General features: G+C 40.5%; 2 protein-coding genes and 1 non-coding gene across 3 annotated transcripts in view; 2 read left to right on the forward strand and 1 right to left on the reverse strand.

Moving 5' to 3' along the window:
* The first annotated feature begins 25,569 nt into the window (after nucleotides 1–25,569).
* Nucleotides 25,570–103,026, forward strand: NSD2 (nuclear receptor binding SET domain protein 2). The gene is made up of 22 exons (XM_074148381.1): nucleotides 25,570–25,684; nucleotides 39,585–40,210; nucleotides 55,578–55,743; nucleotides 60,971–61,137; nucleotides 61,500–61,991; nucleotides 66,788–66,932; nucleotides 69,497–69,615; nucleotides 72,735–72,816; nucleotides 73,838–73,962; nucleotides 87,059–87,190; nucleotides 88,230–88,353; nucleotides 89,356–89,556; nucleotides 90,228–90,407; nucleotides 91,448–91,604; nucleotides 92,338–92,543; nucleotides 92,889–92,992; nucleotides 93,250–93,519; nucleotides 93,615–93,731; nucleotides 95,495–95,636; nucleotides 96,355–96,461; nucleotides 98,323–98,527; nucleotides 99,452–103,026. The coding sequence occupies exons 2-22, from the start codon at nucleotides 39,614–39,616 to the stop codon at nucleotides 99,718–99,720; spliced, it is 4,107 nt and encodes a 1,368-aa protein (XP_074004482.1). The 5' UTR covers nucleotides 25,570–25,684; nucleotides 39,585–39,613; the 3' UTR covers nucleotides 99,721–103,026.
* On the forward strand, nucleotides 95,212–95,342 carry LOC141465141 (small Cajal body-specific RNA 23). Its single transcript, XR_012463272.1, has one exon.
* A 24,255-nt stretch (nucleotides 103,027–127,281) lies between the features above and the next one.
* The window catches only part of NELFA (negative elongation factor complex member A), a 25,192-nt gene continuing 8,294 nt past the window's right edge, over nucleotides 127,282–144,179 (reverse strand). The window contains exons 3-11 of the mRNA XM_074147840.1: nucleotides 143,213–143,374; nucleotides 142,305–142,394; nucleotides 140,354–140,484; nucleotides 140,099–140,168; nucleotides 139,126–139,214; nucleotides 136,725–136,836; nucleotides 134,159–134,415; nucleotides 132,970–133,069; nucleotides 127,282–131,607 (exon numbers count right to left, since the gene is read on the reverse strand). Coding sequence (XP_074003941.1) covers nucleotides 131,423–131,607; nucleotides 132,970–133,069; nucleotides 134,159–134,415; nucleotides 136,725–136,836; nucleotides 139,126–139,214; nucleotides 140,099–140,168; nucleotides 140,354–140,484; nucleotides 142,305–142,394; nucleotides 143,213–143,374 — 1,196 coding nt within the window. The 3' untranslated portion in view covers nucleotides 127,282–131,422. The remainder of the gene's footprint in view (nucleotides 131,608–132,969; nucleotides 133,070–134,158; nucleotides 134,416–136,724; nucleotides 136,837–139,125; nucleotides 139,215–140,098; nucleotides 140,169–140,353; nucleotides 140,485–142,304; nucleotides 142,395–143,212; nucleotides 143,375–144,179) is intronic.

The following is a 144,179-nucleotide window of genomic DNA, read 5'->3' on the forward strand; positions in this document are numbered from 1 at the left end:
GAGGGCGCTGGCGCCTCACCAGGCCCTGCGGAGCGGCGTAGGGCGGTGCGCACATCACCGCGGCCTGAAGGACAGCACACCGGTACTAGACGTGCAACGACGTTCCCTCAGGCTTTGGGACCAAAATGTGGCATTTATGCTGGTGCTAAGTACTGCTTAGCAGCTGTTGTTTCGTTGCACACGCGTGTATTGTTTGTGAATCTCGGGGTGTGACAGAAAAAATAACCTTTCTTGTGGAATCAAGATATTTTTGATATAAAGTGTTACATAAATTAGTCAGATCGACAGATATGGTTCACTAGGGCTGGTTAATAGTTTGGCTACTAAGGTAGCACGTTATTCTTCAAATATCAGCCTACTCCTGGCCAGCATTAGGATCTTCTAGCAAATAGTTCAGTACTCAATACAGTACGAAGTAGTACCATTAATGTTGCTTTGTTTTTAATTGTACAGACAGATGCAGGGAATGACCAGAATCAAACTGCAGAAATTATCATTTAATCTGAGAACAGTGAAATTTTTAAAACTACGTGTATGAGGTTTGGGTGTTAATTCCTGCCTTGTTTAAAAAAAAAAAAAAAAAAAAAAAAGGGTGTGGGGGGGAAGCTGCTGGAACTGTTTTTCAACAAGATGGCTGACACCCCTGTCAACAAGATGGCTGCTTCAAGGACAGGGCTCAAAAGTGACAAGGATACCGTGGCTTCAGACCTCCTATATTTCACAGGTTATTTATAATACCAGGCATGTGTTCACCTGTACGCCCACCTAAACCTCCCCCAAAATAGGTGCTATTTCACTTTATATGTAAAGGGTAGCAGAAGCTTCAGGTTTGACCCAAAACATGACTGAAACAGCGTCTTATATAGCAGGAAAAAGCAAATGTGCCTGCAGTCGTCCTTTCATGCTTGAGACTTGGCAAATGCAGGAAACTAATCAATAACATTTTAAAGTTATTTTATGTATTTAAAGAAAATCATCACGTTTCCTCCCAAGTATGAGAATTTTAGATTAAATTTACTTATATTTTTATTTGAAAAGAATATCTGAGGATAGAATATTCAATTGACCAAATCGTAAAATAAAAAAAAAAAAATCGAGACCTGCCTTTCTTACATCTTTTGACTGTGTTGACTACAGAAGCACTGGTGGTGTTTAAATTCAGTGACTATTAAAAAGTAATTGGTATTATTGTTTATGTACTTATTAGAGCTGCTTTTAAAGTGCTAGGCTCCCAAATATATTGTGAGATTTTTAGCCAGCTGTGTTTCCTTTATGAGTATTTCAATATGTAGTACATTTAAATGGTTAAAATTGTTTAAAATGTGCAACTTAACAATTGTGCTTTATGTTAATATGGCAATGTTAAAAAAAAAAAAAAAAACAACAAAAAAAACCATCTTCCCAATCTACACATTTCTCTCACTAGACTGGGTTTCTAGCCTTCTCTTGTTGTTCTTTTTTCTTTCTGGTTGGCTGATAACAAAACCAAATGAAATGGGGCAACTAATGGCAGTTCCTCTAACAAAGCTGCTTAATTATGTAGAAACATTATATGAAGCCTATACAAGGAGAATAATATGCTCTGAAGTCATTAAACTATTGACAAGAGATTTCAGACAGCAAACAGATGATTACAGAGGTCTCAATACATTTATGCAGACAAGTAACCAGACTTTCAATAGTTTCATTAAATTCATTAGTATTCAGGGTAGCAGACAATGTACATGCATGAGCCTTTTCAGAGCTGAATCCGTTATGTTTTTGTACAGTCTTTTGTTCCAGATTTGTTTATACCTGGAAGTTGCATGATTTTCTACTGTATATGAAAGGGAATTATAATACACTCTCTGAAAATTTCCTAAATGGATACATTTTCAAAATACTAATTGATTTTTGTGCATTTACCAAGCATTGTGAAATAACACTTAAGAAAAGACAAAGTATTAATAATTTTCAAGTAGCTGTACGAATCGTTCCCACGTGAAAAGGCCCAGTGACTGTAGGTGATACACGGGCTTCCACGCGAGTCCGTTTTTGTTTTAAAGGAAAACATCTTTCACTTCATCCAGACCAACAGCCTTTGAGTTTACAAAGAAAACTCATCCCCAAAATAAAACACGATACACATAGCTACTAGGGGGTTATTTTTAAAAAACTTAAGCCGCTACAGCCATTTTAGACCTAGTTCTTAGAGGAACCATGTTGTTTGGAAAAGTTGTCAGCCATCTCATTGAAAGCGACGTGTTTTCTAGCAGGAACGGGGTGAGAGACTAAAAGGAGGAACTACAAACCCTTTTTTCTAGCTGCATTTAATAAGGATCTGAGAATTATTAAATATAGTATTTAAACAAAATTATTATTAATTATTAAACATCAGATTTTTTTCCCGTGAATGTTAAATAGAAGCAAAAGCAAAGCAAGAGTTCTCTAAACAATTACAAAACAAACTCCAAATAACAGGAAATTGTGATGCCTGTTACAGGCTGTGGGAATATCAGAACATGTATTTTACTGATAGATGAGCACAGCCCAGCGATACGAAAAAAGCAAGAATGTTTTACTTGTCTAAAAGAGGTATGTGTGTAAGACCTATAAAGGCACAGAGCATGCATCCATCTGTGCATTACTTGCATAGACCTGAAAAAGGAGCAGGTGAACCTTTCATTCCATTGAGAAGTCTACAGATCTGTCCAGAAATTGGGGGCAAATGTCAATATGAAAAAGGGAGCAAAACTGTAAGGTTTGAGAGATATATATAAAAATCTATATATATCTATCTATACCTGTATGCTAGATATATATGCAGTATTCTCTTTCAGAAGATCTCTACTTCACAGCGCAACAGGTTTCCCATAGTAAATAGTTACATGAAATTCTTATCTGCTGTTGTCCCTTCTCTCTTCACCGTGTAACAAGCTCTGGAGGGTGGTAGGCAGGTGCATATGGGGAACAGGGTTCCTTTGTGACCTGCCAAAAATACCTACACAGCAGGAGGGGGCACCCCTCCATGCTCACCACAGTTGCCACCCCTTCCCTGAGGCCGTGTCCCAGGAAGCACTTCCTAGATCCTGCTGATTTTTTTGGAGGGTGGATAACGGGACCCTCACTCCTGACTTCAGACACATGGTCAGTTGTCCTGTAGCTTGTGGGAGGTGCTCACGTGTGGCAATACCAAATCTGTGATGCCCTGGCCAGAACCACCACCACCTTGGTTACACAGGCAGGGCCTCGGTTCCCTCTTACATCCAGGTGACAAACTGAGCTGGAGGCAGGGGCAGCAGGGGACTGGGGAGAGAAGATTCAGCAGGTGGAGGGGAAGGAGATGCGATGCTTGATGCTCTGGGCTGTGAGGAGGTGGCAGCATAATTATCACTTGATGAGATGGGAGACAGGTTTGCCGTTCCATTTGCCATTCTGCTGCAGCATCATGTTTGTGTACAGTGTGATTCTATAAGCCACGCAGTGGTACAGGTCCATACACAGTATTTCCAAGTAGGATTACGCTTTTCGTCTGTAGAACCTGTTTCCATGGCAATCTCCAGGTTGTCTCCTTGAATAGATTTAACAATACGGGATTAACCTCATCTTTATTCACCACTCTTCAGTGTAAATCTGAAGAGAAAAAAATAAAAGACATTACTGTGTAGCAAGTTGCATTAGGTTTCCACTCGAAGGAGAAAAACCAACAGATTATTAGTAGTTCTTTAAAAAACACTCCCATTCACCATCACAGATTTCTAGGAGGGGCTCCCAGGATACTGAAGCCTGTCACCCTGTAAATGCTGGAGCCCAAAGGCAAAAGTTCAAGTGGTCGCTGGATTACAGACTTGCTCCCTGTGTACGTCCAGGCCACAAGTTCGTCCCAGTCTGTAAATGTGCCAGACCCAGGCGGCAGCGGCTCCACACGAGCAGCAGACTGGGAGCGCTCTGCCGCGGGCGCCTTCTCCCACAATGCAGTGAAAAGCCACTCGAGAGATTTCCATGATAGTAATAACATGCTGTAAACAGCTATTCTGGATCCAAGGGTAATTACCTGCTCAAATTATAGTCAAAAAGCGGTATTTTCAAAGATTGCATAGGCTTCACCAAAATTAGCAATACAAAATAACGTATTATGGTGGTCATTAATTAAATTTGACATGCAGGCAGCCAAGGAGAACACAGCCGGGACAGTACAAACAGATAATTTTGCGAATCTTTTCAAACTGAGGAAAAAGTAGCATCTGCAGTTCGTCGTGAAAGTCACACCGATTCTAGTTTTATCCAGCAGGTGGAGCTTACGTGAAACAAGCGGAAAAGATGCCTCATCACGGCACAAAGCCGTGTTTGGGGCGCAGCTGTTCTACAGGACTGGAGGAGGACATGGGGAAAAGGCAAGAAGGTTCTGGCCAAGGCAGGATCAAGCAGGGGAGGAAGGGCAGGCGGTGCTCAGGCTATACACATAGCAAAAAGGGGAAAACATTGCTATAACGAGTAAATTGATTTCAGACCTTGAGAAATCTGAAGGAAAAAAAAAAAAGGACAAGAGGAGGCTCTAGTGTTGAAAACGCACCTGTTAGATCCAGCTGATAGGAGAAGGTCTGAGATTTTGCTACAAAATTACCAATGCTGTATTCAAGATAACCTGTTACACCTCCGGGTGTGCCAGTTTCATTTTATGAATGACAGGCTTTAAAAAATACGTATTTAGAGTTATTCTTTGCCTCCAGTTTGGTTTTTTTTTTTGAGTCTGTAAGGTTTGCAAGTTCCTGTCTGCAATTAGAAACACAGAAAGCTGACAGTCTTTTGCCATCATCTGCCTCTCAGAGTTAGGTCTTTATGAAAACACCAAATGTTGTGTTACTGTCAGTAAAAGCCCTAAATCTGCCACCTCTGCTTTTATAAATCCATCAAGAAGCAAGACAAGAAAAGCAGGTGACCAGGGGAGGTGTCCCCCCCCTTCCCCCCCCGCCACCCCATCCTGGATTTTGTAGACCTGATCCTGCAATGCTTATATATCTGCACATTCCTGGTGAAGTCAGCCAGTGTTATAGGAGAGCTGGAAAAACAGAAGGTCCATGCAAACCAGAGATACCTTTCAGTTTGCGTCTGTTAAAGAAACAGCCAAAGGGTCAGCAAGCTATTTTAGGAGCATTTTTACCTTTGTATTCTAAAAAGGAGCAAAATGGGCTAGTTCCAAAGGCCGTTTTAGTGGCAATAACGCAACTTTCTTTAGGGGTTTGGCAAGGCTGAGGCTGCTTGTGATCAGCAGTGGTTTGGAGGGGAGAGGATTACAGCCAGCACATGCACAGCTGTATGACTTGGTAGCAGGCAAAATGCTACGGAGTCCCATTGTCCCCCAGGCGTATTCAGGCTTTGTCTGCCTCTAAGGAGGGAAGCAGAACTAAGCATTTCTGTTAACAAATAAGAAAGATATTGAAGATGGATAGGTTGATTTGCTGAAGCCTGATGCTTAAAAATCCTGTGCAGAATTTAGCCCTCCTGGGTCACAGCTGTTGTTACCTCTTTCTTGCTGGTTTTGCTGATGATCTTATCAGTCCCAGCCCATATTTTTCCCTAACAGTTCAATCAGCCTGAATGACCCTACCAGAATATCTCCTTCCAACCTTTGGATCGCTCTCTCTTGTCTACCTTTCAGCTTTAAACTTTCTACCTTACATAATCCAGACAGAGCCCATAACACAGATCTCACACTTTTTTATCCTGTTCTCCTTGACCTGACTAACACTCCCATCTTCCGTGCTGCCGTACAATGACCTCCCCATTCCAGCGTGCAAGCCCACAGCCCCTCCTTTATTCAAGTCAAAGAGCTGCTTTTCTCAAGAGGCCTCCCCACAGAGATAATGAAAAGCAGATTAAGAGATTTAAAAAAGAAGTTGGTTCCTTTGGAATGGTCAGTGCGCTTTCCCTTTCTACAACCATCTTCTATACTGTAAATTTTCTAAATCAGTGTTTGTCTGGATGTCTGTGCCTTGACCTCAGCAGGACCTAAGTCGTTGGGCCCCAATCCTACACATGCATATGCATGCCATGTCCCTTTGCTATCAGTGACATTCACAGACACAGACTGGTAAAGGAACAAGCAGAGTTATGTGCTGCTGCTTGCCAGATAATATCATAAAAGTCTTGGAAAGTGCCAAAAATTAACATTTTTATCTTCGTTCTTGTGACACAGAAAGAATGGCAACCTCCAAGGCAAGTGAAGCGGCAACTCTTTGACAACAGTTGGTTTGGACTGATTTGTAGGTATATAAGAATCTTGCGGAGAAATACCTGGTAAAATGTGATGTGACACTATAGAAAAACAACAAAGAGTGATCAGCACAAGTACATCCCAGTGGTGCTTTGCCAGTATTCTGTCTTTTTCTTAGGCGGCTGAATTTCAGGCATCAGAAACAGAAGACGCTTTGTCTGGACTTTCTCATGTAATCAGCAACCCCTCTCCTGCCTGTCTTAGGCCTCTATTCACTCTATTACTATTATGGTATCCCCTAGAGATGGACTTAGGAGGCATTCACCCCCAAACGTCCTGTTACCTTAAAGTGATTAGTTATTTTCTCAGCAATGCATTACATGCTTTAATCCTGGTTATGTGAGTGTATAAAGTGCGACTAGCAAGTTATATGCGTATCTAAGAAAATACAAAGTTGACATAAAAGAGCTTTACTGTCGGATTTGATCAGTATCCAGGGGAAATAAAGTCCCCCAAACCAGGTGCTCTGAAAGCAACTTTAAGAGGGAACTTTGTGTACAAACCGAAACCTTAGCTGGGGGTTGCAAATACGTAGCAGTTCATCAGCTGGATAGAGCAAGAGGGAGTCGCTGGGATGAATCTGAGCAACAGGTAAAGTAAGCCATCCAGACTGCTCGTCAGGGTGACAAGCCCCACACTTACTCCAATAGGACATATATCGGTCATTTTCTTTTTTAATCACTAATCCAACAGCTGAAAGAGGAAATGCATCCAACAGATACCAGCAAAAAGCTTCCATTCCCCTTTGGCTTAGCCAGCAGTGCTTTCCTGTCGTGCCAAGGGAACAACCTCCTCCCCTTTCCGAGGCCTCTCCTCCCAAGGAACATCCAGCTCTCCCGGAGCGGGAAGCCTCTTTCGGCGTGCCAGCTGGGAATCAGGGCCCTGGGCTCAATCCCAGCACCTGTGCCTGGTTTTCTCACAGAGCGCAGCCAGCTGCTCTCCCAGGTCTGCAAACGTCCTGGGTACCCTCATTCTTTTCAATTCTGTGTATTGCTTTGAATAAGCAATGCAAATGCGATGTGTGTATTTGGATTTTTGCAAATACACTATTTTACATTTCCTTTCACCTGGTTTGCGTTAAGGATCGTATCACGGTACCGACGAATGGAGCCACGCCATGTTTTCAGTAATCCTTAAACTGGCTTGTCGAACCAGTAGTGCCCAGCACCCCTGTACTATTTTTGAGGCAATCTGAAGGTGAGCAGGATATAACCACAGGCCACTTTGGAAACTAGTGACATGGAGTTTGAGAGGAAGAAGTGTTTTTGATGGCTGGTGTTTCTCAGCGAACTTTTCTGGCATTACACATGGTAGCAGAGAGTATAGTTGACCCTGAGGGTTCACAGGCCTTAGATAATTGCTTTGGCTCTGACTTAGTTCACAGCACGTTAGACTAGTCATTTCTGTCTGTGACACCGAACTATCAACTGCAAACTTCCTGTGTGGAAATAATTATGCATCTTTTCCGAGTTTGCATTATGCTCTTATTTATCCAACAGTTCTTAAGCAGAGAGGCAAGGTTAGAGTTAAGAGAAGACTTGTCACTGCTAATAGCTTGACTCTGAGAAGCCTTCATATCATTCAAAAATCCTAGTATAAACAGGAGCCAGACTGGGGCTCGTATTCTGTACTGCAACAGGAAAGGGATACATAGAGGTCTGGAAAATAATGAAAGTGGGAGGGAAGTGAATAGAAGATGGTTATTATCACTGCTTATAATAGCATATTAATTCAATCAGTTTATCTAGGAGCAGGGTTTAAAAAAGAACAGAAGGAAATAAATTTTCATATGAACTTGTTGCCACAGGATGTTCTAAAACCCCAAAATATAAATAAATAAGTTCAAAAAGAAAACAGACAAATTCAAGGGAGCTAGGCTTAACAAAGTCTCTGACACATGCTCATCTAGATGCAGTGTCTGGTTCAGAAGTTAGGAAGTCCCTAAACTACCTATTTTCAGAAGCAGGAATGACACAAGCGGGTAGGAGCTACTTTTCCTACGCCCCGTTTCCAATTCTAAGCATCCATTACTACTTTCTTTTTTGGTTTCCCTTGAGGAAGGGAAATGCCTGAGCCTGCTTTGAACTGTAAAAGCCTTCTCCATTCTGCACAAATAGAGGTGAGAATAAGAGACCACACATGATTACCCATGGGCAGCTAATGAAAACCATAGGATGCAAGTCCTAAATTGGAACCAAGGAGGTGTCTGAGGTGGACTGAAGGGTCGCTGTTCCTGGGTCTCAAGCCACTTGCCTTGAGTCATGCATGGCTCACCCCATACTGGGAGGCTGTGGCAGTTCCTGGACAAGCACAACACTGTTTCTGCCACCCTTACAACTCCAGGTGTTGCTGTCACCAACAAAAGAACAAACAGGTTAATAGAGATGGGGATTTTTTTGAAGAAAAGTGTAATGAAAGCCAGGTCAGAAAGGTAAAGGATTTCACTTTGGTACAGCTGGTAACTTACACAGAATTTTGCAGCATGAAACTCTACCAGGGTAGGGAACTCACATCTTCCCTGGGTTTCTCACCACGGTGTTTCCTCTTTGGACTTTACAAAGTCCAACTTCTGCCATAATCCACCTGGCAACAAGTTACAGTCTATCTCCCTCTAGTGGGTAATTACCCATGAAAGCCATGAGGACACGTGCTTTAAAAATTTGTCTTGCACTTGCTTTCCATTATCTTCTTTCTTCAGTTTGCTTTCTTCTTCTTTCCTCTGTGATCTTTCTCACAAATACATTAAGTGTTTTCTTGATACGCTCTAAACATCATGTCTGCTCTTCCTCCATTCTTGCGCTATGCGAGGAGTTGGGCTGTTTGAGGGTTTTCTTTTGGACTTTGATGTAAGTGGAAATGAAAGTAAAGAAGCTGCCCAAGAATTAATTTAAAATTAAGTATTCTAGAGATTGGTGGTGTTTGCACAGAGACACGTATACAACCCCCAGTATGCTGGAGACACAGAAATCTGGGAAAAAGAAAACCCTAAGAGCTACCTTAAATGGGTTCCTCAGGTTTATAATTTTTTTTTCTCTCTCTGGAGTCAGTCAAAAGAAAGTTGGGTTTACAGTTGGGTTTTCTCATGCTTAAAGTTGATTTATTTGGGTGGAAAATCTTCTGCATTCTGCTTAGTAGTTTGCTTGCTTTGCATTTGTTGTTCCATTACAAAAAATATTAACAGCAAAATACATAAGCCAGCTGTCTTATATCTAAAGTTAGCTCTCTAACAGCAACAGTTAACTACCAAAGAGTATTCCCAGAGCAGAGCTGACATTAATTGAGAAAGATAGTGCTCTCAAATATGTCGAGCCAAGATGCTATAGAAGTTGATTTAACCAGACCATGCCTTTTGTCTATGGAACTGCACTTCTCTCCTTTGCAGAGCATATAGGCTAGATACTGTTACTCCATTGAGATGAATGGAAATATATTAGGTATGAATCTCAAAGGTGTTTCCTTTCTTTGACTACTCTGATTTTTTTGTCTGGTTAAGCACATTTCAAAAAACAACATGAACAAGCCAATATTGTCCACATGAAAAATGACAGATCTGGTTGAAAGAAATTTTTAGGTCAGGCTTTGATAATAATATGTTTCTCGAGTGACAGTAGGCTTCATATTAATCATTATCTATTACCTTTCTGTTTAAAACTTTGAATTATCTAAACAAACGATCAGGAAAGACATTTTGCTCTAGTCCAAGTATTTTCCAGGTTCCTTGAGGCACTGACCTTTTTCTCAATTCACTGCGGTAATGGCGTTCCTCAAAACTCACTAATTAGAATCCCAACAGTCTTTATTATGGCAAACTCAAGTATCAGAAGGAGAATGAATGAAATGCAGATAAACTGGAATTTAACTGAAACAAAGTAAGATCATGGATTATTTGTTCTGAGCAAATTCTGCTCCTACTAACATCTATGCAATCCATATATTTACATTATTTTGTGAAACAGCATCATAGAAAATAATTTTGCTATATAGCATATCAGGATTATCAACAGAGTTATTTTACTTACATGGGTAAAAAATATTGTAGCTTTTGCTCCCTTTATAACTGAAATGTCGACACAACTAATTTCATTTCACTGTAATAAAGATAAAATGGATTCCAGTCCTTCTCCTATATCAGTAACAACATATTTTTATTCAGCTGAGACATTTCATAAACCTGCTGAAGGTAAGAATTGCAGACGGTGCTGAGACAGGATGTGGAGGCAGGGAGAAGGTACTGCAGAAGAAATTCATGGATTTTTGTCTCCAGAGCTTTACTTGCATTGATGTACAGGAAAAAAAGGATCCAGTGACTATCGGCTTTCAATACCAGCTTGTAAAGCTGACAGTAAGAAAATGTTCTTTTGCTTCCAAATTGAGTACATTTGTTCTAGAATTTATTAAGACACTGTAAACAAAGAAACTTACAGTGCCACATCCTGTTCTTTATTTAGGTTGGATGAGGGCTTCATTTGGCATAACGGAAACTAGTACAACTGCACTGAGCTAAACGAAAGGCCTGTGAGTCCCTTTATCCAACCTCTGGTCATAGTCAGAAACGAGTGCTTAGGGAAAGAGTATGAGAAATAGGGCAAGCATAGAGCGTTACTGTCATTAGCCTGCTCTGCCTGCAGCAGTGACTGTTGTATTTCATCGCTGCTGATAAAGAAACACAGAAGGTAGTCTAGTGGTCTGAGCACAGAGCTGGGAGCTATGAATCTGTGTGTTTCAGTCTTGCCTCTGTCACCAAGGTTACTTGTATATTGCTGTGTCCCAGCTCATGTGCATGTGTGCTTGCGGAAAACCTGTCTTGAAGGCTCTGCACTGCAGAGGCACACACAACCCACACTCATGTACCCACACTCACATTCATGCTGTAGCTGGCCAGGTCAGGTATTATGGTTTGGAGAGATTTCTTCCTCCCTAATGAGCTGCTTAACATCTGTGATTGTTTTCCTGAAGAGCTGCGTAATATCCCGGTGCACTTCTTATTGTGCCCCCTTACCTCTCCCCCATTCCTTCTGGTTCCTCTATTTTTCACATGGTTATCATCACCAGCCTTTGTGGTCCTTGTGCTTTCTCTTAAGCTTGTCATCCCTCAGTTCTTACACTCCAGAACAGCAGGCTCAGTGCAGTGTAAAAACTCTGCAAATGTTTTCCCTGACTGTGTAGCCCAAGTCAAGGTCAATCTATCACGGAGCATGGAGAGGCTGACTCTTTCAAATGTTCCAGCCGAAGCTGCTGATGAAGAGGTGATGCTGTTACGTTTCCAGTATGACCAGAAAGATAATGTTTAAGTCACCTCCTTAATTCCTGTTAAAAATTTTGTTTAAAGACTATGCTCCACGTTGCTTCAGGACTACCCTGCAATTCCCAGCACCGTGAGATCACTCTGAATGGGCCCTCAGAAAATTAATCTATCAGCTGCAGACCCACTTCTGGTGATCTCACAACGTTGCTCCTGAAACTCTGCCACCTCCTCCTCAACTGTCTCTTCCATTGCAACCATTGTTCCACCTCCCTTGGTCTACTGTCCTTCCAGAAACACGATGTGGAGGGCTGCAAGTTCCACACTTGGGGCACTACTCAGAACATCACGATGCAGGCAGACAGAATCATAGACTTGTCTAGGTTGGAAGGGACCTTTAAGATCATCTAGTCCAACCATCAACCTAACTCTGACAAAAACAAAAAAACACATCACTAAACCATGTCGCTAAGCACTATGTCAACCCATCTTTTAAATACCTCCAGGGATGGTGCCTCGACCACTTCCCTGGGCAGCCCATTCCAATGCTTAATAACCCTTTCAGTGTAAAAATTTTTCCTAATATCCAATCTGAACCTCCACTGGTGCAACTTGAGGCCATTTCCTTTTGTCCTATGACTTGTTACTTGGGAGAAGAGACCAACCCCGGCCTCTCTACACCCTCCTTTCAGGTAGTTGTAGAGAGCAATAAGGTCTCCTCTCAGCCTCCTTTTCTCCAGGCTGAACAACCCCAGCTCCCTCAGTCTTTCCTGATAAGACTTACTCTCCAGTCCCCTCAACAGCTTTGTTGCCCTTCTCTGGACCTGCTCTAGCACCTCAATGTCTTTTTTGTGGTAAGAACAAGGGAGTTGCCAGAATTTACCAGTTTGATGCATCACTTGCCCTCAACAGCCATTGGGTGTATCCTCATTTCCGCAAGCTGATTCCAGCTGGCCAGATGGAAGGGCAGATTTGAGGTGTTTCTCCCCAAATCCCTGCACCTTAGGTTGAGCAGAACCCTGGAGAGCTCCCCCTCCTCCTCCTCCTCCTCCTCCCCGCGGCCTCCAGCTGTGCCTCTGCGCAGGGCAGGGGTGCACAGAAGCTGGAGGAAGCCACATGCAAATCGGGGTTGAATGGTAACCAAATAGGTCTAGCCCTGGGGGAAGCTGGTGGGAAGAGCAGAGTCAGGGAAAGGGAAGTAAATGAGCAAATCGGCTGGAATATACAGGCCCCGGTATCTTGGCACGTCAGGGGAGGGCTGTGTACAGTAAATAAATAAATACGGATACACACGCTTTAGCTATTTCCCCAGGGTAAAGTGCGTAGGAGTGTGTTCAAAGAGTAATATCTGCTTTATACTGTCCTGCGAGCACAGGTTCAGTATATACATTAGGAAGTATTTATAGGTTGTGTGTGTGCATGATCAAGGAATTCAGACGACAACCTGAAGAATCCGCAGCATACACCAAATCCCATCAGTCTGATCCCAACCCCAAGTTCCTTGTTTCTCAGTGTTACAATTTCACAAGCAATTAAAATGGCTACTTAGCTACGTTATGTTATTATGAGCAACATCACTTGTCAAGTATTTTAAGTATGAAAAGTGATGTTAATTATTAGGCGTTGCTACCCAGGTAAAAATTACACGCCAGTGTTAAGAATGCACAACAATATACCATTAACTTGTTTAATGTGATCGCTTTGAAAGAGTGCTATGTTTTTCTTTTACATTTCTACTACAAGACCTTTGCTATTACTTTGTTCATTAAAATTCTTTCTGCAATAAAGATGATTCAATGATTTTGCAAACCAGCCTCATCCCTAGAATGTTATAATTTGACAATTTCAAGGCTTTTCAACACAGACCCTTGCATGTATGTCATATATCGCATTGCAGATTTCATCCAATAGCAGAAAATGTACTCTGAATGCAATATCATCTTATCAGTATTCTAGCACCATAAGCTTTCTCACTGCAAGCAGGGTACTGTTCATTACAATGAAACTGAAAATGGAATAACTGAAGGATTGATTTATATGACCTTCACTAAGGAATGTTCTAATTCTGACATAATCTCTCTGACTGAAATCCTAAACACTGTATAATTTTGATTTATTACCCTTAAAAGAAGGAGCTTACATCTATAGATCAACAGAATACCTGGCATGAAAAAGAGTGGTGCAACAGCTCAGGAAGACGGCAAGAAAATGCAGATTGATCATGTGACTTTACTCCAAACATTGTCTCAGCTGGCAAATCCAAGAACAGGGCTGAAGGCAAAGGGAGAAACATTATGCGGATGTTTTTACAAATCCATTCCGTCACTCGGAAATCTCTCTTGATTATATAGGTTTTTATAGCAAAGATAAGGCATGTTAATAAGTTCAAGCATGAACCCATTTGTTGACTAAAAGTTGCAGGAAATGTTTATTAAAACAGCTCATTTATGGCAAAACAGGGTGAGGGCTTGATTCCTGATATACTACACAAAAGGCTGCTTTACCAGGCAGCTGTTTTCCTCCCGCACCAGCGATATAACCTATCCTGTGCTATTCTGTCCTAACATCCGCTCGTCACGGGGGCCTAGGGAAGGCTGATCTGTGGTGTGAGGGTATGCTGGACCTGTCTCTGACTGCTGGCAGGTGAGAGCTAGAGCAGCCCTACGGTATGCTGCTTAAAAATAGTAGCTGATAATATCTTTTAAGCAAAGTAGCTGGATCTGAATCAAGTAGCATCTTACTGAACTGTAAAGGTGAATCAGGTTGGTTGTGTTACTACTGGATTTTTTTTGGTGAGGTAAAGAGAGCAATCAGAACAAAGGACAGATACAAACTATTCACAACAAACTGGTTGATAAAGTACACTAAAAGCCCAGTGAACACAGTTTTAATAATTTCCAGATTTGAAATCAACAGGTCATTTAATTTTAAGTGGACTAAGAAACAGAAATCTGCCCCCCACCTGCGCTTTTTCTGTTCTTAGTGTTGGGTGAAATGAACGCTTGCCTCCTTCCCTCCCACACACTCGGCTCACACTTCCCAGTCCTGTTTTGGACAAATCTTTATCTTATCACCCTTCTCTTGCAAATCCTTATTCTCTAGAGCACTTAACACCCTCCTCTTTCACAAAATCCACCTTTTACAAGTGGTACCTAATCGATCTTACTTTATCCTAGCCAGACAACGGAGGGGCTTATTTTAGAAAAAAATTCTTTTTATCCAGTGCATTTTGTGACTGGTATGAATACTTTGTTTAATTCTAGCAGATGGTAGTCTCCTCTATGCAGGAACATTTGTCTGCTTCACTGTATTGCACAATGCTAGTCCAAGCATATTATTCTCACCTATGAATGGGCCTGTTCCTTATTACTCCCAGAGATCAAACATTACACAACTCCTCCAGTATTTTTCACTTACGGACAGTCTGAGCTACAGCTACTGCAGCCACTGTAAAAGCACTACAGCCTCAGAGAGATTATTCCTTCCTTCCTGAATATGTTAGAGTGGATATACCAGGAACTAAATTCGTGCTCAGGGATAGCAGGAAGTGCCTGATTCTTTTTATGTATTTGTAGAAAGAAAAAGAAAAAAAAAAGAACTTGGGTGGAATCAAATTTAGTACATTTATTCCCTCAGCTATATGGACACAGTTTTCAAGAGTAATAAAATTAATTATTTATGTCAAAAACTGTTTTCTACTAGAATGACATAAAGGCCTGTAAGCAGTGGACAAAACAGAAAAAAAACCTGTACATTATTTTTATGATCAATCAGCACCATAAATTGTATACGTTGCATATCAACATATATTAATGCAATACAGACCATATTTGATTCTTTGGACTTGTTCTTCAAACCAATCCTGGCATGCTTGATTTGCAGCATGAGCTGTTTATTGAATTCTCAAATTAATGTATTTATCGGTACGAAAATCAAAACAGCAGACAAAGTAATACAGTCTTAGATTTCCCAATGGTGAATTCATTAGCAGAGTCAATTCTGGACTCAGCCTGGCATCTTCCCCACCAGACAGCACTCACTTTCCACTGGAATGACAGATGACCATAAAAGCTTAACAGTGTTTTGCTATGCTGGTAAAGCAGATAGGGATGGGAATGAGGAGCAGCATGGTATCTTCTTCTTCGACCAATGGCAAACCATTAAGTATGAGAGATTAAGAACTAGACTTTATTAGGATGATTATCATCACCCTCAACGACAACTATAAAAAGCTCTAAGTCAAATGGTTCTGAGTCACTTGTTGAAGACTATTAGCATCTGTGGAGGAAATTCTGAGTATGGGCTGTCACCGGTGGCTAATCCCTCTGGAACAGGTGCACAGCAGTTTGCCAGTCCCACATCACAGCAGGGCTGGCAGCCAGGGGATCCAGCTCATAAGAGATGCACACTTGGAAAAGAGATGGAACAAAACAAGAAAGGGCACTGCCTCTCTTGGCATCTCTCCCACTTCTACTGGTAAAGTTCTAGTGCCCAGAACAATTCGGAAGCCTTTCTCCCCTCAGTGCACATCAGTGGTAATACCCACCTGTCCTTCCCCAATATCAGGTTCTCTTGGGCCACAGCAGCAACTCTTGGGTGAAGTACTTTTGCAGCCAGTATGTTTGTAATTATAAATTCAACAGATTCTCTATAAACTGGTGACTGTTAATATTTTAAAACATCACTAGAATGCATAAATAGCAGATCAGTCTGACCTGACTAAGGTCAAAGAACATTTATTGAGCCCTTTCAGGACAGAAGGCAGAAATATTGCAAAATTGACTTTCAAATGAATGAACAAGGAATAGACTCAAAATCTCAACTCTGGCAGATGCTGAACCCAGTGCCATTTGATCTTCAGTAGCACTTAGGTGTCCGAGCAGGTCAGCTGAAACAGCAGGAAACCTTTCTCAAGTATTATTGCTCTTGCTTAACTGAAATACAACGTACCGTTCAACACAATATTTCTGCCCGATTAAAGTAATTCCATTGATGGTGAGTCTATCAGTCATAGTTTGATTATGATTACTAGTTATTGTAAGCTTATTGTATTCATTATTAACCTGAGCTGTAAAAAATATTAATACTAGTAATTAATAAAATTGAGAACAATACCAAAAAAAAGATAAAGAAAAAAAGAGGGAAATGAAACTGATTAAATGTCTGTCCCCCATTGATTGCCAATAGCTGCTAATGTTAAATTAAGAGGTTATTTTATTGTCCTCTGTAGCCAAGCTCAGCCATACTCCATTCTATAACCAACAATTTAGGTCTTTGAGTTAATAATAATTACAATAAAAGTATTCCCCACTTTCTGGCATGCTGTGTTTATTTTAGGATATTAACACAGCAATCCAAATACAACACGTAAGACTCCCTCAGGGCTTTCTGTCTCACATCCCAGACCTTCTGTTTCTTTGTAAGCTTTAACAGCCACAGTTATAAGAGATATAAATAGTCCAAAGCACAAGAGAATCTCTCTTCCCTGACAGAATCTTTATTTACAAGCTGCACAAACCTAAGCAGGTCAAATAGTCTCTTGCTGGCAGGTTAATAAGGCCCACCTGCCAAATAAACCCACCAGTGAACTCCATGGAGCCTACATAAATCCAAAAAGCTTGGACAAGGGAAGATTTTCTCCCCAGGACTCACACTGAGACGGGATGTGTATAGTTCAAAAGGGGTTCATCTTTCAAACTCCAGTATTTCTCTACCTGGCACATATTCATAAGCGTGCAAAGAGCTTGCAAACCCCATGGTTCTTACCTTCAGAAGACACCCATTATTTAACATTTATATTTCAATATTGCTTACAGGACACCTACATGCCAAGGGCTCCTGTACTGGTGTCATACAAGCATGTAAGACTTTCAAGTCTCTGCCCTTGAGTTTTTAAAAGGCAAGTATAGTTGGGTCATAAATCAAATCTTTAAAATTATTTCAGAGTTAACATACAATTAATTTGCCTACAATGCCATGAAAGAGAAATTAAAGAATAGGATAACTGATTACTTAAGCTGACCTAGAAAATAATTCTCACAAGCCATAGTACATTTTTAAATTAATATTGACCGCTATCAAAGTAGAATTCTGTTCCGAGACCTGGGCTGTTCAAACACTACTCTTGGGTAAATGTTTCCCGCTGAATCAATGACTTCTTTATGTTCTTTCCTGAATCAGCTAGGCCCAGAAACTGCCCCAGTGTGGGCATATCCATAGACCTTTCAAGAGGCCTATCACTATGTTTATATTGCATTGTGAAAAGCTTCTCCAAAGCGTCCTTCAGATTGTATTTGCTGTTCCTACAGTCAGCAAACTGGTAAATTCTGAGAGCATGCCTCCTAATTTATTATATGTTTAAGATGGCATCAGGCAGATGAGGGCAGACACCCACGCAGCAGGGGTTTGTAGCTGGGCAGCAGAAGCTCCCTGCCCCAAAACTCTGAAGCAGGAACTTGTGATCCATTCATAAAGGAATTAGTTTACCCTTGCATGCCAGGCTGAGAGCTGCAGCAGTGCCCAAGCTGATTCACAAACAGATTGTGTGTCCCAGCGTCAGAGATGGCAACAGCAATCAGGGAGGACAATATATGGCTAGGGAGGCAGTGTGTATTTATGGAGGGTGGGGATCACAGGTCCAATTTTAACTAATCAGCAAAAAATCTGATTAAGTTCTTTAATGTATCATGAGGGACATGTCCATAGCAGGCCTACAGGCTATCTGCTGCCTGCCTGTAAAAATCCCTGGGGACAGGTTACAGGCAAATCAGGGAACACATAAAAAGGCTGCATGCAGCTGTTCCTTCCTGCAGGTGTAGAGCGGGCTACACCAGACTCCCCACAGGCACTGGGATTACAGCTGTACTAAAACGTATAGGATTGGGGCTGCAAGGAGACAACTCGCGTACGTAACGCTAAGTCCATATATTTGCCAGAGTGACTCTGAATATAAGTCAATTGTAAGTTTTACAAGTGTACATCAAATAAGGAACACATGTAGAATGTGCATTTAAGATGGTATGCTGTAGCAAAGCATTTAGTTGTACTTTGAAGGCCTGTATGTCAGATCACCAGAGGGAATGCTGGGTTTCGGGATTCTGGTATTTTAGGTGAGCTGTATGCTAGAAGTGGTGTACTTCTAGTCAAATGCAAAAGTACCTCTTCTAGCCCCTATAAAGGACTTCTGGGGTGAGGCAGAAGTTGGGGCTTTGAATCACAGGTTAGACTACTGAATTCCAAGTGCCATTTAAGTGCCTATCTCCCCCTTTGGACCAGTGCAATCAGTTTATTCCTGCCTTGAAGAACCAGCTCAAACCCAGAAGATGAACATAACCTCAGCCCTTCAACAAATACCACATGCCCAGTTGCTGTAGCAATTGCAAAAGGAAGTGTGTCCAACACATGGTAGCTTGTGTCCATGGGAATGATGGTATTATTAGCACAGTGGTACTACAACCATGTCCAGCTTCAGTGTGAGACAACGCGGAGTGAGTGAATCTTCATGCAGGCTGTGTCCTGCACACTGGCCAAGCCCAACACCTCTTTTCTGCCGAGTACACTCTTCATTTGAATCACAGTTTAGTTCAGCTGCTGTAAACGCAGCCAAGACAGTCCAGTGGTTTTCTACTGTACGTACACTGGATGCAGATTCGGTGCTGGAGCCAGAACAGCCACAGTGGGATCACTCTTGCCTATAGGGTTGAGCTCCTGAGAGTGAACCACAGCGTAACTCCTGCAGGCAGCTCAGCAGCCACCTCTCACTCCCTGCATGGGCTTGTACACCGAGCAAGGGTGTCTCATAAAATGCCTGCACTGATTTGCAGAGTGTGAGCTCTGGCTCATTAACAATAACTGAAGCGAACAAATATAGCTTAGAGGAGCGAGCATATCAAGCTTGAGAAGAGTGTAAGAACATGGTAAAATGTGCAAGGAACACGTCCTACTCCTTTCAGTTTTCACAGCAAAAACGGCACAGGTGATAATTTAGCAGTTAGGCCTGCATTTGCAAGCCTCCTCATCCTATGCCTCAAATCCAGTTGTTTCAGCCCTCATTTGTCAAGTAAATTTGCACATACTCAACACCAATATAAAACAAGTGCTAGGCATCTTATATAAAAGTCTCCAAACAGTTCTCAAAATTAGTGGATATTTCTGAAAACGTCTGCCGATGAGCATTTTTCTCAAGGCATATATACTGAGTAAATGGCATATGATCACAGCCACAGTTTTCTCAGTACAGGAAATTGCCAGCCACCAACATAATTAGAAACAGTTCATATGATCAAATTAATCATTCAAAAAAGAGCAATTACTGTTAACAGAATAATGGCATGCCTTAAAAAAGAATGAAATTAACCTTTAGGACCGACAGTTACCCTCACCATTCTGTACTGAGGCAGCAAAGATTAATATATGTGCAAAATAAAACACTGCATTAGCGTCTGCTGAAAACAGAAGTAGCATTATCTGTCTGGCCTATTCAACCCTTAACAAACTTTATTCTTTGGCAGTGGCATAGAGTAGAAATATCAATAGTGACTTCTCTGCCAAAATGAAAAAAAAAAAACCCACACCAAAAAAACAACTTCAAGACTTCCATTGCTATATAACTTACCACATTGTGTTTATCGCCAAGCAATAATTACATGAAGATTAAGCATAAGTTGGTAATTTGAAATGCAGTAGAATTAACATTCAAACCTACATTAGAGCTCCTCAAAAGCTAAGAATTATAGAGTTAAGCTTTAGCCTTAACAAGATCTAGAAATGCATACCAAATATATTGCAAAAAAACCCATAGTTTTACTCCGTAGTGCTAACCATTAATTCTGATTATGAATGTATTTCAATATTTATACTTCTAAATGAGATTAAATTTATGTTTGTAAACACAGTAACATGCTATGCTATCGATAGAAGAGTTAATCTGTTTTGAATCCTCAAGCTGTGTGTTGCTACACAGATCAGATTTATTTTATTCTGAATGTCAGCAATCTTTAAATTAAGTCATACTGATGTTGAAGATAATTAGAGACATATAACTTCTATAGTTAAATTTATTAGCTCACTGCAGTTACTTATACCAGGCTGGAGCGTGTTAGCTGCTTAGAACTGGTATACAGCTGTTATTTATCATCCCAATGCTGGAAAACAGCAGGGACATGCTCCTCAGTTTTGCTTTCTCCTGGCCTCTGCCTTCCCCTGAAGATGTATCCCACTCCCTCATGTCTTCAACTTTCCTCTTTCTTTTGCTCCTTCAGTGACACTTGCCTTCTTTCTGCTCAGCACAAATGATGCAAACAGAACTAGGTATTTGTGAGAAGAGCAACATTTACTCCATTCTTTTCCTAACTGAAAATTTATTTGATAAACAGGCTGGTGTATAACTCGTAGTATGAAGATTTATATGTAACTGTATATTTTCATCAAGGTTATAATTTCTTACTCTGAACGGTATTTAAGCTATAACCTACAGTTCCACTTAAGATATCTCTCATTTGGACAGAGACTAACTCCATTTTAAATTCTCTAAGCAGATTATTTTCTTTTTCACAAAGAATCAACTTGCAATTAAAAAATACTATTATTCTATTTTTATATGAGATTACACAAAACATACAAAAAGTCTGAAAAGCCTGTACTTTCTTATTTTCAAGTGAATTTAAAAGTAAAAAAAATTTTAATACACAATGCTGAATTTTTTAAATACCCATTTTCAATGAACTTTCATTCAAATTAATTAACAAATGTATGTGGAGGTTCTCAAGAACGCATTTAGTACTATAACTTTAGGATGACTATGCTACATTTAATATAAGATATTTTGAAACACTGATTTAAGTTTTATCCTTCATTCTTTCTTAACTCTACACCAGCAGCTTGCTTTCTCCATATTAAACAGCACGCAATATGTTGCATGGCCGAAGACATAAATGCATACACATCAATAAAGATTTTTCTTAACAGTCGTGATGACACACGGGCTGACATACTGAAGGATCAGTGGCTCTGTCTAGCTATACCTAACACAGCTAAGGATAGGTTCAGACAGGGTTCAGGCAGGTTGAAATCAACGATTACTCACTGTTAATCTGAAGGAAAAACATGGACTGCTGGCCAAAGTCAGCACTCAGGTGATGGGTTGCCAGCTGACAGCGTGAAAGAGACAGGAATGGTGATACCAAGGGACAATGCTGGGAAGGTATCTCTGCATCAGCGCTACAATAAAACAGAACAATGGGTGGCATTAACTTTTCCAGTGTATTCATGTTTTGAAGTAGAACAACAATGTCTTAAGTGTTTAGCCCTAATAGGTGGAAGAGTCTGTGAAACAAGAAAAACCTACATCTGTAGATTCTCTATGGCCTAGTACAGTCCTTATCTCATTAAACACCTGTTGTACAGTAAACACTGTGGACATGCTGTGCTGGTGTACTAACTTGGGAATATCTGATTAACTCATCCACTGCGCTCACGTAACTTCAGTTTAACTCTACTTGTATTTATGTTTACATTGTCACCAAGATTTCAGGATTCAGGAAAATATTTATTAAACAGATGACCATATAAATTCCTGAAACAAAATAAAAAAGGGATAGAAGAAGGGAATTCAGAAAGCAATCAATCCTTAGGATCCATACAGGAGAGAAATGTAAACATGAAGCTCCTGCCACAAAGACCTACAATGAGATTAACTGTCCTTGCTCACAGCAGCGTCATTACAATTGGCCTTTGCCAGGGAAAGGCAAAGCTTTAGCACAGGGAATGCTTATCTCCATTATTTCTAATGGAAAGAAGTACCCCAAAATGTGCCCCATCCCCTTGTTAACAGGGCTGACCAAACTCTCAGGGGAGAGAGTGCTGCACTGTTGCATGGAGTAGTGCCATGCACACAGAATTTGTTTCTGAGCTCTGCCTAGTGCAATGAAACCATAGCAGCTGCAATGGGGCCATAGCCATTCTGACATGGTCTGCCCCTATGATGGCACAAAAAACCCCAAATAAATCTTCCTTCAGCTTCAGAATTTCACGCATATCCTAACATATGCCTAAGGTCAGAGGCATTGATTACCATTATTGATGCAAAAATTATCTTGAAAAAGTGTTTAAATTGTAAATTGTCTTTCGGCCTAGTAACTAGTTGATAATCTCTAAAATATTTTAATATTTCTAGAACACTACACAACCACTACATATATTTAAATTCCTTTGAGTTGAACAAAGGGATATTGATCTTGATGCTATTTCTTAACACAGTATATCCATAAAAGTTGAAAGTAAGGAGCAATAAAATTTTAGATACCAAATGAAACAGGACTCATTAATAAATGAATAGTACTGTCTTTCTCTAGTTGTACATCTTTTGGTTTCAATGACCTGTTTGACTATCCAAGAAACATCAAACTGTTAAAAAATATTGGCCAATTCAAAATCACAAGAAAGTGTAATGAAGGAGAATAAAACCTCCAGTTTGCAACTACTAAAAATAGATTAGAGGGACATTACTTCAACTCTTTTGAAGCCATCATTCAAGCATAATGCAGTGTGCCTGTTATTTGTCAGCACAAGCTCCTCCTGCACTGCATCTGCATTTACACCATCAAAAGTTAAAAATTTTTTTGAACTCAGTTTTCTGAAGTGTAAGATAACTATACCCACTCTGAAAGAATCAGCCACTTTGTGTCCAGCAGTGGAAAAGTTGAGAATTTTTTATTATCACAATATGAACTCAAGAAAAACCAATTGTTTTTGAAATGAAGAAAATCTGCATGTGCAGTTTGTGTTTAAAAGGGTCATGACATCAGAGAAGTTTGCACCAGTGTCGTATGTACAGTATAAACTGGTGCTATTCCAGTTAAAGGTGTTAACTCCCAGCATAAGTTTTCCTGGAAATTTGCATGGTGGGTCTATCAGGAGGCGATTACATGGCTGCAAATCTTAGTCGCATAGACAAGGCCAGTGATCTATAGGAGTTGAAAGAACTAAGGAAGATTTGTTGTCACCTTGACCACGATAGCAAAATCCTTCCACTTAAATCTTAAACAACTGACACAGAAGGCAAACATGAGAACTGCATTATCTGGAGGACCTTATGCATTAGTAATAAGTACAGAATAAAAATCTGTTTCTCTTTTACAAGTCATACCATAGAGATAGATTTATATCATTGAGCCTGAACAAAATTTATTCCCAAGAGGAAGTAGATAATGCACTTCTGGCAGGTCAATTAATGATAACTAACCTGGTTTCTTATGCAAGTTGGTTTTTTTGGAGGGAAAACAGCAAGCACCCTGCAAACATGTCATGCTTTGTACTTTTAATGCATTAGCATTATTGTTCAACTATGGAAGAAAAGCACAACTGTATATGCTCTTCCATAGCAAAACAATAGGATTCACATATTTGTACTTTTATTTGTTTGTATTGATAATGGTGCTTCTATTTTTAATTAGAAAACATCCTTTTTTTCTGTGAATATAACTGAACATTTTTTTCTGTGAATATAAAGTTCATATAACTGAACTTTAGAAAGGAAGCTGGAAGATTGTCATGACTCAATTCAACGTGATGACACTTTCTCTTTAAATGTAAATACTGGCATTAGGAAATTAAATCTTGTTTGTCTAACACCTTAGAGATAGTGTATTTTTTTACAGAAAGGCTGTAAAACAAGTTAAGATACCTTTATCACTACAGACAGGTTTCCTTCAGCCACCTGGAGATTAGTTTTAATCAGCTGATAATTAAGTTTTGCATTACTAAGTAATTAACACTAAGTTTGCACAGTTCAACTGTTAACTGCCATGCTAAGAAAGGTGCACCCACCATTAATCATACACGAAAAAACATCAAAGTTTAACATATGAAAGCAGAGTAAGGATTATGAAAAAAAAAAAATAAATATCTGAGCCTTTCTGTAACAGATGGTGCAATTTCAGTATTATCCAGAGAGCATGATGCTGGTGTGTTCCCCTCCTCCATTATCGTGTTTACCTTTCACAGGCCTTGTGGTAGGCCCTTAGCTACCAGGTTAATACAGTATCTATAGCACCAAGGAACTATATTCTCAGTCTTGTACAGAAAACACAGGTTTCTCAGTGCTCTACAAATCCCTTATCAAACCATCAAAAGCTTGAAAAAGTTGGCCATTACCTGCTTTACATTATCTGGTGCGATGGTTCATGAGAATATTTGTTCCTATCATAACATGACAGATATTTAACGATTCGGCCTATAAAAAAAAATAGCTGTGCTTTCAATTGGCAAATTGCAAGCACATGTACTTATTTTGATGCAAGCTTTAAAAAAAAAAAAAAAAAAGTAAAAAAAAAATAAACCAGGCCATACTTCCAGAAGAGACAGCCGGGGTAATTTGCAGCCAGGCGCGCTTGGGTTCTTACAACTATCCGACAGCCTCAAAATTGTGTGCAGTTGTAGGGAAAGTCAAAACATTTGGCTTAAATCAGGATTTTGGGGGAGCGCACGTGTAGGGCTGCCGAGGCCGGCGGCCGAGGAGGGCACGGCCACCAGCCACCGCGGCCCACGGCGAGGGTCCCTGTGCCCAAGGGGAGGGATAAACAGCAATATTTAAAAAAAAATAAAAATAAAAATAAAAATTAAAAATTAGTGTTTGCCACCGACCGGCAGGCCTTCACCAGCGCTCTCGCCCACCTGGCGACACTGCTGTGGTGATCTACCCCCCCCCGCCACCCCGAGCGGGCCGGGCCCCACATAGCTCCCGCCTTCGGCCCCACCTCGCCCGCCGTGGCCTTTCCTCCCCTGGCACCCAGCCCGCCCTCCTCTTCCTCCGCGCCGCCGTCGCCACCGGCAGCAGCGGTCCTGTCAGGGAGGCCCCGTCCCCGCGGCGGGGCTGGGGCTGGCGCTGCTCCCGCCGCCGCTGCCGCCGCTGGGCCGCGCGTGCGGGCGGCTCCGTGCGGGGGGATTTGAAACAGCCGCTCCGGGGGCAGCGCAGCGGCGGCGGCCAATCAGCGGCCCGGATTTTTCGCGCTGGTTCTGGCCGGAGGAGGGGGCGGGGCCGCCGCGCAGGATCGCCCGAGCCGCCGCCGCCGCCGTTGCCGCCGCCGCTGCTGTTGCCGTGTCGCTTCAGCTCCCGCCGCCGCTCCCCGGCACCGAGCTACCGCCGCCGCCTTCGCCCGGCTCTCGGGGGAGAAGGATGCGCTAGGGCACAGGTCAGTAGGCCGGGAGCGCGGTTGGCTTCCCCCCCCTCCCCGCGCCTCCCCGGGGAAGGGAGGAGGCACCCGGGGCACGTTCCCGCAGGCCCCGGGCGGGAGGCGGGAGCGGCGGCGGCGAGGCTCCCTCGCCCGCGGGGATGCTGCCGGCCGGCCCCGCGCCTGGCCGCGGTCAAGCGGGATCTCCCCTCCCGGGCTGGGACCGTGGGCCATGCCCGGCAAAGCGCTGTGGGGGCGGCGTGGGGGTCCCGTCGCTGGGCATCCGCTCTCCCGCCTCCCCCCGGCTCCGTCCCTTTCCCCGGGGACTCTCCCTCCGCCGAGGCTCCGCTCCCCTCAAACTTAACGCCGGCGCCCCGCCGTCTCCATCGCCCGGGCAGCCCGCAGCTCCCGTTTCCCCCTTCCCCGGAGGAAGGCTTTTTTGTTCGCTCCCCCCTCTCTCTCCCTGCCCCCCACTACCTGGCCCTCGCTGAGGGGCCGCGGCGCCCCCCCGCCGTCCCATCCCACCCCCCTTTCCCGGGAGGCTGCCGCAGGATCGCCGCTGCTGGCTGGGCCTGACTCTTGGGTGGCGGAGGAGCGGAAAGGAGCGATGCCGAGCCGGAGTCCCGGCTGTTGCAGCTTCATCCTTTCCCTCCCTTCTCCCCCCCCCCCCCCGCGTCCCCCCCCCCCCCCCGCCACCCTCCTCCTCCTCCTCGGCGCTGCGGGAGGTCGGGGGCAGCATAAAGGGGTGAGGGAGAGGTGCCCACCCGTCCCACCTCCCTCCTGTGGGGGGGGATCAATCAGTGCAAATCAGAAAAAAAAAACGGAGGGGGGGGGGGGGGAACCGATGGGAAGGGAAAAAAAAAGAAAAAAGCCTCCTCCAGGGTTTAAACCGCCTCCTTGAGGGGTGGGGTGGCTGCAAATGTCCCCCCCCGTGGCGGTGAGGGTGTGGGGAGGTGGAGGCTGCTCCTGCCCCCTTCCCTGCGGGTAGGACTGGGATTGTACGGCAGCAGGAGTGAATGTAACTCTGGAAATGTATGGAGGGGGAAGCCATGTTTGATTTATTCCTCCACTAAACACTGGTGTGATGATCCTTCTGCTTACACCCTTCTGCAGTCCATCCTGGACCTGTATGGGAGGAGAGCCTTGTTAGGAAAACGGGAAGAAAACATTCCTGCGAAGGCGTTACGGGCTCCTTGGCTCAATCTTCATTAAGTATAAGAGGATAGGGCTCTTGTAACTTGAATTGATATTTGTGTGGTAAAAGAGCCTGGGGAACTTGTATTCCCAAGGCCATAGTTACAGCTCATCCGCTGTGGCTTTACCGCTCTGGGGGTGGAGAAGGGAATTTGCCACACTTCTTGAACATATTTATACTTGCTTTTTGGTTTTGTTTTGTTTTGTGTTTTTTTTTTTTTTTTTTTTAAATATGTCGGCTGAAAGGAGGAGTAAATACTGGTAGAAGTACAGAGACAGTAAACACCGTATTTAAACAGAATTCAGAGAAAATGGGCCTCTTGCTAGCAGGCATTAAGCAGGCAAGAGGCTGGTATCAGTCATTGCCCATGTATTTTGTGTGCGTGAATAGTTTCCTTATTGGCATTTGCATTAAAATTGGTTTATAATGATTCTTAAATTTAGGAGCTAGTGCTGCCCGCGCTGAGTAAGCTAAACGAGGTCTGCTTTAAAAAAAAAAAAAAAAAAAAAATAAAACCAAACAAGGAAGATATGTTTGGCGTTTAGCCTTTTCAAACATCTAAGGAAGGTAACTGTAAACACTGTAGGGTGGCAATGAAGTTTGTAATAGATTTTGCAAAGAGTCCTTGCTGGTGGTTTATGCGGATGTATATGCTTGCTAGTATTCTTTAAACATGGAATGTGTGGCTTCAGCTGCAAGAATAAATTGGTTCTTCACCAAAATGTTCATGTTAGTAGAATGTCTGTAAATTTATCGCTGAAGCTATTATTTGCTTGTTTTGCTGTGGGAATTTTTCTCAGGAAATGCAGCATATCACCCTTAATAAACTCCTCAATTTCATACTGTGGTATTATTTGACTGTTGGATGTAATCATTGAATAAAACCACTGTTTTGCAGGACTGTGCAGGGTTCAGTACTTACAGTGTATGCAATTTTTGGTTGTTTCAGTAAGCATCTATATCCCATATATGAAAGCATGCTGAGATTTTCATCTATTATATGACAATTTCTGATTCTGATTTTCATCAGAATATATGACTTTTTTTTTCAGTTTTTGAATATAAAAGCTCTGGATATTCCTGGAGACTATATGGCTAGTTCTTGTGACGGTTATAGGAATATCCACCCTCGTACATACTCGGAAAAATTCAGATATTAACAGTACAGTAAAACCTATTAATTTATCAAATATTATTTGAAAATGTCAGAAGAAACTAGGTCATTATACTTTAAGGGTGTAGGTTTGAAGTAGTTTAGAAAATGGAAATTAAATGTAAAATACATTTCCTTTTAGTTCAATACGAATCCAATGAATGGCTAGTAAGAAGAAAAGTGTTTTAATATCTGTAGGGCTATGTGCTTATTCTGAAGCCAGTGATTGTTTTGCAGATGAGACTATTGCGTTTAAATTACTGCCTGCATGCAATAGACTGGATATTACAACAAAAACAACCCCACTTTGGTTTAGACAGGAAGCAAAAATGGTTATTGAGGGGGTTGCTTTCTAATGTTTGGGTGGTGAAATTGATGCGTATGGGTATACATACATATATATGTGTATATATATTTTTAATATATATGAGTTTGTGCCCAAAACATTGCGCTAACAAAATGTCAAAGGAATGGAAAGAAGGGATTGTTTTTCAGTGCCCTATTGTTTGTGGCCCATTCACCTCTCACTTTTGCACTGAGCCTGCTTTTTGTTCCACCGGTGTCAGTGTGTTTCCCAAGCAAGGCCTTATTTCTACAGACTGATAAATGCATGTTTTTCCTTGTGGTCGATCAAAGCCTATTGACTGCATTGGGACTCCATGTGTATAGAAAGGTTCATCTGCTCCGGTCAGATTACTGGATCAAGGATGTAGTTCATGATGAGGAGAAGATACAGGCACAATTCTTGCAGCATTTCGGTCACCTCTGGTCACTCCTGCTTACATAACTGCAAGACATCTTTTAGGTTTTAAGCATAGAAGATGGTTGAGTGCATGAAAATTGCAGGTATTTTCTGTGTAGAACAAGGTAAAGCACCTAGCCTTTTCTGGGGAAAAAAATTTCACTTCTCCTCGAGAGCACTGTGCTGCACAATGGGAAGCATCCACTAAGTGGTATTGCTGAAAACAACAGATACCCTAATGTTCAGTAATCAAACATCAATAAAGAAATGCCTGATGGGACTAAGAGTAATGCAGTAGATGATGATGGCTGCGTATTTTAATACTGTGCTTGTGGCTGTACTATTTGAGCTCTTTCATTACTTTTCTGCAAAGACAAATGAAATGGCCTTACGGTTGAGTAAATATGATAGGTCTGGTATAATTTTTGAATCTAGCCTTTGGATGAAGGAAGAATGGAGATACTGAAGTAGATCTAAGTGGATAAGCAAGTCCATGTTTATAGGAAGCATTGCTTTCTAGTTAGGACATAGCTTTGAGGAATGTCTTCACCGAGGGTATGCTGGCATCTCAGTGATGTAAATGAGACAGCGGGTATGGAATATGGCACCAGGATAAGCAGTCAGGTGCTAACGTGGAGCGAGAAGATAATTTCGCATCAGAGCTTGGCATGGGAATCCAAATTTCCTTTGGTGCATCATTGTGGAGGACTTGGGAGAAAGGGGGTGGGTGAAGAGGGCCTTCTTGACGTGGCAATAGTCACCCTGCAGCTTGCAAATTCATGTAGCTTGTTGAATGGGTCATCTATTTTACAAAATTAATGGTTACTTGGAAGGCTTTCGTTCTAAGAACGTTTTTTGAAGGAAAAGAGAGAAACTGCCTGAATTCACCCTTCGCTGCACCTTCAAATTAGCTTCTCTATGACCTGCAGTCATTGGAGGTAATAAGACGGCTGTATAAATGTATTTACTTTTTTCCCTTCAGTTTACACTGACAGAAATTACAAAAGTGATACATCAAGTGCTATTTTTAATGTTTTTATCAAGTTGATGTTGTCCAGCATAGTTATTTTATATTTTCTAGCGTCAGCAGGAAGGGAAGTTTTTGGAACGCGTTATAAGGGAAACTCAGACCATACTCTATTCTGCTGCCCTTCTGGTGAATAGCAGGCTACAAAAATATGCAAGATTCCTGGAGAACAGATCATATATACTAATACCTTGTGCGTGGTGATGATAGGTTAATGCATAGTCCATCCTGCGTTACTTTGCTTGCAAGCAACTCTAGACTTTAGCACCAGATAATCTATGGACTCTCTGGTACATTTGAAAAGCTGCTTCTGTCCAAAGCATGCAATAGATTATACCACAAACTGACGTTTTTAAAACACATTTTATGTTCAATAAAGAAATACCTGTTAATCATGGTTGAACCAAAAGCAAGGTTTCTATATCCTTCTCGCTAATGTTAAGAAATAATACTATTGCATGGAAATGGTTCTGATAGTGCAACGGTGTGATGAGCTACGTGTGGAAAGTAGATGTTTGAAAATCTTTCTGAACATTTCATAGCAATCAGATTAAATTGACTAAGTATGGGAAAGTGAAGTACTAGCCCATACATACTTCAGAGTATTCTTATATTGGGCAAAATTACTTTGCCCTGGGGCACCATTGATGTAGATTGTCATATTTGACATAATTTGAAGCTAATAAAATATATATGTGACTTTAAGCATTTGTTAAATTGCAAGGGCTACTCAACAGGTGATGGCTCAGTTTCTAGTTTTGTCCCCATCCTTTTAACTTGTTCTATTTTTATCTTAGTGCAAGATAGCAATTTGATCTTGTTTTGAACTTTGATATTCAGCTCCCCAGCACAAATTGGAGCTATTTTATATTCATCCATATATGGGGTAAGGACACATACGTGGCAAATGACTGGAATACTTTAGCACGATGTGCCATTGAAATAGACTTTCATAGAAATTTTAACAGTTTTCTTCTGCTGTCTGTGAAGGATACTGTCAGTTTTCTGTGTGGCTCTTTGGAGAAGCACAGGGTGGTCTTGTTCTGTTGGCTGACAGAGATGGCCATTTACCTGTCTTTGCAAAACCTCTTCTGGCCCGTGCCTTGTACCAAAATACTAAAATACTGATGTCTCACCTCTGTGCTAAAACACACATAACAAATTAGAAAATTTGAGTTTTAAAATATTAATAATAATAATCTTTAAACATATTTGGCCTTGAGGGCTAACATCAGAATTCTACATTTTCTTTGCTGTGGTCAAACACATAATAGAGAGTGAATGTTGTCCTGCTCTCTGAGCTCTGCCTTGCTAAATAAGAGATACACCCAGAAGCAGAAGATGAAATGTTTTGTGACAAAAATATTTTCAAGAAAGAAGGCTGAGGTTAGGAAAGATTTTCTTAGAAATGTGGTCTAAAAGCCATTTGAAATATTTTGAAAAGCTACTGATAAAAGAAGAAATAGGAAGGAGATGCAGTAATGCACCCTCCTGTCATAATGCTTGGGACCCGTTTCATTTATTTATTCATTATAATAAGTTGAAGTGTAAATGTTCCTGCTGTGACATGGGTTAGCCTGTGGAGCTGAGGTTCCCAAGATCGTGTATCAGATAAATCAATTGTGGAACTTGCCAGCCTTGGTGGGATGCCATCGGAGCAAAGAACCTGACTGCACTGGCACTCAGAAGCATCTAAATTGGGGAGTTATCTCTGTGGTAAAGAATGCCCAGATTCTACTCTGATAATAAAGCCAGACGGATTTAAGCCAAAGTATGAACCTTGGAGAGCAGTGTAGGATGAAAGATATGAATATGGATTATTTTGCTATATAGAGTGTTTGCCAAGGTCTTTCAATCAGATACTTCGGAATGAAACTAATGTCGTGATTGTTTTGGTAGGTGCAAAATGAGACCATCAGAAGCAATTTTATAGTAGCGCTCCTGGACAAACCAGAAACAAATGCTGTGGTTAAATGTGGAACACGAATGAAGTTCAGCAATAGTGCAAAAAACAAGTAGTAGGCTTAAAATGTGTAGGAGAAAGAGCATGTACGATATGTATTCATCAGGTGAATGTTTGGCTTAAAAATGGTGGTGGTAGTTGAGTCTTCAGAAACTCTGCAAGTAAGGATACCAACTACAGTTGCTTAACACGACTTATTTCTACAGTGAAATCTTTAGATTTTCCCATAAGAAGTAGGTACGACAGAATTTGTCTAAAAAACTGAATTTGATAAGGCAGTGAAGTAATCTACAGAACTAGTGCTATGCTGAGAGAAAGGACAGCAAAAATGACAAGGGATACCCATTGCAAACCTCTCAATGCAAAAGTTTTGGAAAGTGGACAAGAAGGATTTGGTTTGTTGGACAGGAAAGCGTTTTATCTTTTGTCTCCAAGTTAAATGGGTAAGCTGCACTGTATCTGCAGAAACATAAAACTTGCCTCAAATTCCAGAGCTTTTACCTGTAACAGTCATTCTAATCTCTCTTCTGGGGAGATTCTTGATGTAGACATAGCAAAAGAAATAGAAAGGGAGTTAAGAACACTCTGAATGGTAGTAATGCATTTTGGCAAGAGCATGTTAAGGCCCCAGCACACGGAGATGCTTCAAATAATGTCCAAACCAGAAAGGCCACTTATTAGCAAGTATTTGGATTTGTTTGGAGAGGATCTACTGTTCCAAGTCTCTCGTGAGCTTGGGCCTTGTTTGAGTGTTCCTGGCTCACGTCTGCCAGCTGCATGTGTGTTTTTTGCTTCGAGGCAATACATTGATAAAATAATTAGCATAATTGCATGTCTATAGTTACAGTCTAAGTGTAAAATAAAACACTATGGCCAGGATAACATTATAGACATAGTTACATTGATCACATAAGGATATACATATAGTTCTTGATGAAAGGTGCAAGTCAGTACATCTGAATAGTACTGATGCATCAGTATTAAGTACCTCTGAGCTTTACCTTCTGGTTCTTAGTGTTATGGGATGTGAAGCTGAATGTGCTGGATGAAGGAAATCATATATATTTTTACATGTTGCCTGTCCACATTGGAGAGGTGTGTGATCAATGCAATGTATTGCTTGTTTTACAAACAACAGAAGTCGTGGCCAAATGCCGCTCTGTGATAAAGATTATGATACTCTCCTATGTGTGTATATATATATTTATATATATATATATAGCTAGGCTTTCATACTATTGACAAGGCCTTATACATCACCAGTGTCACCGCGCTGCCTTTTAGAATTATTCCAGTGCACCAAGTGTGCTTATGGCATCTGAATCCACCTACTTGGGTGAACGGGTTTCAGTGCCATGATGGAGCAAGACAGCAGAGTTTTAAGGGTCTACACAAGATGATTGTATCTTCTGCATTAAAATTAGTTGCTGCCTGGTCTGATCTGTGCAACATTGTTTATTTCTGTAGAGGATAACGTTTTATTAATTCTACAATTTGGTTCCTTGCCTGTATTGATGACTTACTTCGTGGTGTCACCGATTTGAGCTTCCCTTCTCAGAATTTGCACAATCAGAAATTTTCGTGATACTCGCGGTGAAGCTTCAGGCAATTGCTGTGCTGTCATGACTACATATGGGAATAAGGGCAGAATCATTGGCCACAGTGAAGAGGAAGCAAGCAGATTATAGCACGTTTATCTGCTGCAGTGAGTATTGTAGAGAACCAGAGGATCCAGGTCCTGAAGGTATGGTGCAAGGAGCCGGAGGTAGGATGCTGAAAAGAAAAAGCAGCGGGATTAAAGAAGAGGTGGGAAATCAAAGTAGGCTTGGACCAGGTGAAAAAGCAGTGTAAATAAGGCAGGAACTCTGCACGTAAGTGCTGAGCTATTTGAGATTGCATTTGGTTCGTCATTCCGAAGCTAAGTAGAAGCCAGATGCATGACTCTGGCCCACTTGAGAGACAGAGACATAAAGTTGAGTAAAGACCTAGACTGAATGAGTATTCTGCTGTATTAAGTTGTGGAGTTTTGCTGGAGAGGGGGGCATTCCCTTCAGCTGAACCATTTGCAACTCTCCAGGAGACAGAAAAGTCTCAAGCCTGCATTTGAAAACATAACTTTTTCTTTTTTTTAACTTTTAGCCATTTGTTAAGCAGCCGTTGAGGACTACCTTTTAGTGTTTATTAAATAGTGGTGGTAAATCCAGTAGTTCCTACCATTTTAGGCGTCAATGTTCCTCTCTGCTTATCTGCAGAGGAGAAGAAATTCTTTTCTATTTGATTTGTGGTCCCACCACAGTAGTATCTGTATTCTCTCCTCAGACAGAAATACAGTGTTTTACAAGAATTTTGATTTACTCAAACCTATGTCCTTCCTTCACCACCCACCTTCGAGCAGCAGGAGTGAAACTGAGAAAATTGAATTTCTGCAACAGTGGAAAAAGAATATTTTTCTGATTTTGAAGCAAACTAATTAATGGAGAGGAGTCCTGTTACAGAATCTTCTAACCTTACCCTCAGCAGCAAGGGCTGGTTGCAAAAGCTTTTCCTGAGGCAGAACAAAAAGTCAAGTCCATCGCTTTTGTAAGCTTGCTTTCCGCAGTAGCAACTAACATCTAAAGCTTCCCATTCTACAGTTCTTAACTGCACAAGCTGCTATTGCCTGCTGCCTTCTCGTGGCAATAAATACTTGTTTCGATTGATGAGAAAAGACTGTAACAATTAAGTTCTGAAATTTTGACTGGGAGGGGGGAACCCAAAACAAGTAAGTGTAACTAAGTACACTAACCTTTTCCACACACAGTTTTCAAAATATACTTGATCTTTTTGTGCAAACGTATATTATGTCTCTACATAAAAATTATATACTGTAAGTATAAGGAAATTTTCATGTCCTCATTTAAAAATACTTTGTAGGTCAGCAGGTGACTGAGTAACTGAAATCATTGTGTATCTACCGCAAGTAATGAAGTCTTTACTTCAGGTGCTTTTAAACTTAAAATCGGTTCCTTTGGACTAAAGTTTCCTTTTTATTTTTTTTTTCTTTCCTGAGTCTTTTCTAAGACTAGTGATAAATTGTTAGAAAGTTTTGATATAATTATTTTCAGTTCTCTATCAGCTACAGAGAGATAATGCTTTCAAATTTGCTGGGTAGAGCTGGTTTGTAACAATTTTTGGCAAACCCACAGTTCAGTATACAGTTATGCATTTCCTTCTAAAGGTAAATTCTGTTTAGATCATCTAGTAATTTTTTATTATTTTACCATAGTGAAGAACAGTCACAATGTATTGCATGACAGTAAATATGTCTCTACTCTATTTGATATTTTAGGTTTTTTATACAAGATAATGTGAATAAGCATACTCAAGTTTTCAAATATGTTAGCAAGAATACGCTGTAACTTTACTAAGCTCTTTAAGTATTTTGTTTCATTCTGATCTGAAAATAGGAATAACTGCTGGTCTTAAAATTGATGAGAGAATGGAGAAGACATTAGAAAGCTATCTTTACAGGAAAAAGCAGCAACATATTAGCTTTTTCAGTGCCAGCTGAAAGCCTGATTTATAGGTAACAAAGTTTTTGTGGATGAAGTTCTCTTACTGTGAATTTGTGATTAGTTGTGTCATCTTCCCCCCCTCCCCTCACCTCTCTGAGTAATTCATCTGAGAAATGGCTTTCAGAAAACCCTTAGACAAAACAAAAGTGGTATTTAATAGTGACGCTTGTTGATTACTTACTCTGTTCACTCCCTTTGGCGGAACTGGAAGGAATGGACTACTCCATTATTTCTGACACATGAGAAACGCATCTCTGAAATTGCAGCAGATGTGGAAGAAATGAATGATAAATACCACATAAATGATAGTGGCCTGGACAGTGAGGGAGGAATCTGACATGCAGACTAACTGTATTTGACTCATAACTTCTGTCAGATGATGGACCTTCAAGTAATTAATAACATTACTTAAAATGTCTGCAGTAATTTGCCTTATGTAGAACCTGTTTTTTTAGTATGAAAATGTGTATAAAGCAATTGCAAGGATTGTCTGATTGATGGTCATTGTCCGATTAAAATACCTAAAGACCTTTCTCTGATAAGTCAAATCTTCATTTTTACTGAAAGATATTTATTCACAAGCCAAAATGTCATGTTTATTCAGCAGACTCCTTGGCTATCATGATTTTTCCTCTTTGTTAGTGAAAAAGGTACGTGTTGGGTCACCAGACAGTCCATATGGGACGATATCAGCTTAAGCTCATTAACTGCTACTAGTGTGTGGTGCTTTTGTCCCCTTCCTTTCCCTACCCTCCCCCCAGTTTCCTTTTCTATAGATACGGAGTCATCTAGAAAATGGTAAGGGATTACTTTTGCTTCTGTGTGATACGGTGGTCCGGCATGAGTGCACTTAATTTAACTACCAAATCTAATCATATGCTCAGCTGCTTCAGGACCTTACTCTTACAACTCTGATCAACCAGATCTTGTCTGTGATCTATCTCACGTCATTCTTTCATGTCCTGTCTTCTAGGTCTCCTTGCATTAATTCTAAGCTCACAGTACTGCTTCGTTATCTGTTGCTGATCACTTTTTTCCCTCGCTCCTTTTCTTTTCTGCTCTATAGGCTCTTTGTGAGAAGAGGACAAGTCCTTTTTCTTGCTTATGGTATTGTAATACCATGAATTTTAGATAGCAAAGGTGATGCAAAATGTAACTAGATTCAATTTTGCCTTTCTTTCTTGAAACCCTTTGTTATTCCCATGTGTGGATTTGCTAGCTTCTTCCATTTAACTGGGCCCCACAACAGATGATTTTTTACGAAGAGGGCAGAGATATGTAGCGACAATTTCCCTTCATTGGTTGTCCTAGAGATGGTGACTAACCTCATCTCCCCACTGGGACTATATTTGCTTGTAGGTACTCACATCTGTTACCTTTGCCCATTATTCTGCCTCTTACTTTAAGCCTCTTCTAATTTGGCTCCATTAAATCTTTGTACAAACACAGTCTATTTTCCATATTCTGTAATCTGTATCTACTGGTTCTGATAATTTTACTATTTCAGATTTTTGTGATGTGGAATTACTACCCTTAAGTTTATTACCTAGAAAAAGAGTAACTTGATTTCTTTAAGCCATATCTTTTCACTTAGTGATTTACTGGTCATTGTTCAGACCAGACCCTGAGCAGCTTGATCTGCGTTGGCCCTGATTTAAGCAGGGGGTTGGAATAGAAGATCTCAGGAAGTCCCTTCCAACCTAAGTTTTCTGTGACTTTATGGTGATTTTTATGTTTTGAAACTCTTAAGCTATCTGTTTTTTAATGTGTCCAGTGTTTGAGTAGACCAGTAATGTAGTCTAATTTGATTATTTGTTGCTTTTTTTTTTTGAGTTGTCCTGCTCTGCCTCAAGCTTGATGGCTTTCTAGTTTAAAGAAATAAGTGATGAGAGTAAGAAGTATTATTAAGCAGGACAAAAAAAATACTGGTAGGATTATGGATTAAAACAGTTACCAAACGCAGATGTCTCCATCTAAAAATCCAGACCCTGGTAAGCAGCTAACAGAGCCGTATTAAAAAATGTTTTTCAACTGAGCCGTGCGGTTGATGGACAGGAGGAGGCCACACAAGTCAGTTTTGGTGCTGGTCCTCTTGTGGGAAGCTGTGGTTAGCGGGGAGGCGGGGAAGTGGGGATCTGCGGCGTTCGCTGCTCGGGCTGAGTCCGGCCACCACTGGAGGGCGTCTGCAGCCTCAGGAAAGCTGCTCGCTTGTGGGCTCCTTATTGAGATAGAGGGAACTTCGAGGCCCAAATCAAATCTCTGCTTTGCATTCCGGTCTACTCTGTTAAGACTCTGTGGGAAGGAAGTACAGATTTTGCAACAATTTAGTGTTTGGGTTTGGATTTTTTTTTAAAGGAATTTTGCTGTCATCTCCGTAACCATAAGCGTCATGTGTTCCGTAACGGGTTTGCTTTTTGCCTGGAGATTTGTAGAGTTTGTCATCAGTTGTTTCTTAAAATAAATATGATTTCAGTTAAATCTGCTGAATCACAGCTTGAAACATTGTCATATTATTAATTGAGTTGAGAGTCTGTCTCTCACGTCCATATTTTCAGGGAAGATCTTGTGAAAGTGCATGAGTTCTCTTTTGGTTTAGTGAGTTCTTTGGTTCTTTTTTGGTAGTCTTGAGTTTCCTTCTACCTCTGACTCCTCTTCATAAGGGTTAGTACAGTTGGCTGGTTTCCACTTATTTTATCAGAGATTTTATTGGCAATTCAGGTTTAATCTGGCTAAAGACAGATTAGAACCTTTCCTGTCGCAGATTCACTAGGAGTTCAGATACACTCGCTGCTTTAATGCCAGCTTTTCAAGCTGCTGTTTGTCCCCGGAGAATGGTTTTCATCTCTCAGATGAGCCTATATGGCTTGTCTGGAGAGAGCACCACGTTAGGGAGATGGGAACATTTGCTAAGGAGTGATGGAGTTATGATCTTTATATTACTTTTTTTTTTTCCTGCATCTTTGTGGATGAAAAGGTTTTGTGTTCACCAATTGTTTTGAGTTCAGGCTTGACACCCTTAAGAATCTTTCCTCAGTTGTAAGCATTATAACTGTACATTAATAAACAAGGTGATGAGATTCAGAAGAGATTTCTTCCATAGCAACTGACAATTCAATAGTTACTCATAGCGAGTTTTACTGCATGTGAGTCTAGATTTGATGAATTTTTGATTCCATGTGACAGTTCTTAGACTTAATCATATATGAAATTGGTTACCTTGAGCATCAATATGATGATTATTGCGCTGAGCTTTCATAATCTTTATGATGGTGTATTTCTCTTTATCATGAATACACTGGACCTGGTAATATGAAAAGTCTATGCATATAAATTTTAAAAATGAAAACTATCATCTTACCTGGTCTAGGAGCACAAAGGAGTCATTCTGCCAGATTCATTTGTTTGCTACAATAGTATAAAGTAGAAATGGGCAGGGTTAGCGTTTAGAACCCTCAGAAAACCTGTCTAGGGCAGATAATAGTGCGATTTTAGTTCATTGGATGTTTTCAAATTTCTGTATGAAAAATGGGTGTTAGATGACATTATTGTTGTTGTTAAAAAGCTGAAACTCCAGCAGTTGCTTGGAGCGTTTAAATTTTGCGCAGTGTGACGGCTGGCCTGAAGGATCAGCTGTTTCCCAGTGGGCTGGTGTTCACGGTAGAAAATGCTCACCTTTTATTCATTCTCACAGCCGGAATGCTTTGGGATACCTCTGAAGACCGAGCTGTGCTGTATCCTCGGGAGATGTGCCCTGATGGAAGGTTGGGGGCCTGTGTGTGGAGCGAGGAGGAGGCGCTGGTGCTGCTGCTGTCCATGGTGTGGGAGCTCCAGTAACGCAGCCCGGGGCGGGGGGGGGGGGGTTGTTCGTGCTGGCACCACCTCTTAGAAATAAACTCATCCGTTTTACATTGTTATTAGTGATATTATCTCAGGTCTAACTCTGGCTTGTTTTGAACCGTGCAATACCTTTGAGTAATTAGTATGGGTAGGACTCATGCTGTAGATTGTTAACAGATTGTTAAAATGAAAGCTGTGATTTTGCCCTCTGATTTGTTTAAATAAAATTGATGATTCATCAATCTATTTTTCTTGGAATTTTTCGTAATGCACATTAACAGATATTGAAGTATTTTGGTTCTGAAGATTGTAAGCAACACTTCCTTTAGTAAAACCTGAATGAAATACATTGAGTGTTACATTAGTGCAGATATATCCATCTGAATACTTGGTAGCTTTTGACATTTCTTTATTATTAAAAGTATTCTCTGTCTTTTTGTCTTAATATAGCAGTGTAAGACTGGAAACATCTGGGCTGAATGGACTTTAGCATCAAAAGAAGTTCTCAACTGTTAACTCGAAAAATTAACTACATCACAATGAAGCAGGTACCAGAGATCCTTGGAAATACCAATGGGAAAACTCAGAATTGTGAAGTGAATCGTGAGTGTTCTGTCTACTTGGGCAAAGCACAACTTTCTGCCACTCTACAAGAAGGTGTCATGCAAAAATATAATGGCCATGAGCCTCTTCCATTTATTCCAGCTGATAAATTGAAAGATCTAACCTCTCGTGTGTTTAATGGCGAGTCTGGGGCCCAAGATGCCAAGCTGCGCTTTGAACCCCAGGAAATAAAGGGAGTTGGAACACCACCCAACACTACTCCTATCAAGAACGGCTCTCCAGAAATTAAGCTGAAAATCACTAAAACCTACATGAATGGAAAGCCTCTTTTTGAATCTTCCATTTGTGGAGACAATGGTGCAGATGTGTCTCAGTCAGAGGAAAATGAACAAAAGCCAGCAAACAAGGAGAGGAGAAACAGGAAAAGAAGCATAAAATATGACTCCTTACTTGAGCAGGGTCTTGTTGAAGCAGCGTTAGTATCAAAGACTTCAAGCCCCACTGAAAAGAAGGTAATACCTTTTTTACATTCTTTCTTTTGTTAGGTTTGTTAATAATCATACTGAGATTTCATTTGTTTGTATGCTAATCTTCATTTCAGCTATTTAAATAGGTGCTTCCCACAAACAGGTCTCTTCCTACAATACTCTGTCTCAGCAAAGGACAGATGCACTGTAGTTCTGGTCCGTGTTTCTTGCCTAGGCTAAGAGTACCCCATAAACTCTGTTCCCATAAAAGTAATCTAAGACTCCAGAGCAAATCAGGGCATGCGGTAGTATGGGATGTATGAAACAGAAGCTTCATCCAGACATGCAGCCAAGACCTAGCCAGGATGTGCACCTGGGCAAGGGAGCTGGGGAGGCCTCTAAATTTAGTGATGGCCTTTAACTGTTGAAGCATGAGGTATTATGGCTTCCTAATTAACAGATGTTTCAGAAAAAAATAACTATTTCGGTATTCCTGGTTCTGAATTAAAAGAAAAATGTACTCAGTTGTCAGTTGGCTGATAAGCTAGGCTCTTCACCTTCAGATTTTGGCAGTTGGAATGTAGTCCTTACCCTTATTTGTCATCTGAAAAGAGCTGCTTTTGCTTGCTATAACCTAGTGAATTGTATTCATTGAAAAGGTCTAGATACTTGTATTAAACATCATTCACTTTTGTGGTCAAGCTCATCTGTTTTTTGCTTCTTTTAAACATGGACAGAAATGGAAATTCCACTTTTTAAATTTGCTTTGCCAAGTTGTAAGAAAGAATGCTGCTGGGAGCCCTTTTCCCCCTTTATTTAGTTTAATTAATTTATTTAGTTTTTGATGCTGGACTCCCATTTAAAGGTATGTGGTTTGCAATTATTTTATCTCAGAGGAAGAAACCTACATAGCAGTGATAATTCTATATATATGAAGTTTCTCAATGAGTAGTTCAGAATAGCGTTGTATAACAATGTTAAATGTTAATGAATTCTTTGGCTAGTGAACAGGTCATGATTTTACACACCTTAAACATGAAATGTATGTTACAGTTTTCTGTCGGCTGCAGGTTTACTAGTTAATGTTGATTCTTACTTTCTCCCAAGGTCACACATCCAGAGAAGAACCACACACATAGCTGCTGTATTACTGATTTTATTTACCCTTATTTTCATTAAAACTACTTAATGAATGAGTTTACAGAACTGTGTAAACATTCTTCTAATTATGAGAAATTTATCATTTATTTATGATTTGAACATATTATTCATCTTAGAATGATCAATACTGATGTTTTCAGGAATTTTATTAAAGAGTTTGTTTTCTTTAATTTTGTCAAGCAGAATGTTTTAGTGCTATTTGGTTCAGACTTTTCCAAATCACTGCACAGAGGTAAAAAGTATGGGCGCAGTCCATAGTTGGAGTTCTGTCCTGTTCATTGTTAATGAGGATAAATTGGATTAGAAGGTGGTCTATTTATTAGCATCAACAACTCTAGCATAGTTGTGTGGCTTTTTTTTTTTTTAAATAAGAAAGAGGAGGCAATATTTAATATGTCCGTCTAGACAGTTTATTCTAAGGCTTTTCACATCTGTTGTCGATTAAGGATGGCCTTTAATTTTTCCTGGTGAGTGGTTCATCTAAGATTAAAAGCAAGGTTGATCTGCCTTCTCTGAGTTGTCTTTTGGCCAGAAAGGATCAGGAGAAAACCATGTCAACACTGTTTCCCAGGGCGCTTGAGATTTGATGGCTGGAGAGTGATAGGGCTATTTGCTCCTGTGCCAAACCAGTGAGCTACCAAATCAGGACAACCACCTGCTTGATCTCGGACTTTGCAATATTATAAACCTATTCTTTTCAGAGCACTTGAAACAGAGGGTCATGCTTCTGGCTTTTTTTTTTTTCTTTTTTTTTTTTTCTTGCATGGCGCACTTTAAAGCGGAAAGGGCAAAAGCATTTGAAGGTCACAAGATGTTGTTTTATGATATAACTCCTTGATTGTAAAAAGTCTGGGGCTTTTCTTTCTCTCACAAGGGAGGGTTTGCAACTGTGCAGGTTTAAAATAAAGGAAGAAAAACATAGTACCGGGGAACATGCTGAAGGAGATTTTTCAAATGCTTGTCCGTGTGTAGACTATTGATATACATGCGTTCTCCATGATCGTAGCTGTAACATCTTAATATCAGTGTTCTTTGGTTTCAGGCTCCTGCTCTAGCATTATTTCATCACCAACATCCAAAGCCTTAATGTTAGTGCATCATACTGTGGTTTTATGTAGCTGATTGTGGCTGCAAAGTGGAAGTTAGAGAAATATCCTCGGAGTAAAAGCTGATTAATTTTGCACTTGCATACTTGTTTATTGCAGGTTACAAGTTAATGTAGAACCTGTTTGTCTGGTTTTATTTCTGGGCTGGTCTCTCTCTCAGTTTCTTGTTGTCCAAGCTCTTATTCTTTTGATTTAGCAAAAATCGCCATGGTTCAAATGCTACCTTTTGTGTAAGGTAATTATATCTCTGTTTGATGGACATGGCAGATTACTGTCTAGCTGAGGTGAGAGCCATATCGTTTAACAAATGTTCCAGTGCTCTGTTGTTGGGGTTTCTTGTTGTTTGAGCATTTCTTGTTAACATAAAGGAAGGCTGTGTAAAACTTTTATCTGCAAGTCAGTTTTCAATTGGGAATAACTGTGATCTGCCCAGCTCTGACGTGAGTTAGATTTCTCTTGATAACCAGATACCAGCTTTTCCAGGCCTGAGAGAAGGAGCGGGAGAAGCCGTGGCTCTTTCCTCCTTCCTCTCCTGCCTCTTACCTTTCTTCCCGCCCCATCTCTCCACCTGAGGAGTTTACTTCAAAATCCAGGTCTCTTGTGGTAAGGGCGCTATGCTGGTAGTGGTCTGACACCACCTCCCAGCGTTCTGTGTTATCAGTGGTAGGTATCACGTGGTAGATGTTTGAATCCACACCAAACCCATGGACTCCCATGGTTGCCCACTTGACAGCGCTGCTCACCAGAGTGGCAGGGTGCCTCAGTACTAGATTTTTGCGGTGGCTGCTTTTTGAGTCACTGTTTGTGTCAGTTCGTGCAACGCTACCAGTTAGCAGCGAGGACTGTCCTAGGTTTTTCTCACTGAATGCTTTTCGTAGAAGTGAATCAATCCTGTTTGGAGGAGAATGGCAGAGGTTTACTTCATATACTAATGTGAAGTGATCCAAGTCTGATCCCTGGATCAATCCAGAGTGTCTGTACGGGAAACAGGGAGAGAGTACGTAGATCTGCAGCTCTCATGCTGGTGGTCCCGAAGTAGGTGTGTGCTCTCTAACCCTAAGAACGGCTCAGTATTTGATACTGGCACATTTGAGCTTGTTCTGCCTAAGCCGGTTTGGGCCTACAAGTGGCAGTTTGCCCTTTTGGCACGGCGTCCTGGCGTGATTCCCGAGCACGGGTGCAGTAGCTCAGAAAAGCAGCAACGCTGTGTCCAGAACAAACCTGGAAATCCACACGCTGCTCTATTTGCTAGTTTAGGGATTCCAGATGTGTAAGATGTACGTGATCCAAAAGCTGTACCTTCCACGTAGCTTCCTATCCGCTTTTCTTGTAGCCCTCTTTTCGTATTATAGCAGGAACTTGGCAGTTTGTTACTCTTTCTGCTTGGTACAGTCTATAGTGAATTTGCAGCAGCTACATGGGGGGCAATTGCAAGTTACCGGAGAAATTCCACTAGTCCTTGTCATGTGTTTATGTTGCCATTTCATCCTCACAGAGAAAAACTGGTCTGGCCAACTCCATTGTATCCGCTATCTACATAATGTTACAGTGCCTCTCCCAGTGAATGGCAAAGATTTAGAAACCCAGTAAGGGTAGAACAGAAGCAGTCTGAGGATTATCTGATGCTTTTTATGCTTCTGTGCTAACTAAATACGGGAAGATGGGGACCACTGGAGGTGGTCATGTTGCCCCAATGCTTGTATCTCATCAGCAGAGATGAGCAGAAACCAACAAGTTCCCTCTGTAAGACTGGAAAGCTGTGCTCATCAAATATTTGATTATCCTGTCATAGCTGTTGCAGCCAGATCCTGAGGTGACTTGTTTTAATTTAAAAAAAAAAAATAAAAAGAAAAAATAAAGTTAAATAAGTGTGTCTTTTTCAGAAGGAGGACTTGCTTAATTGTTTTTCATCATCAGTTATTAGGAATTTGTGATCAAGTATGATTACTGAACTTGTCATAGAATGTGCAGCAAAACTACTGCAGGAGTCGGGATCTGTAGTTGTGGGGTAAAATGAACTCAATTATTTTTTCTTTTTCAATAGGCTGTTCTTGGGGTATCAGATCCTGTTTTCAGGCAAGTGATAGCACAGGCTATCTGGCTGATGTCATCAGAATCCCAAAGGAGTAGGAGTAACCCTAAAAATGTCCCCTGGGTGATCCCTTCAGGAATACGAGAAATAACTTCTTATCCTTTTTGGAAGGCTTCCCGGGCTACTGTTTTGCGTTAGTAAAGGATTATGTTTAGCTACGCCTTGAAAACTTGTTTGTGCTAAGCAGCCCACAGCGTGCAGCTGTAATTGTTAGTTTGGAATTTTAAATTGTTCATTCTTAATGCCTCATTGGAAAAGTATCTCGAAGAAGTACTTGTACGTTAAGAAGCACCAAAAGCATACAGCATCCAGAGTATGCCAGGCTAAGGTTAGATTAGAAGCTATGAGTAGTATCAGAGTGGCTACAAAATTAATTGCAGAAAGCTTAAATATTTGTTCAAGGCTCTCCATACCAAACTTCCTGTTCTAGTGTGTAAAAGTGGCGGAATTAAGTACACTTTCTGGGTAAAACTGTTGTCTCAATATGTAATATGTAAATAAGTTGTTGGTTTTTTCCTCTCATCATAAATGCATTGGTGGAGGAATCCAAATCAAATATGAAATAATATCTTGAAGTGATGACAAAAATGCTATGTAACAGTAGCTCTACCAAGTTGGATCACGGAGACATTTAATCTGGGGATGAGATTTCACAGAGGGTGCATATTAGAGACGTGGCAAATCATGGAGCGATGCTTGCTTTGAATACGCTCAGCCTCCAGCAGTTGTGACTCAGAGGTTTCTAGAACTGGTGACTTTGTATTTAATACCTGTAGATGGCTAAATTAATGGAAGACGACCTCCGTTTCTTTTTGAGCCAGTGTGAACTTTTTGCATCCATGACTTCAGGTAATAGAGCAATAGAGCAGCTCTTTTTCCTTTTCAATTTGCCACCTACTTGTTTCACTTGACGCTCTCATAATACTAGAAGTAGGAATCATGGACAAACTTCTTTGTTACTGAAAGTTTTACAGAATTCTCACAAACCTCCTCAATTCTTAATTTCAGCTTGAAGAGTCCTAGTATGTTGTCCCACGCATAGGAGCCATTCCAGAATGTTATTCTTGTTATGATCCTTTTTCTGAACTGTGATGCCATTTGGGTTCTGCTCTCTTTTTTTTGAGAATTAAGGACCAAAACAGTACAGGACGTTCAAGATACAAATGTCTTGTGGATACATACAGTGGCATGTTAGTGATTTTCTATAGGGTTCTCTATTTAACTATTTTTCTTTATAAATAATACTTAGCGTTTGATTGATTCTTGACTATTTCTGAACACTGAACCAGTTTTCTGTGGAAAAGAGCGGATCAGATGTAATCTAACTCAAATTCGAAGAATGTCAGCGGCTGTTGCATTGTTTCATCCTCATCTTTGGTTTGTGCATTCCAGGACTTTTTTTATTTCGGTCTTTTTGACATTATGGTGGAAGTGAGAGATCAAATTAAGTGATGAGCAGGCCATCTTCTGTAAAAACTAACTTCCCTTTATGTCTCAACAGCAGATTGTGTGCCATAACACAGCTGAGGGGTTAATGACACTGTTTTGGTTTAATTGTTTTTTAAGTCGACCAGATTTAGTCTCAGTCATTGTGCTGGTAGTATCGTGATTTAAATGAATACTGTCATCTCAGCATCTCCTCTTCACGTTGTGTTGACTATTACCCATTGGTGTGGCAAGGAATTTGCTTGTTTTCACTGCTTTTCTGTCCAAGATATGGTGAAGCCTTTCTGTTGCTCTGCTCGGTGTTCTGCTTAATCAAAATAATACGTCTAACTTTCGTATTTAGCTGAGAGTTATATCTGCAGTTCAGGGTTATGTTACTTGGATGGATTTACAGGCAGATTTTTGGGAAACTTTAGTGATCTGTACCAGATGTCATTTCTGGTCCCTTTTTTTCAACAAAGAAAGATGCTTTGTAGTAACCCTTAGGCAAAGTAGTGAAGGCAAAATATTTTGATCTGTCTTGGAACAGTGATATTGGCCTCCTTCACAAGTTTCCTTGTTCTGGAGTGGTTTTCATGTCGGGCACATGAACTTCAAGATCTCCAAAAGACTTTGTTCACAGACACTATTTTTATGTTTGTCTATTACTATGTTTCATTATCCTCCTATTATAAATAAATAGATCCAACCAGGCTGACATCTGTATTTCTGCTTTTTGTTAATACTTGCAGTACCTACAGGATTTGTTCTGTTGGGCATCATAAAATAGGCAGTGACTAAAACTGTAATTTGTCAATAATAAGGAATTAATTCCCTTCCCACAAAGAGAGTTTATAAAAATGCTTTACTTTGGAAGCGCAGTGCAAGAGGGAAAACTGGATCTTGCACAGACACTTGTCGAAGAAGCCCTGCTGCACTTTCATGAAGAAGCGAAGCGAATCTGTGGCCTCATAGCAGCAACTAATGCTAGAAAAGATAGAATTTTTTGATGTTGCTTTCATAAATAAATGTCAACTCAAGCGCTACATTGCAGATGCTTGTGATGCAGTAAAATAATTTGGGATCTTAGTTCTTGTAGGATTTGTAGCACTTAGATCATGTGCTTCGTGATCTTTTACTGCAATGACTGCTCTACTTTAATATTCATATAGGGTTGAGGCATTTCTGGTTGGGGCTTCCCCAGGTTTTCTGTACATCTTTATTGCTGAAAATCTGTCTGTTTAGGTTTTGGTTGGGTTTTTTTCCCTCACTTGCCCCTAGGCTGATTAACCGCTGATAGTATTTCTTGCATTTCATCTCTAGAAGAGGAGGACCTACTAGGCAGATGTAACAACACAACCTGGAGGGAAACCTTTTACATCTGCTTTTACATCTGGGGATTCATTTTAAAGGTCTAATCTCAAAGGCAAAGTAGTACTTGGATTATGTCAAATTATTAGTTAGCTAACAGAGCCACTTTATGCCAAATATTTCTTCTGTTTCAGCCTATACGGCTTCTTTCAGAAGTGTTCTTGTTGCAAAAAAGTGTAGAGATAAGTATCTGCCTTCACCAGAAAACAAAGTTCTGTAAATCTAGTCACCTGTTGGCAATATTATCTGGGCTTGAGTTTCTCTGTTTTCTACCAAGAATATTAGGAAGAACATCTACTCGTGCTACCTTGGATGTTCTTGAGCTACCAAGAAGTGGCTGTTAAGAAAGTGTTTGGGGAAAACTGAACTCTGTACAGGCGTAGGGGAGTGCTACGGGTAAGGCCCCGATACAGATTCTGGTCTTGAAAGTCTGTGAAACCATTGTACATGCAGATAACAAAATACATATGGATATGGCATTCTGAAAGTCTGTAGGTATGCTGGCATGATTTAGCTTTCGTTCTGTTATCCTATGTGAAATTCACATGGAAATTATTCAGAAATTATTCAGTTTCCCGTGCCAAACTTCCTTGTGGCTCTGCAGTCATGCTTTCCCGGACTTCTGTAGCACCTCACATCCTACCTGTCTTACATACCCAGATATTGCATCAAAAGATTAAACTTTTGAGGGTGGGTGAAGGTTAAGAGGGAGTTGGGTGTAGGCAGAAATCTTTTTCTAATACTCGGTATAAAAGAAGGTTTCATTCATTCTGATCAAGCCTTATCTAATTTGAATACCTATTTCTGAAACATGGAACCTTTCAATAATAGGCCAGTAACTTACAATTTAAGAGGTCATCTAAATGTAAATGTGGAAATTCAGTAAAGCAGCTGAAAGAAACTGCTCTCTACATTTTTAAGAAAGATTGAAGGTTGGGAAGTGTTACAGAACTTGCATCTTAATCTATCTGTGAGTGATTGAATCTGTTTCTTTTCAACTCTTTACTCTGAAAAAAGGATTGTATCCTAGTTACTAAAATACCGTGTTAAGTTTATTTCTAAAATACTTGCTTGTATAGTGTTTGTAGGAAGATTGTTGGTTTGGATAGACAGATTTGGGTTTAAATGTAAGAGCATCTTAAAAAAATTTCTCACCTGCTGGAGACTTGCTAATGAGGGAACCAAAGCCAGAAAATAAAATTGAAGTGTAACCAGGAGTTTAGTGGTTGATTTAAAATACAAATTTAAGCTTTTATCTTGTTTTAAAATCCATAATCTACATTATGAATCCCTGTCTAATCTTAATTGGATTTTTGTTTTATTCTGCTTGCTTTCCCTCTTGGAGGGTCCTGCATTTGTTCAACATGCTGTCCATGAACTGCTTTAGATGAGTTTGTGAAAAGAAATGGACGAAACAAACCTACTGTCACAAAGCTTATACTTGGTTTCAGAGAGCCTCAGCCAGCACAGAAAGGTTTTCAGGGGATCTGCAAGTAGAGCGGTGATTTTCTTCAGCCTTTTTTGTCTTCTAGTTTTATAGCTTTCCCATGTAAGCACATTGAAGAAAAATAAATAAACCCTAGTTGTGGCAAAAAGATTCAAACTTAGTGTCATCTGCAAATGTAGTTCTTCACACTGCTAGACATGACCCCTTTTTAGTAATAGAAGACAAGAAGTCTTTAGGAATAGAAGAAAAGAAAAGATAAGTTGCAGAAATACATTTAATTTAATACAGTTCGGTTAAATCTCTAGCTTGGTACGAAACAGTCAGAAATCTGAAAAACTAACAAACCAACCCCCAGTATAGTTTGTTCATTTTTTTGTTTTGATCTGGACTTTCCATGTCCCCTTCCCCCTCAGTCTTTACCTCACTGCACAATATAATGCATATTTTACAAGGGTGTTGCAGATTAAATTGTGCAAAGGCAATGGCTTTTTGACGGCTGCAGTCTTTGGATGCTCTACTGAAGTGTCCCTTTCTGTTTTACTGAAAATGGAACACAAAACTTTGCCACCTCATTGCTTCTTTTTTGATGTTTCCATATCCTTCTCCATTTTGTAGTAATAATTCAGCATTTTCTCTTAATCTTCTTGAGAGAGTCTGGTTTACTCTTACTGTCTTTCTGCCTGAAACGTTCTCTCCGTAGGCAGTGGTTTGCTGAATATGGATTTACACAGTATTTTTCCCTTAGATAATAAACAGAACATAACAAGACAAAGTGAAAAAAATTATTTTTATTCTGAACGCATTCAGTTACTTGTGATTTACTATCTAAATATACTCCTTCACATCCCAGAAGATGGGAGCTCTTTGGATAAACATAGGGCCTCTAAGGACTTGACCTTCTGGAATAAACAGATTTACTACAATGTGTGAATTATAATCTTAAAGAGGAAAAAAAAAAGAACAAAACACTGAGGCAGTTATGTTTGTGAGGATACTGTGTTTTTATAAACAGAATCATTTAGAATAAGCAGTTGCCATTTCTTAACAGACTTCAGTTGCCACCCTTTTCATTTGAAGCGATAGTATATATTGAGGGTTTTGCATAGATTTTAATCAGCTGTAGTTGTAATTTTTGGGTTTGAAGTGATTTGACTGTATGAGATTTTTGTCCTCAATCACAGAGTGAGAAGTAGCCGTTTCTCTGTCCCGAATGACAGGACATCACTCACTGGGAGAGGATCTGCATCCCTCCATTCCTTTGCCTGAAGACTCAATGCTCATTTGTCTTTTGTCAAATTAAATTCCTGGATTTTTCAGGAAGCAAGAGCTCTCCTAAGAACATAACTGTGATAGTGGTTTTTCAAGAAAGAAACGTTTGGAATCATCCTATTATGTAGTTTGTTTGTTTATAGTGTCCTTAATCATTGGCGAATTCAAGTGACAGAACAACATTGCAAAACTGATCATTTCTGTTCTCTTGCTCCCTTTTTCTCCAGACAAGCCTCTCCTGAACCTCTGAAAGGAATGGAGTTTGTTCTGCAGCCACTTCCTTAGTTCACTGTCTTTCCTGATAGAGAGGCAAGAGAAGACAAAACATTTTTACTTTTCTTTCTATTACTCAAGTCCATGATAGAAAATAGGAGTAGTAGTGGGTGAAACACAGCACAAGTAGATAGCAGGACCAGAAAAATACGTGGTCTTGGTCAGCAAGCAGTGTTATCTTTTCCATAGTAAAGAAACACATTGGGCTGTCTGTGTTCTAAATTTGATTCAAAGTACATTTTAATTGCATTTATTCTGTTTAGAGACCTTGATTATTTTGATTTCGTTTCTTGGTAGTACTAGTAGATTTGTATTTTTATTTTATTCTGGAATGCAAGCAGTGTGTGTTTGTAGCATGGCCGCCTGTTATAGTGCAGTCCAGTGGAAGTTCTTTGATACAGGATGAAAAATGAATTGAAAATGAAAACAGAAAGGGAGATAGCAGATATCTGCAAGCTGTTCAGTATGTACTTCCCTGATACGTTACACGGAGGAGAGCATTTACTGTCTTCATTTGTCGTAATTGCTCTCTTTTTTTCCTTGTCCAATATTAAATTCTGGTGATGGGTTCTTCACCAATTCTCACCATTGTTCTTTGATCCCTTTTTGACAATTTACAGTTAGGTGAATTTTTTTTCTTAGTAATTTCTATAGTGCTCCAAGTTTGTATAGTGAAATACTATCTTTTTGATGCTTCAAGTAATTTACATTAATTTTGAGGTGTTATAATTCCTTGCACATGTATGCATATATATACAACATAGATCATGATAATATTAGTATCTCTACCACTGATCATTTTTAAAAGGATAGTTAGCTCAGTCTGACACCAACAACCAATTGTTTTTTTAAAAAAACACCTTTATCCATTGTTTACTAAACACTCATCATGGTGTTTTCATAACAGTCTACAAACAAATGTAAAGCTCTTAGTACAGTAAAGATGCGGCCCTTAAGTGCATTTTTCTTTTATCATTTTAAGATTGTCTTAAACTTTGAAATTACCCATCTCTCATGGTATGTTGTCGTCTAATCATATTCATTAATCTGACCAGAAATAAATGGAAACTGTGTGGATTCTTTTGATCACATGTAGGCAAAGTTAATTAAATACCAATGTTTTCTGTGGCCAAACCACTTCTTTGGGCTGGTAGAATGCTGACAACAGTGTCATAAATTCTTGTCAACCAGCCTGTCACTCATCACTTATGAAAGTGCTGAGATAACATTTCACAGATTTGTTTGTTATTGAAGGGAAAAAGAAAGGCATGTTAAATTTTCTTTCCTTTATTTTGGTCCTTTTCAGCCTATTGCAGCTGCTGGCTCAGATGAGTTTCTAAGGATGCTGGTGTTCTTCAAGGTGTAGTTTCTCACAGAAAAACTCAGTTGCAGTAGGGGAATTGCTCCATTTCACACTCTGTGCCCCTCAAAATAAACTTAGTTGCCTTTCAGACCAAGTCTTTCATTAGCATACTAATCCAGAAAGTCAGGAATTTCGAAGTCTGCCATACGGAGTGGTGCAGAGCCTGTCAAGTGGCCCGAGTATTCAGCGTTAGGACTGGTCTGTGTGGGAGTCATCGCCTCCTCACCCATGCTCCCACTGCCTGTTTCTGTAACTTCTCTGCAGCCTGGTGTTTGAAAGGGGAAAAAAAGCAACAGGATTTCATTCCCAAAGTAGAAAAGATACACGATCACAAGCTGTTTCCTTCTTCTGTTCAGCATAACTGGTTTATATTTTGGGGGAAGGTGGTTTGAGGTGGTGGCTGTCTCAGAGGCTGCAGAGTTTGCCTATAATCAGGGAAGGAGCTGGGGGGAAATTCTGCAACCAGATCTGTATACGTTTACTTGTGTCAAAACTGCAGTAAAAGGTAAGGGGATGGGGCATACGCAGAGCAGTCCAGACTTAGCCATGACGGCAAGCAAAGTCTGTTCTGTCCTCCTCTGCAGCACGGGAAGGCCGACAGGCTTTACTTCGTTGACATTTATGGGTAGGAGATCTAATTAGAAATGAGAACAATTTCAAGAAATAAAAAGTCATCAAAAAGACACCAACAGCCAAAAATTAAGGGGAAGTTATTTTAAAATAGTTTGATTTTGTGTGAGCTTCCCTTGCTTTACAGTTGTGCTCTAAACCAGCAGTCTCCCATCTTAATTTGCTCGCTGAAGTATCATCACATGAAGGCGTGATCAGCTGCTGCAGGAGGGACTGTTCCCTGTCTTCTGGTGCATTCACACAGACCACCAAAAGTGTGCTTCCAGTCCCGCCGCTCCATGTCCCACGGCTGCGCGGTCAGATGCCCTGCTCTGTCTGACTACATATTGTTAGGAATCAAAATTTGCCTTAACAACAATTCCCGTTTTCTTCTGGAGGAACAAAACCTGCAAGCCAAATTACATTTTTCTGTACTGCTTTGTAACTTGAATGGTAGTTTCCTATTCTTTAAAATTGCAGAGAGTACAAGTGCCTCACAAAGAAGCTCCAGCTCTCATCGTATGAGAACGTAGATGCCATCAGGGGACTGGGTGGCAAATTTGTTTAGAAATGCTGTCTCCCATCCATAATTAAAAAGAACAAACCTGGATACTGAAGTAAAATCAATGACTGCCTTCCAGTATCTAGCATTTCCTGGCGTTTTTAAACAATTTAAATACTCAAGCATTTAAAGCTGTGCTGCCAGTTTGCGAAAATATTTTTGAGACGAAATATTGAAAGGACTGTTGAGGTCCTACAGCTGCTTGTCTCAGAAGTATATGCCAGGGATCTCACCTCACCGTTTACTGTTGAGATATCTATGAAAGAGATCAGAGTAATTCCCAGAGTGAGACAGTCAAACTAAACCAGAATGACGTGTGAAAGTAAGATGGAAATGAGCAATTTCATGGTTATATTTTCTATAAGTTTTCAAATAACCTCATATGAGAGCTCTTAAAAAAAATGATGTATATAGAATTGTGTGCTGTATTTTGCCATTCTTTTAAAGTATGCACATTTTATCAAAAAATGTAAATACAGCAAGTGGTGTATAGATAAACCTTGTAGGTTTTACCAGAGCATGCCATTTTCAAATTTTTTTATCATGATCCAGTACAGTAAAAGAATTCTGGGCATTTTTAAAATTTGTGAAGTGCTTGTAGATAGATTGAAATGCAATATTCAGCCCTGTACTGACTGCCACCCATTTTCGATTATGCTGCAATAAGAAGCACTGCTAGAGCCTTTTCATTATTCCAGCCAGCTCCCTCTCAGGCTGTAGTCGTAAATCTTCGCAGCTTAGTTGCACTCTCTGAAAAATACAAGGATTCATAAGTTAAAAATGAGATTTAGAATCCTGAGTAACTTTTACATTTCTGAAAAGTTAACTCGTTGAAAAATATTTTCATCCCACCTATTTAGTTTAAATGCTGAAGTTGGTTTGTGTGTATTAGGATTAATGTTTTTCTGTATCTGTTCTTGGCATATGTATTTCTTATTTTTTAGCTTTTAAGCATTAACTTTTCATGTCATTTTAAGTGCTAGAAGGAGAATTTGATTTTCCACATCTGCTTGGAATCTTTTGGGTCTATTGAGAGTGCTGGACTTGAGGCAAGCTCAGCGGGAGGGGTTTTCTGACAGTCTTACAAAATCCTTAGAGAGCCAAAAACCTTGAGACATGGGAACATGGCTGTAGCTGGAGGCACATGAACCAAGTCTGAATTCATCAGAAAAGCTGAATCACTGGATGAGTAACTGTCCCTAACAATCAGATGACATAGCATCATGTGTGTTTACCAGGCATAGCTTTAAAAGCCTTGAGGAAAGGGAGTTTCTGAGTACCTTAAGCCTTAGGTTTCTTGATTGGATGTACCTCTGTGTTTGAGTTGCAAAAAAAATCTCTATGCTGTTGCAGCACATCAAAGATTTTTGTTGTTTGTGGTTGGAAAATAATGTGTAATTAGTTATGGTAATAGTCTCTGGATTTAAAAATCTGTACAAGGTAACCTGATCTACTCTGATTCAACATAATGCTCCAAATACTTGGTGTTCTTTTTTTTTTTTCTCTCGTGCCACTTTTAATTAACTAAACCAGAATTTTGCTCCAGCCCTAACATTAAATCCACTGAAAGCCTGAAGCTCCAGTCCTCCTTCTGTATGTTGAGCTGATACTGCACAAGATACACAATTTAACATGTTGCACATAAATTTAGTACCAGAAAAACAAAAAAGCAAATTAAAAATATGTGATTTTTTTTCTACAGATATGCGTAATGAGACACATTCGGTGCTTTCTTACATGCATGGTTAGTGCTTACCTAGGTAAAGGCGTTCATTATTTATATCAAGTAGAACAGATGAAGCCAAAAAGACAAAATGTAACTAACTTTGTGAAACGTTTTTGTTGGTGAATAAATGTCTGTTGTTGAACTTTGTTATGATGTAGTAAAAATGTGTGTCTATCATCGGGGAACACAAAACTCCCTTGTAGTTAAACCTATCCCTTGAAGTGAAAAAAACAGTTCTGTAATTGTTTCCCAATAGCTAAAGTATCTTTAGAGCACCAGCTGAGTACTTGCAAACTTTCACTGCTAGAACTGGAACAGAAAAAAAATATCTTGTAAAAGAGTGTGAGGAAGGATTCATGTCACAAATTCTCAGGATGTAAAAAGACTCTGCATGAAAGATGCAGAGTTTGGGTTTTTAAACTGGTTATATAGTTTCTATTCAGGCATAAAGACAGTATTTCAGTCTAATCTAGTTTAGGAATTTTTTTAACTTTTATATTTTTAAATCTAGAAACACATTTGTGTGTATAGTGCTTAACTTGATTAATAAAATTCAATACAGAGGGAGGTTGGCTCTTCCACATCTACATCCAGTGCTCAGTTAATGTGTTTGAAATTAAAGTAAGCCTTCCTGGTAGTCTCTCAGCAGATATTTGAAAAGATAAAGGCAAAGCACAGCTTACTTGCCAATATTTCTAACTAAAACCAAAAACATAAATGGAACTTAGGATTTTTTTGCTGTGAGAGAACAAAAATTATGACATTTTTATTACACGTGAAATATAATTATTGTTTGTTAGCAAACATGATAGCTCTTTATTCTGGTGAACTATTTCTTATTTCCCTCCTTCCATTACCACTCTGTGTTTTTACATATAACGAGAATGTTTAAACAGAATACGAACTGTATTTTGTTGTTTATTTTTGTGTGCTATTTAGTAATCGTAGTGTATATCTGTAGAAATATGGTGATAGGTTTTTTTTTTTTTTTCTTTTTTTATCTTTAAGGCTCCTGCTAAGAGAGATCCAACTCAAAGTACCGTCAAAGAAGACAAAGTCCATCTGTTGAAGTATAATATAGGAGATCTAGTGTGGTCAAAAGTGTCTGGTTTTCCATGGTGGCCATGTATGGTTTCTGCTGATCCTGTTCTCCATTCCTACACTAAACTAAAAGGTATGTCAGTGACGCTACAAACATTCAGATTTCTTCAAGTATACAGAACCATTATTTCGGGAAAATTCTGTTCTTCATTTTATCTATTCAGTTGTATCAGTAACTGAATCAGCTCCGTGTTGTCAAGAGGAATGTTAAAATCACATAAACGCTGTTCTTGAGTATATAGCAGGCAGAGCTTTTTTCCACTATGCCTTTTTAAGTCTGAACATATCCAAAAAATAACAAAATTGTGACCTATGAAACTGTGTGGAGTCCTATTAAAAAATTATCTGATGGTACTTTGAACTGTTTTTATGGAGATGCTTGGAGAAGTGATGCATGCTAAAAATTTTATTGAAAGCTAACGGGAATTAAATATATACTGATGATTAAGTGTTACTTAAAGCTGTCCATAATGCAGCTAAACTTTCTGTGATTGATAGAATCAATATTGTGATCTACAGACAACATGTTGATTCTAAATGCAGGGGCTACCAACTGTTAATGAAATTTTTAAGTAGGAATCTGTACAATTTCTCAGTCTCATTTACAGCTTTGTTCTCTGTTCTGATATCTGAAACGTTTGATGCTTATCTGTGCTGGTTGTAGAATGATAAAGTAATACTGGTTGGTCATATGGTCTCCAAGTTAGAGCAGGTTGCTCAGGGCCTTGTCCAGTCAAATATTTAATGTCTTCAAGTATGGAGACTTTGTAGCCTTTTTGGGCAACTTGTTCCAGTGACTGGCAGCCATTATGGCAAGAAGACTTTTCTCTTTATCTAGTTGAAATTTCCTTTGGCCGTTGCCTTTTTGTATTAGCGCTGTGTGAATCAGACTGACGAGGCACCATTTGCCCCTGGTGGCTCTGTGCTGGCTCTTCCCAGATAGCTTTTTGTCTTTCATGTGCTTGGATATGTCTTTTAGGAAAATTTGCCCCATAATCTTGGAGGCATTGAGAGTAAGCCAGTCAGTTTAGCTTGTAGTTCCCCAGATTGTTCTTGTTTTTCTTGAAGATAGATGCGATGTCTGCCTTTTTCCAGGCACTGGTGTCTCCCCTGATGGTTGTGACCTTTCAAAAACTATAGAGATCACCCTTGCAATCACATTGGCCAACACCTTCAGCTCCTTCTGAGGCGTCCTGTCTGGTCCCATAATCTCATAGATGTCCAGTTTGATTAAGTGCTCCCTGACTTTTTCTTAATGTGCTGTGGGTAATGTCTCAATCTTGCAGCCTTTACCACTAGACTTAAGGGACCTGAAGGCTTGGGGGCAGATGTTAGTGTGAAAAACAAATAAAACCCTGAGACAGAGAAAGCATAGAGTACCCCAGCCTTTTTTCTGTGTCCTTTCTGTGTCCTGCCCCAGTGAGCATTCCTTGGCCTTCCTTTTGCTACTGTTTTATTTACAGAAAATCTTCTTGCTGCACATCACATCCCACACTAGTTTTAACTCCAGCTGAACACTGTAAACTATTTTTTTACCATGTTTATGCCAAACTGTACTGAAAGTTTAGAAAACCTGAAATAAGAATCCAGAAACTTCCAAATTATGGAGAAAAGCAAGAAGTTAACATGAATATCAAACCAAAGTAGGAGCACACAACTTTGTTTTGATATTTATGTTTCTAAATACTTTCATATATTTTATTAGATCAAGTGACAGTATTGGTTTCTCTTATGAGCAGAGTTAGGACATTTACTTATCACTAGCGATTTCAGTAACTGAGCTACACGTTTCCAAGTCTGTGAAAGGAGTGTTTTTGTGAGTTTGGGTTTATGCAATTTTCAAGAGTTGCATTGAGAACTTGGAAAAAAGCCTAGAGTGTACATCTAAAGTTTGCATTGGAATTACAAATCAGAATAATCGTGACACTTATGGAGGTGTGGTATGGAAAAAAAATGCAGTTTAATAGGGGTAAATGTTGGATTTTTACAGTGGTAGGTGATCAAGCTGAGAAATGAGTGGAAAGCTGCATTTTTGCAGAAAGGAATCCAAGAGTCGTAATAACCCGTGTAGTTTTCTGTGACCTAAGTCATACTGACATAAATTAATAGTGCTGCTTATAAAAAGCATGAAGTAGATCCTTTGCTTTTCCAGTGGTACCATGGCCTCAGTGGGAGTACTTTGTTCATTTAATCCTGTTTGGGCCGTCTCATTTCAAGAAACGTGGATCAGAGAAGGTTCTGAGGACAGCATGAACGGAAATCTCGGAGTCTACCTGCGTGGGCAGCCTGAAGGAACTGGGGCGGTTTAATCTGACAAAGAGGAGCTAAAGGAGAACCCAGTAACTGGCCTTAAATAACTTAAGTTACATGCAAAGAAGAAAAGGCACAAACCCTTCCTGTTCTGGGAAGAAGAGAGCGTAGTAGCAATGAATATTTAGACTACATATTAAGAAGAACGTGGAAGGGATAAAGATAGTGAAGTGTTGGGGTTGGTTGCCTGAAGGAATAGCGTGATCTCATTCATAGGAGGCTTTTAAGAACAAACTGAACGAAGATCTCTGCAATTATAGCTAGATTCAATGTTGGTAGTGAACTAAATGGCTTCTTGAGAACCCTTTTGAGCATTCACACAGTTGCTAGAATATTTATTATGGGCTCCTCCAATTTTTTTGTAGGAGTCTTTCAGAGTTTTGATCAGGCAGTTCCTGTGACTTTCATCTTTGGATTATTAAGTCTATTATGAGATAAAGAGCTGGATTTTGAGAAAAATAAAGCTGTTTATTTGTTCCTAACTAGATTACTCTTGTCCTTGAAAGAAGGAAGGTTTATGCTTCAGCGTCAAGAATCTCTGTGGTAGCTTTTTATGAGAAACTATAGAAATAGATCTAGCCATAAACAATGTCGTGTGTCTGAATGCAACCTGTGGAGTACTAACAGATAGAGGGGCCCACATGCCTGAGATGTTAACTTCCATCTCTTTGAAGTAATATGGATGATGCTCATTTCTGATATTTGCTCTGGAGTTGGCTTGGGGCCTGCCTTTTCCTTCAGGAGGTTTGACTAGGTCCAGGCAGCCATCATAACTGAGAAATACACACTGATGTGCATATTTCCATCAGTATGTATTTCCAGTCTTGTATTATCTTCCATCTACCATTTACTATGAGGTACTATCAAAAGTCTCCTGTTCCAAACAGAAGAGTTCTTTTATCTGGGAGCTGTAGAAATACTCAGCTAGGTCTCTGTATTTCTCATTTCTAGGATTAGGATCAACAGTGTTTACAATGAACATTCAATAGCTTTTCTCTGACTTTGGTCAACCACAGATGCTAGGATACAGAAAAAGATAAGTAATAGAGGTGGGTCCCCAGAACACACTCTCAAATCTTCAACAACTATTGGTTCTGGGATTCTGTGAGCCAAGAATTGCATCTTTGTATAGAACAACCCTTAATGAATTCCATTATTTTATCCAGGACCATTGATAGGAATTCAGCCCACAGAAGATACCTGAAGATTCACAAATAGATTCAGTGATTCTAGTGGTAGGCACTATTATTTAAACTTCGTAATTAGGCAATTACTGCTGTCCAACATTATATTGTAAAAGGAATAGAGTCTCTGTGTCTGCTTGGAACTGGGCTGTTGCCTGCTCAGAGGCAGATCTTTACAGAGGTGGTGGTTGTAAATGTAGTCTGTGCCATCTCTCTCTGCAGCTAGGACATCCTGGTAAAATGCGAAAATTGTTCTTTATTTCATCATAGACAGAATAAGTCACTGGAACTCAGTAGTCCATAATTAAGCAACATTTTCTTGATGAGGACAAAATAATTACTGCCTGAGAGAATTGCTCCTGACTGTGCATTACTGGAACATGTATCAGACTACTAGATTGGATGTGTGACGAATAGTCCCAAGACCTTTCCCTACGCCATTCCTCTTGATTTTTATATCTGATTTCAAATGAGTCATTATTATTCTTCTAGGTCTCATGTATGTTTTTTATATATGTTTGTGTGTAATGGTTAATAAATATATACATATATGTAACGGTTAATAAAACTTGTGCACAGACCACTAATTGGGTTGATTTCATATTACTGTTCCAGATGCCACATCTTGATACAAGATCAAGCCCCTTTAAAAATAACTATTGGCTGAGTAATTACAAAAAGAAAGTTCTTTCTAAGTCTGGAAACCCCGGTAATAATAGCATATGAAGCAATCATCTAGATGTATTTGCTGATTAAGGTAGAAGACATGCAGTATGTCAACAAAATCTAGCAAAATCTAGACCTAGTTTGAAGACAGAGAATGGTGACTGTTATTTGTTCTTACTGGGTAGACATCCTTACCTGATTTCTTCTTCCTCCCAGACTACGTGTTAGACATACTAATGTGGTGACACCTTGAGGAACCATAGATACTGTAGGGGGGGTAACTGATCCTTTTTTAGCAGGATTGAATTTACGAACACAAAAGTGTAGGTCATCATGGTTAAAACCTTTTCTATTTTTAAATGAGACTTTAATTCGAACACTTAGGCAAGATATCTGCAAGTTTTAATGAAGGAGGTGCTAGAGTACCTCTTAAGTCTGATTCCCTTCCCTCTGCCTTCAAAATTGGTGAATTTTGAAGGTATTGTCTTCCCCCTTCACTGTAGAATAGCTGAGATGTTTAGAAGGGGAAGGTTATATGCCTATATCTTACTGCAGTGAGACAGTATTCCTCTTTACAATCTTAGAAGAGTGAATGTTTCTTATCTAGCTTTCAGAACTGTTCTCTTATCTTCCCTCTCTCCCTTCCACCACCCAAATCCTTTTCATTTCTTGCTTTGATTCCTTAAAAGCTTGGTTAAGATGAAGTTGTGATTGCAAGTGTTAAACTAGCTGCAGTATGTGTTTCTGTTCAAGAACATTAAAAGATAAAGTTCAGGCAAATCATAGATGAGGCTAGGTGCACAGGCTATCCAAGCTTTGGAAACTTTTTCAAATGAAGCATTTTCAGGAACACCCAGGCCTACATTTAAGTTAATATACATGGGAAGCACTGACAGAAGGTTGTAACATTAAGTTAATTTAGCAAGGCATATCCTTGTTTGGAATTAAACTATTGGGCTTTTCTGTCAAACTTCACAGATTAAGGCTCAGAGACTTTCAAGGCAGTTAAATGGGTTTTTGAAAGGTTAACCAGTTGTACTGTGCTTCTGTTGTGGTAACTATAGCAGTTTACAAAAGGCTTCCAAGTCTGAAGGTGCAGAGAACAGTTGTATCTTAAATACATTCATTTTTAATTTTCAGGACAGAAAAAGAGTTTTCGTCAGTATCATGTTCAGTTTTTTGGAGATGCCCCAGAGCGAGCTTGGATATTTGAGAAGAGCCTTGTGCCCTTCAAAGAAAAAGACCAGTTTGAACAATTATGCCAGGAAAGTGCAAAACAAGCCCTCACTAAAGCAGAAAAAATAAAGGTAAGAGTCTACCAAGCTAGACAAGATTTCCAGCTTTTTATTTTACTGTCACAGGTATGCACAGGTATAAATAGATATTCTTGAAAGCTTTAAAGAGAGCTTGTTTTACAGAGGCTTGTCATGTTTCATTTACAGGTGCAAAGAATGGGATGATTTACCACTGTTTGTTATTTATTAAAAATCAGTACTTTTCTGGTTTGTCTTTGTTTCATGCATGGTATCAGTACTACTAAATATAATTTAATTTGAATGTCTGAATTGTAATTATACATTACACAGTCTCTTGGAATTGTTTTGTGCTAATGTTGGCATTTTGAAATCAAAAGTGGGCAAATTTCTCACGCTGTTGTCTTATTTTGCAGATGTTAAAGCCTGTTTCAGGGAAGCTGCGGCCACAGTGGGAGATGGGTGTTAAGCAAGCAAGCGAAGCAGTAGGCATGACAGTGGAAGAACGGAAGGCCAAGTATACCTTCATCTATGTTAGGGACAGGCCTCACCTTAATCCTCACGTGGCAAAGGAAGTTGGCATTGCTGTGGAACCGTTAGAGGAGACAGACGAGTCATCTTACTCAAGCAAAGAAACCACTCAAAATCTGAAATCGATGAAGGAGTCTGGCATTCCTAGCAAGAGGAGGAGAAGGACATCAAAATTGTCTGCCATTGATGATACGCAAGAAAGCAGTCAGTCGGGGACTAAGAATACTACTCCTCAAAAGTCATCCGAACAGGCAGAATCCAAAAGAGGGATAGGCTCCCCTTTCAATAGAAAGAAAACTCCAGCATCTACTCCGCGAAGCAGAAAGGGCGATGCAGTATCTCAGTTTTTGGTCTTTTGTCAGAAGCACAGAGATGAGGTTAGTTTCTTTTAGCTGTTATTGTTGCCGGTTGCCTCTTCTCATTTCTGTACTTAAAGAAACTTCTTTACTTTAGTTGACAAAAACTAGTTGTTACTGTAGAATCCATAAAGCTCTGGGCTTGACAAGGTATGCCTGCCATCAAATCTTGGTGTATACACGAACAGAGAAAGAAGGGAATGTAGATGAGCAATATAAACAAGATAGTGATAATACGTTATACTTTTAGCCCAAGACGTATTAGTATCTTCCTACATAATCTAACAGTCCTTTTTCTTAGCCATATTTTTTTGATGTATGTAAAATGTGGTAGATATGCATATGCATACATACGCTCAGGCAAATATAACGAAGGTTGTGCTGTTTATGGCAATCTGCTTGTAGTTAGCTTGTACATTCTTTCTGGAGATGTGGCTCAATTCCTTCAGTGTTGCCTTGTCTTTGAACCCCTCAAAAAATCCATTTACCTACCTAGAATCTATTGCTGAGCTTCAAAAGAAGCTAGTTACCAAAGTTTGTGTAAATCACTGTCAGTGTGCAATCTACTGGGACAGAAACTAGGCCTTCTTGAGAGAATTACACTCCCAAGACAAGGTAGAATAAATAAATACCTTAATATCAACATTTCCTAGGAAGACTCTTAGAAGTATAAAAGCAGCACTGCTGTTCTAGCTCATTATTTTAAAATCATGACCATCATTTTTCTTCTTTACAACCCTCTGCTCCGTTTGCAGTACAATTCCATGCCCTGAAAGAAGCATGAGTTCTTGTATTTTCTTGTAGTGGTACTATTCCATAGTGTCTACAGAAGGACCAGTGGTGTGACTTTGTCACACTCTTTAGCTACTAATGATTGACTTCATTATAGGATATTTGTGTTAGAAAACATTAATAGATACGAACTTTATACAGAAAAATCAAAAGCTGGATTCTGTTATATGGAAGTCAATTAGTTGTGGTTCAACTTAGGCTCTTTTTAGATCATTGCAATTTAAGCTAATATTGAGAATTAAAATGAACACAGCATTACGTATACCTTTTAGTGGCTGTGGTTAAATTGAGAAAAGCATTGGCAGTTCAGTTCGCCGACTCCAGAAAGAAATGGGTTTTGTAGCCAGACTATTAAATGTAGATTCTGACATATTCGTTATGAAAAACTGTATGGGTAAATCATCTGCCTCATTTTTGAGAGACCTGAGTTCTGTTTCCAGTTCTTCTATAAGTAACCTTGTGTCTTGTACAGTGGCAAGAGGGAATTTCCTTGGCCTTTAACGTAGGTAGCAAGAAGTCTTGTGCAATATTGAGGGACGTGAAATTACTTCTCTGGAAGAAATGACATTATTATGACTGGTTTTATGAACTCTTAGCCAAATATATCTTGCCTCAGAAGAGACATGCTGAGTCTCTGATATTACATTTCTATTTTCTGTGCCAGTTATCAAGCTTCATTCCCTACTATGGTTATACTGTAATTCTCAAATTAATAGATGGAAACTATGAAGACACTTGCAATATTTGACATTGAGGAATTGCTTTATCTTCAGTGTCATTTCAAGAAACTGAAAAACTTGCATAAATTGAAAATCACACTGATGATAGGGGCTAATGTTGCAGAGAGCTTTAAGTAGAAGGAAGTAAATTTCAAAATACTACATGTATTTCGAGAGAGGGCGTACCTGCCTAAAATACCTTTTAATAAGATCAATCATGAAAACTCAAATCCACCTGATTGTGTGATCCATTCTAATAGGTCCAGAAGCACTTCTGTGCGTAGAACTGAAGTAGGTTACGAAAACTGCAGATAGCAGGAAATTGCAGATAACGGTCCCTCTAAAGGATCAGGGCAGCAGAACCTGTCTTTCCTTTCTCTTGATTTGAAGTTAACTGGCAAGGTGCGGAAATAGCATTTTAGATATTCATGCTTCTTGCACAGAACCAAAATTACCAGAGTTTAGTGAGCACTTCCAGCCTGTCATGTCGCTTTTAAAATGGCTATTTTGTGCCTTTTGGTGGAAGGTGGTGATATCCAAACTAGTATTTGGAGTATATTCCCCTTCTGTTGGGTTTATCTGGTTCAACTTGCATGCTTTGCTTTCCATCCAAGAGTTTGTTTTGTTGCTTTGTTTGTTTTGTAGATGTTCTCATGCTTTAGAAGGAGTGATAACGTTTGCTGAAGAACAGGCCTGGTTTTTGTACCACTTGTATTGGTGGCATCTGAGAGTTTAGTGTATGGATCCTTTAGTATTTGCGGGTAGAAACTTAAAAGAAAGGAATATTATGGATCCAGAAGAGGCTGTCTGTCCCCCAGACTTGAGAAGGGGTGAAAGGGAATGGAAAGGAATGACTGAAGAAGATATCTCTTTTGGGGCCTCTAGTAATCACGGGCTCTCTTAAACGTAGAGCTGTTTCTGCTGTGTCTTGCTTGGAGTCTGGCTTTGTACGGTAGTAGGATTCAGGTATTGATTTGGTTTTATTAATTACTATTTTTTGTGTTACTTTTTCTGGGCATAGGAGGGTGAGGAAGAGTTGAAATTTTTAGAAATGAATGGTGGCTGCTGGAAGACTGGATGAACTGCTGGAAAGTGTTTCTAATGATTTAAGAGGCCTGCTTCCCTGAGGGAGGCGTTGGGAGCTTGAAGCACTTTAATGGTTGTAGTGACGCATTAAGTATTTTGTGCTGTTACCAAAGGAGTAAAGATGTATTTTGTACTATTGGCATTCTTCTGCACTTCCTCTGTGAAATATAACCCAATTAATCATTAGAAGGGAATGTCTGACTTGAGATAAAGGTATCATTCAGTGAGAGGCAGGCAGCTATACTGTTTATTTATTCATTATTCATTCATCATATTTATTAATTTATTGATTTGGGCCTTGAGTCTGTTTTGAAGTAAATTAAGAAATAATTTCGCTAGTAGGGTTTACAGTTGAAGATTTCCGCATGTGTAAGGAGTTGTTGAACATCAAGACAAAATAAGAGCGACGGTAATACGCTTGCTTGGATGAGCTGGAATGGTCCTGGTCTAATTACCATGTTTTCCCCATCTGTAGTAATATTAATCTCCAGATCCAGTAAAAGATCTTAGAATTAGACTTAAAAGATCTTAGACTTAGAATAAGTAGCTGGGAGAAGTACATGATTTTCATGTACATCAAGATACCCGATACATCATTTCCGGTACATATGCCAGGACTGAGTATTACAGTATGAAGACTTTGGAGAAGACCTCCTGGGCTTTTTCCGTGGAGGCCACCTTTGCAATGGTTCCTTAACCATTAAAAACCATGAGTGTCTTTTGCTTGTCATTTCACAGCACTCCTAGTCAGTTGGAAGTTGTTTCTATTTGTATTTTGGTGAGACTGGAGGTGATATTAAACTGTATCTCACTTGTGTGAACAAATTCCGTAGAGAATTAAATAACGCTGTGCCCTAGTTGAGCGTAATGAACTGTACACTTAGCAGTGGTCAAAACTGATGCTAATTCCTTTTCATAAAGAAGTGAGATTTGTTGGAGGAGTATCTTGTGGGTCTGTCTACGTTCTCCCTTCTCAATAACTTTTTGGACATTGTTGGATTTTAATCAAACTTTGAGTAGAGGCTTCCGAGGGTAGTTGTATTCTCCAAGCTTTATCCGTATGGGTTATGCCAGAAGCAAGAGAACTGTTAGTATTCTGCTAGGGGAAGAAAACACAGCATGAATTTCCTTACTAGACACTGAATAATCCCAATGGAAGGAAGGTACTACAACTGCGCTAACCCCTGGGGAATTTCAGTCAAACTTGTATCTTGTTTGACAACAGAAAATGCAATTTTAAGACGTTAAGTTCTAAGAAATTAGGTTTAATCATTTCCACTCATCACAAGAAATTTGTATTTCTTTTCTATTGAATGGTGTTACAGTTGGAACGCTTGGCTTTGTTGGCCTAGTTTTTGTTTTGCTCCACTATTTTGGGTATTGGTTGCATCACTCCTGTAACAGGATTTTGGACAGTGCTGGGTAATGAGATGAGAGGAGTTGTTTTTAAAGCTACTGTTTCATTTCTGTAGATCATACACTCTTTCTGACTTCTGTTAATAATCAAATCTGGTTTTCTTTAAGTAAAAGTATGGGAATATTGAAGGAGTTTGGGAGGATTTTTTCTTTGTTTTTAATACAGAATTTTCTGTTTGTGTTGAATAAACTTCTAGAAACGCTCTTAAATTCCATGTTGATGGCTATTATGTCTCATGCTTATAGTATTAAGAAAAGATGCACAGCTTTGTGAGTTCCTAATATTAAAATACATAGTATAAAATGATGAATTAAGACAGGAACATGTTGCATCAAATTGTGTAAATCTCTCTGCTAAGATAGGTATAATGAGTTCTATGTTTAATGAGTTCTCCTATGAATTGATGGGTGTCTTTGTAGGCAAGCATATATTCCAATATTGCTTGTCTGTTTTTTTGCTGTATAGATTCAAACTTCATCAAGAAATAATACAGATAATACAGAAATAATACAGGACAAGATTTACATTTACTATATTTTTTTACTATTAAAAGGCAAATAGATACTTCCAAAATGATTCTTAATACTTCTGAATATACCAATATATATTTTTTAGAGGGGCAGAGAGAGAGAAGTGGTTATTCAAAGGAAAACTGGATACAGAAGGTTTTAATCTAGTTCTGTCTACAGGAAAAATGTTAGTTAATTTGTTTGTATCTAGTTTTCCAAAGCAATCGAAGTATGTATGCCATTTTTTTCAATGGTCATCTGTTTTTTAATACAACCCTATTTCTGCATGTATAGGTGGTTGCTGAACATCCAGATGCTTCAAGTGAGGAGATTGAAGAATTGCTCGAATCGCAGTGGAACATGCTTAGTGAAAAACAGAAAGCTCGCTATAACACAAAGTTTGCCATAGTGACCTCTCCCAAATCTGAAGAAGACTCTGGTAAACGTAAAACTGTGCTAGTGTACTCTAACTAAATTTGATATACATAGTGGTGTTAAACTAAGCACATATTTGAGACCTGTAGGGAAAACAGCTTTCACTGTTTTCCAGTTTTAATTCTTGGTGTTTGTGCCAATAGCAAAGGAATGCCAATGGTTACAATAAACGCAACCCATGAAGTCTACATTTCTTGCTCATTGTTCTGAAAAGTTGTTATATGTAAACCTTTTACTGTTTAGAGATTGCCGATTTCTCATTCTTCTTCTGCCCATAAGCAGCTGCCATTGCATCCACTGCTTGTTACGAGTGGATGGTGGGAAAGGAAGACGAAGTGTTACGACTAGTAAAATTTGAGTTGTTTTTTTTATAGAATAGTTAGGAAATGGTTTAAAAAGTTTAATCAGTGCTACACCTTTTATTCATATATACCTAAAGTTTATTACCTCATATCATCTTCAACTCAGGAAGAAGTATTCCAAACTTTGTTCTGAAACTTTCATCTGTTTGGCATTTTATTGTGCTACTCAAAGTTTGTAGGACATTGTACAAGATTGCAAATACTTTCTTTTTCTCCTTTTATTTTTTTGTTGCTGTTGTCTAGCGTTTGGTTTTGATAAACAGTCTCAATTATTTTGCAAAATATTTCAGGGGGTTTGGAGTCACTTACTTGAGAAAGGAGGAGGAAGATAGTTTGGTGTTTGCATGAACTTTATCAAATTTAACTAGCTATCATTTTTCAAATTTCAGTAGCTTTACTGCACTGTAAGAAGACATTGTGGAAGCACTAGAAGCCAACAGGTGCTGCTTTGGGCAATGACAAGAATGAGAGGGAGTGTTTGAAAGTTTGTGAGACTTGGAAAAACTTGTATAAAAATGGCAGTCAGTTTTGTTAACTATCTGTGTGTGTGTGAAATAACATCATTTTGTGGAAAATTGAAAAGTTTTTAACTTAAAATTTTAAGTGTCAAATATTTGGATATCAGTTTTAAAAAAAACCACATTCTGTATCTCTCAAGGTTCATCATTGAAGAATATTGGAGAGGCCAAACGTAAAGTGTTTCAAGACTCACCTAAAAGGAGATCAAGATCCAGAAGTAATTGAAATTTGTGTTGTGTGCAAATAGTTCATCATTATAAGTAGCTATTGAGTGTATTTTTTTATGTAATCACCCACGTATCATAATCTCTTTATTTTATCTCAGATGTTGTCTTCCTTGACGTTAGAATTTTAATGGATCCCAAATTAAATATCTAAACACTGTAGTGCTGAATTTTGTTCACCTTCCTCAGTGTCATATTGCAAGAAATGTAATTGAAATTGTACCTGTACCAGGTGTTTCTAGTACATATATTGTGTACATTTATAGTTATCTACAGATGAAAACATGTCAGTTCAAACATTCCCCTACCCAAATCCTCTTATCTTAAACTTGGAAGAATATTGTGGGATTTCTTTTGCTGGCTTTTTGTAAGTAGCAGGTTTTCCTGGAGCCATTTCAGTCTGCTTTGTGGATTCAGAGTATGACAATAGAGTATGTCCTAGATTGTTTAGATAAGAACACTAATTTGAAAATTATCCATATTTTCAAGTTGTTATATTTTTAATATTGACAACTACTTGTTCCCACTGGAATAGAACGCTTGTAGCAATTTTCAGTTAAGGTATTTGTGCCCCTGGAGCTTGCAATCCTCATACTAATGATACTCTGTAGCTTCATAAACTAGAGAGTACTGGAGAGTGTAATAATGTTGTGATTTCATCCTGATGAAACAGACCACTTCCTAAACCTTCATCTATCTTTTTGAGGTAGAGCGAGTGCAAACAATAGCTGAACCCATGGAAGGGGTGTGTAGGTTAGTCACTGACCTTTTGTAATTTAGCAGCTGCTTGAACTTTACAGGGAACAATCATCTAAATACGTGAATAAGTCCATTTGGTTTAAAATGACCAACGTGATTCTGTTCTTAGGATTTTGGTTCACAAAGGAAAGGGATCTTACGGTCTCCTGTAAACCACGAGTAAGCTTGTTAGAGAGAGTCTGGAACTGCCGTACCAGAAAGAGAAAATTAATCTGTATGGTTGGTGATATCTTGCCTTTTCCAGAGGCCCCTTAATAGATGTCGCCAGTATCTTCATCTGTATCTTTTGGAGAACTCAAAGGAGACTTCAGGAGGAGACGTAAAAATTCATTTCAGTGCTAAGACACTGTAACAAAGTGGCAGGAGAGATAAAAGCTGTATAGATCAGTTGTGCAGTCTGATGATATGAAACAAATGTTGGGCAGTAATACTCAGATTTTAAACTAGTGCTTATTCAGGTAGACTCATCTGTCTAAAATAACTTGAGTATGAAGCAGTTGATTTGGACATGTTCTAGAGTTAGTCTTCAGTACCAGAAACCAAACTTTAAGCGTTAAGAAGTCACCAAACTGTGTTAATGTTTAACCATGTTTTAAAAATAATGCCTGAAAGAAAAGTAACAAATAACTAGATCAGTTCAAAATAATTTGAAAGTGGGTTTTAGATTATTTTTCATGTAAGTTTCCCCCATCCCCCATCCCAAGGTAACTTACATGGAAATAAAAGAAACCAAAAAAAGAGGACAAAGGAACCTACAGAAGATTTTGAAGTTCAGGAGGCACCTAGGAAAAGACTCAGGATGGATAAACAGAATAATCGGAAGGTAATTATGTTGTTGGTTTGTTTGGGTTGATTTATAGCAGCACCAATCACATTGCTGTAGTTAAGTTTGTCAGCATTTCCGTTTTCAGGATTAAAAAAGTAATGTCTGTATATCAAACCAAACTGTTGTAAATATTCAGAGATACATGTGAGCTTATTGCTGTGGGGTTTTTTTTTATTTGATTTTGAGGATGGAGGTATGACAAGTTGCACTTGCTACTTAAACTGTGGTGAAAATGTATGCTGTTTCCCAAAGGAATGTGCAGAGGCATGACCTTTCCATGTTGTCATGCTTTGTAGTTCTTTTTCTTTCCTCCTGAATTGGAGTTCAGAGAGGTATACAAGAATGTGGGGAGAAAAAAAAAAAAAAAAAACCACCTTTAGTCCATACTTAATTTAGATAAAAGTGGGGGGAGGGAGGAAAGCAAGTAAAGGAAACCAGAAAAACTGCTTTTCAAGAACTGGAAACCTATAGAACATTTTCAAGTGGCATGCTGACCCATTTCTTAAGTTAGAAAAATGCAGTAAATATTGCAGTATATTTATCTCACAAATCACAGGCTCCTTTTCAGTTTAGCTTGTCTGTTAGAACGAGAATTTTCCTTACATAGGTCACTAAAATTATGTATTTCGATACAGCCCAAATCTCAAGGAGGCTTAAGCATAGATGTATTTAGTCACGCATGTAGCTGTAGACCAGTGAACTTCATGGGTTATACTTGTGCTGAAAGCTTAGTTCACAAGTGTTTTCAGATATGTTATTACAGTATCATAATGTAGTGTGATATCGCAGACCTCATTTCAGGACTTTAGTGAAACAACCTAATATAAGGAAAGGTAATGGATTTAATTTTTGAATGAATGATGGAAGTCACATTTGTAGATGTCGGTTTGTTTGGTAGGCTGGTTATTTTAGTACCTCTGTTGATACTGTGGTTATGCAGACAACTTGTTTAAAGTTCGATATAAAATAAATAGAATTTCAGATAGACAGGCTTAATGAGCTTATTGCAGGGGATAATTCTTAGAGAAATGTTGTTACCTTTGCAGAAAGAAGAGCCAAAACGGTTTTTTGCACTTACTGCTCTAATGGGTTAGTCATTGAATATTTGTCTTATATTCTAGAAGTTTTTGGACCCTTTTTAAACTTGTCTAATGGATTTGAATTCACTATAATACTGTAGATCCATGGAATAATTAAGTTGACTGATTGTAAATAATTCCTGCTATGAAGTCCTTGTTTTGATTGTACCTAAAGTTACTTTTTACTGTCCCAGTAGCATTCATACACTAGAATTAGCCTACATTATCACAAGGAGAATGAAAGGTGGTTGCAGTGTAGTTCATGCAGAGGAGGGTCTGGTATCTTGGATGCTGCGATGCAGATGTGAATATAAACAGGAAAATAAATAAATACATGAGCTGAATGATTCCCATAAGATACATACCACTAATAACGCTGACTTAGTAATGTGCATTTAAAAAGTAGTGTCCTCTGTCTGATCTGTGTATCAGAACTAGTTACAATGAATCTGGTGTGTGTAAATATTAGATAATTTGGCAACTCTAAATGCACATAGCAGTGTTTTGAGCTGCTGTTCACAGAAGGGTCAGATATTGTAGAATGGTTGCTTTGTGGCTTCTTTTATGAATTATCTCGTAGTCTTTTTCCTGCCTTCACCAGCCCAGGGTACTTCTAGCTGTATAAGCTGCTGCTTAGTAAAATGTTTGGTGAATGACAGTGGAAATGTCTATGTAATTATTCAAAAAAGCAAACACTAACCATACACTCTCCTTCTGCTATTCCCCATTTAGCTGCAGGGTTTTGTTACAGCCATTTTGGATAGGAGAAGCTTTAATGACTTTTTTCATGATGTTTTATTCTTGCATGAGAGCTATGCGTTATCCTCTCCTTTTTGTCCTTAATTCTTATTTACCAAATCTCAATGTTTTCGCACAAAGTAAGTCATGAGTACCCATATGGGTGTTTTGGAAAACTAGTTCATTCATCAGTGCTTTCATGATGTATTTAAAATGCACATTAGCAAAATGGGGGTTCTGTAAAGCATGCTTTAAATTTTAGAGCGAACTATACTGTACATTTTCTTTCATTTTTACACAGAAGTGTAACAGTAATCTTACAAAACTGAGATTGGGAGCCTCCGGTGGCATTAGTGGTAGGGCATCTTCATCTACTTGGAATCAGTAAAAGCGCAGTGTAGCACATCTGTAGTACAGTAGCCATTCATATTTATTTTTACAAAGGAAACCAGTTCTCTGGTCTTTGAGGCATTCAGCTGCACATCTTCTGTAAAACTGAATGTCAGGTGAAGAATATGAAAAAGTATGTAAAAACTTTTGTTTGGTAGAATTACTGTTACTGATCCAGGTGAGCATTTGTCAGGGTTAAGCATTCCTGGCTACAATTTTAGTGACTTAATACTTGAATGAATTTGTAACAGACAAAAAGTAAAAAAAACCTAACAGTGGCATGTGTAAGGAACAGTGTCTAATTTTGACAAAAACTTCCCTGTTTTCGGCCTAAACTTCTAATGATAAGTTTTCAACCTGGAGCAAATTTACGTGGTGTTTATGCTCCCTTGAAAATAGTGCTTCTATTATGGAAATGCTGAAACAATCTTAACCATAGTAATTTAAAAAAGTGGCACTGCTATAAGTTCTGGAGTTGAAAGCAAGCCTCTCTGAGACTTAAAATTCTGCACAGGGTTTATTCTCAAATTTATATACTAATTCTGCAGTTTACCTTTAATAATTAAAGGTTTTAATTTAACCAGCTTAGACAAAGAGTAGTAAGGATAATTTACATGTTTTGTGTTCATTTTGAGCTCCCCTTTTTGATATGCTGAGTTTGGGATGGATAAGTGGGATTCTGGAATACTGTGTTCTTTAACTTTTCTCATTTGTTTTCGGGTGTGTACCCTGTGCTGTAAATGAGTTTTAGAAATCACTTAAGTGGGGCTAGCATAACTACATTACCATTCAGATATTTGTAGAAACACTTTCTTTTTAATAACATAAATCCAGAAGTAATTGCCAGTTTTATCCAACCACTCATAAATTAGGAGTTTTTTTATTTTTTCATATTTTTTTTTGTGACAGAGGGAGACAAGCAATGACAAAACAGCAAAAACAAACTCTTCTAAGGTCACAGAAACCTCCTCTTCACAAAAGAACCAGTCAGGTAATGTGGTCAGAATAAGTTTTAATGTAACTTTTTCAATTAAATAATTTTAAAATAAACAGGTTGTCTGAGGCAGCCGGCTAAATTTTGCTGACACACTAACCAGTGACAGCCACTATGCCACAGATGGGGGGGGGAGTGTGCCCTCTTCCTTTACTACCACCATTTTGCAACATTATACTTGACTTAAATTGTGCATTGCTGATTTAGAGCAGCAATTCACAAGTTCACCATTTGATGGCACCAAATTAAAGCTATTGCCCTGTGATCTTGGCGAGCAGTGATAGAAATCCAGCTGCTCCAATTTGTCGTTGTGTATTAGCCCAATAAAACTCGTGCAGTGACCATCAATGTAATCAGTTACTATGCTATTTTAGTCCTTTTAAATGGTGCTTGGTGGGAGGCAGTGTGGAACGCGAGAGGGAATTCTAAATAACCTTAGCCCAAAAGCCGAAAGTCAGACTTGTTAATGATGCTCAAGTTTAAGGTAACTTCTGTAAGAGCATGTCTCTTTAGGTATTATAATGCTATACCAAAGACAAGTAATCTTCAGTAAGTTCTGCGCAATGTAGAAGTGGTGACGTGCCATAGATAATGTCTGGTACCTGGCTCCTGTGTATAACCTTTCTTTTAGCAAAGTGTTAGTGGCACTCGGAGTGCTATGAGATCACATAGGCCTTCTAATGTTTATCTGAGGAGATAACTGTTACCTCTGCTTTAAAGAGGTCATTAAGTCACAAGATATTTTTATTTTAATACAAATAAGCCGAAAAAAAGTGGGAAAACATTTCTTAGCCATTTGTAGTACATACTTGATTAACAGAAACCTCTTTATTTTTAAAATCAAGCCAAAACACGTGGTTTTAAAAACTTACTTTGTGTTCTCTCAGCCCTACGTAGGTGCCCAGAAGACCTATCTAAATCATTCCTTCCTTTATCTGAAGGAATATTTTAAATGGCTTCAGGGAGATAACGTTTTAAAGTTCCAAACTTCACTTTGTAAACCAAAATTATTTTACAGCAACGAAAAATCTGTCTGATGCATGTAAACCTCTGAAGAAGCGAAATCGGGCTTCAGCAGCAGAATCTTCAACTCTTGCTTTTAGCAAGAGTTCATCTCCTTCAGCTTCCTTAACTGAGAATGAGGTAAAAAAAAAGTGGTGTTTGCACACAGCCATTTAATTACAGAAATTTTCAGGTGTGAATCTTGTTTTAAAAACAAAAATCAAAGGCGAATTCTCTAACGTTGGTGCTCTAGACAAGTTACAGTTTTGGCCTCTGTGAAACCTGTTAATGTGTGCATTGCAAATTCATTTATTGTAATACGAACGTCTGATTTGGGGACGTCGAGATATTATTGTGGTTTTTAATGTATTTACCAACAAAGTTTTAGAATTGTAACCTTCTATTAGAGGCGAAGTAAAATGCCAGTGTGTTCTGTATTTTCTTCTACAGACTTTATGTAAGTGTACTACATTAGTTACATTATGTAACTCAATATTGTCATGTTGCCATAGCTTTTATATTGAAGCAAGTTTCCTAATCTTCTGTTTGATCTAGAACTGGACAGTTTTCTGAGCAGAGCCCCTTTAAGCTCACATTAGTTTTCAGGCTGTTTTAAGTGCTATTTCTCTGTGATGCAAATAGCTTCATCCCCAGTAGAGTTAAACAGACAGTGAAGGATGTATCTTTTTGATACTTTACTAATCATAGTCTTAGCTCTGCATATTTGGAACTGTAATTTTTCTCGATTGACATACAATAAATGAAATGTATGTACCAGAAGTGTATTCATACAATCCATTAAACCGATCCCCAAGACTTCTACACTATTAAAACAAATTAGCCAAAGAGTGGCAGCATGAGGGTGAAGTATGCATGCTGTTTTGCAGGTGGATTCAGAAATGTAGTTGGTAGGATTTAGTAAAATACCCATAGACAAACAGCTTCAAGCAGTTTGTATTGCAAAAGCTGTAGAGAAAATACTTGCCTGCTAACAAGGGACTGGGGCTTCCAGCTATCCTAGAGACTCCTTCATCTCCCCTAAGAAGCGCATGAGGTGCTTAGACACTATAATGAATGCAGTTAAAATATCTAGACAATGTTCAGTAAATGGTTTACCTTTGGGTGGGGGAAAAAAGATTGCATGTTAATGGCTGTATATCTTACTGTAACCGGAAAAATATTTTAACAAAAAAAAAAAAAAACCACACCAACAAATTCTCCCTCCTGTACCCCGATAAAACAAGCAAAGGAAGTCCCACAGGAAGTAACATCCATGGCAGCAGTAAAGTAATATTTGTTCTCATTTTTTTCTCCCAATTGAGAGACTCTCATCTATCGGCGTACCAGCTTCTGCTGTTTTGGCTTTACTGCCGGGATTTGCTGTGTGATGGCTGTTTGTGTTTGGGACCATCTATTCAGCCAGCCCAGTTTAAGGAACATACAGTCTTTTGGGCTCTAAATATGCATCTCTAAATACTGTAATCTCAGGAGAAAGATTATTCTTCTATCTGTAGACAGTGTGTTTATAAAATGAAATCTCCAGAAATCTTTCTCAACAAAAGGATCATTTTTGTAGGATTATGGGTTGTGACTTAATGGTTCACATGTAAAAAAGGGTATGATTATATAGGCTTAGATGGAAATTTTAAAACTGAGCTCTTAATTGACTCAGTACTGCTCAACAGCAAAAGATGTGAGAAAAATTAACATCATACACTGCTCACAAAACACTGATACATAAACTAGAAAGTGAATTAATTGTTTTCATGTGTTGAAAGGATTTGAAAATATTAAAACAGTCCAAATCAACATAACAGAAAATACACCCTGTCAAATAACAGATTTTTGCAGGGCTGGGTGCAGAGGGGAGCAGATTAGGGGGCTAGATCCTTAGACTGTTAATAGCTACACTGACTTGAACTTGTAGCAGCTAAGGATTGGACCCAGTTTGTTTCCTATGATATTAGATATATTTTGCCTTTAAATAAAAGAAAAATGTCAGGCATGTGTTTCTGAACTTACTATTGATCTATTCTACAAAACAAGGAAAGATTGAAATTTTGAATTGTGTGGGTGGCTTTAAAAACTCTTTTTCCCTTTTGTATTATTATTTAGCACTTATCTAAATGGCTAAATATGTGTGCCCTGAAAGCGTTCATCCAGAGAGAAACCTGCAGACTGTTAAGGGAAAGAGTTAAAAACAGACACAATCATGCAACAATGAAAGCCTTGCACAGATAATTGCATAGGATGTAATTCTTCTCAACATTAAATACATTTACTGATTAACTTTTATATTTCTGTGTTCGCTAAATGTTGGCTTAAATGCTCTCTTAACAAAGAAAAAATTCTGCATATCCCACGCATATACACTTCCACAGGCAATACTAAGTGGATCCTGGCTCGTTTTCCCCTCATTTCTTTTCCCCCCACGCTATATGTGGACAGCTGGTTCCAGAACAGAACCTCGTTATGACTGTTATTTATCAAAGACTGTTGCTCGCTGCACGCCTCTTAAATGTCACTCCATGGCAAATAAGTTCTAGGAAAAGTGTGTGCAGCTGGAAGGGTATGCTCATTTTTTTTCATGTTTGAAAAATTATTTGACATTTTAAAAAAATATTTTGGATGCTTTTTTGTTGTTATTGGGGGTATTTCTTTAATGGGATTTACTTGAAATATTATAAAATTAGTCAAGGCCAAAATTTCAATTGATAAGTTACTTTGGGTATGTGATTTACAGGGGAGAGAGATGGGGTGGGAGTGTGGACTTCTGCCTTAAAAACAAACATTTATAGACCTGACATATTAGAGACTAAAAGGTAGGCTTTCACTCCCTTCAAAAAACTGGTCTTTGAAGTTGTTTTAAGGTGGATGGACACTAAGCAGTAAGGTGTTTATACATGAATAAATAAACCTGCATTTGATATTGAAACAAAATAGTTAATTTTACTTCAGTAAGTCATTTGCTCCAGTACTTCACTGAAATATGATTTTGTTTAAAATCTGATTCTTAATGAGCAACTCGTAGGGCCAGATGTAAGAAAAGTACTCATCACTTCAGAGTCTGCAAAAGCTCGGAGTAGTTTTTTACTGCCTATATAAGACTTGGTGTAACCATCCAAAAGCTCATGATATTTGTGAGAAGAGATACAGGTGTTGTATTCTCATTTCTTTTTTTACCTTGGCCCTCCATCCCCTAATAATGTAGTAGGTGCCAGTAGAATGTAACCAGTATTTTTTTAATAAATAAAAAGGCTTTACATTACCATTACTGCTGCATTATTGGCACACTGTGTGTTTGCATGAAACATACCTGCTTTAGCTTTTCAAACGATTTTTGTGGTTATTGGCTGGTTTCATTAAATTGGACAGATTGGTTGACAGCAGATAAGTGTCATAGTCTCCTGCAGAGTCTAGGTACTACTTCTGAACTTTTTCAAAGAAACTGTAAATTTTTTCTAAGAGAGGACAAAATAAAGAACATGTAATACTCTAAATTCTTAGCTAGCCTGCCATTCATCATATCCTCATGAAGTATGAGCTGACCAGCAGATGGCATTTTAAAGAAGCCTGTGAAAGATTTTGAAGGTGTTGCTTTTACTGTAAGTTCCTTACATCTTCTCTAGATGGAATTCTTTCTTCATTTGGTAACATCTAGTGTCAAAACAACCTCAGTTGCTGGTTATAGCTACAACTTCTTGTGTTTCCAAGGCCTAATTATGCAAGTTATAATGATGCAAGCCTTAAGTTTTTTTCTTTTTCTGCATATTAAACGGTATATTTTTTTTCTCATTATCAATTTGAGGCAAATTTGTTTTATCTGCATTTTTTTAAATGAGTATTAGGATGTATACACAATGGAGAAAACACGTACAATTCTCAAAAGGTAAGGTATTTGATTGAGAAGGCAGTCATGAGACATGTACAACTTGCAACTAAAAAAGTACGTTAGCTCCGTTAATCGACCCTGGAGTCTAGTTGCCCTACAGTATACAACTAAAATATTCTAGGCATGCTTATTGAAGGTGAAAATAAATGACTTCGAGATCCTAAGAACAGGAAGGAAGGAAGGAATTCACGTTACTTTAAACAAACTGCTGCCCTAAAGAAAAAAATAGTTGAAATTAACTTTGCAAGTTGTTAAACAAAATCAGTGTGCTTCTAGCATTTTATTCTAGCTTCCTTCGAAGATAATTTTCTCTTCAAAATAAGGATAACATAATATATAGTGCCACTTTAAATCCTCTGACTTAGCAGACAGTTGTTTCCTGTGTTTGTTTCTGTATGCCTATAGATTTTTTTTTTAAATCTTTTTTTTCCTATTTCAAAGCACCAGTAAGCATTCAGGGGCATGTTTTTGTGGAACACTGCAAGTAATTGGATTTGTTACGTGCTAAACCTCTGCTAAAGCCTCTTAACAATTGAAATGACCTGCATCGCCCACCAGATCATACAGTTTTGTTAAGGTGTTTCTACTTTCACGTGGAAAAAAGATCTAGGCTTGACTCTTGTTCTTTGGCCGCACATTCTGTGTAGAAAATTTAAGTTTCTTCTGTAACTATTCTCATCTTGTGTATTACTTAGGCTTCAGAGTGCAGAGAATCTGTTTACTGAATGTTTACATGATGTAGGTTTTTGTTCCACATCCCCTACCAAAGCATCACGAGTATCTGTAGGCAATTTTATAATGTTTTAATATGTTCTCAGAGTTTTAATTAACTTTCCAGGCAAATTCAGAAATGCATAATATCCTTATCTGAAACGTCTAACTCTTGCTAATAATAAAAATGAAACTTGTCCCAGGCCGTCTTTTTTGCTATTATAGTACTGTGTACATTTGTGGCACCGCATACTTAAAGAATTTATATAGTCTAGCAGTATGGGCCAAAATATCATTCTTCATTCAGTTCAGGAATTCTTATACTGAAATAAAGGAAATGTTAACTGTAACTCAATTGGCTCTGTCAGTTTTTCTGTCTCTGTGTGGGTGCACGATAGATTGTCTTTTGAATACAGTCTGATCTGCTGTTTGTATGTTGCTTATTGACTTATATAAGTTGTGCTTAGATTAAAAGAAAAAAGAAAAAAACCAACCCTGTAGCCGCTGAGATTTTGCTAATAAGAAAAAAAAAAAACAAAACAAAGTGCAGTTGGGGTTTGTCTGTGGAAAGACTAAAGAGTTTGCTTATCAGAACATGCCTACTCCAAGCTTTCTAGAGAAAGCTCTTAGCCAGAGCAGACCGCTTCCTCCTGCGTGACTGTGGTACAGCAATCACCGGCTCCAAATGCACGTCAGGAAGTCTGAGCTCGTAGCTTGTAAAACTTAGTTTTAAGCAAAGTGGAACTTAAAAGCCGACAGCATTCAGAAGTCGTGGAAACATGCTTCTAAGATGCTTCTAAAAAGATGCAGTCTATCCGTTAAAGATAGCAGGTGACCCCGAGAGAGGACACCACTTAAGCCAGTGAGTGTCTTACGACAACTCTGAAAGAGTGGTGGGTCGCTCTTTGTGGGCCTTTTCTTTTATGGATCCTGCTGTGGAGGTGACTTGCCTACCAATAAAAAAAGCAGAAGGAAATAATTTTCGGCCATGCTTAGTTTTCATTTTGTATACCCCTAGCTTTAAAATAAGAATACGTAGTGGATTTTGTTTCCGTGTGATGTTCTACCGCCGGGACTATAAAACACGAGATGCTGGGGTAAAGCAAGGGGAAGCGGGAGGGTTAACTTTTGGCTCTGGAAAAATTTGCCCTTCAGTTGTTCTTTTAACTGCTTAAGCACAACATGACAAAAGAACACCATTGTCTTGAATATGATTAAGACCAAAGCTTGTATTCTTAATGGTTAAGAAGTGCTGTTAAGCAAGCATATATGAGTAATATAAGAAGTGTTTTTTATAAGACTGAATGAGTTAATAAAGTAAGTTTTCTGAGGAAGAATTTTTTTTTTTTTAAAGAAAATTGCACTTTGGTAGCTAGCAAATTCTGAAAAGGTGCATGACTGGTGGAGCAGCGGAGCACATTCTAGTGTGGGCACCATAGATGCATAAATGCTAACAACTTTTTCCCTCAAAATTTCCAAATTCATTTTGAACCTCCAAACCCTGGGCAGGGAAAGTTTGTCTGAATTGGATCTAGGAGAGGAGAAATCCTAGTGAAGCTGATAAGCACAAAGTGTGAATTTTGTTCACTTTGCAATTGCTAACTCACCATGAATAGTATTTGAAACTTGCTTCTGCTCCATGAGGCATGAGTTCTTGCCTTATATATGGATGCTGTAGTCCTTTAGGACATCCTTTAGCCAGGAGGTACTTACAGGGGAGAAAAAAAACCACCACCACCACTCCCTCCCCGCCCCCAGGATAACATTGAGCCAGAAAAGATGCTTTTATAGATCATCTTCTGAAAACAAAGACTTAATCCTAAAACTAAAAGCACGTTTAATAGCCAGGTCGACAGCTGATTGGGGCCAGTCTTGACAAACAGAACAGTTGGGTTTTATGTTCTTACTATGGTAACTTCTTAAATTCTGTGACTGCAGATTGGATGAGTGCAGCCATTTATTTTTCAGACCTGGAATTTCTGAACTTCTTTTTCCTTGGAATTACATTGTAATGGTTTTGCTGGCACTGGTGTTTACTATTTGATTTTTGGAGCTGTCTGAAAGGAAGTAGAAAATTTTAAATGGAGAAAAAAATTTTTTTTCCTCAAGTTGGATGAGTGGATGGAGCAAATGTCCATTTAAATATTTCACTTCATCCTCACATGCTTCTTTGAAACACAGCATCATTTGAATTTTTAAATTCCAGGCTATCCTTTCTTGTGTCAGGTATCAGTATGATTGGATGCCACTGAGAATACGTCAGTACCTATCTTTTTGGGTTTGGTTTTTTTTTTAATAAGTGAAATTTCAACCATCCAGATGTGCAACTAACAATACCATTTGCAAAGCTCACCCACGTGATTCTAGAAATATGCAAGCTGAGTGTACATACCAGCTTGCATACAACTTTTTTTTTTTTTTTTTTTTTTTTTTTTTAAAAAAAGCCAGAGGGAATGAAGAATTGGCTCACATTTCTGCTGAGGTGTGTGCCTGAGACGGGAATGAGGTACCTGGTTACAAAAAATGCTTAAAAGGTTGTTGTAGATGTGAACTCGACATTTAGGTGTACTGAATCATGTGAGAAATGTTTCCCTCTGTTAGTGCTTATCCTTTCACCTTTGAAGGCTTTAATTGGGGGTGCGGTGAACTATGCAGTTAACTGGAACTCAGTGTTGCAGCTGAGGAAAGTCTTGGAGTAGGAAAAAACCATGTGAGAAGTGATTTTGTACACAATGCGTCTGTCAAATCATCTTCCTTCCCCGCTCCCCCTTAATCTTTTTAGAGAGCTTCAATCAAAAGGAAAATTAAGAACATAAACATATAAACTCACAAAATGCACATAGCTGACTCAGTGTAATTCCTTCTAATACTCCAGTGTTTTAAGTCATATTTTAAATGTACAGTTGCACACATTTCCTCCTCGTCCCTTAGCCTGCCCAGCAGCCTCCGTCGAAACCAAATTCTTATTTACTCAACATAGGAGAAGGAAACTCCATTATTCTACAAACAGCCTTTGCATCTCTATGTACACTGTATATCCCTTCTGCACAAAACGGGAGCAGTAGTTCAGGAAGCAGTGAAAAAGAAGTAAATATCCTTATATTTAGCAGTTAAACAATTAACCAGTATACAGTGGCCATTGCTGGTGTAATCTGCCTTTGTATGTCAAATATTGCAGTATGCAAAGCAGTTAAGAATTCAGTTCAAAATTAATGCTGAAAATTGCTTTTATAAGCGTTCTTATATAGTCTTTCTAAAAATAGCTTGATGTTTTTCTGAAAGAATCCATTAAACACTTCTTTTGGTTATTGTGAACAGGGAACTTTAGCATGTAGTTAAAAAAATTAAAAATACTTTGGGGATACAAAGTCTTGATGTGCTGATTCCCGTACCATTGTGGGTCTGAGTAACTTATTGCCAAAAAAAGGTTTTAGTAGTATAACATGTATGATCAAAATACTTTGAGATGAGTAGACCCAATTCTTAACAAATTGTGGCAAAGTATCATTAGTTTATCTTTTCACAGATAAAAATATAATATTAAACCCAAAGACTTTAGAGATGCCAAGATATTGTCCCAGTTTGACTTGGTAACAATTTTTCCAATAACAAAGCTATAGAGAACTTGGAAAAATGCAGTAATGTGTCCTTACATGTTCCCTTTGAGTCTTGCGTGTGTGAGTAGTGAGTAATAACCGATACACACGGGAAAGGGAAGAGTGCCTCGGGAGCCTGATGGTAAATCTGTCCCTTCCATGAGCAACCGTATTCTGAACCGCGTTGATCCCTGAAGTAAGTTCGTTTTGGCCCAGCCCAAATGAAAAGCAAAGTCCGTGATTTGGTTTTTAGGCCAGTTTTTTCCCTTTCTCTCGCTTGTGCATGCAGGTGCGCAGTTTCCAGTAGAAAGAGCTGGATTTGCTTTCCGAAATCCCGCCCGGCTGCTCAGTGTTCAGGCAGCGCGGTGTGAAAGCCTCTGCAGGCGAGCGCTCGCAAAATACTGTTGACATTCCGTAATTGAAGGAAAGGGGAAGGAAAGCCTGACTGATGTGCAAAATGTATAGCTTGATGGTGCTTGCGATGATGGTAACTTCAGCGGGAAAAGAGTATCTTCCCTATTGCAGTATCAGGAATTAATTGCTAACAAAAAGTGGAGGTGATTAGAGAGTTTGGGTACGATTTCATTGCAGAAACTTGTCACTTGCTGAAAAAATAAATCTGAAGTGAAGAGCCTTGCCTTTTTTCTCCTAAGTTTGCGCTCTTAAAAATATTACTTCATCTTTATGAGAAATAAGAAGTTACTCAAAATGTAAAACAGAATAAGATAGCAAACCGACAATCATTACAAATTGCTAATTAACAGGCTTTGCCACTAATGTAAATGTTGATTGCTTTGAACCTTGTCCTGAATATCAGAAGAGTTAATTACATATAATTTACTTTGCTAGGGAGATTATATTACAAAAGTAAGGACAAGACAAGCTCTGGCATGATCACGAGAGAAAGATTTACGTTTGTAACTTAACAATTAAAGAAAAAGGCCCCCAGAAACCTGTGCTGATTTGTATTGAATGCTGTCATTTGGGCACTTATATGTGAACCGTTAGACCTTCCGTTGTGGAAAGCTGTGTTAACAAACCACGAAACTGTAATGTTTCATTTTAGAGGTGGCTGTTCCGCATCGGCATGAACTGATTTCCAGCAATCGTCTTGTAAATCATCTTTAGTTAGTGACTGTTTCAATATAAAGGTATTTTTATTGTGAAACTCAACTGTCCCCTTGGTGAATTGGAACGTGTTAGTGCCGCTGCAGCTTGCTTGGGGTACAAATAGAGTTTTCCCAACCATCTTGTGCTCTACCTGTCGTTAGGTTCTAAGTCCTCTCTGAGAAACGTTAGATGAAGGTTGTCTTAGCCTCTTCTACGCAGGCCTGAAGGGACAGATGCTTATTTTACTTCCCTGATATTTCCATCAGCTCTTCTGGAATAACATCAGGAGCTGGGGTGTTAAATTCTGGCTCTCTTCATAGAGAGAGCTTCCCAAAAGATGGTTATATATAGAACAGGAGTTATTTGCAAAAGGGGATGGCTGGTAGCAAGTGTTTTGCCTTTTGCAAGATATAAATGAGACAAGAATAGGGTCAAAATCTGAATTACCGAAAGAAATGCTTCTCTGTCTTATAACAGTGAATCTGCTAGCCTCCTCCTTTTATTAACCCCATAAAATTACCCAATATGAAAATTCTGAGCTGATGGTGGAGTGGATGGAGCTGTGCATGGGTTACACGTGACATGGCTGGGGGATGTAATGGCTAAACCTTTGGTTGTGGTAGCAGGGACTGAGAGATGCGTTCAGCAGCAGCAGCAGCCTGCATCAGGCGGTACAAGTATATTGCTGAGCTTCTTAGGGATGTATTGATTCTTAGGAGTTAAAACAGCCACGAGCAGGTATCCAGGCTTGTCTGTGTAGAGCAAAACTGGTGGTTAATGGAGCATTTGATTTGTGAAGTGTGGAAGCCTCCTGGCAGCTGTAAAGGAGGTATCTTGGAAGATGCTCTCAGTCTGGTAGCCATACAGTTGATCAGCTAAAGGTATTTTGTTCACGCTATGGGTGTTGGTGTTCATGCTTGAAATTCGTCATTAATCTGTAGGCGGGTGTAAATGCCAAGTTTTATCTTGAATGGGCTGATAGAATTAGGGTTTTGTGGTTACATTTGTGATGTAGAGTTTGATTCTCGCCAGCGCTGCTCTTTTTTGGCTCAGTAACTGTTTAATTTAAATGAAGGGTTGGTACATTAATTCTGAGGCAGTAGAATCTCATTTCTGTAGGAAAGTGGCTGTCAACCTATGGTTCATAAATGACTGGGATTTTGTGACCTATGTCTAGGGGATTTCTGAAAAACTGTCATCTGCCAATAGGGTTACCTTTCCATATAGAGGTCTGCATCCTTTATTTGATCTTTTTACAAGTATATAAACCAAAGAAAAGCTAGGAAACCATTGCTCTGAAACAAACCTTGTTCTCCTGTGACTGAATATATTTGTGACTGGGTATGTTCTGTTTCTCTGCTCTGCCTTCAAAAGTAGTGAGCTGGGGGAAGAGGAGTGCTTTCCTCAAGGGCAGGACTGTATAGCTTTTGCTGCTGGAAAGAAGGCTGTCTGAATTCTTAAGGTGTGCTCCACAAATAATTTTTCTCAGGGTTTTAGGTGTGCTTTGTGGTGTGGGGAAAAGATGGGGGGCAACCATAGTGTCAAGTTAACGTAAGACTGCTTGTTTTGTTTAGAACATAAGGCGTACCCCTTTTTTTAAATAGAAAAGAAATGCAGATCTAAGATCTTCCAGCTTATTTTTTCTTTTTTTCTTTTCGAAACATGACTAATTTTGGCTAGTTGAAACAGGAACATAATGAGGCACTAAAAATGTTAGAGCAGTGCGCTGCTTATACTAATTAACGTTTCTGTGGGAACAGTTTAAACAGAAATAAGCATGTGTGTAAGTTTACTTAAACCAGAAGGGAAAATGTTTTTGTGTTTTTGCCGAACTCCCACGCTACCTTTCTTTATCTGCTCCCTCCCAGTAAGAACTGGCTGCTCCTGGCCATGCACTGAGGTTGCGTTTGCAGTTTACTGTTTCACAACTCCTTCCTGGGGACAGAGATTTCCTGGTGCCTGAGCAAAGCAATGATTTTACCTGTAGTTTCTTTTAACCACTTCTGAAACGGTCAGGCAGAATCTCCAAATTACTCCAGTTGTAGAAATATTCAGAGGTGACGTGCAGGTATGAATCACTTCGATAGGATGCATTTGCACAGAAGAAATGCATTTACACCCTTGCAAGTAATCTGGGGAAAAAAAAGCAACAACAACCAACCAACAACTGTCAATGAGATCCAACGTACAAAATATTTTTAGACACGGTCAAGGAAAGCAAGTATTAAACAGAGGAATGCAAGTTAGCTGACAGCAACGGTGAGAAGTAATCTCTCAAAACCGGTGTTTCTAAAGGGATTTTATAAAGACTAATGCTAGGCCTGGTTCGGCTTTACCTTTCTCTCTCTGATTTCAAAATAAATCACTTCTAATAAATTGGCACAAGTACACGGAGATCGGCTGATAGGGAGGTTGCACGTAGCTGTCTCCGTTACTCAGTAAGCAGAGCCGTTTTTGATAAACTGTGTTCTACTGTAGATAAATATGAGATTGTATGTCTGAAAACAGAAAGCAATTCTTCATATAAAGCGGAGTGTCTGTATCCTGACAAACTAGCTATTGGCAAAATGATCTCTTGAGTACCCTGGCAATTCACAGTGACATTCAGTGCTGTACTGAAAAGACGTAGGGTGATCCTTGCTCAGCGGAACAGAAACAGTGAAGAAGAGTAGCACGTTGGTTTGCTTTGGATATTGTACTCCTGAGACTTGTAACGGACTATTGCCTCCAGTTCTCCTGCCTGATTTTTCAACAACCTTTTTAAAGTACAGATAAGGTTTAGAGAAAACCCATCAAAATTCTCTTGATGCTGAAAAAAGTTCCTTAGGGAGAAAATTAGGGGGTGTTCTGGCTTAGCAAAAAAGGATTGAAATGGGCTTAATTGCAGCATGCTTCTACAAGAGGAAAATGTCTGGTTCCAAAGGACTTTTAATGTAGCTAAAATACCTGGAGAAAGTGTCATCAACTGTGAGTTGCAGTTAGATGACTCAAAAGGGACATGAGGCAGTGTATTTGATGGTGTGTGTGAATAACCACTAGAACAAGCTCGAAGAGAAGTGACAGGTTTCTTGTGCAATTCCAAATGGTGATGCTCTCCTGGAGAATGTACTTAGTGAAACACAACTCACTGAGTACTATCAGGGGGCAACAGTATGAAATTCTGCATCTTCTGGTGTAACGTGAGATAACACAAATGACTTGGTTGTCCATTCCCTCCCTAAATTCTATTGAGTGGAAATCTGCCCTATATTTTCTTTTAAATGTTACTTGGGTTGGTTTTTTTAAAGTAAATTATGAATATTTTTAAAAATCCTCCATCTTTAATACATCTATTTGTATTTATAAGATTTATCCATAACGGTGATCTTTTGTAGTATTTTCAATTCATTGTTGGCTATAACATTCCTTTTAAAACATATTCAGAGAGGCGCTTTTTTCTTTCTTCCTCTCTTCTATATACTGTTCCCACTTTCTTGGAAGGTATTTGGGTCAGAGACCTCCAAAAGCAGCTTGAAGTTTACCAAGTTTCTTTCTAAAATTAACTGTTATTCTCTCTTAAAACACATATTCAAACTTTAATCAAGGTATTTGAAGATATCCCTGTGTTACTGGCTAGGCACTTCTAGCGAAACTGTATTACAGAACTGACTATAAATAAAATGCCATATTACAAAGGTTCAGTGTTATGGTTTTGCTGCTGTTGAGTTGGTGAGGATAATTGCTATAAAGTCCTTTTGATGAGACTTCCACAAATGCACACTCTGGTTTTAATCAAGTTTTTTTTTTTTAAAGGTTGGGGGAACAAAGTCAAAAGTGTGCCTAACTCTGCTGGTCTGAATTGCAGTCTGTTTGCTTCCTTCAGTTGTTATTATTATACAAAATTGACCATACATGACTGCTTTCTCTAACGCCTATGTTTAATCTTCAGATCTCCGATGGCCAAGGAGATGAGCGGTCAGAGTCTCCCTATGAAAGTGCTGATGAAACTCAGACTGAAGTGTCTATATCATCCAAAAAATCTGAGCGAGGAGCAGGAACAAAAAAAGAATATGTGTGTCAGGTGAGAGATGTTAGCTGGGGCAGTGAGCCGTGTTTTCTGAGGGTTCCTAGAAAAGGTCTTTTTAATATGAAAATGACAATATTAGGCCAGAAACAGGTTTATCGTGCGTGTCTGAGATGTCTGTTAGTGATGAGGGTGCCACGCCAGTAAATGGAATTCTTTATTCCTAATTATTTCTTTTCTTAATCTCCAATAAGTGACTTGGTCGTTCTGCTTGAGTTTCCAGATCTCTTCATAATTGGTACCTCAGAGTAAGTGCATGAGTGTTGCCAGGTAACTAGTTAAATGACTGAGAAGAGCTGCTCACTTATCTGTTAATAACGAGAGAGAAGTGAAACCCGGTGGGTTTTGTGCTTGTGCGTGCAGCAGAGATTGCAGTGATGCACTGGAAGCAGCCTGCATGTGGCACGCTAGTGGAAAGCAAAAAGCTCTCTCAAACTATTCCGAAATCGTTCTTAGATTACGAAATGATAACACAATACAAATAGATCAAATTTGTTTTCACAAGACTGGGCAAGCAGTTATATTTCCATTTCTTGTACATAGTGATGATGAGGCTATATCTATGTTTAGATGTTGGGTATTCTGCCAGCATTATTGTTCGGTTCATTTTTAGTTATGCATGTGTCATCGCTAACCACTCAGACATAGAAGTATCATTGTGCCACCTAGATTAATTTCCTTTTGTCAAGGAAAAGGAAAATAAGGATGCTTTTTAACCCTACTCAGATGCATCAGTGCGCTCAGGGAAAATTTCTTAAAGCTTATTTTTCTTTTCCTTTTTTCTGTCAGATTGTATTTACTCATGAACCATGGTTCTATGAGTGATATTTCTAGCGGTTTAATGACTCCATTAACTGTTTCGACTGGAAGCCAGGGCATGCGATGATGCTTGTAAAATTATCTTTCACTTGTTAAAATTTTATTTCAACAACGGGGAAAGAGATTTGGAGGAGCAATATATGAAAAGGAATAAAGAAAACAGTTTCTTCCACATATGAACTGTTTTTTAACATTCAATGCCTTTGTGTTGTAAAAGCTGTGTGAAAAAACAGGTGATCTCCTACTGTGTGAAGGACTTTGCTATCGAGCTTTTCATGTAAGCTGCCTTGGGCTCTCTGGAAGACCAACAGGAAAATTCATTTGTAGTGAATGTACATCAGGCAAGTTTGTCCCTTTCTATTAATAATAAAATTTTTAAAAAAGTTGTAGTCTTCCCATACATTGTTCTAGGATATCCTCCTGGACAGAGTATGTATCTTTGGAGAAACCAAAGTGGTGGGAGTTCATGTAGTACCATTAAGTGTGCCATGTTTTAGAAAACTCACACTGTTTTCAGTGAGAACTCTCTTATCAACTTGGCTGATTTAGTCGGAATTCCATTGCCTTAATAATTGCAGAATATTTGTTCTCTGAGTACAAGTACAGATTTAAAGTCTGTCACAAAGACTTAAGAAATCCTAGGAAAAAAAAGCAGCAAGTGAAACTTTTTAAGTCCTTTTTCAGTCCTTTGTCAATCTTTTGCTTTTCCTATTAAAAGACTACCTTATTGCTATTAATTTCATTTGCTTTTTATCCTATAATAACTGCTTGGAAGTTCTTAATCTTAAGACTTTACATGAAAGATTTGCGTTCTTGCTCATAAGCCTGGTTCGGTACATGTGGTAAACCTTGCTGCAACAGGGCTGCTTCAAAGTAAAGCTCTTCCAAGCGGTCCAGAGAGAAGATTAGAGGATGCCTGTCTTTGCTTTGTGGACCTACTTCCAATTTCACAGGATCACAGACAACCCATCATCCTATTTCATTGCTTTAACAAAAATAAAAATAAAAAAATAAAAAAATTCACAGTCATCCTGGCACTGAGGCTTATAAATAAGAACGTAAAAGCAGATCAGTGAGGCTTTGGGTGTTGTTTTGGACACTTTAATTGGTTTGCATTGTAGCTTTATTTTATCTGTATCTGAACAGATTAATATTTAACACTAAAGAGTTAAAGTAAATAGACTGCTGCATTGAATAATAGAATTTGATTTGTGTTTGTTTAAAAATAAAGTAAAAAATAACAAAAGCAACTCCCCCACGCATAACAAGAACTCGCAACAGAAGCATTTTAAATACACAGATTTGGATGAAAAATTAGTTACTTTTATTACTTTTGCCACCAGGTGTGCATACCTGTTTTGTCTGTAAAGAGAGAAAGGCAGATGTGAAACGCTGTGTCGTATCCCACTGCGGAAAATTCTACCATGAAGCTTGTGTGAAAAAGTTTCATCTTACTGTGTTTGAGAACAGGGGGTTTCGATGTCCTCTCCACAGCTGCCTAAGCTGTCATGTTAGTAACCCCTCGCATCCACGAATTTCAAAAGGTAGTTTCATTTTACGTTTTTATGACTGATGAATTAAGTCTATTTATGGTATGTTAAGGTAAGGATTCTAGCTGCTAGCTGCAATTTTTCAGGCATGCATGGACTATTGATTGATACAGAATTTTTTTTAAATAACTATGTAACAATAAATAATTGAATAATTGTAGTCAACATTAGTATTTACCTTGTTCGTGTTCTTTTTTAAAAAACTAGCTTTCAATTATCATAGTTAACCACGTTTTCTTCTCAAGAGAGAATGCGATCTAGAATGCATATGTGATGAGGACAGGCTGAGCAGAGCGAGGGCAAGACCTGTGAACATACAGATACTGCAGCAAAGCCCGCCGAGTGTGGGGACATTTGATTCTGTGTGTATATTTAGTTTTGGGCAACATCTCTAGACAAAATTGCGTGACTGAGGAGAGCTTGCCTACCCTCGTGTGCAGAGTTTAATAAGCATTCACATTTTAATATTTTAGTGCTCTAAACTCAGTGTAGGGTTCTTAAAAAAACTTTGTTAATTCAGTATTGTTGCTAAATGCAAATATGCAGACTTGGAAAACAGAATTGATTTTTTTGTGTGTGTTTATATAGGCTACCTCAGACAGTACTACTGTTTCGTAGTTCAAAGTTTTGTTCAAAAATAATACGGCAGTGTTCTGCTTTGCTAGGAAAGATGATGCGTTGTGTCCGCTGTCCTGTCGCATACCATGCTGGAGACGTTTGCATTGCTGCGGGATGTGCAGTCATCGCTTCCAACAGCATTGTTTGTACGAATCATTTCACTGCCATGAAAGGAAAAAGTCATCATGCGCATGTCAATGTGAGCTGGTGCTTTGTGTGTTCAAAAGGTAAACTGATGTAAAACTCTTTCATAAATGCAGCGTTGAAACTTTCATTCTTCAATTTAAATTTTATTTTACTAATCTATTATAGATAATGATTAGAAATGTGGCATATTAAGTTAGGCTCCGTTAGGTGTTGAAATAACTTCAGGTTGGCTTGTGCCGCTTCAAGTTTTTCAGTATCCTTTTTTTGCAGATATAACGTATTAAAGAATGTTTTCACTTGGACTTTGTCCAGCAACCAGAAGCCTGATTTAATTCTTTAGCAGAGACACGTAATGAGAAGTATTTCTCTGTTCTTTCCCCTGCGTTCAATGTACTGAGGCTTTTTGTGTTTCTTTATTGCTAATACGTAATATTAATACATAAATATTTTAAGAGTCGCCTTTATTTTAGCAGCAGACAGCAAATTGAATCAGTATTAGTTGTTGCTGGGAGTGCCACTAATTAAGGGTGTTTCAGTTTATGTTGTACAATAAATTTATTTCTTATTGAGAACCACAAAACGCTTAGTGCTGATTAAACTGTAGCAGTGAAAGTTTACCTGATTTGTTAACAAATTAACATGCAGCATAGCAGCTTTTAAGCTGCAGCTAACATTCCACTTGATAATTCATGGAACAAGCTAACAACCTCATTCCCTCCCCCCAGGGAAAAAACTGGAAGAGAAATCTGTTGTTAAAATCTCGCATACAGTGAAATCTTAATATATATTAAACTATGTTAAATATATTGTAGTCATTAAAGTAAAATGAAGTAATTATAATTTGCGGTGCATTATTCTGGCTTTTTTATCGCTAGCTGGCTTGTTATTTTGTATGTATTACTAATCTGAGTCTGCCAGGCATTCAAATTAGTGAGGACCTTTTGGGTTTTGTACACAACTGAAGGACATGTATTTGTTGTAAGGCCAGCATGTTTTAACCATTTATTTTCTAACTGAAGCTACCATGTGTATCGCACTGCTTTGAGCCTGGCTGGAATGCAAAACTTTTAGTTTTGTCTTGATGTTTTTCAACTTTTTTTTTTTTTTCCCCTCTCCGAAGGAGGAAGCTTGTTGTGCTGCGAGTCATGTCCTGCGGCGTTTCACCCAGACTGTTTAAACATTGAAATGCCAGATGGGAGCTGGTACTGCAATGACTGCAGGGCGGGGAAGAAACTCCACTTCCAGGATATTATTTGGGTTAAACTGGGAAACTACAGGTCTGATGAACGGATTTATTTTGTTTCACAGTACTGCCGTGTTAATTAAGGATTTATACAATTGATTGCTTTGGTAGGCCTGCCTTGCTGTGCACAGATTTCTTGTTCCTCCGTGAAGTAGGGATCCCATCTCCTTTCAAGCTTCAAGTTCAAAGACTTGCAGCTTCACTGTTGCTCTCGGCCAAGGCATTATTACCCATACAGGACTCCTTGTAGTCTTCAGACATCTGCTTCCAGTGTATGAGCCTTCAACCCTTTTTGTTTCGGAGACCTCTTCAAATAATTAAGATGGTGTAATTTGTAATTGGCTAAATTACTACCTTGCAGGCTGGGAGATAAGTCAGGTTGTAAGTGTTGAGATTTGAGTGAGATAGAGGTGGGCGGGGTTTATCCTACATGGCATTCATAGCTATTATCAGCTGTCTCTTGATCTTTGACAATTACAGTAATTGCAAGCTTCGTTAGAGGTGATGTTTTTGCTAACCAGATGCAAGGAGCTTTATATGTACGGTTGTCTTGCAGGTGGAAAAAAATCCCATAGATTTGAGTGTCAGGCTTTCCTTTTCTAGTCCTGTCTTCTCTCGTGAGTGGGGGGAGGAAAGGCTTTTAAATCCGCTTGGATCTTGGAAATAATAATCAGTTACTGCTATTTAGGGTGATTTTGTTAAACTGTCTCTTGCAGAAAGAGCTTGACTAAAATGCTGTATGTTTTTTATTTGTACTTCTGTGCTAGATGGTGGCCTGCAGAAGTTTGCCATCCGAAAAATGTTCCCCCAAATATCCAGAAAATGAAGCATGAAATCGGAGAATTTCCTGTGTTTTTCTTTGGTTCTAAGGATTACTATTGGACGCACCAAGCACGGGTGTTCCCTTATATGGAGGGAGACAGAGGGAGTAGATATCAGGGGATCAAAGGAATTGGAAAAGTCTTCAAAAATGGTACATTGCTAAAAGTAAACAAAAATAATCTTGTGATATGCATGCTTTCCTTCACACATAGCCTTGGGACTGGTTTTGTACATTTGTTATACAATACTGAATTAAAAAAATTGTTTTGGTGTGCTGGGCAGCCATCACTATGACTAACTTTGAATGAAAGCATTATTTTCATTGCTTGTAAGAGACTAGCATCTAATTGGAACTATTTCTGATGATTTTTGCTTTCTGGAAAGGAAATGATGAGTGTGACTGGGAGACAAAAAGAGTAGAATTGATACATCTGTTGAGCATTGTTTGCCAGAAAATTGAATTGAATTGAATTGTTGATACAACAATCTCTTTTAGCTTTGCAAGAAGCTGAAGCTCGATTTCGAGAAATAAAGCTACAGCGAGAAGCCAAAGAAACCCAAGAAAGTGAACGTAAACCTCCACCATACAAGCACATTAAGGTAAAGTTTGAGGAGATTACACTGGATACTCAAAGGTCTAAGCCAGCGCTGGGGAGGAGGAGCTGAGTGGGCGGATGGGGAGGAAAGGTTGTAATGATGTGCTGGTAATTGTGCTTTTACAGTCATGAACTGATGAAATTTTGCTTCCATTGGAGCATTTGGTGTTGCAAAAACAAGTTACTAACCACTGTAATAACTCTTACAATAAACCCAAATGTTTTGAAGTGATGTTTGAACTATTTTAATGTATTATGCAGGTGAATAAACCTTGTGGTAAAGTGCAGATATATACTGCTGACATTTCTGAGATTCCCAAGTGCAACTGCAAACCCACAGATGAAAACCCTTGTGGCTTTGATTCCGAGTGCCTAAATCGGATGCTGATGTACGAATGCCACCCACAAGTTTGTCCGGCGGGAGAACGGTGCCAAAACCAATGCTTTACAAAACGTCAATACCCTGAGACAAAGATCATCAAAACCGATGGGAAAGGCTGGGGTCTGGTCGCCAAGAGGGATATTAAAAAGGTATGAATCATTCTTGCCTGGTAAAGAACTGGTGACTTGTGATGCTCTTTGTGGGTTTGGTATATTCTTTACTAGTGATACTTGGTATCTTTCAGGGAGAGTTTGTGAATGAGTATGTCGGTGAGCTGATTGATGAAGAGGAATGTATGGCAAGAATCAAATATGCACATGAAAATGACATTACCCACTTCTACATGCTTACTATTGATAAGGTAGAGTATTTTACTTTTTTTTTCTGTTATTTAATTATAATATTATTTTGATCTCTTTTTTCTTCCGTTGATCACCTTGATAGGGGACTCTGCTACCTTTGATGTTCCACAGTTTCATGTATTTGCAGTGTTGTATCTTCTGTGCTTGCTCCATTCTATATATATATAATGCATCTCATTAGTTCTATCTGCGTAATGTAATAAAGTACATACTGAGGTCTATAAATTGCGCTTTGTTGCTTGAAATCAAGTACAGCAAAAGTATGTATCAGCTTAGTCTTAAAAGCAAGTATGAAGTTTCAGGAAATAGTAATGATACAGTTGAAAGAATTACTGTTAGCAATCCTTTTAGTAAAATTTCAACAACAAAAAATTATCATTTGAGAGTAGTGTGGAGTATAGTTGTCTGTCCCTTTCTTTGTTTATAGCAAAACTAGCCTTGTACTTTTGTAGAAACTCCTTTCTGAAAGCACCATCTGCATTAGTAGCCAGCCAGCACTCCACAAATCAATTCTGCAGCAGATTAATTAACGCAGCAAATTAATCCAGCATCGGTGATTCTCTGTGCACACCTCTGAGTATTTTATTCCTGGGAACGGGAAGAAAGTGGAGAACTGGGGCAGTAGGGTGTATTGATTATATATATTACATTGCTTCAGTCTCCAAATGGCTTCTTAGGAGAAGAACAAGAGTTGACTGTCAGTCCTGCATGTTTTTTTCAGTCCTAATCACCTTTCTTTTCCCCAAGACTGTCCTGCTCTGTATTTCCACAGCTACTATTTTCATGAGTCCTGTAACCGAGGAGTTCCTGCACAGGAGTTATCACCTAAGAATGATAAAACCATGTTTCTCTGAACACTTAAGTTTCTCATCCCTCTACTAAACTGACATACAATGTCAGTGCGTTAAATATCTGAACTGAACATGCATGTAACTCTTGCCATAGTTACTAAATGCTCATTGTGGTTCTGTCCTGTAAAAATGCCCGTGCCATTATGAGGCTGAGCTGCACATGCAGTCAGAGTGGCTGGATGTATGTGCACGTAGTTATGACAATCATACATGTGCATTATAAAAATGAGTTAGAAGGAAACTATAATAATATTTCATAAATAAGCAAAGCTTTCTTAAGCAGCTCTGCAAAGAAACACAGTTTTGGCTATTTCAAGACTGCATTTTATTTTGTTAATGTCTGTTATGTTTGGTGGAGATAGAAATTAAAAGACAATTGTGTGTAGGGATGGGATTTTTTTAGTTTACCAAGAGCTTGTTTTTATTCAAACTAGGCTGATCTGGGGAAAGAAAGCTGGTGAGAAACTGGTAATCTCTGCAAGTAATCATGCAGTGACTTGGTAAATGCCATAAAGCACAGTATTTGTAAATGCGTCACAGCTTTGTGAATGCAAAGTAAAAGGTAAATGGACTGAGTTTGAGTTTCGAGGCTTTTTGGAGGGAGGGGGTTCTTAACATGACCACTGGAGTGCTCACAAGAACGCTTATCCTGCCCTGTGGCTGCGATGGGTTCTGGGAAGATGTGAGCTAGAGCATGCGTATTGCTTTGGGAGTGTCACATTCCAGGCCACATGAGACACTACAGTTTTCAATACAACAAGTGCCATCGCTTTCCTTGTGTGCTTCTGGGTAGCAACATCATGTCTGTTTTGAATGCAACTACTGAAATAATTTCTAGAATTCTATTATTTTTTTTTTGTGATGGAGTGGAGAGAAAAAAACATTCATTCTGTTGCTGGTTTGATCTCCAGGATCGTATTATTGATGCTGGCCCCAAAGGAAACTATTCTCGTTTTATGAATCACAGCTGCCAACCAAATTGTGAAACTCTAAAATGGACAGTAAATGGAGACACTCGTGTCGGCCTGTTTGCTGTGTGCGATATTCCTGCAGGTATATCAGCCTATGTTGGTTTTGGTTTAAGTCCCTAAGTTAAACCTTTTGTGCAGTTAAGAGTGGGATGGTCATGGTTTAACTGATTCAGTGCAAATATTGTTTTTGAGAACTCGGCACGCGGAAGAGATGCTTTGTGATCTGCCTTTTATTTAATGTTTCTTAATTGTGAGTACCATGGCTGCTTTTTGTTGCTTGCTTCTAAGGGAACCCCGAAGAACCCCTAGTCAGTATCCATGCATTAGCTTCGTGGTGTAGAGCGTGGTTTTTGTTTTTAGAGATCTTAAACAGTATTTCTGCATCTTTTCAAGTGAAGATAACAAGCTTAAGGAGTGGATATAGAAGGCTGTTTAAAAGTTTTTATGTTCTGGTTTGCATACAGACATGCACACACACATATCTATCGCTATATCTAGCAATAGATATAGATATATAGATAGATATATATAGATACATAACGTGTGTGTAGACCAGACACATGCACAGTTTTATGAAGCTAAACCACTTAATTTTAGAGTGTAATTGCATAAGACACCATGCTGTTAATCATTGTCAGTGCTTATGAGCAGTGAAGAGGGGGAAAACCCTATGATAATACATCAGCAAGCAAGTACGAAACCCGAAGACAGATAATGAAAGCTTTATTTGCTAGTAATAATTTTGATAGGTTTTGTTGCCTTGTGCTTCATAATAAAAGGTTATGTCTTATCTCACTCAGGGACAGAGCTGACTTTTAATTACAACCTTGACTGTCTGGGCAATGAAAAAACAGTCTGCAAATGTGGTGCCCCAAACTGCAGTGGATTTCTTGGGGACAGACCAAAGGCAAGTAAAACATAAAGAGAATTTGACATGTCTCTTGTCAAACTATACTAGCCCTGTTTTTCTTTTGTGGTATGCAGTGGTGGACCGGTTTTGTGTTATGATAAGGGTTATTGCTGCTTGATCGGGTGCTAGCTGTCCTCTGAGGAAAAGGCTTACTGTTTCCCTTGCTGGGAAGACAGAAGCGTTCTTCTGCCAAACATAACCTTGAAGATAAAGAATACATTTTTATGCTGTAATAGTACAGCAGGCGATACTGCTTTTTGAGCACTCTAAAATACTTTCTCCTATGAGAAATTAATTACTTTGGTCCTGAATAAGAAATATTGCTAGCTACTGGCACTAGCCTTTGGAATCAAAAGCGTATAAAAGAAGGGGTTGCAAAGGGAATAACCTTCCCAGTTCTGTGCAAAGTATGAAGGAGGGGAAGGGTTGTAGGAGTTAGGAACTGAATAAAAACAAGCCTAACTATAGCCAATGTGATTATCCTGATGTTGCAGTTTATATTTCCCCCATCTGAACCTTAAAAAATGATTATTTTTTAAAGATTTGTTAAAAATCCTTCAGTTGAACTGAAGAATAAAAAATGTTAAGTTTTGAATGAGGAAAAAATGATACCAAATTATGTCAAGAAATGGCCTGTATAGAATCGTAGAATCATCGAATGGTTAGAGTTGGAAGGGACCTTAAAGATCATTGAGTTCCAACCCCCCTGCCACGGGCAGGGACACCTCCACTAGAGCAGGTTGCTCAAAGCCCCATCCAGCCTGGCCTTAAACACTTCCAGGGATGGGGCATCCACAACTTCCCTGGGAAACCTGTTCCAGTGCTTCACTACCTGTATGATTCTGAATCATGTATGAATCACTGTATGATTCATGTTAGGTTAATTTAAAACCTGTAATCCAGCAGAAATTGATGGGGCTTCCTGAAGCGCTGGCGTAGGAGTGTGAGGGAAGGCACCAGTGCATCCCCAAGAGAAAAAAACATCTGAGCCATGGATGTAGAAAGGCTGCACCTTCATGTGGTCCTTCACACTGCTCAGTGCCAGGCACTTCAGAGGGTGGACTTAAAATCTCCAGAATTCGCGTAGCTGGGTTTTGTTCAGGGAGAGGCTTAAGTGGGGTTTCAGACAGGCTTGTGATCAATTTAGGCAGACAGCCGTGAAGAAATGAAATGTTACAGTTTGGTTTTGCAGGGCTTTCTGCATTGGTAGATAGAATGGGCTGATTTTAAAAAAAGTAAGTAATGATTACTGGGATGAGGGGGAGGGAATGATGGTAGGGATGCGGAAAAAAATGAATTTTATATGATTTGGTATAGGGGAGTTGCAGCGCAAGCAGTTGAAGCGCAAGCAGCAGACTGTCAGATGGAAATAGAGATAAGGCTTGGTGTATTCTTCCTAGCATTATGGGCACAGATACAGTTCCTGAAATTCTGATGTCTGTTCCTCAAAAGAATGGAAGTGGAAGCTATTTTTAACAATTCTGGCATGAGTATACACAACTAGAAGAGAAAAATGGATATTGAAGTGATTGGTGGTGCAAGAATAAAATGGAGGTGAATTAGCTGCAAGCAGATTAAACTGGAAATTGGAAGAGCTTTTTTCAGTAATAAGAAAGTGAGTGAGCTTTCTGATAGGAAGGGATTGTAGGAACAAGATCTGGTTTCAAAATTACTTTTTACAAGGGTCAGCCTGTTTTTTTTACCAACACAGGCACCGTGAGGCTCTGCACAGGTCTGTACCAAGTCAAATTTTTGCCTGTGTGCACAGTCTGCCAGGTATGTCAACAGTTTTGCTAGGTTGTGTAATATTTTTCCTTTGCAAAACTGACATTTATAGATTTTCAACTTACTCTTTCAGAATTCTTCCACTAATGCCTCAGAAGAAAAAGGCAAAAAGACCAAAAAGAGAACACGGAGACGCAGAACGAAAAACGAAGGGAAGAAAGAATCTGAAGACGATTGTTTCCGTTGTGGTGACGGAGGCCAGCTGGTGTTGTGCGACAGGAAATCTTGTACTAAAGCTTACCATCTCTCCTGTCTTGGTTTGGTGAAACGTCCTTTTGGTGAGTCGGCTTTCCTCTTAAACTTCTGTAAATAAATAACTTGTGCAGGTACCTCATTTACTGCACTGAAACCTTGTCAAGAGTGTCTTCTCGAAAACATTGTTTCCATATGGTAAGAACTTCCCTTGTGTATCATGTAGGAGCTCTTCTTGAGTATGGAGACAAAGTGAAGGTCTTCCTCCTGCCTCTGGCAAAATGAGCCCTTTGTTTTACAAATGTAGGTAATTTAGTACATCGCTGGGTAGGAGCTCTGTGGCCCTGTCACAGGAAGGTTGATTATATCTAAGACATGCATGAAGCCAATTGAGTTCAAGCCGAAGGAATAGCAGCAGCACCTGGAACCAGGCAAGTAGGAAAAAATGTTAAGGGCAGCAGACATCAGGCTGCCATTCCAGATAGCACGGGACTTACCTGGTTCCACAGTCAGCCACCTCAGGTGGGATATGAAGAAGTGAAACAGGCAAAGTCCGTTACCCCAGAAACAAGTAAACAATGACTGGTAAAATACACCGGGGCAAAACAGCGACTGTAGGTAAAGCCCGTCAGCCATCCATGAGCACAACTCACATAAAATAGGTGTGCGTTGTAATGGTAGGCAGCAGTTGACTGGATGTTTGGATACTCTACCAGCCTGCAAGTTCTGTAAAATGCTATTTCCAGCAGTAAAGCCTGAATAATTTCTCCTGGTTGGAGTTCACTGCTGTATTTAAATGAGAGGATGTCAAGTCTGTGACTTACTGCTGTCAGTTGAGCTTTAGAAGTATGATGTAGTATTTTGATTTTCTGAGATTAGCCACAGTAGTTGCCGTCTCATCTGTCTTTGTCAGGAAAGTCGTGTGTTGTGCAGCTGCTGAAACACAAAACTTCAAAAAGACGATGACACGTTTTACTCCCTATTAATGCCCCCCTTGTCTTTGAATGCAGGAAAGTGGGAGTGTCCTTGGCACCACTGTGATGTTTGTGGCAAACCTTCTGTTTCTTTCTGCCACTTCTGCCCAAATTCTTTCTGCAAGGAACACCAAGACGGGACAGTACTAAATTCTATGCTGAATGGACAGTTATGCTGCTCTGAACATGTTCTCGGGGTGGATTCTCTTGAGACTCAGAAGACTGAGAAACCCCGCAAAAAACTGAACAAGTTGAAGCCTAAGAGAAAGCAGAGGAGCAGATGGATGAGAGCTGAATGCAAATAGTCATGGACTGCAGTTTCTACTGCCAACACTATCTTGTAGATAAGTTGTGAATATGACCAGGGAAGGACACAATTTTACATATATTCTGTAAAGGTTACATGGGGGGGGGGGGGATGTTTTGTTTTGTTTTGTTTTGTTTTGTTTTTATAAATCCACTGAGCCAACCACAGCAGTCTTCTGCTGCCTCTGCACTGATAACGAACTGCATAGTTCAGAAAACTTCAGGACAAACCAAACTTATTACTCAGCATTACAGTTACACTTGAATTGTTACGAATGTAAAAGGTTCCCTCCAGAATACTTGCAGATCGGAGGTAGGTTAAAATCAAACCAGGTAGATGTAAACATAGGTTTTTGAGGTAGTATTTGTCAACCACAGATGTTAAAAATAGTATATCCTTGAAGGAAGTTATTAGCTCTCAAGTCCTTTTAAGTGAGAAATGGCTTGGTCTGTGGTCCCGATGAGATTTGCTTGCCTTGTGTGTTTTTGAGCAAGTTGCTTGAATGCCATTCATGATCCAGGTGCGTATTTTTCTATAACCACACCCATAACAATTTGTTTGTGCTCTTATAAAATAGCTCTCCAATGATTTTTAAACAAACATGTTTTTAAATATCCTTCCACCAAGATTTTTTTCTATACTGTTTTTTCCTGTATTGCATTCCAGTGAAATAGAAAAGACTTGGTCTTACAGAGCTGTACAAGTCTGGATTTAAAGGAATATTGTCTTGCAATCTAGGCCCAATACTCTAGGATTTTTATGTTTTAATAAAAATAAATCTTACAAAACCTATTATTTGAAAAAATTACTTGATTTTTTTTTTTTTTTTTTTTAAATTAATGTCAAGTAAAACACAGAGGCAAACATTTCTTTGGAATGTGTGGAATCCAAGCATTACAACTTTGTGATGATAATGCAAAAAGTGCCTAATAAGGAACAAAATTCCCCCATGAATGAAACAGAAGGTGAAACTTGACTAAAGTGAAAAATCTAAATTCAAAACAACTAATTAAAAGTAAACCAGATTTTTGAAGAAGCACGTAAGGAACAATTTTAATGTGAAATCTAGCCTGACTGTTCCTTTTGATAAAGTTTGTGTAAAACTGGCTACTTGACTTGGCAGACTGTTTGAAATCATTCTTTATTTTTTTTAGGAGCTCTGCTCTCAACTATCTTATTGCCACTGTGTTGTGTCAGCAAAGCTGTTTTGAATTCTTTGCTCCCATTAGGTTCTCACACTTGCGGTGAGATAAATATACAAGATTTAGTATTGATGGAAATAATATTAGACCTAGGAAAAAACGGTAAAGAAAAATATCTTTACCTGTTTTCTCCCCAGTGCATGTCATTGGTGTGTGATTAGGCGGTGTTACAAGTAAGTTTTGACTTGTGCCATTTTTATCTAGCCACAATGTGCGCCTTCATGTCCATTTAGTAATTTGTGTATGGTCTAGCTTAGTTTGCCCTTAATAGTGCAGAAACTCTGTGTAGCCCCTTTAAAAATGAAGCCTTGCTATATCATGAGAGAGTATGGGGTTTTTTCCAAAGTATTTCTTCAGGATTTGATTGCAGATTTAGTTTTTGGAAATTTATTTTCAAAATCCCTATTTGTTCCAAACACGTAAGAACTTCTGTTTTATTAGTAGATATTAATTGAAAGAGGTTTTAAATGTAGCATTGTCCTATCCTGAACTCTTTGGTTTCTATTTTGTGACCAAACTGCTTTGTTTTTTAAATGAGTTTTTGTAAACACTGTTGGAAGGTTAATTTTTTTCAAATACTTTTAGCACAGTTCAAAATAGGGGGAAGAGTTACACGTTTGCATTTTTTAAAAATGGTATGCCAAGCCTTGCACTCAAGGAAAAAAATCAAGGTTTTGGAGGGAAACTTTCCCTCTGCTGTAGCTCTGTGTTATACCAGGACTGAGGCATAGGCCTGTGCCTAAAATCAAAACCAAAAAATGGTATTATATATGTTTCTCTAATACTGGTTTTTGAGGGGAGGGAAGTGAGATCAGGTAGTAAAGCAGAAAGACTCTCCCCATCGCTTTTAAACAAAATGAAGGAATTTGATGTTATTGGGACCATTCTTTGAATACTATACCATGTAAGGAAGGCTTTATAAGAATACCTTTAAATAAGTTATTATAAAATTTTACCTTTACATTCCATTGCTTTTATAACTTGTTATTTTTTTAGTCGTTTCCTTGCTTTTTCCTCTTCATATATAGGTGTAACAGCTCTGGCACCCTGGAACAGTTATGCCCCAGGTCCTAAGAGGCAGATACCACTTCCAGAAGCCACCATCTCAGATAGTTACCGATTGGCACGGCTGCAGTAACACCATCAGTTTTAAGATCAGTCGCGGAGCCTACAACTCCTTGCCTGCCTCTCGGGGGGGCTCACAAGCACGTTTAGTGTGGCCGGGGACAGGACAGCCACCTCTGTCGTGTCTGTCAGTGGGTAAAGACAGACTTTGGTGTTCAAAGCAATCCCTCTCGGCGCTCTTTTCGTAACGTTAAATTTACACATACAGATCTCAGCCAGCGGCTGTTTGACTTTCTGCTCCCTTCTGCCTCTTCCCTGCTCTTTCCTGCTCAGCTCTTTGGGCCGATGAAGGTTTGCATTGCTCAGGCTGCCAACTGGGAGTTTGCTTTTGAGGGGCGAGGAATTTGGTCCTTCTGCTGATCACCTGCTTCAGAGATTGCTCTCTAAAAGTAACGTGGACCATGTTCTTCCTTAATACCTACTGACCGTGTCAGCCCGTGAGCTCAGCTGAGTCACTCAGGTGGTGATCTGGTAGAATTTTAGTTTCTGATTCAGGAAAAGTGGATTTTAGGCATCTTTTAATGAAGGCTTCTGTACCTTACTCTGCAGCACTGGGAAAATAGGCTTAAGTTTCCTTAAAAAAACAGGGCAAAAAATAAGTTGTTTCACTACTTTCCTTCTCCCACTGTTCAGACACAAAGGAAAACAATCTTGAAAAATTTAAGCTTTCTCATGATGCAACTCAATACTTTTTAGCATTCAGCAACTTAAAAGATTTTCTGTTATAATTCACCTAAATAACATCTAAGCATGGAATATTGTGTGGCTTTAAATCATGTACTTAACGTCTTGCCCATTGAAGTAGAAAGATGTCTTTCCTTTTCCAGCAAACTCTTCAAAGCTGGTACACAATAGCCAAATTCAGAATTTGTTCTTTTGTCACATCAGCAAGCATGGAAACAATTTTCAGTTGAATATGTTAGATGTATTTTCATACAATCTAGGAAGAATTATCAAATTAAATGTCTGTTTTGTTCAATAGCTTTGTGTTCATGGTCAGTTTTTAGGGGGTTTTTATTTTAATTGCTTGGAAAAGCAAAATATCTTGAAAGACTATATTAATGGGATTTTTCCACATTGTTGAGTCACATTATTTCATGTCATGTCTGACTGCTTGAGAAACTTCAGTGTCTTATTAAATATTAAAATTTATTCCTAGTTATTTAAGAAGTTGCTAGTTCATTTTTGTAAAACAGCTCTACATAGGGTTTTTTGCACCAATTTTCTTTTTTCATTAAAGAAAAAAGTGAAATTATATATACTAGGCAAGCGTGGTTTGGCAGTGAGGGAACTGGATGTTGCTCCAGGACTTCCTAAGAGACTCCGTGGAAGTAATGTCTTATGTTTATATGCAGGTAAAAATGATTGTGCTTCGACTTGTTTTCAGTGTTGCTGATCACAAAAATATTGACATTTTTTGCAGTCCAATTTTTCCTGTTAGAGTGCTGGTTTCTGTTGCTTATAATTTTACAGGCTGTAATGGCTTTGATCTGGAGTCGTGCCGTCCTGCCAGTTCCATTCCCTTGGGTTCCTTTGGCTGTCACTGCTGCTGCTCCTGCTTGGTCAGGTCTGAATTTCACTGCGTTCTGCTTTCCCAGCGGGGTTTTTATTTGGCTCTGGTTTGACTTCACGTGTGGCATCTCCCATGGCTGACAGCGGCTACATTTTATTTAAGAGCGTTTCAGAAAATGGCTTTGATACTAATGGATTACTGTTCTGCTGTGAGATCATCTAGCGCTGTGCATCAGTTCTGTGTCCCTTCGCTGCTCCCGTGAAAAGCCGCAATTTTTCTGCCCGTTGAGCAACGTAATGGCTGTCTATGAAAGGAGATTGTGAGAGAGGCTGGGGAGGACGCGGGGAGCTCTGCCCGTGCTGTGCAGTGGGGTTTGGGGCATGGCCAGGGGTACTATCCATGTTGCTGCTGACCCAGATTAAAATCACAGAATGGTTTGGGTTGGAAGGGACCTTTAAAGACCATCTAGTCCAACCCCCTGCCCTAGGCAGGGACATCTTCAACTAGACCAGGTTGTTCAAAGCCCCATCCAGCCTGGTCTTGAACACCTCTGGGGATGGGGCATCCACAACTTCTCTGGGCAACCTGTGTGATCACAAAGGAGGATGTACCTCTCTTCCCATCCATTTATTCATCTGACCTAGCTGAGAGAGATCAGAGAACTGATACCCCTGGGGAGAGGAGAAAGAGCAGTTGATGTCAGTAACCACTTAACCCCCACCCCCAAACTGGCTCTGCGGCTGTGCTAGCCCTGTGAAAGACTCATGTGAGAAGGAACACCTGCTTCCACCACAGTGCACATTCATTTAAAAGCATAGATCTTTTAATAGCAGATGCTATTTTTACTAGCCCTGGTGGAGCTGGTGAAGCACAGCACTGTGATGAAGGGGCACAGATGGCTGGTCTGTCTGGAGTTACCCAGCACACCTACTGCGTGTATGAATTTCATCCTAGGAGGAAAAGGGAGGCAACAAGGTGGGAAGGTTAAGAGACCCCGGGTACTGATTTCATGGAGCAGTTGAGGCTGGCTCCATTACAGTCAATAGGCATTTGAGTGGCTGGTACGCTGGTGAGACCTCAAATGGCCATGAGAAAGCTAAACATGAGAAACGTGAGAAAAAAACATGATAGAGAAAGTATAGCAAACAAAAAAAAATTAGGAAGAGAAAAGTCAACTAGGCACACAAACACCTACACAATTTGAAATCATCCCCATAAAATACAAATACATCAGTTTAATCAGATGGTGAAGCTGGTCCAGCTGCACAGGAGAAAGCTTGGAGTTGGCCAGAGCGAACAGGTACAAATCACAAGTGCTGCTGTGGTGGGGGGGGGGGGGGAGACAAATCAAGTGTCAGGGATCAGGGCAAGTACTCTGCAGGGGCATTCAAGCAATAAGGTCTAGCACAGGCACACCTCCAAGGTGTGCAAAAATGTGCGCGGCACCTTCTGTGGCAGCAGCATCCTGCTCCCTTTGGCTCCAAAGCATCCCCACAGTTTCATGTCTTAACAGTCTGCCTCAGAGAAGGGCATTCCTGTGAGGTTTGCTGGAAGTTTTGAGTTGCTGTTGTAGCTGTAGTACGAAGCAGCACCTTACAGCAGGAAACAAAAGCGACGTATTTGTCCAGGAATCAGCCATTATTTCAGGTGCACATGTTTTCCCACATGAGAGAGGAAGAGGAAGGCTTTGGGATGCCCTTCCTTGATTTATCCTTGCTTAAAGTAATGGTAAAGTTTTGAGAATGGCAAAAAAAAGAAAAAAAAATATTTTAAAAATTGCTTATGCTTAAAAGGAAGCACATTCATATTAGTTCCTGCTCAGATGGAAGCGATTGTTGTGTCACAGGAACCTCAATAACTGGAGCAGTCAATCCTCACTCAGTCTGTTGAGCTGACTGTTGAAATGGAGAGAGAGACATAATTGTTTGCTGTTTTTTTTTCTTTGATGGGTCTTTTTTTTCCCCTGAGGAAAGGAGAAAAGTATTTACTGGTGAATGAAGCCAGGAACTGAAAGGGGAAGGTTTTTTTCCATCAGTCCCATTATAATACAGCAGGCAGCTGGGTTGGTTACGAGTAGCCACAACTCAAAAATTTAGTTTTATTTCTCAGCATTTAATTTAGCTATACAGAAATCAGTTGCTCCGGGTTAAACACCTTGCCCATACGCACACATCTGTATTGCCCCAGGCGAAAGGGAAGCGGGTGCTTGCTGATGGCACGTCCTGCACTACCAGCCAGCATAGACTGGTGCTGTGTGCTCGGTCCCCCCGTAAGTCGTGTGTCCTCCTGAGCCTCGGGGCAGCAATAGAGTCTTTAAGGATTTCTTGCTAGATTCTTGCCGCCTTCTCAGAATTAATACAAAGACAGCAAGGATTCCACCTGGAAGGCAAGGAAGGGTAGTTATTCTTAGACAGGAAGGTGAAGCATCTTGCTCTTACGGCTTCCCAACTCATATATTCTCTTCTAGTAAATTAAGGTTGTTTTTTTTTCCTCTTGCATATTCTGCACAAAAAATGGTTTTGCTAGTTGTGAAAATAAATACTCAACTGTGACATTTCACCTTTATGCTGGAAGCTGTGGAGAATAACAGCAGGTTTTAACAAAATTATTTAGTAACTTGCTTTCCTACTCCCATTTACTCTCCTCTGTGGAACTATTGTTTTCTAATTGGCATCTTATCCATTGCTGATCCCACCGAAGGATCTTGTTGAGAAACAAGTTTGCCCTGTGCAGCGCTTACACCGAAGCACAGGAAGTAACTGACCTAGATTAACTTTGAGTCTAGACTGGGATGAGGACTGTCAGGAAAAATTACATTTAGATTGGGCATAGACATGGAAATAATTGGCAAATACCAAGTACTGCGACATTCTGTTTGTTTGTTTCTGGCAGAAGCATAATCAGGGAAAATTGATCTTAACAGAAGAGCACAAATCTGTCGCTGTGATGCAATATGGCCAGACAAATACCTCCAAATTTAGGTTGCGTGAGCAGACAGTCTCATGGCAAACAATTGATCTGTTAGACCAGCCGTGAAATCCTCACGGGTTCCTGTGGGGGCTGTTTCTTTTACCCCTCTTCTGAGCAAGCACTTTGACAGGCAGGACTTCACTGAGAAACGTTGCTCTGTGACCCTCAGACTTGTTTATCAGAAATGCTGATTAATCGGCCGTTGCCCCTGTGTGAACAGGCTTTTCATACGCTGCGTTTTAATCTACTTTTTCTAATTAATACTCACTTCAGATGGCATCTGTTTTGGCAGATTTTTGGATTGCAGCCTAGCGCAAGGGGATATGGGCCAGGGGAGGAGCTTGTGAGAACAACCCTCATCTGCTCCCCCCCAAGATATTTCAGCCCTCTGGAGAAGAGCAGTCAACCAGTGCTGCCAGAGCTATAGCCCCTCCAGCCCCTGCTGTCCTCAGGTGCCAAGAGAGGAGTTTGATGAGAACAACCAGCCCTGCTTTGTTGTTGGAGAAGCAGCTTTGCACTCTCTTATTTGTTGCGGGGAATAACACATCTATTTTATCTCCCGTCCCCGTCCCCCCCCCACTTTTAACAACAGCAAGCTGGAGTGGAGAATGGGTCTTCAGGAGGCACATAAGTGTTGCACTTAAAACACGGAAACCGTGGCTATGAGGCTATAATCCTTATCCTCTGATGAATTCGTCATCTCTATGACTTGAAGATTAAAATCTTGTGTCAAGAGAGCTGGTAGCGTAAGTGGCACTTACAGTGGGGTTTCTTCTTCATCTGCCTGCACGCAGGAGATGAGTCTCCCTCTTCCCTTCTGCTCTCTTTGCAATCCATAGCAGTAAGAGTTGTTCATTTGCAACGTAACTGTTATCTCTGATTAAACCTCCCCCAAACTTTGGTTAAAAACTACAGAACTCTTTATTTTTCCCCCTCTCTTAAGACTACAAAAGGCATATTCATTGTTTTGGAATGAGTATTCATGGTGTAGCCTCCAGGTGGAAAAGCTCATCCACCCATTGGCTTACCCTAATGAGCTAATTATAGCAGGTGGCATCTGGGATGAGGGATGCTCCACATACCCAGTAGGTGCTGGTTGTCTTTCATTCTGTTGGTTACAAGGTGCACCACAGCATCGATACAACCCACACTGCACAAGCTGACAGCACCCCGTCCCGCTGGATGCTGCGGCAAGAGTTACAGGGGGAATGCTCTCAGGAAACTTCCAGTCTCATACCGAAAGGAAATTGTCCTTTTTCCTACTCCTGGACAGCCAAGAAATTCCTGTTTTGGGGTCCATGCACACACCTGCTTCTCAAGGACAAACAACAAACATGCAGCATTATGCTATGCCTTCCTTTAGAGTAAATACAGCAATATCCCTGCTTACAAACGGGGAAAGGATTATGCTTTGCACGGAAATCCTTCTAAAGGATTTTCTAATTTTATTAGAAATCCAGGTTTCCAGAAACATAAAATACACCACCCAGAGAACACTGTTGGCCTAACAGGAAGATGCCCAGCTGCAGAGAGGTGTCTAATGTTAACAGAGGACAGAGAAGACCAGCACTAACCTGCTGAGAAGACAGCCAGGAGAATGACCATCAGGGGCGTCAGCTGGCAGGAGTCCCCAGCCTTGTACAGGAAGACCTCCATGCAGTAGGCTGGCTCGGTGCTGCCCGCGGGGCAGAAGGCATCGGGAGGGCACTTGACCGGGTTCACGTCTGGGCTCTGCCCAAGAGAAAAAGCAACTCGCTCAGCGCCAGAAAAGGGGGGAGACTATAGAAGGTAACAAGCATGAAGGCAGGCGATGCTGCAGCATTCAAAAAACGGAGGTAAAATAACCAAGAAATGAACCTGCCATCATTAAATTCAGCCCATCTGCCTCCGTGGTGTTACTCGGAGTAGGGTGAAGAGCTAAAGTTATCATTATACAGTATGTCCATACATCAAACCTCATTAATGGATACACCATCCTCTGACATTCCCCCGATGGCCCAATGAGACCAGGCAGCTCATCCAGACTCCTGCTGTCATAGTTAATGGTCTACAGTTGCGGCAGGGGAGGTTTAGATTAGGTATTAGGAAGAATTACTTTACTGAGAGAGTGGTCAGGCACTGGAACAGCCTGCCCAGGGAGGTGGTGGAGTCGCCATCCCTGGAGGTATTTAAGAAACGTGTAGACACGGCACTTCAGGGCATGCTCTAGTGCCTGAGAATGTTGGTTTGCGTCTGTTTGTGGGTGAGGTGGTGCGTGGTTGTGGGTGGTTGTTTTGTGTGGGTTTTTTTGGTTGGTTGGTTGGTTGGTTTTTTTCTTTTTTTTTTTTTTTTTTTTTTTTGTGGTTGGACTTGATGATCTCAAAGGTCCTTCCAACCAAGAAGATTCTGTGATTCTGTAATTTTAACCATCTCTCTCCGTCAGGGCTCTGTCTACGCTTAAGAAAAGGAAATAGGCTCAGATAAAAATGGTGTTAATGGAAGTATATTTAGCTTGTCACAGGACAGCAATATTTGTTAATCCAGGCTGTCAAACCAGCTGATGGAGACTCACAGGGCAGTAGTGATTTTCTGGGCACAGGTCACAGCTCTCCTTGCCCCGCTGTAATTGGTAGTCTCCTGTCCTGCAGAGCTTGCATTTGTTGTCGTTAGGACCTTTGAACATACCTAAAATAGCAAATAAGCACAAAATTAAGATTTGGAACCAGACCCCGGGGCCTTTGCAATTGCAGATGGATGATTCAGCTTTCAGAGCCACAAGGAGAAATGCCATTAAATACTTCATATGCATAACAAAAACTGAGCCTGGACTTTGGTCCTTGCTGGGTGGCAAAGTGGCAGGAAAGAGAACAAACAGGGACAGAGGGACTAAAGGACATCTGGGGTTAGATCTGGCAAACAGAGTAAGTGTGAGTAGGAGTATAGTGGGAGATGGGTTTAGTAGTGAGCTCTGGCTTTAAAGCAGAGGGAAGGTTGGAGCTGGAGGTCAGCAGCGTTTCATCCTCTCTAATTCTGGATTCAAACACCTTTTCCAGCTGTTTGAAACTTGCTGCGCGAAGTTCAAAGCACGGCTGAGTTACCTATGCTTTGTGGGAATGATGGGTCACAGAAGTCCCGGGTAAGTCCCATTTACCCACTCAAAGTGGTAAATGCTTTATTGCACGTTTAAAATGCAGCTTGACTACTAGAAATCCCTGGTGCTGTCTCTGGAGAGGAGGCTCGCTGTCAGTGGTTGCGGGGGCGGCTGGAGCCCTCCCGCTAACACCAAACCCCAGCGGGTGAGTCATTTAAGACATCGATGGAAGGAGCAGAGTCATTTCCTCACTTCCCCTCACTGACTGTCCCCTTTGCCACTGCTGCTTCCCAGCCTCAGGCAACCCCCGATCCTCAGGGTCCGCTGGGGCAAGGGAGACGCGTCTCGGGAAGAAATCATTCCTTCTGGCGCTGAAGCTGCACGTTCCCAGCCAGGCTATCGCAGCCCCCACCCTCCGCTGCAGAAGGTACCTGGCAGGCAGGGTGTGCACTCCTCCGACGCCTCCCGAAGAGCCTCTTGACCACCGGGACACAGCAGACACCCCGTGCAGCTGGTGGTGCTGGGGAGGGGAGAGAAGAAAGACAGACCACGCTATAGGACAAGCACTTCTAAGACCAGACCAGCCCACCAAAGCCAGCTCTCTTACATATGCACACACTGAAGTCTCCAAGGTCTACCAGGAGCTAAGCTTTTGCCATTTTGTGGGCGTTCACGGTGTCTCTCTGCAGTGTAGTTTCTCCCAGGTCTAATGAGGGCTGGGCACATGATGGCATTTCTGTCCTCTCTTTGGGTGCTTACTTGCATGAAACTTGTAGGAACTTGCTAATCCAGAAGCCACTATTCCTTAATGAGCTTGGCTGGAACTGGTCAACAGGTAGTGAAGGGAGTTGGGAGAGAGCTGGGAGATACAGCCGGCAAGTTGGATCTAGTCTTGTGGCAATTTAATCAAGCAATCAGCAGAGATTTGCTGCGTAGCATGGACAAGCAAGGCCAGAAGGAAGGTGAGTATTCACGTGCCGATTCAGCTGCTTTAGATATAAACCCCACAACCTCTGTGCGGTCATCCCCACACAGCAGGGTACGGAGTCCGTCGCAAGGTACCCCACCAGCACCTCTCCCAGGCCCCCTCTCCCACCCCAAAGGTGACGGCGCAGCTGGGGCAGTTTAGCTGCTGCCTTTACACATCCAGGCTCAGGATAAACCAACCGTCAGCTCAGCTTAAATCTACAAAGCCTGGAGTGATGGTCGGCTCGATCCCTGTGCCAGTATCAGCCTGTTTATCACCAGTGTGCAATGCCCACACAATGCAGCAACGTTGGCAAGAGGGGATGGTGGAGGTGGGCTGCAATCTGATGAGGCTCTACCACCTCATCCCAGGTTATCTCCACATCCAGCCAGGCTCCTCCCCTCCATTTTACCATCCCTCTCTCACCAGGGAGGGCTCCCTACAGCTCCCTCAGCTGAAAATGGCAGGTGACTTGTCTTTGACTACTACATTGGGTCTTTTAGCTCAGTGGTGGCTACCAGAAATAAACCAACCCTCCCTGCCTCCCTCACCCCCCAACGGCCAAGGTCACACGTGGACTTCTTACTTGCAAAATGATCCAGGTGGGCAAGGCAGACAAAAAGATGCATTTTGCTTGGAGCTAAAATACCCTGAAAAAGAGAAGAGTAAGGCTTCAGGATCTTTCCTCCACCGTCACTGCCCCACATGGCTGGATATTTGTTCATCTTTATTTTACAAGCAGCCAAACCAAGTCCCCACAACGCACGTCAAGTGGCATTTCGTGGGCTAATTCAGGATGCTTGGTTTTTTTATTTGTCAAAAGCCCTGAAAGAGCAACCAAAGTTTCGTACCGACCTCTGCCGTGCTCTGAGGGAAGCACGGGGGGGCTTGGACAGATTTCCCTGCTGTCACTCGCATTGGAAACCCTGTCAGGGAGATCGCGAGACCTGTCAACCTTCCCAGCATGACAGGTTGAATTGGAATGGAGCTGAAATAGGTGACCTCATGCCGACTCCTGGGTTACTCCGCTGGAGCAGGTCTCTGGCCAGGAGAACCCCCTCCTGTCACGCCAACCCCTCCGGGGGTTCTCCCACCCCAGGAAGTCTGGGGGATCCAAAGGGATGGATGCATGACCTACTGCCCAGGATGGCTCTGCTGTTTGTTCTCCCTCCCTGCACCACCAGGATGGGGAAGGGCAGAAGGACATGGACACACCCTTCCCCAAAGCACAACAAGGAGTGAAATACCCACGGCACGGGCAGGGGGCCAGGCAGGACCCAGCTTGTGCGTCCCTGCCACGGCAACAGGAACCTCTGAAGGCAGGAGAACATCACTTGGGAGTTCAGCTGGTTTTGGGAAGGTCATGCTGATGCAGGACACCGGTCACTGCCATGGGACCAAGTGGGCAGCATTAGGGTGCCTGGGTGCAGAGAGGAGCTGGGAGTGGTGTGGGTAAGATCTGCCTTACGCCCTTCAAACCGGCCCAGATCTGCAACAAGCAGCAGAAGCTGCAGGAGAGCATCAGAAAAACAGAACAACCTCTTTCTCTCTCCCTGCAAGGAAAAAAGGGAACTTTGTAAATTTGTAACTGCGTGATTTAGGGGCCACCCCCACAGATTCCTCTGTGGTCTAACACCGTGTTTGAATTTGCTGAGTAAAGGGAGTGACACACCACAGCGCTGTCACCACTTCGGCTTCTTTCCTCCCAAACTCAGCAAGTGATAGCCAAGATTTCGATACCAGCCAGTTTGGTGGGCGGATTTTCAAAAGAACAGTTGTGCATGTATGAGGAGCACTTAATTTGTGTACAGAATAGCTGCTGCATTGCATGTGCTAATTAGGGTTTTGCATGAGTAAATGCCGGTCTGTTTTGAACATGTTTTTACACTGTCTGCGAATACATTGTACCAGGCTCACATTGCAGTAGCAAGGTGTAAAGTAGCTCACTGCAAACCCAGTCTTTAACATCTGGGGAATAAGGAGAATATTACACTTAATATTAAGACTGCAGAAGATTGCCTAACTGAAAACAAAGATGGGTTAGACTCATTTTGGCCATTAAAAATAGGGGAATACTTTAATTTCCCTGATACTCTCCTCCCCCTTGTGCTATAACTGAATTTCATAAAGCTTCTTCCCTGACTTTCTGGAAAAGGCTCTCGTTGCAGTGTTAGTATTAGCTTGTTGCAAACAGAAGCATGACTCTGAGATCTGTTCTTTCCATTTTAATAAAAATGTCAATAACTGAAGTGGAAGAGATCTGCTATTCTATTTTTAGCCTGAACAAAATAACCTGTTTACTCTTTGGTGCTTTTAAGTTACCTGGTAATTGCATCTGGCCATGGGAAAGAGCATCGTGTAGCCTGATGAAAATGCATTTGGGTGGAATACAGATCAAAGCCTACCTTTCTCACACGCTCTGCAGGCTTCGGCCCCAGACTCATTAGCGTAATTACCCGGTGGGCAGGGAAGGCATGCGGTGCTCCTTGTGAAGCTGGGAGAGAGGGAGCAGAGGTAAGTGCTATTTTAGGTCACCCGAGCCTCCATCCACTTCAGGAGGAGAGAGCAGAGCACAACTCCTTGTTTCACTAACAAGTCTAGAAATAGGGTAATTATAATAAAGGAGTTCAGGCAGAAAAACAACAATTTGAACTTGCCTGAGTGTTAAAGGTCCACTAAAAAAATAAAGTTTTTTATATTGTTAACATTAGAGATGCCCTGTGCTTGTGGGCTGGATGGAAAGGGATGGGTTTCCGAGTCTGAATTCTAGGTCTTGGCAAGTATGTTGTAGCCAGGCTTAAAAACCTTGGTTTAAAGTCAGGCTTTTAAATCCACACTTGGAAACTGAATTGAATTGGAAAGGTGCTTCATGATCAGCATCCATCAGCAATTTTAAAAGGAGGCTGCTCCATTGTCAGGTCACTCTGAAGTCACAAAAATGAGCGAAACCACAGGCACTGATGTGTAAGAGTCCTGACCTTAAATAACAGGGACTGTGGGAAAGGGGATATAATATGTTAAACCTTCGGGATGAGGGGGAGGAAAAGAGGGAAAGGCAGAGAGAAAGAGAGGAAAGCTTTGCATTCATCACCAAACCCCCAACAACAAGCATGTGGGTATAAGAATTTGTTAACATACTGAGGGATGCTTTGGAGGAAAACAAGGACACGCTCTTTAGATCCTTCAGAAACCCCAAGGCTGAGTGGGATTTGTGGAAAAAATAAAAATCAATTGGAAACATAGCTTTCCTTAAAACAAACCAATACAGGGCCTGCGCCAGCCGGATCCGCTGAAAGCTCAGGGGAGCCGGGATTCTCCAAATACCACAAAAATGTTAAACGATCCCATCGGAGCCCTGAGGCCCAGGCAGCTGCCATGGGGATGGCCATGCACACACTGGACCCCCTCCCCTCTGCCTCCCCACATCCCCACTTCTCCTGGTTCTCCCCCCCGGCACACGTGAACCCAGCCACTATAGGCTGACCGTTCCTTTCTGCTCCCTGGTTCTGCCTTTCCATCTCCGACATCCCAACAGCAGCGTTGGTGTGGTTCCCATGAGACTGCTCCTGGTTTGGTTTTTCTTAAAGCCCTTGAGGGGTAAATAGGGTAAGGCAGGTCCCCACAGTACAAACAGCAAGGGGGGACCATGGAGGAGGGACTTGGCAGCCCCTCAAACTCAGGGGTTGCTGCAAACAGGTCACCCTTCCCCACAGCCAGGTTTTGATCCCTCTCCCCAGGGCTGATCCAAACGGAGCCGCTCTGTGAGGGAGATGGTTGTGGGAAGCTCTCACCACCCCTCCTGTCCTTGCAGCCGCCTGAGGGACAAAACCCACTGCTTGCTTGCAGAAGACATCGGCTACACCAAGGGAAAACACGATGGGGAATGGTGAGAGCAGCACGAGCGGGTGTCCCTGCAGCCGGAGGACACTTCCCTGGCATCCTCAGGGGAAGGCAGCCTGGGGAAACTGCAAGGCTGGGCTTCTGGCTGAGGTGTCTTGTGAGCTTTTCCACACTGTATCAGGTAAGGGTGTTGCTTTAGTTGCCAGCAGCTTTTATGTAACGAGATCCCTTGGAGGTGACAAAATAGAGACTGAGAAAGTAATTGGGCAAAGCGCAGAGATGAAGCCAGTTGGCCAGAAGTATCCCAGAGGAAAGCTGTGGAGGTGAATCTGCACTTCACTCTCAAGTGCCCCTCCATCACAAAAAACCCCATATTCTCTCCTAATACATACAAGAGACCATGGAAGAAGAAAAGGGCAGCCCCCTGAGAGCTGGAGCCGGCTGCTGGGAAGCCCTTGGCACAAGCTCCCCCCCACCAGGGTTTCCTGGAGAGAAGAGTTCAGCAGCACTGAAGAAGTGCACACCTTCCCACCTCCACCTGCCCCACGGGGACCTCATTTAAAGTGCAGACTGATGGCAGCCTGGGGCTTTCTCCAGGATTTGGGCAGCCTGTAGGTTAGTTTAACAGGCATGTAGCTATTTCAGCTTGGCAGCAAATGAGCTCCCAGCCCCCGTTTGCCACAAAGCCCTGCAAGAAGCTGGGAAGCACACGGCCTCTCACCACCGCCAAGTGTTTTCCCCCACGAGTGGTGGGGGAGTGAGCCCTGAGCTGCTCTTCCTCTCGGGGAAGCAAAACCCCATGGTTCCCATGGAGAAACCACCCTGGCAGCACTTTTCCTTTAGCCCAAGGGAAGAGATTTTTGCTGGCTGGGAAGCATTTTGAGGGAGAACGTCCACCACCCCGTGCCCAGGGACTCAGTCACTTACTTGGCGTAACGCCCCTGCGGACAAGGCAGGCACGACTGTTGGCCACTTTCAGGCTGGTAGTGGCCCAGCGGGCAGGAGGTGCAGGCACCGGGGTCCGTGCACGAGCCCCCAGCACAGCACGAGCAGCTCAAGGTGCCTAAATGGGAACAAAAAGGTCAGGATCAGGAGTGGGAGACTTGACCTGTCAGGACAGGTCAGTGCAGGGGATGTACGGTGTTGGGTTGCAACCCCTCCGGCAAGACAGTCCTAGGGGGTAGAAAACTGTAATGTTAATGCTAATGATGCTGCTGTGCATCGTTAGCAAGATGAAGAACACCCATAAGGTAATCTAAGGTCTCCAGTCCATCAGTGTGGATTTCCGGTAATTAAGATGACTGCTTTTTTCTCTTAATTTGAAGGGCTAGGAGAGTTTTCCTTGTTTTCCCTCCAACGCACAGACAAAAAAGGAAAAAAACCACCAACATACTCCTTCAGATTTCTGATAAGTTAGGCTTGAGGGAAGCAGAACTGAAGAGTAAAACCCCAGAGCAGAGGATCTGCCTTAAGCAGCAACAGCTTTTCTTCAAGCAGAGGTACCTTGGCATTCCCACCACACTCAAGCTCTAGCCCTCTCTGCTCCACAAAACAAATCCAAGCTACACAGAGCAATCCCGTGGGATTTGCTGTAGCTGCAAACATCAGACCTGCCATCCCGCTGCTTGCAGGAACCAGTCCCTGGTGCTGCAGCCACAGGCAAGAGGAGAAGATCCTGTAGATGAACATCCTGCACACGAGAGCAGTGGGAATTACCTCCTGTCCTCTACAGATTTACCCTAAAGCATCAGAGCTGCTTATTCCTCTCTTTAAAAGTGCCCTGCAGTGGGGGAAAGAAGCAAAAAGTACATGGCTTGTATTTTAGGGATTTTTTTTTATTTGGGATTTTTTTGGGCCTGGTGTGGTGATGTTTAAAAAACCCAAACCAACCACATTACAACACACAAATAACTTCTGAAAAAGGTAATAGTATGTACTCCTGACCACAACAGAGAAACCAGGTGGTTTCTCAAGCCCAAGTGAAAAGGCTGTTTCTATAGCAGAGATTCTCTTTCAAACACTTGAGATGGATAGTTGGAAGCTGTCCTTATATTTGGCACTGTACCTCAAAACAACATCTCCCTCCCAAGAAATCAGGTTGCACTTGTGTTACGCTTTGCAGCCACAACCCTACTGCTTCTTCATCCCACTGGGGAAGCCTTGGGAAGACCAATGAACAGCACGAGGCCAGGAAAGGCCAAGTCTTTAACCTCAGAAAGGTGCAACAAATTAACTCCCACTCCTGCTGCCTGTCCAAGCCTCCAACATGGGAACGTGTGCTGGTTTCACCTCCCTTGAGAAGTCACTTTTCCACCTAACACAAGAGCCAGGGTGAGCAGGGACTCTTACCTTCATTGGGAAATGTCCCTGGGGAGCAGCGGGCACAGGATGTCACGTTAACTCTGCTGCAGTTTGAGGGCCTGGTGGTGGTGAGGAAAGGAACTACTGATGGGACTCCAGGAGTTGTGATCACACCTGGAGGGGACGCTGGGGTGCTGGTGGACACGGTCATTAGTCCTGTAGACACTTGAGAGGTAGCCATGCTGCCAGAGGTGAGGATGGTCACATCCGTGGTGGTGGGCAGAGTCTGAGCTGGCTCTTTTGTGCTTGGATCAGCAGAAGGCACTGCTGTGGACATGACAAGGTTTGCAGTGGTTGATGTCACTCCAGCTGAGAGCATTGTAGAGGCAGTTTGAGGTGCAAAGGCCGTGGTACTGGTTGCACTGGGAGGCGCTGGGGTTGATGCAATGGGGACCTGGGTGGTGGCTGCACTGGGAGGTGCTGGGGTTGATGCAACAGGGAGCCAGGTGGTGGTTGTCTGGCCTAAAGCAATACCTAAGAGAAGAAAAAACATAATTAGTGGCCAAATTATTGTTCTTCTTTTAATGGAGGCTTCCCATTAGGTCTTCACCAACTACTTAACCTGTGTATCCTTGCTCCGTGTCCAGAAACTCCTTCTGCTATGGTCCACTACAGAGCGATACAGAAGCAAGGAAGCAAACAACCTTGGCGCATCTGACCATCCCTGGCACATGAGAGTAGATGCCAATGTCCAGGAATTCTGACTCTCCTAGATAAAAGGGCATGAGAACTGCTTGAAACACTTGATTTTTGTTAGCAGCAGCTCAAGACAGTTTACCCTGAGATCCCACAACAGTCTGATTTAAGATGCTTGTCAAGTAGCTGGCTGTTTTATCCCGCCTCCATTAAAGGGATCAGCAAAGAAAAGTCATGGGTTTAGGATTTTCATTTTTAAAGCTGTTCTGGAGATACATCCACAGTAACCAGAAGGGAACCCGCAGGCCAAGACTTGCTTTGATTCTGAAATCCCCCCGTCAGAGTGGGACAGCTGTAATTTTCAGAGAAAGCGAATATTACTGCAGTTCCAGTTGTTTTTCTGTGATACATAGTGGACTGAAAAGCTACCTGCTGGCGAATGACATCTCTTGGCACACAACCACCGGGGATGTCTTCTGGTCTCCAAAAGGAGGAGAGACCCATAAAACTAAGCACAAAAAGCAGCAAGTTGCTTTTAATTTATCAATGTGGTACTAAGCAAACAAAGCAAAGCAAAGATCCTGCCACAGCAAATGTCACATCAGGTTGGGTCAGAAACTCAGGGCAGGGGTTTACTCTAAAAATAACTGCAGCTTCTGAACACATCCAGCTTCCTACAGCATCAGCGTGCGACTGTGGCTGATGCACACTCACAACCAGCACACCCCTGCTAAGCCGCCACAGCAAGAAGGCCTGCTGAGATCAAGCGGCCGTTGGCAGGGAAAATACAAGAACTGGTTTAAGAAATTGCTTTCTGGGTTTCAAGGAGCCCAAAGAGCACAGCAGACACGCAACAGTGAGATGTGGACGAGGGAGGACACGAGCAGGTTGAAAAGCTGGAGACTTGGCGGGGCCACACATTTGAGTGGTGACAGCACGAGCACCGGGTGGCTGCAGAACCACGGGTCTCTGCAGGCTTTTTCCTAAGCCAGGTTCTCCCCCCACATTTGATTTCTCTTTCAATTTGGGCTACACCACATGAGGCCTGACACCATGGGTACCAGTGCTTAGCACCACCGTGGCAGGAGCAACAGCACGCAGATCGAATTGACTAATAACTGTAGTTAAATTTCTACAGAAAGATCAGGACACGGAATAAAAGAGTCCTTACAAAGTTGCGATCACATGGAGGGAGCGGGCTGGGAGCGCTCCCTCCTGTTGCACACTGCCTGCTTTGTACTCCCCAGGGGGTGAATCCCCACTTTTCCGTAACTGCTGGGTAAAGCAGCAGATGAGCACCCAGCTGCCTGGGACACTGCCCACATTCTCCTGCTGTAACTCCCAAAACAGAAACGCTGAATTTAACAATGGTCTTTTTGTGGCATATTTGTTCGCCCCAGGCCCAAATCCAACACAAACCATTAAAATAAATACATAAATAAATAAATAAGTCCAAGTAACCTGGAAATGCCAGCATCGGTCCCGGGCAGGAAGAGCAGCTCTGCAGTACCCCACAGAGGACGCTGCTACCGTGGCCGTGCCTCGACCCAGGACCGAGATGCACAATTCTCCTCCTCTGACTCACCTGCCTCAGGGGCTGAAATCAGTCTGCTTCTCTTTCCTTGCGTCTGGCAATGAGCCACGTCGGTCCCTGGTTCTATTGAACTAATCTCAAAGTAAACACTAGCAGTAGGTCAAGGGCACCCTCAGGTTCCCCTGGGAAAGGTTCTCAGAAGGACCACTGGGATCAAAGTCTGATCTCCCATGGAGCTGCCTTTCCCCACCATTTGCTCAGTTCTGCCAGTCAGAGACACCACAGCAGATTTAAACATCTTGGACTCTACACAGCTGGCTGAATTTTGTTGTTTGTTTTTTTAAAAAAAGATTTTTTTTTAGTTGAGTATTGCCTCTTCGGTAAGGTTTCCTTGGTTAGCTGGCTCTAGTGTTAAATGGTGGCACTGTTAAGATGGATTTTTTTTTTTTAATTGAAAATATATTTTCATAACATGTTACTAAAGCAGCCATTAAAGAGTTGCTTGCAAAACTTCAGTAGCCATCAATAGCCTTCAGTAGCCATCAATAGCCTTCAGTAGCCAGTACTTCATAAATTCATTTAAACAACTTCTGGAGAAAAAAATGATTTAGGCAAAGCTGGAAAAAATAGCTTTGACCACCTAGTAAAAATGGGTGGTCTTGTTTTACCAGTTATTGTATCACAGGTCAAACAATACTCAAAACAATCTTAGCTGCATCAGACCATTTTCTCTCCTGCACTTACACTGTCTTTGACAGGGAGCAGTGATTTTTCTTTCTAGAGACTTTTTTTGGTTTTTTTAGGGGCACTGTGAATTAACAAGAGTATCTCCAGGGAGACTTTGAGGACGGGTCTTTGTGTGACGCTTTAGCGTGATGTTTCACTCCAAGAGCCTTGAGGATGTCAGGGAAGGTCACTGAACTCTTAACTCCACAGCTAATCCTTCCTGGTGAGTAAGGCAGGCAGCCCTGCCGAATTGCGAGGCACATGGACACCGGCCGGGAGCTCACAAAATGCAGAAATGGGATGGACACTCCCATATTTTTGTTTCCGTCCGTCTTGCACAAGCGCACAGCCTGCCAGTCCGAAAAACTGACCCTTCAAGCCAAACAAAACACAACCAAGTCAACAGCTACAGATCTAGGTAAAGATAATAATGGTCTTCGGTGAATCCAACAGGTGAATAATTGGCTCCTGGATCAACAGGTGAATAACTGGCCTTTGAAATGGAGAGCTTCCCCAAATTGTTTAATTTCGTGAGAGCGCCAGGCTATGGCTTGTACCTGGTTACGTGCTCGGGTGGCCCTGGATGCTCACAGCTGAGATGAGGTTTGGCAGATGATTGCTCTGAGCAGTTTTGCCCCTTGCCGAGGAACTCTGCAAAATGCAAATTGTTCTAATGCGGTTGATGGGTTCAAACGCCAAGACGGGGGCGGCCGCAGGGCCCCTGGCAGCCCCCAGCCCCCCCGAAGGCAGGTGGGCTGCAGCGAGAAGGGAGCAGCACCTCACCCTACGTTCACCTTCCGGCTGCTCGTGGCCGGACTGGCCCTGGAGGGTGCACGACCTGAAGTGCAGCAGGCTTTGCAGATCCCACAGAGCAAAAATATTAATTATAAGAATACAGATTTATATTTTTTTTAATAGCTAAGCAGTACAAAAGGCTGAGAAGAACAAGGGGTGGAGCTGATAAAGGCACAATTACAAAAATATTTAGCCATTTCTATATATGTTCCTGCTCATACAAAGAGCCAGTTCACAAAACAACCTGAGAAAGCGAACATTCTGGAGAACGCTGTTCCTTGATGTTTGTAGCCACAAAGAGGCCAATGCAACTCCTCAGTACACAGAGTAATAGGGGTCTATTTTTTCTCCTTTTTTTTTTTTTTTCCCTGCCTTGGAAAAACAAGGTTTTATACTTACAACGTTCAGCCTGCTACCAAGACTGCATCTCTTTCAACACTTCTTTCCTTTCCTGCCTGCCTTCCCCCTCTCTTGCCCTGCCTTCCTGCAGCACCCCAAGACGGTGAAGCCCAGGGCTTTCGCAAGCCCCTTTATGGCTTTACCCACCCCCGTCCTCAGCCAGCGAAGAGAAACGCCACTTCAGGCGGACTTACCTGTTAAACACGCCGTGGTGAAGCTCCAAAGCAGAGGAGAGGGCCAGGCACTCATTTTCCCCTGAGGAGTGACACAGCTTGTCAAAAGGCAGGACCAGCAGTTAATCTCCCGCACCCAACTGTTTATTCTCCGCCGGTTTTGTGCCCAATATCGTCACCTGACCCCGATCATGTGGCTCAGTCAAGTCAACCTCCCCCCAACAAAGCAGGGTTTTATGTTCGGGGACTGCAATAGGTCTTAAGACGTTACCGGCCTCCTCAAAGCACAGGGTGAACTAAATCATGAGCAGAAGAGCAAATCTAAGCCTCTCCTCATGGCGTGCAGAAATACGTGCAAGAGAAGCATCGTGGAGGAAGCGATGGGCTCGTGGAGAGGAACGGGCAGAGCCGCGCAGGAGCCTTGTGCCTGGCTGCTGGCCAGCCCCCCGTGACCTCGTCAAGTGAAAGGATTTCATTTTTCAGACACCCAGGATTTCCTGCAAGAAGAAAAACAACCCCAGAAGAGCCTGCAGTTCAAAGCAGGTCCCCTTTTAACTGACAGCAACCTTGCTGTAACCAAAATTCTCCCTCTGGTGAGTCTAGAGCTTTCCCAAACAGCATTTAACCCCTGCCTCGTTGCCCCCAAGGTGTCCAACTTGATGCATCAAGTTGTGATCAGGGTCAAACTCAACAATCCTGATGATGATGATTTTGAGGGGAGGATGTTAAGTTTAGCGAGGCCCCATCCCATTTTCCACATGTTATCCAGTGGCTGTCCTGCTTGCTGTTCATGTCCTGAGGCCAGGTCCTCCTGCCTGTGCCCATGCTGTCCAAGGACACAGATGTCCCCATGGTTTCCTCACCTTGTAGCCCCGCTATGGAAGATTTCCCCCCCCCCATCTCCCTCTGCCCCCATGGGTTAGTAATCAGCATTGCTGAGCCTCCACGGGGATAGAGGATTTCTTTTTGTGTAGCTGAGCGCCACATCTCATGTACGTCACATCTTCCCCCAAATTCAGGTAGCAGCTGGCTACTTACGTAGGATTGTGGATGTTCAACATGCAGAGCACGTTTGATGAGCAGATCGGGCACTGTCACACGCTGCCCATGTCTTTTATGCTCCAAAGTGCTCCATAGAGCTCAACGCGCTGAACCAACCAATATCATGCTCTAACCCAAGCCCTCAGGCTTTCCTCACAGCTGCTGAGGGCAAGGCAGCAATGGAGGCCTGACCTTCTCTCCTGCAGGGGAGCAGGCTCTCAACAGGACGTTTTTCACCTTGGCTTTATAGGTTGCATAAATCTCTGCACCGGATGTTTGATCTCCGTCTGTGTAAATCAAGGACCTGGTCCACCCAGACCTGTGCGGGGCCATCCATTCGGCAGCTCAGCCGCTGGGCTGAGGGTCTGTGGTGGTGGGCAACTTCTGCATCAGCGTTGCTGCAGGCTGAAGCAGCCCTGTGCGCTGATAAAACACAGCCAGCAAGCGGCCAGGGAGATTTATTCTGCAAGAGGAGCTGGTGGCAGATCAGTCCCCTCCACACCACGAGCTGCACCCCTTGTTCGCAGAGAGCCTTCCCCACACCCCCAAGCCCCAGGAGCAAGCTACCCATTTCCTGAGCAGCTGCAGCACACACACACACACACACTGGAAAAGCACTTAAGAAGTGGACACTGACACTCACCCCTGTGACGATGCATTCACTCGCGAGTCTCAGCCTGACGTGGAAGAGAAAGGGAAATTGCATCTCAACCCCTTTCTGTGCCCTTCAAAGTTCCCTTCTCCTATGAGCCACCAGAGCCCATCTGGGGGTTGAGACAGGTTGTTTCCTCTCAATTGCTTTAGCAACTGGGAAAGTTGGAAATACTCTTCCAACAGGAGAAGTCTGATGCCACTTCAGGGCAGAGAAGGGCTAATAGTTTAATTTATAAACTCCTGACCTGCCCTGGCTCATCTCTGTTGAGATTAAATGCTTTTGCTAGTTGGTTCACAGAGAATAAAAAGCTGCTTCGCGGCTGATCAAAAATGATGTCCTAGACTGCCACGCAGCCCTCTTCTTGTCAGTTTGGTTGCTCTTCCGTGGGTGGTGAACCTTGTGTCCCCAAATAAACCAGACGCTGCCCTCCACCCTCAAAACTTGGCTGGCTCTGTACCGGGCAGAGGCAGCAGCGGTGACGTTTCTCCCAAGAACGTGACATCCCTCACATGCTGGCCTAGCCTGGAGAGGACAGCCACTGGCCAAGCCTGCCCCGAACCACACCTCCATCCAAGCTGGCCAAGTGAAGGAAGTGTCATTAGAGACTTCATCTGCTGAGGGCAGGCTTGGATTTCTGAGCTACCCAGGCATTACAAACCCAAGGGCCACCAGAGGACCATGCATCAACTGGCTGCAAGTCACCTGGGTGTTAGATATCCAAATGACCCATCTGTTTACAAAGAGAGTTACTTTTTAAATAAGAAACACTGGGCATGAAGAGTCATCTCTCAAACACCAGCCCTCTTTGCAGTGTCCAGCATGACCTGCACACACCCCAGCTTCTGTTAATTGGGATGTAAGCGCCGTGAGGGTGAAAGTCTCCAGGTGAGGTCCCACCTATAGTGGAAAGGAGGGAAATGCATGAGCTGAGAGTCAATGGACATGTCCATCAGCCTGAAAATGGTAACAGCCACTGGGTGAACCTCTGAGGTCAGGAAGTCCCTATTGACTACCAGCAGATGCGAGCAGAAAGATCACTTTTTTCTTGTATCCTTGGCCATCCACCACTCTGCTGTCACTGCCAGGGTCCCAGGCTTTAGAGACACTTGTTCTGTTCCCATTACGCCAGGGGAAACAATGGTCCCCGGGGTCCCGCAGCCAGCTGTTTGACAGGACTGAGGTCCTTCAGCAGCGTGTCCCTGATTTGTACCCTGTTGGTGAGTGAGCACCGGGGGGGCTGAGACACAGCTGGGCTATTGCCTGGGAAAGAGCAAGATGGCCAGACAAACTGCAAGCTGCTTCCGACAGGTGCTTTTCTTGGAATACAACTTTTCCTCAAGCAGCGCAGCTTGCATGTCACACCGCAACCTGGCTGCATATAGAAGAGGTACCAGCCAGCGGGTACCACTTCCTCCTTCACAGACAAACAAACAAAAAAAGCACTGAAGCATTCCCGACACCCACGGGATGCGCTGCCCTGTGGGCTGGGAAACAACAGGGAATCCAGAACCCCCTTTCAGATGCAAGGCTGGTGAGGGGTCTGGAGAACAAGTCTTGTGAGGAGCAGCTGAGAGAACTGGGGTTGTTCAGCCTGGAGAAAAGGAGCCTCAAGGGAGACCTTATCGCTCTCTACAACTACCTGAAAGGAGGTTGCAGGAGAGGTGGGTGTCGGTCTCTCCTCCCAAGTAGCAAGTGATAGGACAAGAGGAAATGGCCTCAAGTTGCACCAGGGGAGGTTTAGATTGGATATTAGGGAAAACTACTTCACCAAAAGGGTTATCAAGCATTGGAACAGGCTGCCCAGGGAAGTGGTTGAGTTTAAATCCCTGGAGGTATTTAAAAACGGGTAGATGCAGTGCTGAGGGACGTGGTTTAGTGGTGGTTTTGGCAGTGTTAGGTGGATGGTTGGACTCTATGATCTGAAAGGTCCCTTCCAACTCAGACGATTCTATGATTCTTCCAAGTCCCTGGTATATAAATTGACTCTTACGAAACAGCACAGGAGCTCAGACTTTAGGAACCACAGGTCCAACACCCAGTCAACAGTCTGCAGGTCAGCAATGTAAATGCAGCTTGTCCCCTGAAGGCTCTTCGGTAGCTTTCCTGCAACACCACTATGAGCACATGAGGTGATGAGCCTCCCAGTCAGGAGGACCTGTGCTACAGAACTATGACCAGACTCCTCAACAGCTCTAGGCAGATCTTGAACTCTAGGAGGAGGCAGGAAGAAGGCCACCAGGAGTTTCCTTCATTTCAGGTAAGGAGAGAAGTTCCGCCATACTGTGCTGCACCCAAAGGATACTGAAACCAGCGTTGTGCCCAAGAGGACACACTAATAAACAAGCCAAAGCCCTCAGCGCTCCTGAAGGAACACGCACGCTTTTGTGCTCTGAACAGACATTGAAATCTGTACCTGACCAAACGGCCACATGATGGCACCACCGCTTTGAGGAGAGAGGACACACCACTTCAGAGTCAAGACTAAAACCCTCTTAACCAAGAAGAGGTAGCACTGCTCTTCTCAAACTGCACCAGCAGAAACCTCCATCATCAGTGTTGCATAGATGGAATAAATTCCTTCAGCTCCCTTTCGTGAGTTTTGGTAAGTACTAAAAAGTGTTATGAGAGTCACTTTGAAACAAATAACTCGAACCTCTGCTTTTTAAAAAATGTGTTTCTTCTATGTCTGGATTTAGAAGGAATAATAATGATAAATAATAAAAAAGAGATAGCCAAAGGAAAGGTGCGGTGCTGCAGCGGAGATCTGATGGTTTATCCAACCATGATAATATAAGATCTAAGTCGAGAAATTTGTTTTCTCACAAGCAGCACTGAATATTTAATTCTTAATTAGCACTCAGTTAAAAAGAGGGTCTTAAAACGCAAAAAACTCCAAAATGGACCGTCTGGGTCTTGAGTACAGCCAGCGTTGAGGATGCAGGTCCAACCCACCTTGTGCTCTAGGCAGGAAAATGATACAAGTTGTTCAGCTGCCTTAAAGTAGAATGCACAGAAGAAAAGCAGGATTTAATGAAATAAAGGTAAAAGTAAGTGTGGTTATCTGAAAAGCAGCTCTCTAGGATCAGACCCAGCTGAGACGCTAAGAGCCTTACAAAGCCAGGAAGGTCACTCAGCAGCAGCTGGAGACACACTAACACGTTACCCCTATTTTGCTGGTCCTGCGGGGATTTAAACCCCTGAACACCCAAGCTGAAGGTTGTTTGGTTTCCAAGCAGCAACTCCCAGGGCAAGCCAACAACCTGCCTCCTTTCTGACAAAACAGTACATATAAGAGGATGGGGCCTTTCTACAGTGCTTCAGCACTGGGGGAGAAGAGTGAAGTCCGAGATGTTTTAGTTTCTGTCTAAAGGCATTAGGAACACAGGAAAGCTTTAGGACAGCATCTGATGCTAGTTTGTCTGGGTCTTCATGAGGTCAATCCTCCATCATGAGAGCTAGTATTAGAGCAGCATCCTAAACATTAAAAAACCCTACATGCTTGTACCAGCTAAGCTTGTCCAAAATGTCTAGTGACACAGAGACCGCTAAAAATAGATGGGTCAGATTCTGCATAGGCCGCTCTCAGAGGACAGGCAGGTTGGCACATACTTCTTCATGTGGAACGTATCACCGAGTCACTCCTTTGGGCATCAGGAAACCTCTTTGACAAAGTAAGTACCCTATGAATTAACACACAAAACAGGCATCTCAACCTGTTCTCAAAGCTTTGGTGGCACCAAAGAGCAGTTCTACCAGAGCAGTTGAGCTGGAACAGAACTCCCTTCCTAGCTCTTTGATAAGGTCAGACACAGAAGAGAAAAACCTCCGACCATGCCTGGTGCTGCCCCAGCACAGGCAGGTGTGACAGAGCCACCTCACAGGGCTCTACACAAGGAACTGGAATGGGGCCAGTCACACATATCCACCTAACACAACACTGTACGATAAGCCTTCCTCTTTACCACAGGATAAACCAGACCATAGAAATGGTATCTCTGAGCATGAAAAGTTTCTGGAGAAAACAAAACACCCACCACCAACACCAAACCAAAAACCACCCACCTTCCACAGCACTCTAAAATTGAGAGAGAAGCCATTGCTGAAATTCAGCTAAAGAAAGCGTTTAAAGAAAAAAATTGGTTTATTCCACACTTTCATAGATACCTTGTGGGTCATTCACAGAACCCACACATGGCAAAACTTCCTCGTACCACCAGCTCTAGGCTGTGGGTGGAGTCCTTCAGTGCACACACACCCACCCGTTGCAGAGACATCACCCAAGAGTGATCAGCTTCCAGGGAATCCACCCAGAAAGCACGAGCAGGTATTTTGGTAACACGTCCTACTCACAAACGTCCTAACCAGCACAACTAGCGTATGTCAGCTTTGAAATGTCAACTTTGAAATGCATCTATAGGAGCAATGTGACATAAACCTAAAATGGATACACATTACCACATGGCTGTTTGCTCTCAGGGTAGTGGTACTCATCAACAGTTCAACTGTTGGTACAATATGCAACTTGACTATTAAACAGAGTATCAGTCTATCTCCTTAGAAAATCTAAATTTTTATTATACATATTGTATTACACTGAAAATACGTACCCAAAGACAGAATATTTTGAATTTACAACTGTACAAAAAAAACCAATAGAAAACATACGGGCTATGCTACAGATGTAGCATTTTACAAAATGACAATTCTCGTTAAAGGCACCAGATTCCCAGAGGGCTCTGGCTTAACATTTTTTAGTCTTTTTTTTCCAGTCAGATCTTACTATGAAAATGTGATTCATTCTTAAACTGTTACCATGTCAAAATCTCGAGCTTCTTCCGTCTAGACAAGTGGTCTGCACTTTGACACAACTTAGTGAGAGAAGTGACCAAATTTCAAACAGAGGTGTCAAGCAACTACCAAAGGCTCCTCCCCACTGCACCCAGCACCCTATGGCATTGAACCGAAAGATTTAATGGCAAAGCTCACAGTGAAAAATCGAGTTAACCCACACAATACTGGCCCAGTACTAGAGTGTTAACCACACTGAGCCCGGACTATTTCATAAGGAGGTACCTACAGAGCACTGGTGTACAAAAAAAATGTTCTAATTAGAAGATGGAATCCACGATCAGAACTCTTGCTCAGCATCCTCCTTGGGCTCACCTGCATCACACTCATCTCACTCTTTCTGGTCCTCACGGCACTCATGACAGAAAATGAAGCCTAAAGAAACCCAGCACTTTGCTGTAGGGCAAGTTGTTAAAGAAGCCTGGGTATGCATGCGTGTATTCTTTCTCCCCAAAGAATAAAAATTTTGGACAGGCCAGGGAAAAAACACAATCCACTTTCATTGCTTCTTTCTCCATTATTCCACACTCTGAAAATCAAATAAGCTAATTCGTTTCATGCCTAGGCTTGCACAGACAGGTGCTTCTTTGCAAGCAAGGGCAAGAGAAGCTGGGACATCCTGCCTTGCTGAGGGGCAGTAATGCACTATGGAAGTTTGGGCTTCCTGTTTCCTAAAACTTCATGTTGAATAAAGGGAAAAAGGAAAGGACACAAAGCTTTAAGAAAACTCTGAACTACTCTAGTCGATTTCTCGGTACATCTGCAAGTCAGAGTCAACAAATGTTTTTGTTTAATCTTACAGCACATATTGAGCCTCAGTGAATAGAATCCAACTAACATCTGAGTGACTGAATATTCAAGACAAAAAATATTAAGTTCCAGGGCCAGATTTTGTTCTGTATGCAACAATTCCATTATATTGGAACTTAAATGCTGATGTTGCCCTTTCTGAATTGTCTGCCATTATCCCTACTTTCAGGCCACTGGTTCCATGATTTCATTCTCTGAACCAAAGAGCTCGGTGTAGTTTTACTTCTTAGGGTATCATTTTAACAATGTTGCAAAAGCTTCCCTTTCTTTAGGCATCTAAAAAAAAAAGCTTTCTAGATTCACAGATGAAGTAATGCTCTGGTATTGAGGGTCATAAAGTCACTTTAAAAAATAAATTATTTTTGCAGTGTTAAACTGTCTCATCCTAATGACTTAACGGAATTAAAAATATACTATGCTTCTATTTAAAATTTCAATTTATTGCATGTGACTGACTTTAGACAAACAGGCCTGGAGACCAACTTTGTTATGCAGCAAATACAAACAGGTAGCAGCATGGATAAGCTTCCTACACACTACCACGCTCAAGTGACTCAGCTGCATTCTAGAAGGGCTTCTTGAAGAGAAGGACAGCACAGGCCTGAAATGCAGACTTCTGTGGACTAAGTTTAGCGAGGGACCCCCATTAATCTCAAGTAAGCCAGAAGAGCCACCCCACAGCAGCTCCTGATCACTACTGAACTGCAGAGTCTTGCATCAACAATTTACAATGACAGTACAGGCCCCTCATGTCAGCCAATTTTCTAAAATTTCTTTCCTTAAAAATTGTGTTTGGTACTTGCAGCTTATCTAGCAAGCAGGAACAGAAGTATCATACATGTTTACAGAAAACCGGTAATGACAAGAAAATTTTCAAAATCTGAACGCAGACAAGAAAAGTGTCACTTTTCTTTAAACCTTTCTTTTAAAAGATGAATTCTTTCATATTCTACTGTTAGCCCTTACCATGTAACATACTATAATCAAATAAGTTATAACTTTGAAAACGCATTTCTACTGAACTCATTCTAAAAAAACCTAAAACCCACTACTCATCCTCACTTTGTCAGGCTGTTTTCTATCTGTTTAAAGGAAAAAAAAAAAAAGAAAATCACAATCAGAATCACAATCTACATTGCTTCTGAAATGGGATAAATACATAGCAGAGAGAGAGCCCCCAGTGTGACAGTTATATGCGAGTAACTTTCACACTAACACATGCATAACACTCCATAATGGTAGCAGGTACCATCAAATAACTTGCTCACTACATGAGCTAGAACATTCTGTATATTTGCTTAAATAAAGTTAAGAAATCTATACTTTTGGTCACATCTTAAAACACTGTAGAATACAGATTTTCTTATTATTTGTATTTGCCCTGTCCTGTTGGATAATTTGTTTGAAAAACTAAAAATAAAATGCAATAAAAATTCCCCAATACAAAAAAGACTCTAGTCAATCATCTAAACATCTTTGTTAGCACATAAGCGTACTTATGGGATTTGGTCTGCTTTCTCTTCAGAAAAAAAAAAAAAAGCGATTCAATTTTGTCCTAAGAGTTCCCCTTTAACATGAACCTCATGAAGCCCAAGGTACCTCCTCAGCACCAAACAACAGTATGCTACTCATCTTTGCATTTCTTCCTTCTAAGCACCATTCCCAACCAAGCGCAGCTCCACATACAAGTACTGGCAGAAACCAGACATTTAATCTAAGTCTCCTTCCAGTGATGAAACCAAGTCTCCAAAGGATGAATCCTGACCTGTGTATATACACCCTCTCAATAAATGCAAGCTTTATTTGTACTATTAAAGCCAGATTATACCAGTGGTGTGAACACAGTTATAAAGATTAAAATGTGCTTCTACTAGGAGGGTACAAGTATAGGGCACATATATATGCTAGTATAATTATGCCCACATTAGTGATTATACTGATAGAACTACACTGGTAAGAACCACAGCTACAATCGTTCAAAACTTTTTGGATCAGGGCTTGGCAATCAAACACGTTACAACTGCTCAACCAAACATCAATTAACACTGCCTCAAGGCAACAAATCTTCCAGCCATCTATAGTCAGGTGTGTGTCACTCAACTGCTTCTAGTGCCATTTCTAAATTAAGCTGCAATCGGTCTTGAGATGTAATAGTTTCACTTCCTCCCAGGTAAGTTGTGCTGTTCAAAGGGCTATGCAAGAGCCATAGATCAACTTCTACCCTAAGACTTACACGGCAATGAGCTGTCACTGCCTGGAAGTTGACAAGCCACCACTACTTCTTTCTTAATTTTGATTCTTCTTTTTTTCTTCAGAAAGTTACAATATTGTTTCTTTTGACCTCAATTAACGCCAAATATAAATTAACTCATGCTGGGCAGGGACATTGACAATATAGTGAGTTAACAAAGCTGCTCAATCCCATCCTATGACCCAAACATAAGTAAGCTAAACATACAGTGGGTACCATTAGACACTGGACATCTACCACCTGCAATATTTAGTTATACTGCAGCTGAATTACAAAAGTCAAGCACTGATCTGTGGTGCTTTAAATGTCCATTCTTACAACAGAACCCATGTAGCCAAAGAAAATATTTTCACAATAAAGATCTGTGCCCTCGTTTAATGGTAAACCGTGAATGATTGCGCAGAAGTCTTCTCTTCTGGTACTCAGAAGTAAACTGCTTCCATCTGTAAATCTTTCAGTTGTGATCTCCTTTTCTGGCATCTTGAACTGTAGAAGAACAAAAACACACCAACAACTTTCCCCCCCCTTAAGATCACCTTTCCCTCTCCCAAGATTTCTTCTTGGAAAAAAAAAAAACCACAACCAAACCCCAAAACAAAACCAAAGCACATTTGACACCATCTTCTTCTGTGTTCACTGAGCCCAGTCAGGTTGAAGAGCCACAACTTTTACTCTGGAGGGTAATAAGAAATGTACACATGAATGCCATTTTGTACAGTTGAATTACTCTATGAGCTGGTTGACTCTAAGCTTGATTTGGTCCAGTCTGCTGTTGCTGCATCTCTTAGGAAACATTAGTTATAGGTTTGTACTTCTTGAATCTGGTCCATTCTCCAGTAGCATAGTTCATTTCAAAGACCGTATCAACCAACATAGTGGTACTGCCAGTGCCATCTGCCTTTGGTAAGTCTTCTGTATGCTCACTAAGTTTAATTTGGATGATGTCACCTTGCTCTTGGCAAGGATTCTCTGTGGAAACAAGAACAGGAACAAATTATACATTTCAGCACTGTATTAGAAAAGGTAAAGAGCACTTGATTGACATTCTAAACTTTATGCTGAAAAAAACCCAAACCTAAAACTGAGCCAGTAATGTCACTAATACACATAGCCTCACAAAGATCTTCCCTCCACACATCATGGAGTTTTAAGGATAACAAAACCAGACCCCAAAAGATGAAGCCCAAGGCTAACATAACTGAAAGAACAACAAAAGGGGGAATAAAGCATAACAATGTCATTTCTGTGTGCCTCAAGTACTGTAAGAGAAGCTTATATTTAAATGGGAGTTGGTAAACTCGAACTACCAGAGTTACTTTATTTGGAATATGTTTTCTAGTTAAATGCCTCAACAGTTTTCAGCTGTTCTGGAAGCCCAAACAGCTTCACTGAAATCACTCGTCCAAGACTCAATACCACTCCAGCAGAAGTATTGGATGTTACATTTCAAGGTACTGGAATTGACATCCAGGAAGCTCAAGAATATTATAGTTGGCGGTTACTTACCCAACCTTCAGAAGGTGCTGACATTATTACTGAAGGAATTCATATTGATATATACTTATCTATACGTGCATATGTGAATATATAACACACACACTTCCAAAATGGTATTTTACCTTGCATTACAAAAAACTGTCTGTGTAGATATTAAAGTACACCCTCCTACCGCAATTTGAAGGTACTAAGAACACCATCATTAAGACAAGATACACAGAACTTTTTTAAAGCCCAGGGATCATCACAGTAACTCTACCCTGGTCATCTTCAATAATGTATTGCATTAATCCTAATGTGTGAGCCACATTTAGGCTCCAGCACTTCAGTGGTAAGAGCCCTCAAATTAGAAACCAGAGCTTGTACAGATGATAGAGTTCACTTAAGGACTCTTAAACCCCTCCTCATCTTACATCTGATAATCTGCTTCTAACAGCCTTGGTCTATCAAGTCCAATATATGACAGGATCTAGCTATAAGACAGCTTATATCCCAGCACAGCACCTGTGGTTACCTAAAGTCTCCAAGACAACAATTTCTACATTTCTAATGCTAAGGAATTAGTGAAGAGGCTCTGTACTACCCAACTTGTACCTCAGCTTGCCACGAAAGAACTTACATTCATGGTCTTCTAGACAGACTACTAAGACCTAATCAGTCTGTTCACTGTTCTAACTGGCTGCCTTGCTTCTCCTCAGCCCCTAAACTATCACATTATGTGTTCAGTTATGTATATATTGTGAGTCTTGCACTCACGTACACACATTTAGAAATGCTAGGCTGCATTTCAGATTTGGGTATTCACAAGCAAGCTAAATTAGTCTCAATACATGCCTCTGGATCCTGCCATGAATCCAAGTATAAGAGCCTTTTCTGGCCTTGTAACTTTGTTTGCAGTCTTGAACATTTCCTGTGCAGCATACATTTGCTCCCTCTGCAACAGATAAAACGAGTATGAATTCCAGTGAAGAAAATACTGCCAACAGGTACCAAATTAATACCCACAGACAAGCATAAGAATAAGGTGGAAGTCTGTAGACCTACAAAGAGTAAACAAGAAAATGCTTAACCTCAAGGCTTTCCCTCTTTATTGCTTACACTTAACACTTAGAGCAGTGACAATCAATTTCTGAAACCAGAAAAAATGTCAATCTTTAAACAGCTATAGAAACATGTACTAAAAGACTTTATGTTTACATTATAAATTTTTTTATCTTTATCACATTAGGAAAAAAGGAGAAAAACCCCAATGCTTACTCTACAGTCCAACAAACCCAGGCTTGCAATAATTTCAGAGGAATTTATTTTTTTTTCATTAATAAAGTAGAGGTACTAAAAAGAAAGTTATCCGGTTTCTTAAAATTCAGATCTTGCAAGCCAGGCTTACAGATGTGTTTAGCAAAGTCTCAAGTCAGCTGCACCTTTAATTAGTTATCTGCTTAACTTCAAGCATGCACATAATATATACAAACATACCAGCAATAAGAACCTTCAGGATATAAGTAATTGATGTTGAGATTACTCTCTTCCTCACTCTCAGGCTTTAAAAGATGTGTAATGGGTTTGTGTGTGTGTGAGGGGATCAAGAAATAAAGGCTTTCACCTTAGAATAATCTACTGATATCTTTTCTCCTGCCATCACAATGACAGGATCCCTTTTAGCAGCTTACGTTATATGCAATTGGCTGGGCAACAGCTCCGCTGGAAATACACTTTTCTCCCAAAATTCTTTATAAAGAGTAACACAAAATTATTTTACATAATAAACAGCAGTAAATAAAGACATTCTACTATAACATTAATGCTGCAGAACTAAACATGTTGTGATTAACATTTTTAAGACAGCAACACTAACAAAGCCACAAAGCATTTTCGTTATCTTTGGTTATAAAAAAGCAGCCTCAACCACTTCATGACCCCAAGGCCAGGAACTGCCAACACGCTAAATGAGACCCATAATAAAAATTCACGTTTTACAATCTATGTCAAAAGCAGCAGTCAAAAAGAACGTGGTTTTACTTACTGTGAGAGAGAGGCTTTTTTTCGGTGGTGGCTGTTGCTGAGTTTGGGGGGCCACTTGTGGTGCTTGTGCCGCAGGGGAAATGGCAGGAGGTGTGGTAGGTGTTAGGGGTGAGGTAGGTGTAGCTGCAGGTGGATTAGAGTTACTGTTGTACATTGGTGTTCTTTGTTTGAATTGTGCAGGAAGAGTTGTGGTGGCATTTGGAGCTGCAGGTTCTTCAGCCTGTCTGTTAGTCTGCAAGGCCTCTCGTGCAGAGCCAGCTGTAAAAACCAATCAGGATAATTAAAAACATTATAGTTCAAACAGGGGTTAGCATCACCAATGGCCTTTAAAGAAAACTAAAAATTCTCATTATTCCATTTTAACACCATGATTTAATAGGCCATCTAATATCTATATGAAAAACCGAAGAGCTAATGGCCCTTTCCACTCAATTATCTTTAGCAGTAATTAGACAACTAAGTGACTAGTTGTCCAATATGGATTACATTATATTTAACATCAAATTTTATGGTTAATGAATATCAGATTTATTAAATTGAAACTGCTTTATTTACTTTTTAGCTTATAGTGCTACAACAACCACACTCAGACTCTCCCAGGATTACTGCTGTACTGTTATGTAGAAACCAAAACCATAAAAATATTTCATCAGTTTTTACCTAATGTAGCAGCAGCTTCCAAAGGAAATGGTATTTAAGTCTCAGCAAGTAACAAATATGGAAAATACACAAATACTCACCGATGACAGAATTAAATGTAGTCTTCACAACTGACTCATTATTTAAACACTAACTGCTACGAGGTTGAAAACCCCACAGTATTGACAAGTCCTAACTCTGTTATTTCTCCAAGTGGATCCATTGCCCCGCACTTAAGGGAGTTACTATTCCTAACATGGCTGCAGGTGGAAGTTACATACGATCAAGTTACTGTAACTTTGTAGTTACCATCTGTCCAGCAAACGGCAATTACCCAGCGCACACTCTCGCCAGCTACAGTCCTTTGCAGCTCTTAGACAGGCACAGCTGCTTAAGCACCTTTCAACTAATCTCATGAGGTTTAAGCTAATCTATTCACATTGTGTTCACAGCAGACTAGAAGGCAGATAGAGGCCAGAGCTACGCTGATGCCTTTCAGATCAGATTTTAGAGAATGAGAGGTCTACCGCCCTCCATCTAGGCGCACATATAGCATTGGTTTTAACAACATGGCTATTATCCAGCATGATGTAGAACAGGGCAGTGAACACTTGAGAGGACAAACATTTGTAACAATTAGTTACCCCTTAATTTTGTAAAAATGTCTAGTTTTATTACTGACTTCCTCTCATGTCAGAATAACTGACTTGCATAAAGTAACGTGTCTTAATTATGCAACTTCAGATTATATGAGATCAAATCTGTGCATCTTATATCAAGGAAACAGTTTTATATTCCATGTCCATAAGAAAAGCTAGATACTCCATACTCCAGAAGGAAAAAATAAGTTAGAAAAAAAAATAGAGAACAAAGACATTAGAGAATTCTCAACTAGGCTTTTTCTGCTGTTGAATACAGTGGCAAGGCTCTGGAAAATAATACTAGCTGCTGACAACACTGATGTGCTCTTGGCTGTGTTCCTTCTGGAGATGCCAATTTTCTGCCAGAGAAAGATTTGCATGGACATTCAGAGAGATTCTGAACTGTTTCAGGGCCACGTGGATCAGGTTTTGCATATGCGTTTTTCTATAGTGACCAACATGCTACAGCTCACATATATAAACACAAACATTACAGTACCAAATCACAACAGGCAAGAGTAAAACTAATGCATTAAACTAAAATGTTGGTTCTCTGTTAACTACAAGATCTGGTAATGAATCGCAGTCGTGCCCATTATTAGTGCGAACTGATACACTCCTTTAAGACTTTACATGCAGCAGGGAAGGAAAAGTAAAACAAATTGTGTTAAAATAAAAGGTGCAGAAATAAAGGATTTGTACACACATTTTTTTTTACTACAGGCAATTTTCTAGAATTGAACATAACGTAGCACTTTTCAAAATATGCAGAAGCTCAGTTATTATCTATCAGACTGTTATAAAAAGTAAAAGGAAAATGGATGGCTTCATCCCAGCCTGTGTGAAAGCTGATATGTACTTGCCTCTAGAAACTCACCTGACTCTTGAAAGCAACTATTATTTTGTAAGTGCGTACATATGGATGTGTGTACAGAGTATGTACTCTAGATTTATGTGTATTACTGGTGTCTCTTTAGGGATTAAAATAAATGCTGGATTTTCTACTACAGAGTAAGAAAAAACACCCCAAAGAGTAAATTGCTTTACTTGCCTGACAACTAGCAGTCATTTTAAGACTTAAAAACAACAAGCGTTTTCTTTATTTAGGTTAAATGACATGTCTGGTTACCCAACACCCAAAGGCTGGGTTCATGCAATGGATTTTTAGACGGCTAAGGTTAAATTTCAGGAGAGTTGAGGGATAGTAGGTTTGTAAATAAAAGAGCTAGACAGTAAAACCCTAGAGTTGGAAGTACTAAGTCCCAAAAGCAAAAAAGCATCTTTTACCTGGCTGTGTTTCAGAGCTTGGGATATACGACGAAGACGGCACCACACTGGGGGTAGCAGGTAAATAACTTGTAGAAGGTAGTGCAGGCTCATTGTTCAACGAGCCAAGTTTCTGTAAAACAGAAAAGAAAGTGTTAAAGCCATACTGCATATATTCGTGTGCTGTTTCTGCACTCCAATACATTTTCAACATTAGTTCTGGTACAGAATTCCTTTTGGGAACTTAATTATAGACTCCTCTGTTAGGACAAGTTTGCCCTTTCAACCCTAACTCCCTGTAAAAACTTCAGACACTAGAATTACCCTAAGAGGGAAAAAGCAGCTTTTATTTCCTCTAATTCTGATCAAAGTTGCTTCCAAAGGCACAATATAAGCCAGGAAAAAATTATTACAGAGAAGGTACTTCTGCAAAGAGAGTCAAGCTGCTGTTCTTTTATCCCATTCCTCAGGTAGTAGCACAGAGATCGGATGATAAAATTTGTGTGGATGGTGCTCTCTGAGGAACTACACTATAGAAATAAGTGATCTTCTGCCTGAGCAAGCATGCTCATCACTATTAGCAAGTAGAAACCTGTGTTCACCCATGGGCAAAAGGCCTACTAAAATATCACCCCGGAGAATGCAAAGGCCTCTGGGACAAAGCAAGCAGACGTCAGCAGTAAAAGCACAAGTAAAACCCTGCTTCCACTGAAAGAGGCAGTCAACATGAACACAACAGATGTCATCTAGGATCAAGCCAAGGAAGTGCCACACTTTGTACTTAATCATACATGATATTACACACACAGCATAAAGACAACAGCATGGTATCTCTATGAAGATCTTACTTTTATAAGGCTGAATTGGACTAAAACGAAGGAGTCGACAGAAGAAACATATTTGGGGGGAATAAGTCTAGCAGACAAACCATTTAAGGTAGCGTTACTATACAGAAGATGGATGTTCTGTAAAATGTGGAACTTGCCAAAAAGATACTCTTTGATGGTCTTTCTGCAGAATGCTACAATCTTCACACCTGACACAGGCCTAGCAATATCTGCCTATATGTTGGTTTTGGCGTGTGTGACATGGATTGCTACCCCCACAACCCCATAACCATGGTGCCAATGCTGCGGCATGTGCTTACCGTTAGGCTCTAGAGGGAAGAATGTCTGGCTTACCAACCAGCACTCTCCAAAGGCAAGCACTGCATGTCAACACACAGACTTCAGAGGCAGAGTGAATAATGACCACTTAAAATTTGGAATAAGAGAAGACATTTAAGATTTGAGATGGATTTCTATCAGCCCAAGAGGCTTGAAAACACAGGGTGCAGCAGCCTCATATTATCTATTACTATCTAAAGAACCCAGTTGTTCAAATTAATTCCAGGGCAATGCTTGCTCAAATAGTTTCTAACTCAGAAGTGGGGGGAGGATCTGTACATTCTCATAAAAAGCTATGTCCTGACTGAGAAAACATAAAGCTGCACTGCATTTTTTCCAAAGGAAAAATCTGAAAGGATATGGAAAAAAACCTCTGCACACAATTCCTCCCTCCACCCCCTGACTGAATTCCTCTAGCAACAGGTTAGCTTTTTCAATGGATCCTGAACAACTTTTGGATTAAAAAGAAAAAAAAGACTGTTAAGACAAGAACTGGCCACCTCTGAACTTGATAGGTTTTAAGAAGAACAAATTTATAAGCCATGGGTAATTTGGATGGAGATCAATTCCACTGTGCTTCTCCTCCCCTTTCAATAGTAATGGGACTGTTACAGACAGGCTTGGAGACCTCAGAAAAAGCTGCCTTCTGGATTAAGCATCAGTTCTCAAAGATTACAAGCTGAAAACAGAGAAAAGAATCACATAAGGGTACTAGCATGTAGGCTCTTTTCTCAAGCCAGAAGACAGATGAGTTGTAAAGACTTCTTGCTTACTTAGCTGCTTATATTCAGCTATCCCTCCTGGGTGTAGGCCAATGACAAGTGCTTCCCACTGAGACTTTTGTGGGCGCTGTTCCACCAGGGTCACAAAGGATGCACAGGCACAAAGTGAAACCTGCAGGAACTCCCAAAAGTGACTCTACCTCTCTATGGTCAGAGAGTCCTCCTATCCCTTTCATCTCTGACAAAGGGCTACAATCCTCAGTTACGGAAATGCCACACCCCATCGCAAACTTAAAATAGCAACAAGAAAACAATCAAAACCTTTACGTTTAACCTGCTTTGAATTTTTTATCTAGTTAGGCAAAATTATTTTAAAATTCAATTATTATATTTATGTGAAGATTCTTTATATTAAGAAAGGCATGTTTCAAAAGTTAGTAAAATATCATTACAGTGTTTAAGTGTTTTAGAATAACATGCATCATGGTTTCCTCATAATTTTTTTTTGTTAGTTTTTGTTTGGTTTGGTTTTACCTGTGTAGACACAAGGCCAGCAGCATAATCTGGTGTAGCATTTTCTACTACTGTTTCTTCTTTGGCTTGCTTTTCCACAACTTCTGTATCTATTGCATAAAAATAGAAGTCAGTTCAAGGAAGTTTTCTGAAATACTGAATTAGATACACTTTTTAAAACAAAGATACAAAAACACATTTCTCAAAGTCTGCTAAAACATGCCTAAAGAGGTACATACTGAAAGGTTGGTAGATACAGTAATCTTCATACACAGTTTTATAACCAACCCAATTACTATCTGAACTACAATGTATATCCATCAAGATACAGTAACTGAATAATTAGGTAGAATTGGCAAATTTTGTGATATAAGAAAGCATCAAAACAAAAGCAAAAATTTAACTGCAATTATGATTTTGTTCTGAGATGGTACTTTTTTTTTTAGTGACATACAAAAAGGTTATTTTGGAGCAGCTATGCTGCCTAGTGTATCTTCCTGATATGGTTAAGTAGGGCACAGCACTGTCACTTGACTTAAGAGCAGTATATCAGATATTATTCACTTGTTAAGATCTCTCAGCCAGGATTTTGGAAAGCGCTATAAATTTTTTCAATGTTACTTTCCCTTCATTTACTTGGCCACAGAGCCAGTAGAAATAAGCATACCAAAATATCTCAGAACAATTCCAGTACTGAAGCCATTCACACACCTATGTGCTACCCAAGGCACAACTGACCAGTTCAATCCTCTCAAGCAACTGAGTTACATTATTACTTAGGTACATGGCAATTTAGGAGCATTGGAAAAAAAAAAAAAAAGTTAAAATCCTCCCTTAAAGGGTTTTTGGTTGGGTTGTTGCTTTTTTCTACCTCCCCCTTTTTAAAGTTCAGCAGAAAATAATTTTTAACAAATGAAAATCAAAGCGGTACTACAAATCTAGATCCTATTTGCAGGTGTATTAATAGCTTTTGTAAGTAGCCTGCTATACCAACCTAGTGTCTTTCTCCTTCTCTTTGCTTCACGGCCAGCACCTACCATATCCAGCTCAGAGATATCTAGAAGCTAAAAAGAAAGACCATAAAGAATTTAATAACCATTGTTAAATTTGTGGAATTTATCCATAAATATTGTCCTTCTTTTTTTCTTTAATATATTGCTACTGGATTCAAAATAGCATCAGAAATTCACTCTAGATCAGGAAGGAGAACTGAGCAGGAAAGCAAGAGACTAAGAAAGGGTGCACCTACCTTTACTCCTCTTTCTTTACGCAAAGGTGTTCTTGAAGGAGGAATAGGAGTTCTGTTTCCAGAAGGACTAAATACACTTGGTGCTGAAGTACTCCTGAACGGAGCTTGTTTTGGTATTCCTTTGAGTGGTGCTTAGGGAAGATCGAAAAAGGCAAAAGTTGTAGTATATGTCTAATTAGCTATGAAAAATAGTAATAAGGAATTCATTGGCTTTTCCCTTCCTTAACGCACACCTCTCCTCCCCTTGAACATCAAATGTTTATAGTGCGGAACTGTCTGTAACACACTACATGTCCTTCAGAAGTCAGATTAGGTCTTAAACAAGGAGTAAGAGCCAAACTCTAGGCTAATGCTTCCAACCCCATTTTACACCTGAAGTAATTAAACAGGTGCACTACTATCAAAATATACTTTTCCTACGTACATTGACGTTTTCCTTACTTATAAAAAAATAAACTTTGAAAAGATAAAAAGGTATTGGGCATCCATCTTCTGAATCCAATTATTGACGAAGCTGGTCTTTGAACTTTAATATCTAGTTACTTGGTAAAACTGTATTTAACCAGAGATTCTTAGCCAAGCTTCTGCGGAGCTAAGAGCTCATCATCTACTGGAAAGGTAAATTACTGCTTCATACAGGGGTTTGAAATTCTGGAGCTGCTGTTTGCACAAGCAGGAGGACCTAGTTTAGGTCTATATTGCAAACTTGCTGTCTCAATACTGCGTAGAAACTGCTACACCTATAAGAAGGTGTTTTGCCCCCAACTTTACACTGTTACCCTTCTACCTCATGCTTAATGTAAGTGCTGAAGACAGCATTCTTTCATGAAGTGCTAAAACATTAGGGACACATATACATATCTAGCAGGTCTTTCAGCCTCCTGACAATCTCATCATACCATACAACTTGAAGACAGGCACAGAATTTAATTTGAGGTTACTTTGTATGCCTTTATACGTTGTACTGAAAACCTCTTCACTATAGGACAATCCCCTTTGACCAATGTGAGTAAGTTCCAGCAGAGTAAACACCAGCTGGTCCCATAACTCATATTTCTAGAGATCACCCGGCTCTAAAGGCCTAGACTAAAAACTAGCTTTATTAGTTCAATGGCTAAAGAGAATGCCAAGAAGAGCTAATGGTGAATTTCTATACTGGGACAATTTTTACTTCGAATTACAGCTATACTTTTTTCATTTGCTGCTCAAAACCACATCTTAAATAGCATCAGCACAAAGTACGTCATAGCTTCTAGCCACTACACCAAGAAATCACTCAAATTTTACACCTCAGCATCATTAGGTCAAAAAAAGTTATCTATGCAATAATTTAAAGTATGTAACAAGTTTTTGACTAGGAAGGAGGGTTCAAAATTAATTTGACAAATTCAAGCAGCTCAGGAACTTTAGCAAAAAGTTGAAATCTATTAACACAAAGGTAAATAATGGTTATACATCTTCGTGATGCCCATTAAAGAGAAGCCACTGCACTTCAGGCCTTGGCTGAAGAATATACACTGTCCCCTCTTCTTTCTCCACACAGAATTACACAAATACAAGATAGTTTCAGTCTAATTCAAAGCATTTCAAAGAGCACAGCAGATTACTGTGATCCACTCTGCTCCCTTTTGGAGCAATATGGCTTAGTCAGGAGTTATTCCTGGAGTGATGCAAATTAAATTCTTACCAAAGTCTATAGGAATGATCTAGCTGCGTACATTTTAGAAGCATGGCAGATATACTTGTCATTTAAGAAAAACCTCACACTCTTGTTCTTTCTGACAAGCCATGTCAGAAACATTTAAATATCAGGAGAGAGGAAGGCAGAAAGGGAGAAATCCTTTGCTTCAAAAAGAATTAAGTTTTTGCAAAAACTAGATGGCAATTTTAGTCTTCATCAAGGCTATTTTATCAGGTTTTCTTTCCAGGAAGTGATGAAAGTGAGCCATACTTGTCGTATCTATCTTTTTGACCAGTCCCCTGCCTTTAGCATGGAAAGGCACTCCTGCAGTCTTCTTCAGCTGTTGTGCAGTTTCTGTTGCTAAAAAAAAAAAAAGGGGGCAGAGGGCTTTAGTTATTACAGAATACCTGCTGAAAAAATACAATACACTGCTTCTTATACGAAATGTTATTAACTAATACATAAAAAGATGGGAATAGCAACGAATTTAGCTTAGACTGAGTAGGCAATTTACCCAGAGACTGAAATAATTAAAGTTCTCTATAACATCATAAAAGTTATGAATCTTGTATTTCACCAGATGAACTAAAGTCACATGCAAGACAGAAATAAGCTGTTGCAACAGAACAGCAGGTACCATAAACTATTTTAAGATTGCTTAGTTAAAGCAGTTACTAATACATATATGCACACATGTTGCCTTTTGTTAGAAAAAATTCTCTTGGGTTTCACACCCTATATAACCACACTGAGCAAAAGAAAGCATCAATTATCAGCTCTTGTTCCCTGTTGCAAAAACATATGGCTAAATAAAACCAGGTTCTCATTTCAGTTTTGTTTCAGAAGCTTTAACCAAAACTGTCCCTCACAAGTCTTCATAACTGACTGTTAAATATACCCATGAGATAATATATCTGTGCTTTAAAAAGCTACAGCTTTTTGTATGCCTTGAAATCTGAACAGCATTTAAATCAAGATTAGCATTTTAATGTAATCATGGCCAGAATGACTTGCACCTGCTCTTCCACATATCAGTCTATCAAAGAAAAAAATCATCAGCCAGCAAAGCTTTTAGAAAATTTCAACATATATCCCCATTCAGAAGAATAAGACTGAATATAGATTTTCCTATCACCATTTGTTACTCAATCTTATCAACTAACTGTAATACTACTTACACTTCTGCAAGAGTTCAGCTCTGAGAGTGGCACTTTTAGGTTTCCTTTTCAGCTGGAAGTGTTTCACTGGGGGAGTAAGTGGCCCAGCTAGTGTTGTCAAGGCATTTTTGTTTAAGTATTGGCATTCCAACGGCAACATAGCTGAAGTTTCACATTCACTTACTGCATAAAGAGTTAACACAGTACACATGGGTATTAGCACCTCTTTGATAGCTAATTACAAAGCATTTTACAACTAGACTCTAAAGGTGTTTTTAAATTTTAGATTACTTGCTTAAGCACCAAGAGTAATTTAGTTCTAATTATTACACAGTATATAACCAGTTATTAGTATGTTTGGTTTTTACATTAACATGGAAGCTCTTATGAAGCTAATCATACCTATTCAAAATATAGGAATCTTAAATATGCTACTATTGTCAAACTAAAAGACGACCAAAATGATTGAGTTCTCAAATTCCTTAAAAATTACATATAAAAAGAAAACTACTAAACAGAACTCCAAACCAAAAGTGTGAACAATCAATCATTTGTTTATAGTAAGAAAACAACATGCTTCCACCTCCGAGTCATTTTATTATTGGCCTGCTGCAATCATAACTGCAAGGCCATGTCTGCCCTCAGATGCCTGAGGGCTTTTTCTAGGCCGTGTGCTAAATCAAACCCACTGAAGTAGGAGTAGCTTTGCATCCCTGTTTACTAGGAAAAAAATTAAATTTACTTAAGTTGTTTGAAGCAGCAACTGTGCAAGTGCCCGAGCCAATATTTTCAGCTGTTGGGCAATCCATAGCTAGCTGGACATCAGCAGCGTAACTCTCCTTGGGAACTGTCTCCCCCACAGCACCTATCATTTGTGGGCTGGAGGAGGGCTTCCAGCAGATGTGCACCCCACCTGCCTGATACAACGGTGGTGCTTCCACACACACAAGGCTGTCCACACACAGTACTGCAGAAACAGCTTTACTGT

Source organism: Numenius arquata, chromosome 5 (genome assembly GCF_964106895.1).
Source record: "Numenius arquata chromosome 5, bNumArq3.hap1.1, whole genome shotgun sequence".
Lineage (NCBI taxonomy): Eukaryota > Metazoa > Chordata > Aves > Charadriiformes > Scolopacidae > Numenius > Numenius arquata.

Coding starts and splice junctions, on each gene's coding strand:
- NSD2 (XM_074148381.1), top strand. CDS start 39,614: ATGGACTTTAGCATCAAAAGAAGTTCTCAACTGTTAACTCGAAAAATT. Junction 69,616..72,734: donor ATAAACAGAATAATCGGAAG/GTAATTATGTTG, acceptor TTTTTGTGACAG/AGGGAGACAAGCAATGACAA. Junction 93,732..95,494: donor ACATGCTTACTATTGATAAG/GTAGAGTATTTT, acceptor TTTGATCTCCAG/GATCGTATTATTGATGCTGG.